This window comes from Syngnathus acus, chromosome 5 (assembly GCF_901709675.1).
Source record: "Syngnathus acus chromosome 5, fSynAcu1.2, whole genome shotgun sequence".
Taxonomy (NCBI): Eukaryota; Metazoa; Chordata; class Actinopteri; order Syngnathiformes; family Syngnathidae; genus Syngnathus; species Syngnathus acus.
This window is the reverse complement of record NC_051091.1, coordinates 13,006,408-13,131,055: the sequence shown is the minus strand read 5'-3', so window position 1 is coordinate 13,131,055 and position 124,648 is coordinate 13,006,408. Positions and strand designations below refer to the sequence as shown.

General features: G+C 46.9%; 1 protein-coding gene and 2 long non-coding RNA genes across 11 annotated transcripts; 1 reads left to right on the top strand and 2 right to left on the bottom strand.

Moving 5' to 3' along the window:
* Positions 1-8,828: 8,828 nt before the first annotated feature.
* LOC119123492 lies at positions 8,829-9,722 on the bottom strand. Its single transcript, XR_005098083.1, has 3 exons — positions 9,295-9,722; positions 9,177-9,205; positions 8,829-8,879 (listed from the first exon to the last, which is right to left on the bottom strand). It is a non-coding gene; the product is annotated as an uncharacterized LOC119123492 (long non-coding RNA).
* Positions 9,723-16,941: 7,219 nt separating this feature from the next.
* ptprt (protein tyrosine phosphatase receptor type T) lies at positions 16,942-113,775 on the top strand. 9 transcript variants are annotated; one of them, XM_037252476.1, is made up of 37 exons: positions 16,942-17,356; positions 26,673-26,771; positions 42,055-42,215; positions 42,277-42,387; positions 42,972-43,053; positions 43,471-43,586; positions 46,196-46,370; positions 56,995-57,288; positions 60,739-60,854; positions 60,928-61,108; positions 62,057-62,166; positions 66,342-66,543; positions 67,655-67,757; positions 68,249-68,516; positions 69,496-69,532; positions 70,669-70,677; positions 76,769-76,904; positions 82,978-83,010; positions 86,034-86,188; positions 87,958-88,038; positions 88,592-88,627; positions 96,931-97,038; positions 97,492-97,601; positions 97,833-97,920; positions 99,853-99,938; positions 100,310-100,346; positions 100,664-100,761; positions 101,215-101,331; positions 105,397-105,551; positions 109,056-109,191; positions 110,174-110,323; positions 110,618-110,791; positions 110,866-110,997; positions 111,144-111,269; positions 111,332-111,495; positions 112,551-112,686; positions 112,763-113,775. In XM_037252476.1, the coding sequence occupies exons 1-37, from the start codon at positions 17,269-17,271 to the stop codon at positions 112,814-112,816; spliced, it is 4,464 nt and encodes a 1,487-aa protein (XP_037108371.1). In that variant the 5' UTR covers positions 16,942-17,268; the 3' UTR covers positions 112,817-113,775. The 9 variants fall into 9 exon arrangements, with proteins under 9 accessions (XP_037108371.1, XP_037108368.1, XP_037108369.1 ...); XM_037252473.1 differs by lacking the exon at positions 82,978-83,010 and adding an exon at positions 84,581-84,610 and having other exon boundaries at positions 70,669-70,725; XM_037252474.1 differs by having other exon boundaries at positions 70,669-70,725; positions 99,862-99,938.
* LOC119123481 lies at positions 79,308-80,518 on the bottom strand. The gene is made up of 2 exons (XR_005098070.1): positions 80,223-80,518; positions 79,308-80,099 (listed from the first exon to the last, which is right to left on the bottom strand). It is a non-coding gene; the product is annotated as an uncharacterized LOC119123481 (long non-coding RNA).
* Positions 113,776-124,648: the final 10,873 nt, after the last annotated feature.

Genomic DNA, 124,648 nt, shown 5'->3' with positions numbered 1-124,648 from the left:
TATCGATTATTGGCGACCATGTAATCAATAAGCTGCTGTGCTACTACTTTTTCAAGAAGTTTTGCTATGAATGGGAGGTTTGAAACTGGCCTATAATTACTGAGACAGTCCGGGTCAAGATTTGGTCGCTTAAGTAACGGTTTAATGATAGCGGTTTTAAAGGCTGTTGGCACTATCCCAGAGGAGACAGACAGCTTGATTATATTTAAGACAGACGGTCCTAAAATTTGAAATAATTCTTTAAGTAGTTTGGCTGGAAGAGGGTTGAGCAAACATGTTGTTTGTTTAGCCGCACTAACCATTTGTGTAAGCCTTTCAAGGGACACGCTATTAAAAGTTGAGAGGGTTGTTGCATGATCATCAGCGTTGGTAAACGGCGGGCTCGACCGAGCGATTGGAATGGTATTCTTGATCTCGTCCCTAATGGACTCAATCTTTTGAGCAAAAAATTTCATGAACTCGTCAGCTGAGTGGAAGGAATTATCGGGGGTCGGCTGGCGTAGAGTCAGCTTTGCCACTGTATCAAATAGGTGTTTCGGATTGTTTTTATTGAGATTAATAACTTGCGAAAAATACCGAGTTTTTGCTAAGATAAGCGCATCTTTATATTTCAGGAGGCTATCCTGCCATGCCTGATGGAAAACCTCAAGTTTGGTTAGACGCCATCTGCGCTCATGCTTTCTACATAATTGCTTAAGCGTACGCGTTTCATCTGTGAACCACGGAGTAGGCAATCTACGGCGAGTTTTCAGACATAACGGCGCCACAGAGTCAATGGCATTTAACAATGTCGCATTGAATTCATTTGTAAGATTATCAACAGAGCCGGTGTACGCGGGAAATATAGCGGTTGCCGGCGACAGTAACTCAGATAGCGCAGTTGCAGTCATGGAGTTAAAATTACGGCTCCTATAATTCCGATTGCTCTCTTGTCTATGACAAGAAACTAGAATTTCAAATTTTATTAAGTAATGATCAGACAAAACCGTAGTGTATGGCAGTACTGCTATATTAGAGGTTGCAAGTCCTCGGGATAATACCAGATCTATGGTATTTCCATTCTTATGCGTTGCTGCCTGTACGGCTTGCGTAAAACCAAACATATCAGTTAAAGTCTGAAACGCCGAAGTAAGTGGCTCTGACGGTAAATTCATGTGGATGTTGAAATCGCCCATGATAATTATATTATCCGCATTGGTTACTAGATCAGCCACGAATTCCGAAAATTCATCCAGGAAGCCAGAGTAAGCCCCGGGTGGACGGTAAATAACAGCAAGATAAAATGACGGTAAAGCGGTGGATCGGACAGTGAGAACTTCAAATGTTTTAAATACGTTGGTCGAACGAGGCCTAAGTCTAAGCTCAGAATTCGAGATGAGGGCGACACCCCCACCCTTTTTTCGAGGACGCGCCACATGCGAGCTCACAAAATTTGGAGGCGAGGCCTCGTTAAGCGGCAGCAGTTCATTAGGTTTTAACCAGGTCTCGCAGAGACCAAAAACGTTTAGATTATGTTCCGTGATGAGGTCATTAACGAGAACTGCTTTTGTATGAAGCGATCTAATATTCATAAAACCGAGTTTAAGCGTAATCGGTCGATCAGGGTGCGTATCTATCGAAGGATATTTAAACGAGATGCGAGTAAGATTGTGTTCTCTAGGCCTGACATCACCTCTCGAATGTTTGTTAGCGCGGCGGGACGATACGACCGTGGGAATCTGATAGTAAATATTTGTTACACATGTAAAATTATCTGAAACAGGCACCGTTTCATCAGCAAAACCGGTCGGGGTGGAGTGATTGGATTTGTCTACTACCCCAGTAGAAAGTGTGTTTATGTGTACTGTGGCACCATTCAAACTGTCACGCTCTAGTCTACACAAGGAGCTATGTGCATGCTGGAAGTCTAGCCTAGCGCTAGTTAACTTTAGCTTAACAGACTCCAAACCCATCCTGACAGGTGGTCTAATCACCTGTGCCCCGGCCTGCTCTAAAGTGACCTGTCATGTGTGGCTCAAACAGTAATCTATATTCCTAGAAAGAGTGAAGGCGCCTTCACGGTTAGGGTGAAGGCCGTCCTTCCTCAGCAGGTCGGGGCGGCCCCAGAAGGAGGGCCAGTTATCTATAAAATACAGTCCCTGCTTATTACAGAACCCAGCCATCCATCGATTAAGGGAGACTAATCTACTAAACCTCTCATCAGTGCCTCTCCCAGGCAGGGGGCCAGAGACAAATACTCGATGCCGACTCATCTTTCTGGCGAGATCACAAGTCCTCGCTATGTTTCTCTTTGTGATCTCCGATTGCCTCATCCTAACATCATTGGAGCCGACGTGTATCACTATGTCCGAGTAGCTAGTGTTAAACAGAACCCTGAGACTATCAAAGAGCAGGTGCATTTATACGGAGACTTGATTACACACAGGTGCATTCTATTTATCATCATCAGTCATTTAGGACAACATTGGATCATTCAAAGATCCTCACTGAACTTCTGGAGTGAGTTTGCTGCACTGAAAGTAAAGGGGCCGAATAATATTGCACGCCCCACTTTTCAGTTTTTTATTTGTTAAAAAAGTTTAAATTATCCAATAAATTTCGTTCCACTTCACGATTGTGTCCCACTTGTTGTTGATTCTTGACAAAAAATTAAAATTTTATATCTTTATGTTTGAAGCCTGAAATGTGGCGAAATGTTGAAAGGTTCAAGGGGGCCGAATACTTTCGCAAGGCACTGTAGAGGGATGACCCGGCAACTGCGGCAGGCTGCCCGGGTTGAGCAGAACAGACCATTTTTAGGCCACTCCTCATAGCTATGGATTCAAACACCTCATCGGTATTATTATTACTCGATCTTAGTTCTGCCTTCGACACTGTAGACTTATTTTTTTTAGAGCGCCTTAAAACCTGCGTTGGTATTTAATTATTATATTTATTATTATACACTGCTCGAAAAAATTAAAGGAACATTTTGAAAACACATCAGATTTCACTGGTGAAAAAAAAAAGTTGGATATCTATACTGATATGGACAGTTTAATGTCTCAGGAACAAAAGGATGCCACATCTTTTGATGGAAATAAAAGTTTTCAGCCTACAGAGGGCTCAGTATATAGACACCCCAAAAATCAAAGTGAAAAAATTATTTAGCAGGCTCATCCATTTTGCCTAAATTCAATTTCAACTCAAAATTCTTTTCAATATCTTGTGTGGCCCCCACAAGCTTGTTTGCATGCTTGACAACGTCACGGCATGCTCCTAATGAGACGACGAATGGTGTCTTGTGGGATGTCCTCCCAGATCTGTCTAAGGGCATCAGCAAGCTCCTGTAAAGTCTGAGGAGCAACCTGGCGGCGTCTGATGGACCGAAACATTATGTCCCAGAGGTGTTCTATCGGGTTTAGATCAGGTGATTGTGAGGGCCATTCAATTGTGTCAATTCCTTCATCCTCCAGATACTGTCTGCATACTCTTGCCACATGAGGCCGGGCATTGTTGTGGATCAGGAGGAACCCAGGACCTACTGCACCAGCGTAGGGTCTGACCATGGGTGCAAGGATTTTATCCCGATACCTAATGGCAGTTAGACTGCCGTTCTCTAGCCTGTAGAGGTCTGTTCGTCCCTCCATGGAAATGCCTCCCCAGACCATCACTGACCCACCACCGAACCGGTCATGCTGAATGATGTTGCAGGCAGCATAGCGCTCTCCTTGACTTCTCCAGACCCTTTCACGTCTATCACAGGGGCTCAGGTTAAACCTGCTCTCATCTGTGAAAAGCACAGGGCGCCAGTGGCGGACTTGCCGATTCTGCTGTTCTATGGCAAATGCCAATCGAGCTCCACGGTGCTGAGCAATGAGCACAGGGCACACTACAGGACGTCGTGCTCTGAGTCCACCCTTGTGAAGTCTGTTTCTGACTGTTTGGGCAGAGATATTCACACCAGTAGCCTGCTGGAGGTCATTCTGTAGGGCTCGGGCAGTGCTCAACCTGTTCCTCCTTGCACAAAGTAGTAGATATCGGTCCTGCTGATGGAATGAGGACCATCTACCACCCTGTCCAGCTCTCCGGGAGTAACTGCCTGTCTCCTGGAATCTCCTCCATGCTCTGGAGATTGTACTGGGAGACACATCAAATCTTCTTGCAACAGCACGAATGGATGTGCCATCCTGGAGGAGTTGGACAATCTGCGCAACTTCAGGAGGGTTAGGAAATCGCCTCATGCTCCCAGTCGTGATAATGACTCTAGCTAAAGCCAACACTTGTGGAAAAACAGTTAAAAAAGATCAAGAGGGAGGAACTTGAAATGGCCTCCACCTGCAAAACCAGTCCTGTTTTGGGGACCATCTCGTTGTTGCCCCTCTAGTGCACCTGTCAGTGCCGGCTCTACGCAGGGGCAAGAGGGGGCAACGCCCCCTCAAACAGATGTCCTGCCCCCTCGAATCAAACTTTTAGAAGTGAAAAATCCGCTGATAGAAACACACGTTAATCAGCCCCCTCTCTTCTCTCATGTCGGTGCAGTGTGTGTCCTCCCTCACACAGCCTGCTGTCAGGACTCCGCGCCCCTCCGTAAACATCCAATCACTGTGAGTATGCAAATGAGGCAAGACGCAGCCAGAGAGTCAAGTTACAGTCAGCGCGGTAGGAGTTGGAAGAAGCAGTAAAAACTCCACCAAACTCATCGTAATGACCCGTGATATAACTAATGATTAACAACAACTCAAATAATAGTTAATATAACATTCATATTATATGTTCCCCCCCCTGAGAGATTGCCACCTTATTGTGGTCAGGGGGTTTGCGTGCCTCAGTGACCCTAAGAGCTATACCAGCTGAAGCTTTAATCTTCAGGTGGGACACCCAAGCTGGACAGGCCTTAGTGTAGAGGCCTGACAGAGTGCAATCCACTTCTCCAGGTTGAGATCTGGACACACAGCTAACAACTGCCGTGAAGAAAACACTAACAGTGTTAAAAATGTGTAAAAAAAAAAAGGAACATGCCCCCTTCACATTTCTGACTGCCCCCTCTTATGTGCATTCCTAGAACCGGCCCTGGCACCTGTTGTTAATTCCATCAACACCAATGCAGCTGAAACTGATTAACCCCTTCTGCCACGTACCTGACCAAAACCTTATCAGAAAAGTCAAATTGAATTCATGCCATACCCTGATAAAAAAACTGGTCCTTTAATTTTTTTGAGCAGTGTATTTATACAGGGTCAGCACTTCGCTGGTTTAATTCTTATTTATCTGACAGGACAGGATTGGTCTATGGCAGTGGTTCCCAAACTTTTGCAGGCTGGCGCCCCCTTTGGCTCCCCAGTGAATTCCTAGCGCCCCCCCCCCCCAAGGCATTTATATAAATAAATAATACATTTATATAAATAAATAAATAATACATTTATAATATCATTACCATTACGTTGAATTAGTGGGAGCACTGAGTTTGTTTCTCAGAAACGAGCCGGTCCCATCTAGACGTAATCGGAGACAATGACACCCGAAGTGATTTAAGGTTTGTCTTTTATTGCAGGATGCTTGGTCTCCATGTGTTGAAGCAGTTTTGAATGCTTCACTGCCTGGTTAGTTAGCCTGTCGCCACATATTAGCTTTGCGGGCTCGACTGGGGAAACATGTCACGTGACCGGGACGAGTGTCTTGACCTGAATTACCGTTTTTTTCCGTGTATAATGCGCCCCCATGTATAATACGCACCCTAACAATGGCATGTTGATGCTGGAAAAAAGCCTGTACCCATGTATAATACGCACCCAATTTCTTTTTTTTTTTTTTTTTTTTTCTTTTTTTTTTTTTAAGTCCCAATGATCGTCACACACGCAGGGAGGCAATGGGTCCCATTTTTATAGTCTTTGGTATGGTCTTAACTAGGCTGGATGTATTTTTTTTTGTTGCCGTTGATTTCTCCGACTGCCCGTAAAGGCACCACCGCGATCAGATGAAAAGAGAGGAAAGTGACGTGCGGACATGTGAAAAAGGCGGCTCTGTATGGGAGAGACGTTGAAGAGGAATAAAAACACCCTTGGAAACCAAAACTTGCCCCTCGTCGTGACTCGGAGCCGCAACAAATGTTTCGGATTTGTGTAGGGTATATTGTGACAGCAAACGAGCAGGTGATCGAGCAAGCGTCTGATACGAGAGCATTGCGTTCGTATGGAGCGTGTTTGAAGTGAACAGCAGAGACGAAAGGAACAAGGCAAAGTGTTGTGAAATAAAATATTACCTGTAATACGCATTTTGTTATTTGCTGATTGTATTAAACTATCACATTCATTGTCAGTCAAGAAGAGAAGAGGACTATTATCCCTTCTTTGACGAAATGACCAGAGCACAGTACAAACACACTATTGTTCTTTCGGTATTTATTCAACCCACATTCTTTCACAACATGACAAGAAGAGAACAATACATAAATCAATACTCGTACCAGTACCATGATTTTCTTAAAAAAAAAAAAAAAAAAAAAAAATTAAAAAAAAAGAAAAATTAAAAAAAAATTGTACCCATGTATAATGCGCACCCCAGATTTTAGGACAATAAATTAGTTAAATTTTGCGAATTATACACGGAAAAAAACGGTAATTGATCGTCGATAAAAAAAAAGAATTCTGTGCGGCTTGGCGGCCCGGTACCAAGTGACCCACGGACACGGTGGTTGGGGACCACTGCCCTAACCAGCTCAACACAACACAACACGGCGCGTTCTGGCGAGTCCCCAATTTCATGTTGACTTGAACTCAAGATGATGTTGACCGCCAGAATGCGGTTTTTATTATAAGATAAAATTCTGAACATTACAAGCTTGAAATTACAAACCTGAGCTTTTGCTTTTGTAGTCTATGCTGTCGGATCTGACTGGGCCAGAGCGGCGTGTTGTGTACAAATCGACTGCTGCCCCCCTACCGCCCCTTTCTTCCTCACCGCCCCCCCAGATCTTTCCACCGCCCCCAGGGGGGCGGTACCGCCCACTTTGGGAACCACTGGTCTATGGCAACATGACCTCTGAGCTCAATAACGTTACGTGTGGTGTCCCGCAGGGATCGGTACTCGGACCAATACGATTTACCCTGCGAGCATTTTGACGTCTAATAGACGTCTATTAGACGTCTATGCCGTAGACGTCTATAGCATGGACGTCTGGTAGACGTCTATACTATAGCCGTCTACGGGATAGACGTCTATTAGACCAGGGGTCCCCAACCCCCTGCTCAAAATGATTTACTTAATCCTAATTTCGGTTTTCTCTGGAGCAGTCGTTACATTGATTTTGCAGTTTTTACCTTATAAAGGCCGGTCCGCAAAAATATTTCTGACGCGTAGCCTGTCCATGGTGCAAAAAAGGTTGGTGACCACTGTATTAGACGTCTAGTAGACGTCTATATGTGAAAGTTTTGTAGACGTTCGAATGCTGGTTAATAGCTATTAGCGAGATTAGCGCTAATATTTGAACATCTAGACGTCTATTCAACATTGAGGTTCTCTTCAATACATTTAACCTGTGATCCTTACCTTTGTGTAGTGCCAGGATGTTGTGAAAATGTATTTGATTAGTGATGGTCCAGGGTGTGAAAATTTACATTTTTTAATACAGAAATAGGTTTCAGTAACAGTCATACTTATGTTACCTGCAGATATAAATACACCTTTTGATGTTAAAATGAACCAAGACGATAATTGAACCTAAATTTAAAAAAAAATTCAAAACATTATCCAACCATCACAAATATAAATGTGCAATGATTTTAAATCATATGTTTAAAAATGTAAAAATATACATACAATATTAAAAAATGGGGGCTATTTTAATAGAACAAAACTACTAAGTTACAATATAAATATATACATATTTTATGTAGGACATCAAATAAACAAAACAACCAGCTCGGCGAAAGACAAGGGGGAAACAATATAAACATCACTATCTTGTGGGGTTTTGATAGCCCCCTTTGCTACTCAGCGCTGGAGCCCGTTTTAATTTTAAAGCCCTTGCGGTCCTTGTTTCATCCTGTGTGGCCTCTGTGCGGGTCGCGAACAGCTTCTACAAAGATGAACTTGATGGACATCAGGCACCACCCATTGTCGATCTTGGGATTACTCTGTAAAACAAATATGAGTATGGAAAAGAAAAACTACCTGTAGAATAGTTTTTCCTTAATGTATGTCATGTCAGTCGCACATTTCGAACAAAGCAATCTCACAGGAAATGAGGCAGACAAGTTTTTTTTATTTACCAGCGCTATCAGAGCAGTCTTCTTGTACGCCAGGGGTCTCAAACTCCAGTCCTCGGGGGCCGCATTCTTACATGTTTTCCAAGTTTCCCTCGTTAAACACACCTGATTCAATTATCAGGCTCCTGCAAAACGTGAGGATGAACTGATCATTTGAATCAGGTGTGTTTAACGAGGGAAACATGTAGGAATGCGGCCCGCGAGGACTGGAGTTTGAGACCCCTGTTGTACGCCCTCTTTGCACGAGTTTCACCACCACGCATACTGTCATTTGTGTAAAATCTACAACAGAAAAAAAATGTCAACATTGGGCGCAGCCACTACATTGTAAGCCTTCACTGTTGTCTTTTTTTAATCTACAGTACATATGTCAAACTAATCATACCTGTCCATGGTCTTGGAATCATGCAGGTCTTCAAATCAGCAGCCTCCTAACACAAGACTGCTTTGCAATCTGTATACAAGGAATTATGAACAGTGTCTCAGAAGAGTGGAATTACCGTTTTTTCCCATGTATAATGTGCAAAATTTAACTAATTTATTGTCCTAAAATCTGGGGTGCGCATTATACATGGGTACAGAAGTCCGGTCAGTTTTTAATGCAGATGCTCCTCTTTTCTCCAGGCTTGGAGTCTGAAAAAGAGGGAAAGGGAAAAAGAAGATGTCTGATTTGACAATTCACCCATTAACCGCTGTTAATCACATGACACGACACAATTTTAACTTTTGAAATGATTTGCCTCAGAGTTTCAAGCCCTGTTGAGCGCAAAACAAAGTTAGGTGCACATTTTAATGACATCAGAAGATAAACACCTACTTTTTCACGTGCCACTCCTTGAGCTAAATCTGGAGTCACAAATCCATGGGTAAAAAAGGGAAACTACATCTTTGCCATGCCATCATCCCAAAGCTCATCCGGAGTATATACACCTTTTCACATGCCACTCCTTGAGCTAAATCTGGAGTCACAAATCACAACATGGGTAAAAAGGGAAATTCTATCTTTGTCATGCCATCAGAAAACCTCAAATTTGTGATCTATACTTACTGTTTGATCTTGTTTTTGTTTTATAATAGCCATGGCGATGTTTGAAAGCAAGCTGCCGACATCTGCAAAAGCAATGCCATTATTTACATTAGTTTTGAATTCACATATGAATTGTAAATGCATACGGCATAACCGCTTGTCAAAAATAACATTTCCTTTTTAAATGTAGGCAGTTATATGCCTTATATGTACAGTTATAAACTTTCAAAAATATTTTATTCACTTGAGATTTTATTTACTTAAGGAAACCACTACATACACTATGCATCGACATGAAACAGACTTTTTGGAATTTGAAGCAAATTCACTTAAGCTACCATCAACGTTTAGCGACCATTAACGTTTGTGTCAGCTCTTCTCTTCACAAAGCAACTTGTCACGTAGCGAAAACGAAGGGCTAGCAGGCAAGCTACAACTTAAGTCCAAGCTTGAAATCGATTGATAATGAAATGGAAAACCTTGCAGGACAAAACAACAGCTCTTACTGAAAAACCTTGAAGACTCACCTGATAGCAGCCTTGCTTTGTGTCATTTTTTGATTTTGTCATTAGAAGCAACAGGCTCAAACTCAAAGGCCACTTTACTTGCTTCTTACTTACTTTACTACTTCTTCTTCTTCTTCTTGTCTTTTTTACGGTGGCGCACAATCTATGCACGTGTCTGCCCCTAGCGTTTCGAACGAACCAATACAACATTGTTCATAGAAATTACAGCTGGTTTAGGGTTCAATATTTCATATTTGATGGATTTAATTTTGGCATCTATTGAATCACCTAATATAGACTTCTATATCAGGTTACAGAAATAACCACACTTCACAGGGATAATTGGTTATTTAAAACAAAGCAATAAAACTTGTGTACATTATTTATACAACTTATAGCTGGTTTAGGGTTTAATATTTCATATTTGATGGTGGGGACAAGCGGTATAGAAAATGGATGGATGGATTTAATTTTGGCCTCAGGTTACAGAAATAACCACACTTCACATGGATCAATGGTTGTTTAAAACAAAGCAATACAACTTCTGTAGATTATTTATACAATTTACAGCTGGTTTAGGGTTTAATATTTCGTATTTGATGGATTTAATTTTTATTCGTCTATGTGTGCGATGCGATTGGCTGGCAACCAGTTCAGGGTGTCCCCCGCCTACTGCCCAATGACTGCTGGGATAGGCTCCAGCGCGCCCGCGACCCCCGTGGAGACAAGCAATATATAAAATGGATGGATGGATGGATTTAATTTTGTCATCTATTTTAGGTTATTCCATAGCCCTAATATCAGGTTTGTCGGATTTGGTCCACAATTTGGGAAGCGCGCTATCCGCGCCTCACGGCAAAAGCCATAGCCAATCACCTGTTATCCGATTTACTCACCGCATGCTGGTTTTGTTTCTTCAGTTTTAGGAAAAGGCTAAGACACCGAAACAAAATTTAGACTTACGCAGGTTAGTTGAGTTCAATCACAATTCTTGTTAAGAAAGCTCTGTTTTCAGGAAAGTACAATACAGCGCTGGGCCTTTCGTGCGACCATGCTCAAGAGCAGAAAGTCTCCATTCAGAAAAGGCCACGTTCAAAGTTCTTTGCTCAGCTTATATTCAGTTGCACATGCCGGTGTGGGCCGGGTTTGATGGGTGATGAGTCTTTGGGGTGGGGCAAGTTCGCAGGAGAGTTTGATTCCATGGGAGTGGGTGCTGGTTCGGTGAGAGCTGGTTCTGTGGCGTTGGGTGCTGATTATGGGCGATTCGATGTGTGTGGGGGCTGTTGTTTTCCTTTTCGTCTTTCGGCCTTGGCGATCATCTTTGGCCGGGTTCTTGGCTGTCTCCCTCTGGCACCTGCTGGTTTTATCTCCAAGTGACCTTCCTGTAAACATTCTCCTCCATTCTTGCACATACACTGCCGCACCTCGTCCATTCATCATCCTTCCACTTTTGTCATTTTGTATGGACTTATGTGAAGTTTTGTGTGTGACATCATCAATTTGTTAATCGCTACATCGTGGATTTTTTTTCCAAATTAAAAAAAAATTTAAAAGTCAAAATAAAACTCCTAAATTGAGGAATTATGGCACAAAACTTGCCCACACGCCAGCAGAAGGCAAGGAGTGCCCACACAATTGCAGTGCGTACACTTGTACCTTTTTATAAAAAATGGTTATAATAATAATAAGAGTTCTAAAAACATATTTAGTGTTTTACCTTGTTATAGAAAATTTTTCATAATAATAAAAGAGTTCTAAAAACATATTTATAGTATGTACACTTGTACCTTGTTATAAAAAATTATAATTCTAAAAGTCATTCTAAAAACATATTTACAGTATGTGTTAAGAATTCTCCATGTTATTTATGTTATTCAGCCGTGCTTTGATTTGAGGTAGGGTGATTTATTTTGAAGGCTGTTTTCAGGCAATACCATTTCCTGTTTTACGTTCGTGTACATATGTCGGTTACAGGGGTACAGGAGTCATTGACGATGTAAGCGGGTCTCCTAACAAGAGAAACGAATGATCACGTGTCTAACCTTTAGGACAATGTAGCATTGCTCCAAATGTTCGTTTAAATTCCTTTAGAGTAGGGGTGTCCAAACTTTTTGCAAGGAGGGCCATATTTAGTAACGTGAAGGGGCCCGGGGGCCAATATTTCCCGGGGGGGGGTTGCTATTGGGACGTCCAACGCTGCGCGTTCCCTTCTCTTCCGGGGGTGGGGGGGGGGGGGGGGGGGCTAGTGGGACGTCCAACGCTGCGCGTTACCTTCTCTTCCGGGGGGGTGCTAGTGGGACGTCCAACGTTGCGCGTTCCCTTCTCTTCCGGGGGGGGGGGCTAATTGGACGTCGAGCGCAGCGCGTTCGCTTCTCTCCCGGGGGGGGGGGGAGGCGGCTAGTGTGACGTCAAATCAAACGCTGCGCGTTCGCTTCTCTTCCGGGGGGGGGGGCTAATCGGACGTCAAGCGCTTTGTGTGGCGGGCTCCATCTAGTGTGGAAACTGAGAAGTGCTCAAGGTGTTGTGCGGGCCACATTCAATTATGTTTTCAGAATTTGCTGCGGGCCAATAAAAACTGGACCGCGGGCCGCAGTTGGCCCGCGGGCCGTAGTTTGGACACCCCTACTTTAGAGGTCCGTATACTATTAATGTATTATTTACATGTTTGAAACAATTATTTAATGTTCCAATGATAAAATATGCTCTTAAATGGTTTCATATACATTTATTGACACACAAAAAATGTACAGATAAAAAAAAATAGAAAAAAAAAAGTACAGATGAGAGGGTGACCCGTACTTCGCGGATTTCACTTATCGCGGGTGGTTTTTGGAACCAATTATCCGCGATAAAAAAGGGATTACTGTAGACCTAATTTAAACGTCTATTTTAGGTCTACACATAGACCTAATTTAGACGTCTATTTTAGGTCTATAAAATAACCTAAAATAGATGTCTATATCAGGTTACAGAAATAACCACTTCACATGTACGAATCAATATTGTTGTTAAAAACAAAGCCAAACTTCTGTACATTATTTGTAAAATTTGCAGCTGGTTGAGACTTTAAAATTTCAAAATGTGATCATATTTGATGTTTTTTATTTAGACGTCTATTTTAAGTCTATACATAGACCAATTTTAGACATCCAAATGAGGTCTATACGTAGACCAGACATCTAATAGACATCTATGGCTGACAGGGTACAAATTTGTCAGATCATTTTGCCAGACCCTGTATATGCCGTTATCGATGACAAATCCGCGGGACTGTTGTAATCTTGAGGCATGCCTTGCAGAGATTAAACAATGGATGTCTCAATTTCCTACGTCTTAACCCAGGTAAAACTGAGATGTTGATCATTTGTCCTGCTTGTTATCACCACTTATTTAAGGAAACCACTATAAATATTGTCAGGAAATAATTGGAGCAAGGCGACCAAATGCAGCTTGGACCAGGGTTTATTGAAGGGAAGTGGGCGAACACAGACACAGGCGGGATAGAGACTCACGGCCAGCAGACAGGCAAACGGAAGTCCACTCGGACACGGAACAGAACCTGACCGTGAGCCTCCAGATAAGACCGGGGGGGAACTGGACGACAGGAACACAAGGCGTGGACAGGAACCGAAAACAACAGTAGACACCGACAAGGAGGAACACACGGGCAGGGTTTAAATACATGAGACGAGAGGAAGCAGGTGACAGACAATTACGGTAACGAGAGGGGTGTGGCTGGGTTAAGTTGCCGGCCGAGTGTGCTCTGCCGCGGCACATGACAAATATGGATAAATGTACTATCACTCATAGTGATACTGTAACTAATCTCGGGGTTATATTTGACCAAATGCTCTCCTTTCAAAAACGCATTAAGAACATAACTAGAATTGGGTTTTTTCACCTCCGTAATATTGCTAAGATTCGTCCGATTCTTTTGACTTTGATGCGGAAACTATTATACATGTGTTTATTATGTCGTGCCTTGACTACTGTAACGCATTATTCTCTGTTCCTCCTAAATCCAGCATTAAAAGTCTACACTTAGTACAAAATGTTGCGGCGAGACTGCTCACACGGACGAGAAAATTTGATCACATTATAAATGTCAGGTCTAAGTACCATCAGACATTAAACCACACGCTGGAAGGAAGAGGAGAAGACAACTAGAACAGGTTTACTCGCGAGGAGAACGATAGAGAAAGGAAACTCAGTTACAATCTCCATCAATTCTGAGTCCTTACTTCACGTGCATGTTTTGGTTGCCCTGGTTACAGAGGCGTTGCTACACTAAAGGGAGGGGAGATTGTGTCTGTAGCAACGCTGATTAGCTAAGGAATGTAGTGTGGTGTGAATTAGCACTTCATTGTCGGTCCGTGACCCCCGCAGAATTTGTCCTCTTTCCTCAACCAGCTGTTCTTCTCCCATGGTTGGCTGACTCGTCCTCGAGTGTGATCAGATAACTTGAATTGCCGCTTTCCTGTGGAACAATGCAACTAAACCTTTGCTAACTTTATCTACTTGGTAAATTAACACACAATAATAATGAGTAACTTGTCCTAAACACTCAACAAACATTGAGTAAATATGGGATAACTTGTATGCAACTACTTCAAACTGTATATAACACTTAACAAAGAAAAACAGTTCTGATCAACAACAATCTATGAACCAAACACACAGTTAACTAAAAGGAATGAAGTTTCTTTGAACCAAATAAGAACATTTCGCCTATGCAAATAAGCTCTGCTCATTGTTAGTGAAGGCCTCTTACAGGAACAAAAACACACACACAACATAAGAACAGGAAGGATACATATGGCTGACAGGGATCAAAAGACATCCCTGTCACTAAAGAGGAAGAACCTAGATAAAAGGAAAGTCATAAACTCGTAAAGACAAGGCCTCCAGGTCTGGCAGGCCAAGGCTTCACTTAAATTATTCCAACAATTAGTTTTATTACAATTACAATATTAGTCAACTTACATTGGCTCCTGGTCCATATAAGATGTGACTTGAAGGTTCTTCTATTAACCTATAAATCACTGGATGACTTAGCACCTTCGTATCTCATCGACCTAGTTGTTCCTTGCGTTCCGTCCCATAACCTCCGCTCGCAAAACACTAGTCTTTTAGTGACCCCGAGGGCCAAAAGGAAGTCTGCAGGGTCTAGAGCAGGGGTCTCAAACTCCAGTCCTCGGGGGCCGCATTCCTACATGTTTTCCAAGTTTCCCTCGTTAAACACACCTGATTCAAATGATCAGTTCATTCTCACGTTCTGCAGGAGCCGGATAATTGAATCAGATGTGTTTAACGAGGGAAACTTGGAAAACATGTAGGAATGCGGCCCCGGAGGACTGGAGTTTGAGACCCCTGGTCTAGAGCATTTTCTATTCGGGCTCCAGAGCTTTAGAATGCCCTACCAATAGATATCAGAACTGCTACCTCAGTAGAAACATTTAAGACATGATTAAACACACATTTTTATGCCATGGCCTTTAATTAATGAACCTGTGGTGGCTGATTTGGCTGGAGTTTGTATTTTCGCTTCCCCCCGGCTGCGGAGGGGGTTAGGTGACACCCAAACTGATAACGGCTGTCTGGATTTCTCGTGGACCAATCGGGATGAGGGAACTGCAGCGGATTACCACCCTCAAAGACACTGCCAGGACAATTGAGGGCACCTCCTGCAGCTCTTCACTTTGAATTGGACATCCACTTTTTCTTTGGATTGTTTTATATTATGTGTTCTATGTGCCCTCTCTGCATCCATTGCAGCCTGGTCATCCTGGAAGGGGGATCCTCCCATCTGTGGTCTCTTCTCAAGGTTTCTCATTTTCCCCCCAACAGGGGTTTTCTGAGTTTTTCCTTGCCCTCCTGGGAGTTTAAGATCAGGGGATGTTTGAGAGTAATTGTCAATTTTTGTACATGTGGAGCCCTTTGAGACTTGCTTGTGATTTAGGGCTATATAAATAAACTTGACTTGACTTGACAGTCCTAACGGCCCCATGAGGGAAATCATAGCAACGTTTTGGCCCGCGATGAAAACGACTTTGACGCACGCAGACTTGTAAGGTGTCGCCATCATGACGGGACGTTTGTCCTCACTAATGGAGCTGACTTTGAGACGTGTGTGTGTGCCATGTTGATCATTGCACATGTGTGTTTGCCTGCCGAGTTTCAAGCCTTTCACAAGTATCTGAAAGGATCTCAGAGGACTTCAGGATTTGTCCTTGACCCCCTCCACCCCCAATATCAGCATTGAAAAACATTGAAAACAGAGCTGACGCGCACACTCACACTCACACAAAAGCTGCCAAGGCATCCATTTGTCCTCATGCGCGACATTATTGTGTGACCTCTTGGATGTTTTCGCCCGTTGCTGCTCGGTAGCGTTTGTTGTTTTTGTGATTACTCGACAGCGAGGCGAGCTCCGGCGTCTTTGGCGGCTGCTCCATCCCGATGTCGACCTTGAGTGGACGGTACGGCGCAGAGAGACGTGCGAGCGGGCAGACCAAGGACACGTGCGTTGTCGCCGCCGGGACAAAACTGGTTGCTAGGGAGACTCCAAAAGCATCACCGTGGCGTCATTGACACGCCGTCTTTGTTTTCGTCCTGCGGTCACTTTCAGCTTGGGGGGCCAGGGGGGCTTTTTGTTTCCGGGCGTTGAGTTCTTGTTTGACTTGAGGGCCTGTTAACATTTCAAATGAGGCTGTGCATGCATATGTTTGAATTGGGCTTCCAAACGACGCAAGAAGCATTTCCACTCTGGGTTCGCAGTCCAACCAAGACGACCACGCGCTTTGCAAATGAAACTTTGGGGACAAGACACTTAGCGGCTGCTCAATTAGGCTTTAAGGCTGAAAAGGGATTCCAAGCAAGGCTCAGGCTTGAAAATTACTCAGCTGACTCCTTCTTTTTTTTTCTTTCCTTCCTATTTTCTTTCCTATTTTCCTTCCTTCCTTCCTTCCTTCCTTCCTTCCTTCCTTCCTTCCTTCCTTCCTTCCTTCCTTCCTTCCTTCCTTCCTTCCTTCCTTCCTTCCTTCCTTCCTCGCTTCCCTCCTCATTCCAAGGTGTTTTGAAATTACGCTCTTATTTTGAAACCGTGCGCGGTGGAATCTATCAGCTGATCTTTCCTCCGCGCGCGACCAGCGGACGCGAGCGCGCTGGGCACCAGAGGTACGCGAGCAGCCGCCGCCTCCTCCAGCAGTCAGACCAACCAAACCCACTCAGGCAGTCAGTCAGTCACTCAGGCAGGCAGCCAGTCAATTGGCGCGCAAACACATCGTTCTCTGCGCCACTTTCACCTTTGATGCAAATGTGACACTCAAATCCATCCCTTGGATTTCCAGCGGATTTTGTTTTTTTCTGTTTATTCTTTTTGTTTTTTTGGGCGGTGGTGGGGAGTACAAAAGCGAGGAGTCGTGAGCATGTGAAGCAAGTTACACGAATGAAAGGATCCAAAACGAAGACTGAATAAGAAAAAGAAGAGATGGACGCGGGCAGTCACGTGCTGATTTGGCGCCTACTTTTCGTCTGCTTGATGCCTTTGGAACTTACTGGCGCGCAGTTTTTCCCAGGTGAAGTCATGACTACATCATCATAATTATCATTAGGATTTTGATATTTGGAAATGCCGCTACGAATTGTCACCCAGTCAAATATCTTAGCTTTTCTGACAATTGTTCTCAATCTCTCTCTCTCTCTCTCTCTCTCTCTCTCGCTCTCGCTCTCGCTCTCGCTCTCTCGATCTCTGTCCATCTGTCCGTACTTTTACCAATTTCTATCTGTCCGTCTGCAAACTTTGTGGTTGTTTTTCCTGACACCTTCTGCTTGATATTCGGCCCACGTTTTCACGAGGTGCATGCAGATCCGCCCCCCCTCCGTGTTTCCTCCGAGGAATATTGTGACACTTGTTTCCATTTATCACATTTGCTAGGCGTTCATTTCATTTGGTACAAAATGAGAGCAATATCAGTCTACTTGAATTGGTGCGGATAGTTTGTTTGTTTGTTTGTGCATGCGCGCGTGTGCGTGTGTTTGCGTGTGTTTACGCGCGTGCAGGCAAGACTGCCTGTTTTCGCAGCTTTGGACGAGTTGTTGCATCTGCAACAAACTTATTTTGTGTCGTCAGGGGGCAGTAGTAACCCATCAAATTTCCCACCCCAGCACGTCGTCTTGTTTTTCGACGTTTCTCGTCTTGGAAATGTTCCAAAGTGATTGTTGTGTGACAACCGACTGCTTTTTATTCACAATATTCAATTGCGTTTCTTGAGTAAAGCACAAAACACTTGAAACTTTGTTTGGTCAAAGCAGCAGTGCTCACTGACGCAAATTAGATATTTGAGACAAATCGACTTTTCGTATTCACAGACATCTGAGTTCAGCTCATGGCAGAAAATGGAAGATAAAATAAACAGCTTCGTTTTGAGTTTTATTTTTTGGGGTGGTGGAAACATTTAATGTTGCGTTGACGTTTTTCCCTTACAAAGTGTCAGTTTGTTGTTTGCGTGTGTGTGCGTTTGCGTGCACGGGGTACGGAGACCCGCTTTGAAAGCATATTGCTTCTTAAGATGAATTAAAATCTGTCATCCATGTCTATCTATATGTGGGTGGGGGGTGGGGGGGTACACTTGTAAAGCAGATGAGTCTGCCTTTCCTTTTGTCTGGCTTTGTGGGTAGCATGTGGAGTCCTCCCCAGAAAGTGTATCGCGGCGTTTTGCATGATCCTGCGACGACATGTCCGGTCAGAGTTGACCTCGAGGAGGCACCTCGGGGGAGCTCCCATCTTTCGGGGCGAAATTGCACTGAGGAAGATTTGTTTGACACCGTATGTTGTCTTCGTGACGGCCAGCAAAGAAGGTGGAGAAGGCAAGGAAGGAAGGAAGGAAGGAAGGAAGGGAAAGGAAGCCTCACATTCCCCAAATTATTTGAAAACTTGCACCATTTTTCTGCAGCAGCCAGAGCAATATAGGTAGTACTTTGGCACCACCTTGGCACCAAGGAGCATTGTCATAGTGATTTCAGGAGCTTTATTTAGACATAAAAAGTGCTTTGCTGCCATCTTGGTGCCAAGGAACTCTGAAGTGACTTTTCGGTTGAGACGAGAGTTGTACTTGCCACTCGTGTCACAGTGCTAACAAAGAACTATGTTGTAGAGCGTTTGGAGCAGGGCACAGCAGTTGCGAATTGAGTCGGGCGAAATTGTCAAATCAAGCATGAGGTAAACAGCTGATAATGGACAATTTCAAACCAATCTTGATGGTTTTCATTGTGAAATTTACGTTTCAAAGTTGAAACGTTATCTTCCCGGCATATCGCCTTTTGTTAGCACCGCTAACCAAAGTCAAACTCAACAATTGGAATCACTTTCCTTCATTTCGGCACTTACAAGTCACTGAAATGAAGTCACGAAGTCCCTACTACCGCATTTTTCGGACTATAAGTCGCGTTTTTTTCTCATAGTTTGGGTGGGGGGGCGACTTATACTGAGGAGCGACTTATATGTGATTTTTCTTCACAAATTTTCAAAATAAAAAAAAAAAAAAGTGAAACCGCGATAAACGAACAGCGATGTAGCAAGGGATGACTGTAGTTTGAACTGCAAGTGACGTCAGCGGCGCGGCGGTTGTTTACATAAAGGACAAAGGATTCGATCACGGGATGACGAAGATGACAAAGGGCCCCACGTACTACCGGCATCATTAGCGGCTTTGTTTGTAAGTGACACGGAGGACGAAGAGTTTGAAGGATTTAATGATTTGGAGTGACACAGAAGGTTTGAAAAACTATTATGGCTTTTACGCACGCCCGGTCCTACTCTACGGAGCTCTCTTTCACCTCCGTGGATGGAAGTTGGGGACCGGCGCTCGGCCGGGTGGCTGTCCGGGAACGGTGGATGGGGCTCGGACATGGCTTTTACGCATGCCCGGTCCTATTCTATGGAGCTCTCTTCCACCTCCGTGGCTGGAAGTGCCACCTCTGGGGATGGAAGTCCACGCCGCCACACGCCTGGAAGTCGACGCCGGTGCTTGGGGCCGTGTGGCGGTGAACTATTTATGTTATAGTTATTTGATATATTTTATTTCGTGTAGCAACTTGTATATGTTTTTATCGTTACAGTTCAGTAGTTGTTGGCTCGTTGAACTCTTGTTTTGTTAAATAAAGAGCCGTTTATCAAACCCACGTCTTTCCTGGTACTTTGTTAACGCTACAATATAGTTACATACTAATCCGTGGAATAATGACGAGGCTGACGTCAGCGGCAAAGGACGAGGAATTTGATCGATGGATTTAATGATTTGGAGTGACACAGATGGTTTGATAATACTGTTGCTTATATGATAGTTATTTGATACGTATATACTTTATATATCGTTATATGGGTCTGTGGAATATTTAGAATATTTAGACGTCAGCGGCGCGGCGCATACACGTCATCGTTTCCATAAAGAACGATCGATGAATTTAATGAATTGGAGTGACACATAGTTTGATAAACGTGTTATTTATGTAATAGTTATTTGAATAACTCTGAATGTTTCGTCAGGCCCGTTCTCAGCTCTTCGTTTGTGTTTATGTCACGTTAGCATACCTATCGTTTAGCCTGTTGTTGCTCGTTCATGTCTGTTCTTAGTGTTGGATTTTGTCGAATAAATTTCCCCCAAAATGCGATTTATACTCCGGAGCGACTTATATATGTTTTTTTTCACTTAATTGTGCATTTTATGGCTAATGTGACATATATTCCGGAGCAACTTTTAGTCAGAAAAATACGGTAAATGCTTTTTGCCTCATGTTGACAACCCCGCCATTTTTTGCGTCTTTATTTTAGGGCCATCCTCGCCAGCGTTGAAGTACGTATGTTCATTTGTTTTGAAGGCGTGGAACGGCTGCAAATTGTGGGGCACACTCGGCTCTCCCCCCGGCATCGGCGGCGACGAGAGAAGTCTGACAAGCGTGTCCTGGGAGCCCCAAGTGTGCTTGCTCGCTCGAAAAGTGATCAGTCGAGTCCCAATTATTAAGGGAATGGTGTCGAGTGGACCCGGTGGGCGACTGGGCTGCTTCAAAACCCCCGCAAAAATGACATTGCATTAGCGTGGAGTTTAGATCGATTTCATGTACCAACTTTGACACATTTCGACCTTTCAAGTTGGATGGGAAAAATCTCCAATTATCATGAGCATTTTACAATGAATTGAGATTATTTCAATCCCTTAATTATTTTGTCCCGTTCAATGTTTGAACGGGAACATTTTGAAAAATGCCTTTGCAGCAGTGAGCATACATTCAAATCAAGTCTTGACATTAGCGTTAGCATTAACATCGATTGATCTCGACAAATTGAACAGTAGCCTCAAACGTTTGCTTATTATCGAGACTTGAGTTGGCTGGCACCATCAAGCGTGCGTATCTCAAGTTTGCGCCTACGAGTCAGGGCAAACATTTGGACCAATGATGACCCGTATCTCCCAAAACTTATAAGTCACAAAGCCAATCAAAATTGAATTAGTTTAGTATCAGCATGAACGTACGTAAAGTGCATTGTGGTCGTCAAAGCGAAACCCATTGCCAAAGAAAGGAAAAATGCAAGGAAGGGAGAAAGGAAAGAAAGAAGGTAGGAAAATAGGAAGGCAGGAAGGAAGGGAGAAAGAACAATGACAGTGGCGGCTGTTTGGCAGCGTTTGCGCCAACGTTAGCCTTGGATGCTAATGAAGTGGCCCGCTGTGCTGCCAATCGCACACTCCAGTGTGTGCGTGCGTGCGTGTGCATGTGACCGTGGAGGCACTCGTGGGAAGGTAACAAGGCTTATTGTCTCACCCTCTTGAGGTACTATTAACCTTTGCTTAACACACACACACACACACACGCACACACGCACACACACACACACACACACACACACACACACACACACACACACACACACACACACACACACACACACACACACACACACACACACACAAACGAGTGAGTTAATTGGATGAGGCAAATATTGTGGAGTAAGTTAATGCCACCGTTGCACACGGCTCCCCGTGGAGGCTTCGTGTATGTGTGTGCGTGTGTGCATGCTTGTCTCACCGATAGGCACAACATTTGCAAAACCTATTCATCACAACCCGAAGTGCGCACAGATCTCGAGGAGCCATGCACAAAAACTGAACAGGAAGTTGGCCATTTTGGTTAACAGATGCCCTTTTAACACAGATGAGGTCCTGAGAAAGTTCAAACAAATGTTGCTCCCAAATGACCACAAATTTGGATAAAAAATGTAAAAACAAATGTGGATCACGTGGACAAACTGAACACATTTGTTTCGAGATATGATGTCGGCAACGATCGATTGTATGCTAATGGTGTTAGCATGCGCTAATGTGGAAGTTTTCACAGAGACACTTGACTCGTTTTGATGGAAAATGAAGCGAAAACAGACCCAATGCAATACAGGCGCGCCCGTCAGTATGTTAGTATGCTCTAACCAGGATTGGATTTCCTCGGACACTCCAAAGTCGTTTACATACCAAACGAAGCGTAAACAGACAGAGCGCGGGCGGGCACCCTCGTTAGCACGTTAGCACGCTTGGCTGCTAAGTAACTAATGAGGGTGAAAACAGCTGCACGAATACGCCAGCTCGTTTTTCCACGGACGCCGGCCGACGCGCACGAGCGGAATGTTTAGTCCCGAGTCATTTAACTCCTCCTCTTCACCCAGATGGGGAGCCATCTGGGTGAAGAGGAGGAGTTATAAAAATCTCTCAGCAAGGATCATGGTTTCAAACCTGAGTTAGAGTTACAAAAAAACCCATAATGTTTAAAATTGAGTTTTCAGTGATTGATTGAGTTTGCAGACTCGGTTTCATGGTGCCATCCTGTAAAAAGTGGCCCCATATGATAGGTTTGAGTCCCCAACAAAGGCATGGCAAGCGGATTTGAAATCTTTGAAAATTGGATTCTTGTTTTAGGTCAAGGTTTGCAGTCGCAGTTGAGGTTCAAGGTTGACAATGTCAGACTAGGCTTTCAAGGTTGGGTTAGGGTTTTAAACAAAGGTCCGGCTTTCAAGACAGGGAATTAAGGTGGTAAAAGCTCGATCAGTGTTTGGGTCTGGCTTTTGTGACGGGCTCAGGCCTTCAACTAAGCCCCTGGGGTGTCCTTTAAAGCTTGGATCAAGGTTTCAAATCATCCGAATCCCAAATTAAAACGAGGCCTTGCCTATCAAACACCTTTAGACTTTAAAGTCGGCTTTGCTTTTTCAACCTGGACTAGGCCCGTCGTCCAAAACAGCCACAGCAAGATCCAAAGGAAGGAAGCTTTTCCTTTCATGTTGACTGAAGCGCCCTTTACGTTGTCTAGCTTGCGCGCTAAGACAAACAGAAGCAAGTCAACGTAACCTCAGGCTTTTACGAGTCAAGGTTTCGAGGCCAGCTGTCCGAGTCTGTCGAGGAGATGACGGGCAGGCCCGCGTGTTACGCCGGACGGCACCTCGCCGGAGACCGCCTGTCAATCAATGAGCCTCCCTGCCGCCCCCCGGCTCTTGCTCGGTCCGCCGCGCAGCTGCTGAGAAAAAGAAGGCAAGGCAAAAGACATCCTTGTGTCAAGTGTGGAAGGAAAGGAAGATGCCTGATAGCAAACTTGCCGGCACATCGAGCCGCCTATGCATGTGCGCTGCGCTGGATCGGAAGGGTATGGGGAAAAAGTTTTTTTCTCAGGTCAAGATTGTTTGGCACCCCCCAATGTCCCATATTGATAGCGTGGACAAGATCAGTCAAGATGCAATTTCCACTTTCTTTGACGGGAACTTTGACCCTACCAACAATGGCTGCCACGTAGGCTTCCTCCCGTCTCTCTCTCTCTCTCTCTCTCTCTCTCTCTCTCTCTCTCTCTCTCTCTCTCTCTCTCTCTCTCTCTTTCTCTCGATTAGGCGGAGGGCTACGGGAGATGACATGGGAGTGTTCTTACTCGGCCGTAGCGTCGAGTGTCCGCACCGTGTAGCGGCCCAACCTTGTGCTACCAAAAGAAAAAGTGCAGCCACTGGACATTTTGCGTGATCCAAGCAGACGTGGGAGGGCGGCTGTTTGGCTCCGAGGTCACCAAAGGGTTAGCCCGCAGCAAGCGGGCCAACATACGCACACAGAGAAGTAAACGTGTTCAGCGATGAAAGGTGCACTCACCCGTCTGAAAGTATCACCATAAAAAAAAACACTCCAAAAGACGCCGGTGGTCAGGACTGTCCTTGCCGTCTCTCGCACGCACGCACGCACGCACGCACGCACGCACGCACGCACGCACGCACGCACACAGGCCTTCTCGGGGCGAGTGTGATGAGGTGTGTGTTTAATCTAAAAGATGAGGAAAACGTTGGCATGTAGGCCATGTGACTTTTTTGAGGGGGGGGACAATGTTTTCGGGGCACGTTAGTTCATGTTGGGTGTATTTTGGCAGCATTTCTCACCTTCATTTGGAATACAATTCCCACAAGTTTGGCTTGCCCTTTGGTCCATTTAGGCACTTGCTAATACTCTGTCGCCAGGGGCGGCTTTCAAGGTGTGTTTGAAATCTTCTGAATTGTTGGATGTCAGACTCCGTTTGGAAGTCACTCAGGCAAACAAGCTGGCTGACTGGCTGACTGGCTGACTGGCACGCGAGCATGCGCATTCCATAGTGCTCAGGATGAACGCTGCCACCCCGAGGCGGCTGCGCAGCTATTGGCGGCCTTCTCATAAACTCGCACTAACGCGTGGCGACACGAGCAGCGAGTCGCAAAAGCAAAGCCGATGATTTGGCATTGAGCGGCCGGGACGAGACGTGAAGGGACGCCCGCGGGCAGCCGGGCCCTCTAAAGACTCTCGTTAGCGCTCACTTAGACAGCGTCATGGTGACCCCGTGCGCCTTCATCAAGTAGGCGGCATCTGCTCACTGACGGACAATGTCTTGACTGCGCCGTGGCAAGGGCCCTCCCCGCCGGAGCGGCCCCGCGTTATTTAAAAGCGCGAGTGTGCTCCAGCTCAGCTGCTCCGTATGGAATATTGATGGTGCTATTGTTTGCTGCGCCCAACTTTGATTTGTTTGCTTGCTCAGGGGATGAGGGCGGCGGCGACGACGCATTGCCCAATTCGTTGCGACCACTTTGAGGCAGCATCAAGCCGCATCTTGTTTTGAGCAGAGCGGCTGGGGAAACCCTATTCCCAATTTGGAAGGCAGACCCATTCCGAATTAGGATCGGAAGCTCGAATGTGAACCCGCTTTGGAAGCCTAAAGGCAAGCCCTTCCTTGCCCTTGTTTGAAACTCTAGTCCACAGGTGTCAAACTCAAGGCCCGGGGGCCAGATACGGCCCGCCACATCATTTTATGTGGCCCGCGAAGACAAATCATGCATTAAATTCGTGTGTCATTACTTGAATTGCAAATTGTCTTCACTTTTAATAATATCTTTTTTTTTAAATATTTGACCAGTTTTTACTCGTCTGATTTGAAAATGAGTTATTTGTCAGTTTGTTTTGTAGCTTTTACTGTATATAATATAAGGTGCTCATACATTTATTTGGGTTGACATAATGGCCCTCCGAAAGAAGCTATGACTACAATGCGGCCCGCGAAAAAAATGAGTTTGACACCCCTACTCTAGAGTCCTATCTTGAAAGATGAATCCAAAACCAGTGCAACTCACCAAACCCTGATTGTAGCTCAAAGCATTGTTTGAAATTCTAAATTGCTGCATATTTGAAACCATACCTTGGGTTCGGCATTTCAAAACACAACTTGAACCCAAGTGCAAAAGCCTGGCCCTCATTTGAAATCCTGCTGCCGCCAGCTTCAGAGCCTTTTTCCAAAGCCTACCCCTAACCCGTCTGAAAACCTCTACCGTTATACCCCCAAGCTTGGACCCATAACTCCACTCCCTGACCGATGTTTGAAACCGTCCGTCATCTGGGTTTCTGTCCTCAGCCTCGCTTGCAAAGCTAATTCATTTGAAAGCCCTCGTTTGGCTCGCAAAGCCACTTCCCTCGTTTCATTAGGAAACTTGAATCATTGCTTGAAACCCTAACCGTAGCTTGATAAATGAAGTGGGGGTTGGAATTTACAAAATACTGTCAAATTTTTAAAAGGAGAGCTCTGAACGCCACTAGGCAAGCGTCATTGGAAAACAGCCTTAACGTGCGAGGGCCACTCAAACAAACCCTCGCTGAGCGTCCGTGCGACAAGCGCCACCGGTGACAAAGCGTAAAGAAGCTGGCCGCCGCTAATTGATTCCACAAATAAATCCGTGCAAATTAAACGCTGTGTGTCAGAGCATACGGCTAATTAGCGCAGCGCGCGTGGGAGCGGGAGGCAGCCAAGAATGGAGCCGTGGCTTTCGCTTGCGGCGAACGCTAATGTGGCGGAAAGTGCGACACAAAAGTAGCGGAATGAAGCCCCGTCGTCGTGTTGGCACTTTGCCGGCGCAAATGGGCGCTGCAGGCACAAGCGCAAGCCAACCTGGAGTTGTGGCTTGAAAGCCGAAAGCTCGCCTGACCCTATCCTGAAAACCGTTTAGGATGCAAAATGGAAGCAAGGCTCGAAAGCCCCTTGAGTTGCTGGCCGACCTTCTTTTGAACTCGAACCGAACGCAAGTTTGAAAGACCAACCTAGCTGTGTTTGCGGAGCGACTTAAAACACGGACTGGATTTGAAAATCGAGAGCTGGTTCCAAGCCTGAATTGGAAAGCGTGAATTTACCCCATCGCTCCAGTTTGAAATGTTAATTTGAAGGCCGCAAAGCAAAAACAGCACTCGCCGCTGCTGTTGCGTGCACTGTCTTCATTTTCTTTTGAAAAGCCCCGCTTGCAATCGCTTCGTCATCCGAGCGTGTGCGCGCCTTTTGTCGTTGTGACCCGTATGTTGCTTCTGTGCCCGGCAGGCGGCTGCACCTTCTCGGACTCGTACAGCGGCTGCGGCTACAGCGTGTCGCTGGGGACCAGCGGCTTCACGTGGGAGCAGGACCACAGCGCCCGCGCAGGTACGACCGGCTGCTTTACCACAAAAGCTCCTTTGCCGAGGCCTCTCTCACACAACTGTTTGGTGTCATCATCCAAGAGAGGCGACATTGCAGACATCACCTGTCTGCAGGGCCGGACTGGGAGGTTTTTTCAGGCCAGGAGTCAGTTATGTAACCAGGCCACCCTGGCCTTGCCCACACATGCATGTTCACACCCACACTTAATTACATGGGCACAAGCAAAACGCATTTGTGCGCACACACATGCACACACTTTTTTTTTTTTTTTTTGACTGGTTCAAAACAAATATGCACTCCAATATAAGCATGATAGTCACAACAATACTCACCCTGGATATTTTTAGTCCTGGACATTTCCAAGACTCAGCTGTGTCAGCTTCTCTGAGCTAGGACTGGGCCTACTGTCTGAAGCACCAAAACTGGCAATAGTTCCACCTTTGCATAGGAAGTCCATCCATCCATCCATCCATTTTCTCTACCGCTTGTCCCCACAGGGGTCGCGGGCGTGCTGGAACCTATCCCAGCTGTCATCGGGCAGTAGGCGGGGGACATCCTGAACTGGTTGCCAGCCAATCGCAGGGCACACAGAGACGAACAACCATTCGCACTTGCACTCACACCTAGGGAAAATTTGGAGTGCTCAATCGGGCTACCAAGCATGTTTTTGGGATATGAGAGGAAACTGGAGTGCCTGGAGAAAACCCACGCAGGCCCGGGGAGAACATGCAAACTCCACGCAGGGAGGGCCGGAGGTGGAATCGAACCCGCACCCTCCTAACTGTGAGGCGGTCGTGCTAACCAGTGCTCTACCGAGCCGCGGAACATAGACATATATTTTAATATTAATTTAGCCAGGGCCAGTTACAAAGTTTAGAGCAGTAGTTCTTAACCTGGGTGAATTGGTGTCAGGGGTTCGGCAGAGCCTCCACTGCGGATGTCCGAACACACCTGATTTATCGTGTAAATTCGTGATAACGCATATCTAAACTGGTCTGGCAAAGGCACACTTATTTGCAGGTATGTAATTTGTTGTGAGTTCTTGTATTGTGTTGGTTTTGTTCTTTGAACAAGGTGATGATCATGCACGGCTCATTTTGTGCACCAGTAAAAAGCATCTGTGTCTTGAATTTGATTTTTTTCTTTTTTTTTGCTAAAGAGGGGTTCGGTGAATGCACATAAGAAACTGGTGGGGCTTGGTGCAGCAAGGTTAAGAACCACTGGTTTAGAGGAATGTGCATGTAAGAAAGAATAACAAATGACTGTTCAACTTACAAAACCAACTAGAACTAAATCTAACAATAAATCAACAGAAGGACAGCCTTATTACTTGGCAGCGGCACATATGCACACAACACATGCAAACTGGCATGCATACACGCGCGGGCATACACAGTTTTTAATGGCACCGTGTCTGTGTGTGTGGGGGGGGTTAAATAAATCTGTAACTTTTCTGCATTTGCCCGCGTCCTCCTCCAGCGCCTTTCTTTTTTTGCCCCTCTCCCTCTCTGCACCGCCTTTCCTCTTCTTTTTACCACGTTCGAAGTCATTATAGTCACTTGCACCACTCACTACCTACACACACCACAGCAGCCGGCACCTGACATACGTACATAACACAGCCCTTCCTCCACACGCGCTCAGTGTGGTTGATACGAACTGTGGGGGCGGGTGTTAATTGATATAAACCAATCGTCTTTCCCTCCTCACATGCTCCTGGCCTGAGTGGCCTAAGTGGCCTGGCCTGTCTTTCTGATCGGCGCGCCGCTGCACCGGCAGAGTTAAAAAAAATGAAAACAAAAACAGAGAGACCCAGGCCAGCAGGCGCTTCGGGAATACTCCCGGTTCTCCCTATGGTCAGTCCGGGCGTGCCTGTCTGTGTACTGTTAAACCTTATCATCCCTAAATTGTTACCACGCAATGTATCCATTCCGGGTTGTTGCTTCTCGTTCACTCCGTTCCTTTCGAGATCCTTCTTCTGCTCCTTCCATCACTGTATGTTGAATTCTTACATGCCCTGTTGAGGCTTCAAAAACAAGTACATTTGAAAAGACATTGAATCTCACAATTTACAAATTGATTCTACTTACTCATTTACACTCACTCTCCCCCCTTTGACACATTCACACAATGTGTTAAATTGTGTCATCAGGGATTAAAGGGACCAACAAAGTGTGCCGGCACAGTATCATACTGATCGTAGCTGGACTAGCTGATCCAGTCGTGTCCGGTCATAGGACTGAAACGAGCCTTCTCTATTGAACCATTTTGTCGTCAATGGTGCCTCTGATAAGTTATCAAATCATAGGTATTCCAATCTCTACTATACTTTCAGGTGAGAGGAGTGTTATCCTCTATCGTGATCACATCACCTCAACTTCTTGGCCAATCATATTGCGCACGCACGCACACATCTACACACTCACACGGGCGCCCAATCATTCACCTTTACAGCTCAGCTCTCATCCTACAACAAGCAAATTTAGTATGTAAGTGAGCAAGCAAACATTGAATCCTAAAAATAATTCTACCCGTTTGAACAGTCTCGCCAGTTAAATCTTTCGTAAATACATCAATCCAAGTTTCCATAAAATTATCAATAAATATTTCTACTCAAGAGGCTAAGTATGGGTCTGTGTTATGCATGCAGCATCAGATGGCTTCAAAATAATTTTATCCTAATCAAGTATTCTCATTGACATATCCGCACATATCGACCGTAAGTGTTTAAAGGGTTAAACTCCCCTTCGACCCCGCTGCTGTAACGCAGCCCTCATAGGGAGACGAGAGTTTCCAGGTCGGGGCGGGGAAAGATTCGTCCGACTCTAACCGCCTCTAAGATATCAATTCGGACAGAGTTCATTTAGTCTTTTTAGGACGCCAATCCCTTTAAAATCACTCTGAACCCGGTGCAGAGTAACCACATGAGGCCCGGAATCAAGATGACCGCGCCCTTTTTACCACCGGCTCCATCCCCATTTATGATTTGAAGCATTTGTTATCGTTCGGATAAATGTATCTGTCTTTGGTATGACCGAAGGGATTCGTTGATTTACTAGAGCGCACTTGCCCTAACTGAGCTCAAGATAACTACTTCGAACCAGATCTGACAATTCCTGATGTTAAGGATTAAAGCTGTCTTCACTTTAATAAGAATTGAACGGATTTAAAGAATGACCATGATAGGGAAATAAAGAAATGTTAAAGTTCTAATTGCTGCATATAAAACCATGCTCAACATAGTTAATACGAAATAATCGATAACCGAATTAAGGATTAAGAAGAAATTTAATGAATAAGCAAGAAAAAGAATTACAAGTTGAAAAAAACAACACTCACCTGTCTCAGAACAAAAGAGGAGACAAAAGGTCTAAAATCCTATTTGGTTGAACAAGTCGAGTGATCGGCTCTCCTTTGTTCCAAAATCCGAATTCTGTTTAAAAAAGAGGAAAGGTCTGGCCATGAGGAGCTTAGCCAACGCCGTAACACTGGCGTCTTCCCCTTTCTGCCCGAAGCGGCTGTCTCATCTGCCTTCCTCGAAGCTTAAAATTTGACAAAGTCCAATTCAAAGACTCTGGAAATTCATCTTAGTAGATTTTGGTTCAATCTCAAAAAGAATGAAAAATCCATCTTTGTCTAAACGGCATTCTTTACACTGGGCAGCGTCACGGCCATCGCCCTGACTAGGAAGAACCGCCCCGCTCTGTGTCAGGACAAAATATTTATAGGCTTCTGGCATTACCTCATCGGAATTACCTCACCGGCACGTAAGGTGGCCTTTCTGGAAGTTTCTGGAAGCTTCGAGAATGTTCCTTAGTTGATCCCTGTCCAGGCCAGCCTGCAACCACTGCGCATGACTGTACTCCGCCACCGAATGCAGCTGTTTCCTGTTTTGCTCATTCTTTCACTATTAGCCCTTGATGTCTCCTCTCAACTTAATACATTCAGGTATGGATGGAACACCAATATTAAATACAGGTTGGACAAAACATTGCAACATTAATAACATATATTTTGTCTAGTAAAGATCAATCTTAACACATAATCATACTTAACCATAATAATGGGTTCTTCTAACTTAAACATATTCAAGAGATTCAAGATTCAAGAGTTTTTTATTCGCCATGTTTGAGCGTGCCAAACAAGGAATTTGACTTCGGTAAAACACACCCTCTGTTCAACATTTAGGTGACTAACAACACTCAGGACATGTGAAAAATGGCAAAAACAGTGTAGACAAATTCAAAAAAGGTGTGAAGAACAGGATGTTATTGGACAGTAATGACTCTGAGACTCTAAGAGTGGTGTGAGTTCATCAGAGCAACAGCCTGGGGGAAGAAGCTGTCTCTGTGTCTGCTGGTTTTGGCGTACCGAGCTCTATAACGCCGTCCGGAGGGGAGTAGTTCAAACAGACTGCAACCTGGGTGAGAAGGGTCTGTAGAGATGTTCGTTGCACGTTTCCTGGTCCTGGACAGGTAAGTCTTGGCTAGATGGGAGGTTGATTCCAATGATCTTTTCTGCAGTCCTGATTGTCCGTTGCAGTCTGTGCTTGTCTTGTTTGGAGGCTGATCCAAACCAGACAGTGATGGAGGTGCAGAGGACAGACTGGATGATGGCAGTGTAGAAGGTCTTCAGAAGCTCTCGCGGCAGGTTGAACTTCTTGAGCTGTCTCAGGAAGTACAGCCTCTGCTGGGCCTTCTTCCGGACAGAGTCTATGTGGCCGGTCCATTTCAGGTCCCGAGAGATTGTGGTTCCCAGGAACTTGAAGGTGTCTGTGGAGAGAATAGTATTACTGCGGATAGTGAGGGGTAAAAGTGGTGAAGGGTCTCGCCTGAAGTCCACTGTCATCTCCACGGTCTTGAGCGGGTTCAGCTCCAGGTGGTTTTGGCTGCACCAGTGGACCAGCCGCTCCACCTCTTGTCTGTACGCAGTCTCATCACCGTCCTGGATCAGTCCGATGAGAGTGGTGTCGTCTGCATACTTCAGGAGCTTCACAGGAGAGTCACCTGAGGAGAAATCATTGGTGTAGAGCAGCGGTGGCCAACCCGCGGCTCGCGAGCCGCATGCGGCTCTTTGGCTAGTTTCATGCGGCTCTTTTACGTTCATATCAACATTTGTGTTTATTTTTCGTGCGTATTTGCTTCGCTTGAGTTCAATATGGTATTTTGGTCAAACGCGCATGCGCGTGAGGTGAAATCCCGCAAAGGAGGAGGGACAAACAGAGCGATTGGTTTTGCCCGCTTTTTTTATGAACGGCGACTGTGACTACGGGGGCCCATTAGGTCCAGAAAAGCTGACAAGACGCTTGCCAAAATGGCAAGGAAAAAATGCACAGCTAAACGAATATATGACGATGAACACAGGACGTTTTTAACAGAGTTAAAGTTGTTTTTTGTTGAACGCTATGGCAAGCCATTCTGCCTGATATGTCGGACGTCATTGGCGCATTTAAAAGCTTCAAATGGTCAGCGCCACTTCAGCTCACTTCATGCCAATATCGATAAGGACTTTGCAAAAGGGACTGAATTTCGCAAGCACAAGTTTGGAGACTTTGAAAAGTCAGGCAGAAAAATAGGTACAGTTTTTCAAAAAAATTACGAAGCACTCAGAGACTGTCACACTTGCATTGTTTCAACTGGCTTGGAACATTGCACGGGCTAAAAAGCCATACAATGAAGTGGAGTTCGTTAAAATATGCCTCAGTGACGTTATTGAAATCTTGTCTCCTGAAAACGACGAACTCAAACGAATGGTCTGTCCCGCCACACATAGTAAGTGAAAAAACTTATTATGTTTTTGTTTGTGGAATTTGTTGAACTGAGAGTTTGTCTGTGTGAGACAATGCACACAATGTTCATTGTTGAAAATGTGGTCTTTGGTCTGTGGTTTTAGTACTGTAGGAGTCAATTTGTCATTATCATGTTGGTGCGTGACATAATAATGTCACACAATAAATTTGGCTGAGCAGAGGGGTGTGTGTGTGTGCGTGTGCGTGCGCGCGTGTGTGTGTGCGTGCGTGTGCGCGTGCGTGTTTGTGTGCGTGTGTGTGTGTGGGGGGGGGTGTTCATGTGTGCTCATGTGTATGATGTGGCTCTTTGCGATGACACAGTAAAAAATGTGGCTCTTAGTCTCTGACTGGTTGGCCACCCCTGGTGTAGAGAGAGAAGAGCAGTGGGGAGAGGACGCACCCCTGAGGGGCTCCAGTATTGGTGGTCCGGGTGTCAGATGTGATGCCCCCCAGCCTCACACGCTGTCTCCTGTTGGTCAGGAAGCTGGTGATCCACTGACAGGTGGAGGCAGGCACCGCAAGCTGGATGAGCTTCTGTTGGAGGATGTCAGGAGCGATGGTGTTGAACGCCGAGCTGAAGTCCACGAACAGGATCCTGGCGTACGTTCCTGGGGTGTCCAGGTGGTGCAGGATGTAGTGCAGTCCCATGTTGACCGCATCATCCACTGACCTGTTTGCCCGGTAGGCAAACTGGAGGGGGTCAAGCAGGGGGCCCGTGACATCCTTCAGGTGGTTCAGCACTAACCTCTCGAAAGATTTCATGACCACAGATGTCAGTGCGACAGGTCTGTAGTCATTCAAACCTGTGATGGCGGGCTTCTTGGCCACTGGAACGATGGTGGAGCTCTTGAAGCACGAGGGCACCTCACACAGCTCCAGAGAACGGTTGAAGATCCGTGCAAAGGTGGGCGCCAGCTGCTCAGCGCAGACTTTCAAGCAGGAAGGTGACACGCCGTCTGGGCCCGGTGCCTTCCTGGTCTTTTGTCTCCGGAACATCTGGCGCACTTCCTCCTCGCGGATCTGGAGTGCGGGCGCGGCCTCTGCAAGAGAGAGAGTGGGTGACAACGATGATAGAGGTGTGGACAGAGTAGTTGTGGGGAGAGGTGAGTATGTAGATTGTGCTGCAGGAAGTCCCGTTGTGTGGGAGGACCGATCAAACCTGCAGTAGAACCTGTTTAGCTGGTTAGCAAGCCTTGGGCTCTCCACAGGACGGGGGGTTCGTTTCTTGTACCCCGTGATGCTCTGCAGACCTTTCCACACTGTTGAGGGATCAGGATTGGCAGAGAGGTGTCTCTTCAGGTTCTCCCCGTAACACCTCCTGGCTTTCCTGACCTCTCGGTTCAGTGTGTTTCTGGTCTGCTTGAACAGGTCGCGGTCGCCGCTCCTGTAGGCCTCCTCCTTGACTTTGCGCAGCCTCCTGAGGTTCGGTGTAAACCAAGGTTTGTCGTTGTTGTACGTGCAGAAGGTCTTAGTCTGCACACACAGATCCTCACAAAAACTGATGTATGATGTGACAGTGTCAGTGAGTTCATGCAAGTCTGAAGTTGCAGCCTCGAAAACTCCCCAATCGGTGCAGTCAAAGCAGGCTTGGGGGTCTTCCTTGACTCCACTGTCCACTTCCTCACAGTCCTCACCACAGGCTTAGAAGTTTTTAGTTTCTGCCTGTAGGCCGGGATCAGATGAACTAGACAGTGGTCCGAGAGTCCTAAAGCTGCACGAGCCGCAGAGTGGTATGCATCCTTGATCACGGTGTAGCAGTGGTCCAGAGTCTGTACCCCTCTGGTGGGACACGTTACGTGCTGTCTGTATCTGGGGAGTTCGTGTGCGAGGTTCGCCCTGTTAAGATCACCCAGAACAATGATTAGTGAATTTGGTAGAAGTTTCTCCATGTCTGTTACCTGGTCAGCCAGCATCTGCGTGGCTTCACTCGCACGTGCGTGTGGTGGAATGTAAACAGCCGCCATGACGATTGAGCAGAACTCCCGTGGTGAATAGAACGGCCGGCAGTTTATGAAAAGTGTTTCTAGGAGAGGGCTGCAAAACTCTTTCAACACCGTGACATCAGTACACCAACGTTCATTAATGTAGAAACAGAGACCACCTCCCTTCGATTTTCCGGAGAGCTCCGCGCTGCGATCTGCACGAGTTAGCCTATACCCCACTAGCTCCACGGCGTGGTGGGGGGTTCGTTCGCTGAGCCACGTTTCCACAAAGCACAGCGCGGCGGATCTGCTGAAGTCCGTGTTCCTTGAAGTGAGGAGCAGCAGTTTGTCCATCTTGTTCGCCAGGGAGCGGACATTCGCCAGATGAATTGACGGTAGGGCAGAACGGAACCCTCTCTGCCTCAGCTTTACGAGTGCTCCGGCTCGTCTTCCGTGCCGCCGTCGCGCTAGCTTGTATAGCACCGCCGCTCCGGCTAGAATCTCCGACAAACAGTCTGAATCAGAGAGAACAGGAGAGGAAATACCAGAAGAAGACTGTCCGATGTTTAACAGCGCTTCTCTGGTAAAAGTGATCCGGGATGGACAGCAGAGGACACAGAAAACACACAAAATAAGACAAAGAAACAGAGAGCGACTCACCGTGGCTGCCATCCGCGGCGCCATCATATGACGTCATATATATTGATATTGCTCAAGCTGTTACATCTTAAAATTATGGCATAGCAAACTCATATTCCAAAATTGTGCATTGCTACATGTTTGAACAGGTCGTGTCCTCCCAATTGCTAACAATTTAATTTATTAGATTTGTTAGTTTCCATCAGGTCACCCTTATGTCAAGCTTTAACACCATCTCCTGGCCAATGTGCCTGGGCCAAATTCAATACCCAATTTTACACCATCTTGTACCACCATGCCATTGACATCATCAAAAAGCTAGGAAAGAATAATCAGACTAATTCCTCTGGCTCTTTACTTTGTCTGATGTTTTACTTCGTCATTTTGTTAACTGTCGCCTTTTATGCATAATTAATTTAAAGGTCAAATTTAAAGGTTACGGCCCTTTTAACCCTCCTTTTAATGGACACAACTCTCTGACAACATAATTTCCACTGAGGTGTAATTAACTAATAACTATTGTATTGATTAGGTACATTGAGCAACCTAGCCCCCTTTTGACTGAATTCAATTGGGTCCAAATGTCCTATTCCCAATTTAAAAAATTTACATGACTAAATTTCAACTCCTTAAGTTTGACGAGCCAAAATATCTGATGCCACTGCTTGTTTCCTACCATTTTAGTATATCTGTATTATCCAAATCTATTCTACACATTATTCCCATATTATCAAAACTCCTCAGTTCTGCAAACTCAGTGCCAAGCAAGCTTTCATCCACTTTGACCCAAGCCCCACCAAGTTTGGTAACGCCTCAGCAAGGAGTCCAGTTCGGTTGTTGGACACTTCATGTTTCACGTGTCTTTCGCAGCACCTTGTTGGATTTGGTCCACAATTTGGGAAGCGCGCTATCCGCGCCTCACGGCAAAAGCCATAGCCAATCACCTGTTATCCAATTTACTCACTGCGTGCTCGATTTTATTTCTTCAGTTTTAGGAAAAGGCTAAGACACCGAAACAAAATTTAGACTTACACAGGTTGGTTGAGTTCAATCACAATTCTTGTTAAGAAAGCTCTGTTTTCAGGAAAGTACAATACAGCGCTGGGCCTTTGGTGCGACCATGCTCAAGAGCAGACAGTCTCCATTCAGAAAAGGCAACGTTCAAGGTTCTTTGGTCAGCTTATATTCAGTTGCACATGCCAGTGTGGGCCGAGTTTGATGGGTGATGAGTCAGGGGGTGTGGCAAGTTCGCAGGAGAGCTTGATTCCATGGGAGTGGGTGCTGGTTCGGTGAGAGCTGGTTCTGTGGGGGTGGGTGCTGATTACGGGCGATTCGGTGTGTGTGGGGGCTGTTGTTTTCCATCCCGTCTTTCGGCCTTGGCGATCACCTTTGGCCGGGTTCTTGGTTGTTTTCCTCCTGCCGCTCTTCTTCTTGCACCTCTACCGGTTTTATCTCCAAGTGTCCTTCCTGTAAACCATTCTTGCACATACATCCACTTCGCCCACTGTCGCACACCGCCCATTCATCATTCTTTCAATTTTTTCATTTTGTACGGAATTATGTGAACTTTTGGCTGTGACATCATCAATTTGTTAATGTTCCCTGACTATGCAAAGTTCTTACTCACCACTTACCATGCATTTTTTGTTTGTTCTTTTGACACTATCTTTTGACACATATCTTTTCATTGTTAAGCAAAACATTTCCCTCTGTCCAGAACGTTCAGTAGTAATCCAAAACTGGCGTCTAGCATTAATTTGTTATTTCAAAGTGCACAGAAATACATATCAGATCATAAAGTTATAAAAACCTTTGTCATTACCACCTATCAAAAATGTCTAGTTATGTCTTCTTTATTGATTTGGTGTGTAGGTATAATTATACGATTAAAATGTTTCTTTTATTGATTTAATATGTGAATATACTTGTCTGCTTATGTACTTTATTCAATGAGGTTTGAGCATATCTGTTTTTGTAGCTAGGCAGGACTTTTTGTATTTTCGACCCCATTTGTTCAACCTCATTGTCGTTCTGCTTTAGTCGTTGTCTCAGAGCCAACCTGTCCAACACTCTTGATTGAGTCAATTTTCCAAAATGTCCATTTTCATCTTGTGAGTTCCTCCACCTCTCAATAGCTGTCCTCATCTCTGAGGATGATGTTTTTCCTCCGGAAAATAGTGCTTGCCTCCCCCCAAGCACAAAAACAGTCCTTCTTTGTTCTTGCAATGCTCAAAGCCAAGGACCGTTATCTTGTTGGTCAAGGCTGCAGGTGGAGTTTTGGGATCGAGTTCCAGGGCTCTGAGAGAGACAGACTGGGACACCAAACTCATAAGAGTGTCTACAAATTTCGTTGCCATTCATTCCCAAGTAACTTTTGTTCATCAAATTCACCTAGTGACATTGATCTCTTTTGCATACTGCAAGTCCTGCAAACTCATTCTGTTTTCAAGCTACATTTTAGCTGACGGTTTTCTATTCAATTAACTCATCTTGCGTCTATGTTCCAAATGTAGTCTTAATTTGTTGTTTTCAATTCTTGACTGCCTAATATTGCCAGATATCATATGCAATATGATAGATCAATTGGATTTGTGCTGCAATTCACGAGTAGACCCCCCCTTGCTCCAGCTCAGCTCATTGTCTAGCTCCAGAATATTCCTTGAACTCCCAGCCAGAGTCGGAGCTCTTATCTGATTCCTCCCTTCCTCTCATAAATTATTGTTGCAAAAGCCTATCTAACCTTTTTTAGGAAATTATTACTATACCGCATTATAAAAAAATATATATACAGTATATATCATGTGGGCGTTCGTTAGGCCCACAGTTACACATAGTATTGCAATGATTAGTCCAAGCATGCTTCTTTCACACCTGTTGGCAAGCAGTTAAACGTTCATTTCTCTGGGTGGCTGTTTCAATAGTCAATGTCGTGTATGAATTCTTTGCCCGTCATCATTCATTCTTCCATCATCCTGTCTTAGTCTCACTCGCCACCACCCCCACACAGCCCCCAGAGCGGGCACACTCCGCCCCGCACGCAGCCACAGCCCCGCCCCGCCCGAACGACATGCAACATCGATACGTCACAGGTTGGCCACCCCTGTATCAATCATGCCGCCGGCCTCCACCCGCGCGCACACAGCATACGACCACACGCAGAGACCAGGTCCCGCTCCGCGGCCACACGCTCCGGGAGGAGCGCATGCACACTCATCAGTCTCCCCCTCTCAAACCGTAGACCAACTTCCCTCCACTGGAGCCATGCTATTCCACCTAGTGCCAATCACTCATTCAAATAAACACACACATGGGGATCCCCAACTTCTTCACATGCGCGCACAAACACAGAAGGACGACAACATACTGACATTAAAATTTCACAGACATCACGTACAAACACATAATAACAGCAGTCAATTCTTCCAATCTGATAACAAATCTAGCTTCAGTTTTTTGTAACAATGCCACACATCAGTTTTGTGATCATCAGTAGGGAAGTATCCAGATCTTTGAAAGTTCTTTATCCAATCAGTCATTTCTTTTCGTTTTTCATCGCGCTCTTTTGGCAGAAAATGTTCCACTTGAATTGCAACAGCAGCACTCGGTTGAGCTTGCACACTCCTATCTGCCAATGGGAGTGCTTTCAAATCAAACCAATCTTTTCCCGCGATCAAATTCACCTTTCATTTTCATAATTAATCCGAATTAGCACTATTAATAATATATAACAGTAATAACAACAACAGTAACAATTATATACAGACAACTTCAACAATATTACAACCAGACAGTCAAGGGCCAACGCCCTATATCTGCTTTATCGCAACAGAGCCAACAGGGCCCTATCACCAGCCCTCCACAATAAAGACAATAAACGAGCACAACAGCACAAAAACACTCACAAATGAAGCATAAAAGAAAACCCCGGATTCCACCTCGGAAGTTTTAACGCAATAAAAAAAAAAGGAAAACCCCGGATTCCACCTCAGAAGTTTTAACACAATAAAAAAAGAAAACCCCGGATTCCACCTCGGAAGTTTTAACACAAAGGAAAAGAAAACCCCGGATTCCACCTCGGAAGTTTTAACACAATAAAAAAGAAAACCCCGGATTCCACCTCGGAAGTTTTAACACAATAGAAAACAAAATCCCGGATTCCACTTCAGAAGTTTTAACACAATAAAAAAGAAAACCATAAAGAAACAACCACCTCCACATAAATCATTAAAGTATCAAATTTTGGGTCAGGAAAGACAAATCCTCTACGGCAGGGGTCACCAACTCCGGTCCTCAAGGGCGCCAATCCAGCCTGTTTTAGATGTATCCCCCCTGCAACACACCTGATTCAAATAATCAGGATCGCTATCAGCCTTAATAGAGCTTGCTGATGAGCTGATCATTTGAATCAGGTGTGTTGTTGCAGGGCTGCACCTAAAACAGGCTGGATTGGCGCCCTTGAGGACCGGAGTTGGTGACCCCTGCTCTACGGTGTGGAGGCCACATATTATGAAGGAAAAAGCCTTCTTACCTTCTAAAGTTGGGGCCCCAGGCCTCCAGACTGCAAAAGAAGCTCTCCCCCTCGGAAGTCTTAAAACCGACATAAAAAAACTGGACATCACGTCGGGGTCACCTATCATCTGCTGAAGTGCATTGTGTACTGACTGCCGTAAAACAACCCAAGATCTTGCAAATAAAGAACCAACTATTACTCCACATCTTTGTTTTCCTTGCTCAACGACGGACATCTTGAACAAAACGCAACAGTACATTGGCTCACTGTATTTATCTCAGACGGGTCCAAAAAAGCAAAGCAAGAAGCAGTAGCCGAGCATCTGTCAGGGCGAGCCTCGTTAAGAAGCAGCCGGTGTAGAAAAGCCGGCCGGGGCTGGAGTAATGGCTCCCCACGGGCCCCAGATAACTCTGCCGCTTTATTTACCCGTCTCCATTTCTTGCTTCTTTTCTTGGCCCTCCTCCTCCATTTGCAGATGGGGACGCAGCGCGGGTCCTCATTACGCCATCCCGAGCCCGCGTCCAGCCTTTGATGGCGGCCGGATCATCCCAAAAGTCATTTTTCTGCCTTTGCCAACATTCGAGGCAACCTAGCCAACGTACGGCTTTTGACAAACATCAAAGACATAACGGGCATTCATCCAAGTCCAGCTTGTGTTGACTACAACTATGCCTTTTTTAAACTTTTAAAACAAATCAGCAACACATTGACCCAAGAAACATTTTTTCCAGAGTTGTCAACAAGACTAACGTCAATCAAGCCATCAAGTCACGGTTATGTTTTGAAACATCAAAGACAATTTTGAGTCGGCAATGAACTCGACACTCATTAGCAAATGAAAAACCTTCCAGACCTCGATTGTCAATTGACATACTCAATTTTTGACAACAAAGACAGTTACGTTTGTCAAGAAACCCAAAAGACATTTTGTTTTCGAAACATCCAAACCGATTCTCAGTTGCCAGCTTGATTTTCAGATATGAACGTGACCATTTGACGAGGGTCAAAGACCAATTGGAAATGTCAAGGACACCAACATGCAATTTTGGAGGAACATCAAAGACAATCATTGAACACAAACACACATTTTTTAACTGTCCGAGACAAGACTCGTTTTGTGGACATCAGCGATGGGCACCATAGTTAGCAGCTAGCGCTGGCATCCTTTCATTCAAGCTGATGCAAATGATCTCATCTTGTCGGATGTTGGATGTCTTTCCTTTGATTTTGCTTTTCTGTTCTTTTTTTTTGCTTTCTTTCCTGACGCATTTTTTCTTCTTCAGGGTTTTGACGGTCGCAGCTCTTTTGGTTTTTCTTAAATGTTGGATTTTGTTGCGTCAGGCGGCTGAAGATTTTTTTTTTTTCTCCCCCCTTTGTCTTTTCTCTCTCGTCTGCTGACAGCAGGCATTGAGACGCATAAATTATCCATGTGCCGCGCTGGCGTCACAAGTGGCAGCACAAAGTCAAAATCTTGCCACCGTCAAGTCCTGCGGGTGCTAAAGAGACACCTTTTACAACTCTCGAGCAGAACAAGAATGTGAAGAAGATGAAAAAGAAGAATAAGGTGGCGCTCACTTGCCGCTCAAGTTAGGAAAAAACACTGGTGCTAAACTTCGCAGAGTTTGACCTGCTTCCTTCAAAGAATCACATCCAGAAAAAAGTCTCTGTCTTTGCGGTCTTTGGGTTGGGGGAAGCAGCAGGTGGCTGCTTGCTCTGATTTGTCATCAGCAAGCATCTGGGAGAGTGGGAGTACCACAAACCGACTGCCTCAAAACAAAATGGTCGACTTTCTGTTCATTTGGAGGTATGGGTCTATAGCAGCACCAAACTGTTCTTGCACAATTTGCCCCTCAACACTCTCTGACGTCTTTCATTCTTTGAGGATCAAATTGTACGTTGACAGTTTGGTGGCGCTTCAGGTCCTTGAGACTTTTTGGCCATTTTTTGCTGAGAAGTTTTCAAATTCCTTCATGGTATGGTTTTACCGGCATTTCTTTGAATTGTTAATGGCTCTTTCATTCCAAAGGCTTGACTCAGATTTTTTCTCAACACGTGCACGCGCAGCCACCCCCCCGGTGATTGAGGATGTGGCGCGACTGGAGTAGCGTGTAAATCTGGCGCTGGCTCGTGGCGGCGTTCCACAGAGCAGACAAGGCTCGTAAAACACCTTGAAACGTACTCGACAGCAAGCGGAAGCTTTCTTTATGTGGCAGCTGCCTGCCCTGGGGGGGCGCAAGACCATGACCCTGACAATCTTGACTGCATCCTGATTCCAGACAAAGAAAATGTTCTTCCTGGATTGCAAATTTGCTCTGTCACACTTTCTCCTACTGTCATCAAGTTGAACGCTACAGCATTTCTGCTTGATGTTGTACTTTTAAACAGATTTGAAGCATGTTTTTGTCTGCCTCGGTGCCTTTGTGTCAGGTGGCGCAATGGCGGTGAACGCGTCGGGCGGGGCGTCGGGTCAGCGTGCTCGTCTCCACATGCCCATGCTGGAGGAAAACGACACCCACTGCATCGATTTCCTCTACTCCATATCGGGCCGTGACGGCGCCAGCCCCGGCGCCCTCAACGTCTACATCCAGGTCGCCTCAGGTGAAGGGAAGGCCTCGTGGAGTTGTCAAGTCGCTCAAACGCTTTGTTCAGGTCTACGGGGGCGCTCAGAGCAACCCTGTGTGGAACGTCAGCGACACTGTCACCGATGGATGGCTCAAGGCCGAGCTCGCCATCTCCACCTTCTGGCCCAACTCCTACCAGGTGACACAGGCGCACGCGGCCTTCACAAAAAGGTTGCCATGCTTTGACGCGTTGACAAACGAAGCCCTGTGACAAAGAGCGCTTGAAAGAAAGCCACGCCGCGCAGTGCCGTGCTTCGGCTGACACTGAAGGATGCCGAGCATTCGGCCGGTCCCGGTCCGATGCAGCGACGGCTGAATCTAGTCCAAGCTTTGGCTCTTTGTCTCGAGTCATGTACACATTGTCCTGGAATCAAAGCCAAACTGAAAAGCAAAGACCGCGACACAGTCTAGCTTATAAATGCGCCCGTATTGCGCGAGAACCATCTGCCGTCGGCCTCGCGAAGGCTCGCCGGCCGTCTGCCATGTCACCGTCCGTCAAGCCGCCGTCCGCCAAGCCGCCGTCTGCCAAGCCGCCGTCTGCCAGGCCGCTCACTTTGAGTTGGACGGCGCACGCCTCTCAAAGTCCAATGACAAGCAAGAGAAATGGCCATCTCAGATTTACTCGCACGCATGTACGCACATTTGCTGTCACGGAAATCACCAGGAAGCGTGCATGCGCACGTGCGCCTTCCTCTCATCTGCGTTCATCCTCTTCCTCTCCAGGTGATATTTGAGGCCGTTTCCGTCCGGGGCCACCCGGGAGTCATCGCCGTCGACGACGTCCGAGTTCTGGCTCATCCCTGCCGTAAGTGAGCGTGCGCGTCCCAATTGCCGAACCTGTAAGGCCAGGAAGCAAAATGGTGTCTGCGTGGCTCACTCTGGACAAGACGGACCACAACGTAGCATAACAATGGTGCATGGCGAGGGCGCCTCTTGTATTGACACCATGTTTGAGCTCCGCCGGGAACTCTCATCTTACTTCTCGGCTTTAGCATACCGACGTCCTCCTTCAGCATATTGAACGCTTGATATGCACTCCGTGTGCTCTATCGCAGTTAAAGACCGTTCACCTCCAATGTCCTTTCCTATGTGCTCCATCTACAATTTAACGTCGTGTCATATCGCCATAGTCGCACGACGATCGTCTTTTCGCACACGTCTCGTGTAACTTCCGGTGTCGCTGGCTGACGCTGGCCAATTTTGTTTGTGCGCTTTTGTTCAGGGCAAGCGCCTCACTTCCTGCGCCTTCAGAATGTGGAAGTCAACGTGGGTCAAAACGCTTCCTTCCAGTGTACGGCGGGGGGCAAGTGGTCTCAGCGCGACAAACTCTGGCTGCAGGTGGGTATCTCTATGTCTACGCTCTCGTACTTTGTCGTCGTCCACAAACGTGGTGCTGATTTAGTCGGGAGGCGAAGAAAAGAAGGAAAGCGTGGCACACGAAGGCAGCCAAAGAGCGAGGCGAGCTGTGGGCTAAAAAAAAAACGATCGAATGTCAAGAACCAAAGTTGCAAGTAAACAGAGCGCTCGTCTGCAACACTCCACAGTCAGTACCGTATTTTCCGCCCTAAAAGGCGCACCGGATTATAAGGCGCACCTTCAATGAACGGCCCATTTTAAAACTTTGTCCATATATAAGGCGCACCGGATTATAAGGCGCATAAAATAGAAGCTATACTGCAACAAACTGAGGTTGACTAGGGTTGCGGTATGCATCCACTAGCCAATAACCAACGAGCCCTCTGTAAACAATCGCGTTTCTCAAACGATCTCCTATAAAATGATCGGAACTGACTAAAGTTCGATCTAACGCATTGGTACTACTTACCTATGTTTCCCTTCCATATCGATCCGTAGATTTACTCGAAACATTAACAGAGCAGCCTATTTTGACATGAAATAGCCTGGTACGTATAGCAGCTATCGTTATAGCATTAGCCATCCGCAAAGTCCCACGAGCCTCAGCTCGCAATCTCCCATGAGCCTCAGCAAAGTGTAAACAATCGCGTTTGTCAAACGATCTCCTATAAAATGATCGGAACTGACTAAAGTTCGATCTAACGCATTGGTACTACTTACCTATGTTTCCCTTCCATATCGATCCGTAGATTTACTCGAAACATTAACAGAGCAGCCTATTTTGACATGAAATAGCCTGGTACGTATAGCAGCTATCGTTATAGCATTAGCCATCCGCAAAGTCCCACGAGCCTCAGCTCGCAATCTCCCATGAGCCTCAGCAAAGTGTAAACAATCGCGTTTCTCAAACGATCTCCTATAAAATGATCGGAACTGACTAAAGTTCGATCTAACGCATTGGTACTACTTACCTATGTTTCCCTTCCATATCGATCCGTAGATTTACTCGAAACATTAACAGAGCAGCCTATTTTGACATGAAATAGCCTGGTACATATAGCAGCTATCGTTATAGCATTAGCCATCCGCAAAGTCCCATGAGCCTCAGCTCGCAATCTCCCATGAGCCTCAGCAAAGTGTAAACAATCGCGTTTCTCAAACGATCTCCTATAAAATGATCGGAACTGATTAAAGTTCGATCTAACGCATTGGTACTACTTACCTATGTTTCCCTTCCATATCGATCCGTAGATTTACTCGAAACATTAACAGAGCAGCCTATTTTGACAGGAAATAGCCTGGTACGTATAGCAGCTATCGTTATAGCATTAGCCATCCGCAAAGCCCCATGAGCCTCAGCTCGCAATCTCCCATGAGCCTCAGCAAAGTGTAAACAATCGCGTTTCTTAAACGATCTCCTATAAAATGATCGGAACTGACTAAAGTTCGATCTAACACATTGGTACTGCTTACCTATGTTTCCCTTCCATATCAATCCGTAAATTTACTCGAAACATTAACGGAGCAGCCTATTTTGAAATGAAATAGCCTCGCGGGTACAACAGCTATTCGGTGACGCCCCCTGACTACAGTTGCCGTAATGTTGGGAAGCGATGCGACCTTGTAATTTACTAGTCGTACTAAAACGTACTGAAACATTTTGGCAGAGCACTGTGTACAACCAGTATGGATCAACAAATTCATCAATTGATCCATATATAAGGCGCACTGGACTATAAGGCGCACTGTCGGCTTTTGAGAAAATTTTAGGTTTTTAGGTGCGCCTTTTAGGGCGGAAAATACGGTACATTGGAAAGAGCAAAGAGCGCTCAAGCGAATCTAAGCACTATTCATCCATGCTAATTGCAGAGAAGATTTTGCGCGGTGCGCTCGGAGGTCTCGGCCGGAACAGCGGAGCCGATGAAACACTTTGTGCCGACGTCTCCAACCGTGTGCGTGCAAAGTGCGCCGCTGATGACATCCGCCATGGAGGCGGGCTGGGGTGGGGGTCTGCAAACGGACAAGATCTGATAGCGCTTTAAGAATAATAATACTAGATTTGATTTATAACGCACTTTGAAAGGTTTGAAGGTCAAGCTCACAAGTGGCCCATCAGTGGTCCACACAAAAGTTGAAAAAAAAAAGCTCAGAGTAGTAGGCTGCAGGCGCAGCACGGCCAGCGTGTCTGCCACAAAAGTCCGAGAAAGATGCATGGACGAAGGCAGCGCATCACTTAAGAGCGCATCACTCTTAAGCCTGAAAAAGAAGTGCAGCAAAGTGACGACGAAAAAATGGCAAAGCACAATGAATAAAATACAAATACAGTGGAGCCTCGGTTTTCGAACGTCCCGGTTCTCGAACAAATCGGTATTCGAACAAAGAATTAGATATTTTTTTGCTCCGGATGTCGGACAAAATTCAGTTGTCGAACCTCGCGAGATGAGCCGAGAGGACCCGCATGCCAACTGCCTCCGTTCGTTATTACATTCTCGTTACTCTGAGGAGTGCATCAACTCTAATCATGCCTCCAAAGGAAGCAAGTGGGAGCAGTAAAGCCATCCTAAAACACAAAGACGCTGGCTCTCTTGCAGCAGTGGAACGGCAAGGACACGGCCCCCATGGTGACACGGGTGGTCAACCACCGCCGCTTCTCCTCTAGCGTCGGCGTGGGCGACACCTCGCCGCTCGGCAAAGCCCACTACCGCTGTGTGATCCGCACTGACGGCGGCTCCGGAGTCTCCAACTACGCCAACCTCATCGTCAAAGGTAATGGCGCTTGGTTCTCCCTTGTCCAACATTTCAAACGTGCATCCCAACGTAGCCGCTCGCAAAACACCCCAAAGATCAAGAAGGACCTTCAGTCTCCTCCGCGTTCTCCGCCAAAATTGTGTTGTTGGATTTTGTCCACAATTTAGGGAGCGCGCTATCTATGCCTCACGGCAAAAGCCATTGCCAATCACCTGTTATCCAATTTACTCACTGCGTGCTCGTTTGATTTCTTCAGATTTAGGAAAATGCTAAGACACTTAAGCAGAAATTAGACTTACACAGGTTGGTTGAGTTCAATCACAATTCTTGTTAAGAAAGCTCTGTTTTCAGGAAAGTACAATACAGCGCTGGGCCTTTCGTGCGACCATGCTCAAGAGCAGAAAGTCTCCATTCAGAAAAGGCAACGTTCAAGGTTCTTTGGTCAGCTTATATTCAGTTGCACATGCCAGTGTGGGCCGAGTTTGATGGGTGATGAGTCAGGGGGTGTGGCAAGTTCGCAGGAGATTCTGATTACATGGGAGTGGGTGCTGGTTCGGTGAGAGCTGGTTCCGTGGTGGTGGGTGCTGATTATGGGCGATTCGGTGTGTGTGGGGGCTGTTGTCTTCCATCCCGTCTTTCGGCCTTGGCGATCACCTTTGGCCGGGTTCTTAGTTGTTTTTCCTCCTGCCGCTCTTCCTCTGGCACCTCTACCGGTTTTATCTCCAATTGTCCTTCCTGTAAACCATTCTTGCACATACATCCACTTCGCCCACTGTCGCACACCGCCCATTCATCATTCTTTCAATTTTGTCATTTTGTACGGAATTATGTGAGCTTTTGGCTGTGACATCATCAATTTATTAATGTCCCCTGACTATGCAAAGTTTGTACTCACCACTTACCATGTTTTTGTTTGTTTGTTCTTTTGATACTCCATGTACTTGCTTACGTCATCATATTCTTTGTTTAATCATGCTTCCAACCATATCTTTTCTTTGTTAGGCAAAATATTTCCCTCTGTCCAGAACGTTCAGTAGTAATCGAAAACTGGTGTCTACCATTAGTCAAAACATCAGATATAATCAAGTACTGAACATTTTTAGACGACTTTGGCAGTGTCCGTGATTTAGAAAATCATCAGGCATGCATTAAACAGTTCCTTAAGGGTCATTTAAGCCAGTGGTCTCCAACCTTTTTTGCACCACGGACCGGTTACGTGTCAGAAATATTTTCGTGGACCGGCCTTTATATAAATAAATATATTTATATATTTATTATTTAAATATTTATATATATAAATAGGATGAAATAAAATGATACGACTGGCATAAAAACAAATATAAACCACATAAAAATAAAACGTTGAATTAGTGGAAGCACCGAGCTCTTTTCTCAGAAATGAGCCGTTCCCATCTAGGCGTAATCGGAGACAATGACACCCGAAGTGGTTAAGGTTTGTCTTTAAATGCAGGATGCTTGGTCTCCATGTGCCGAAGCAGGTTTGAAGGCTTCATTGCCTCGTTAGCTAGCCTTTCGCCACATATGCGGAGTGCACTTGGCGCGTCAGAGTCACCTGTGGCGATAAATCCATATTTTAAGTAGGACTCCAGAAATGTTACTTTAAATGCAGCTTTCCTTTTCTTAGAAGTCGTAGCCTCTTCTTCTTCAGTGTCCTCATTGGACGTTTTTCCCTTTCCGAAGAAGCTTTCCAAACTTCTCTGTTTCTTGCTCATTTTTGCTTGCCTCGCGGGCTTGACTGTGGTGACATGTCACGTGACCGAGACGAGCGCCCTGTGTCAAGAGTCCTTATTTTTCAGATGCACCGACAGATGTAATTGGGAGAGATTCGCCAAATTTATTATATTTTTCAAAATAAATTCTTACTCATTTTTGCTAGCTTTGCGGGCTCGACTGGGGAAACATGTCACGTGACCGGGACGAGCGTCTTAACCTGAATGAATTGATCGTCAATGAAAAAAAATAAAATAATATATATATATATATATTTTTTTTCCTGTGCGGCTTGGCGGCCCGGTACCAAGTGACCCACGGACCGGTACCGGTCCGCGGCCCGGTGGTTGGGGACCACTGATTTAAGCTATTCACGCAATATATCAAAAACATTTGTTATTTCAATGTGCTCAGAAATCCATATCAGATCATAAAGTTATAAAAACCTTTGTCATTACCCCTATCAAAAATGTCTAGTTATGTCTTCTTTATTGATTTGTGTAGGTATAATTATATGCTTAAAATGTTTCTTTTATTGATTTAATATGTGAATATACTTGTCTGCTTATGTACTTTATTCGATGAGGTTTGAGCATATCTGTTTTTGTAGCTAGGCAGGACTTTTTTTATTTCGACCCCATTCCTTCAGTGTCGCATTGAATTTTGGTCAAGATGGTCACAATGGCCATTTGGCAGAAGGCCTCTGTTTTTCCCTTGGTGACCGCAGTCTCATCTAAAATTAGGCTCCAGCCGGTGGTGTGTGTCAAAATGGAAGGCGGCCATCCTACTCCGCAGCGTCCACGATGCAAGTAGTTGCCATACTCCTCTCGATTTTGCACGATACTGTCCTACTAAAGGCATCGCCAATTGGTGAAGATGCGCAAAATGTCGCTTTCCAGAAAAACGTCAGACCACGTTGTTATTATTTATTTATTTATTTAATTATCTATTTGTTGTTATTTGTTCATCTTCCGAACGGCGAGGGCGAGGGCGGCCCGGAATGGCTGCGGCAAGCCAAAATGGCCAACTTACTGTTCAATTTCGACCCTGTTCCTCGGTTTTGTTTTGGCTTAACGTGCTGTCAGGAGCAACATTGTTTTTAAAAACGCTGACGTCCCGCCACCTGGCTTTGGGACCTGAGCCCTTGCGACTTTTTCACATCAATCGTTGTGCTCGGCATGTCCACAAAAGGCAACGGAACTCTGGTTCCTAAGCAGGAGGTGCAATGCAGTTGTTTTCTGCCGTCCTACCTGAGCAAGCAAGTCGCCCGCAAACAGTTTGCCTCTAATCCAGCCCCCAAAAGAAGTTTGACTTGGCAGCATTAAATTGGCCCGATGGTGCGTCCAAAAGTCTCTGTGGCCGTCCGAGGGTCTGTTGGACCATTTCCAGGTGATCGAATTTGAGGTACAGTAATCCCTCGTTTATCGCGGTTAATTGGTTCAACGCCCACCCGCGATAGGTGAAAATCCGCGACGTAGAGAACATACAGTGGGGAGAACAAGTATTTGATACACTGTTGATTTTTCAGGTTTTCCCACTTGCAAACCATGTAGAAGTCTGCAATTTCTATCATAGGTACCGTATTTTTCGCTCCATAAGGCGCACTGGATTATAAAGCGCACCCTCATTGAATTTTTTATTTTAGAAATTATTTCATATATAGGGCGCACCGGATTAAAAGGCGCATAAAATAGCTGCATACTATACTGCATCAAACTGAGGTTGACTAGGGTTGCGGTATGCATCCACTAGCCAATAACCAGTGAGCCCTCAGTAAACAATCGCGTTTCTCAAACTATCTCCTATAAAAGTGATCGGAACCGACTAAAGTTCGATCTAACACATTGGTACTGCTTACTTATGTTTCCCTTCCATATCGATCCGTAAATTTACTTGAAACATTAATGGAGCAGCCTATTTTGAAATGAAATAGCCTCGTGCGTATAGCAGCTATCATTATAGCATTAGCCACCTGCAAACTCCCATGAGCCTCAGCTCGCAGACTCCCATGAGCCTCAGCAAAGTGTCATGGCGGCCCCCTGTAAACAATCACGTTTCTCAAACTCTCTCCCATAAAAGTGATCGGAACCGACTAAAGACTGATTTAACACATTGGTGCTGCTTATTTATGATTCCGTTGGATATTGATCCGTAAACGTACTCGAAAACTTTAACGGAACAGCCTATTTTGAAATGAAATAGTCTCGCGGGTACACCAGCTATTCAGTGACGCCCCCTGACCACGGTTGCCGTAATGATGGGAAGCGATGCAACCTTGTAATTTACTAGTTGTACTAAAACTGTCAGGCTTCGGAGTGTGGAAATGGAGCAGGGCGACCAAGTGCAGCTTGGACCAGGGTTTATTGAAACAAACTCAAAAAGACTCGGCAAACTGACATAACTCACTAACAAAACCTAACAACAAGACTGACCGAAAAAGACGTGAAACAAAAAGACATCATGACATTAACACAACAATAACTAGACTGACTGACCAGGACGTGAGACAAGAAAACAACAGGACCTGACGACAACAACACAATGATCCGACGGTGAGCGAGGGGCAGACAGGACTTAAATACAAAACACGAAACACGAGGCAGGTGACCGCGGTTACATTGATTGAGGTGACACAGGAAGGGAGGGGCGACGCGAACTGAAACTATGGCAACCTAGACACTTAGCCAAACTGGGGACGAGACATGACAAAAACGTATTGAAACATTTTGGCAGAGCACTGTGTACAACCAGTATGGATCAACAAATTCATCAATTGATTCATATATAAGGCGCTCTGCCAGTATAAGGTGCACTGTGGTTTTTTGAGTAAATTGTAAGTTTTTAAGTGCGCCTAATACCGTAATTTTCGGACTATAAGTCGCGGTTTTTTTCATAGTTTGGGTGGGGGGGCGACTTATACTCAGGAGCGACTTATATGTGTTTTTTTTTTTTCAAAAAATTTCAAAAAAAAAATTTCAAAAAAAAAAAAATGAAACCGCGATAAACGAACCGCAATGTAGCAAGGGATTACTGTAATTTGAATTTCAAGTGACGACAGCAGCGCGAAACCATCTGCGTCACTCCAATTCATTAAATCCATCAATCGTCCTTTGTCAACAATGCGTGCGCGCCGCTGACGGCTTTTGCACTTAAAAATATTCCACAGGCCCATATAACGATATATAAATTATATATCAAATAACTATTATATAAGCAATAATGTTATCAAACCATCTGTGCACTCTAAATCATTAAATCCATCGATCAAATTCCTCGTCCTTTGTCAACATCGCCGCGCGTGCGCCCTGACGCCAGCCTCGTCGTTATTCCACAGATTTACTATATAACTATATTGTAGCGTTAACAAAGTTCAAGGAAAGACGTGGGTTTGGTAAACGGCTCTTTATTTAACAAAACAAACTTACAGGCGTGTGGCGGCGTGGACGTCCAGCCACGAAAGGGGACGAGAGCTCCATACGATAGGACCAGGCGTGCGTAGAAGCCATGACCGAGCTCCATGCACCGTCCTCGGACAGCCACCCGGCTGAGCGCCGGCCCTCGACTTCCATCCACGGAGCTGAAAGGCAGCTCGGTAGAGTAGGACCGGGCGTGCGTAAAAGCATTGTCCGAGCACCATCCACCGTCCCTGGACAGCCACCCGGCCGAGCGCCGGCGCCCGACTTCAATCCACGAAAGTGAAAGAAAGCTGGACGAGTGACGCGCGACGTCGCGCTGCTGACGTCAGCAGCGCGACGCGACGTCGCGGTCGCGCGTCAGCAGCGCGACGGTTGTTTACATAAAGGACAAAGATCGACTCGTCCAGCTTTCTTTCACTTTCGTGGATTGAAGTCGGGCGCCGGCGCTCGGCCGGGTGGCTGTCCAGGGACGGTGGATGGTGCTCGGACAATGCTTTTACGCACGCCCGGTCCTACTCTACCGAGCTGCCTTTCAGCTCCGTGGATGGAAGTCGAGGGCCGGCGCTCAGCCGGGTGGCTGTCCGAGGACGGTGCATGGAGCTCGGTCATGGCTTCTACGCACGCCCGGTCCTATCGTATGGAGCTCTCGTCCCCTTTCGTGGCTGGACGTCCACGCCGCCACACGCCTGTAAGTTTGTTTTGTTAAATAAAGAGCCGTTTACCAAACCCACGTCTTTCCTTGAACTTTGTTAACGCTACAATATATATTATCTATATATAGTAGATCTGTGGAATAACGACGAGGCTGACGTCAGGGCGCACGCGCGGCGATGTTGACAAAGGACGAGGAATTTGATCGATGGATTTAATGATTTAGAGTGCACAGATGGTTTGATAACATTATTGCTTATATAATAGTTATTTGATATATAATTTATATATCGTTATATGGGCCTGTGGAATATTTTTAAGTGCAAGAGCCGTCAGCGGCGCGCACGCATTGTTGACAAAGGACGATTGATGGATTTAATGAATTGGAGTGACGCAGATGGTTTTATTAACGTGTTATTTATGTAATAGTTTTTTGAATAACTCTGAATTTTACGTCAGGGCCGTTCTCAGCTCTTAGTTTGTGTTTATGTCACGTTAGCATAGCTATCGTTTAGCCTGTTGTTGCTCGTTCATGACTGTTCTTGGTGTTGGATTTTGTCGAATAAATTGCCCCCCAAAATGCGACTTATACTCCGGAGCGACTTATATATGTTTTTTTTCACTTTTTTGGGCATTTTATGGCTGGTGCGACTTATACTCCGGTGCGACTTATAGTCCGAAAATTACGGTAGTCCGGAAAATACGGTACTCTTCAACTGTGCGTAATGGAATCTAAAACAAAAATTCAGAAAATCACATTGCATGATTTTTAAATAATTAATTTCCATTTTATTGCATGAAATAAGTATTTGATACTTCAGAAAAGCACGGAGGTTGTTGGCCAAGATCTCACGATACATGGCCCCATCCATCCTTCCCTGAATACGGTGCAGTCGCCCTGTTCCCTTTGCAGAAAAGCATCCCCAAAGAATGATGTTTCCACCGCCATGCTTCACAGTTGGGATGGTGATCTTGGGGTTGTACTCATCATTCTTCTTCCTCCAAACACGACGAGTGGATTTTAAACCAAAAAGTTCAATTTTTGTCTCATCAGACCACATGACCTTCTCCCATTCCGCCTCTGGATCATGAATTTAATTGCAAACAAAGGTTTCTGCACCAAATATTAAGTTCCGTTTTTCTGATGTATCAAATACTTATTTCATGCAATAAAATGGAAATTAATTATTTAAAAATCATGCAATGTGATTTTCTGAATTTTTTTTTAGATTCCATCACTCACAGTTGAAGAGTACCTATGATAGAAATGACAGACTTCTACATGCTTTGCAAGTGGGAAAACCTGAAAATCAGCAGTGTATCAAATACTTGTTCTCCCCACTGTACATTATTACAATATCCACACAAGGATTTTATGAACTTTTATTTCATTTTGAAACACTTTTTTGTACTTTTAAAAGTTTTTTGTATTTTTAAACACTTTTATAAACATTTTAAAGTCAAATTGACTTTTAGAAATATTCTTATTCATTTAAATAAATAAGAAAATAAAGAAAATAGAACAGTAAATATATTGTTACAATATATCCACACAAGAGTTTTATTAACCTTTATTGTAGTTTTAAACATTTTATTGTTTATTAAGCACTTTTTTTTGCATTTTTAAACACTTTTGCAAACATTTTAAAGTTAAGAAACATTCTTGTTTACTAACTTTTTAGAAACACTTGTGAACATTATACAGACAAGCTGGCTTTCAGAGACATTCTTATTTATTTACTAACTAACTACTTAAACACTTTTGTAAACATTTTCACTAAAGTCTTGAAGTAAAAAAAACTTCCGTGATGAAGCGCAAGTCTGATATGTTGACAGACAGTGCGGTAGGCTGAGGTAAATTGTAGTTAGAACTGCTAAGCCAATCAGCTGCAAGGACACAGCTCAACATGTTCCCATTGGCCATTAGTATCCTATGGGTCAGACAAAGCCGCGTGCTCCAAGTGACGCCTGAGGTCGCTGATGGTGGAGATGTTCACTTGCATGTCTTGTTGCCTGTCTTGTGTGCTTCATTCCTGCATATGACGATGTGAATGTGCGTATGTGTGAGTGAGACAGAATTTTTTTTTTTTTTTAAATTACGCGATGCACCGAATCTATCCGCAATATTTGTTTCGAAAAAATCTGCGATAGAGCGAGGCCGCAATAGGTGAAGCGCGAAGTAGCGAGGGATTACTGTACATCCGTGAGACAGATGGACAAGGCGCCGGGCACAGACCGTCTTCTAGTCATCATCATTTGCTTTCAATGACGTCTTCAACTTTTTTGGGCCCACAAAAGATGTTGATGACATATGGAGGCAAACTGGATTGTGTGTGTGTGTGTGTGTGTGCGTGCGTGTGCGTGCGTGCGTGCGTGCGTGTGCGTGCGTGTGCGCGCACACGTGTACCCGCGAGCGTGTCACGTGCTGATGATTTTAGAGACTCAAACTGTCATTGGCATTTGTGAGCATGGCACACACGTGCACCATGCGTGTGCAAAGCTCAGGTGTTGCTAGCCATGCGTCGTTATGCTGGGGGAGATGGTTCATGATTACATCAGTGAACAATATCGCTCGTGCGCGCGCACACACATACACACACACGCACACACACACACACACACACATTCACACACACACATACACACACACACACTCACACACATTTGTGTGTGCGTGTTGCTAAATCTGGGTCATCCCTCTGGCAACATTTGTGTATTGTTTTTCATATTGTGATGTTCAACTTCATTTGTTGGAGGTGTGTGCCCCGTTTGAAATCAGGGTTCTTGTGTGTTTGGAGCATGATCACTTTTATCCAAAGAGTGAAAAGGGCAGTGTTGTGGCCAAAGTCTGCCTGCCGGCGAAGCGCTGCATCCTCAAATGACCTTGAAATGTGGACTTGAAAGGAGAGCATGTGACGTGCTTCTTGATTTTTTTTTTTTGAATTCATGATTTTCTCATGAAGGAAAAAGCGTTAAAAAGCGTTGTTGGGAAAGTGCAACGATCCACTCGAATGCAACTGAGGCGCCTCTGTCGCACAAACTCTGCCATGTCGTTTGTCTTTGAGACTCTGGCGCAGCGGCGCTCGTGACCAACGAGGCCGGCCGCCAAAGAGCAATTTGGGCTTTCGTGCACAACTTAGCCATTGAAGCTCCAATGTGTGGATGCGCGTTGGTGTTGCTTTGCCCACATGCATCATCCGCAAAATAAATAGCAACACTAATCAATAGACACGTGGACAGATTCGGGCTCGGCGGGCCGCCTGCAGTCCTCCTTCCGCTTTGAGCAGCCACAAGCGGAGAACGGAAACGGGCGGTCAAGGTGGTGGCTGTCCATGTCTTGGAAAATGCCAAACAGGTGAAAGGCACAAGTTAAAATGCTTACAATGGCTCAGGAGCTGCGTAAGCATGAGGGGGGCAAACGTGTCTTGGTTTGCGAGCCGGATCGTGAGCGTCCCGCGATGAGAAGGCACTTCTCGGAGCGGCCGTCCGCACCGAGACAAATCCCACGTTGCCATGGTTGGTAGGAGCTGAGAAATGCGGCCACCCACCGCCGTCTTTGGCCAGCTGGGCAAAAGTGAGGAAAAAGAGGCAAGAGAGTGTTTCTTGAAGTGCTTTTGCTTGCTTGCCGTCAATCCGTCCACATCCATTTGCCCAAGCGTCTCCTCCTTTCCAGCTCAGGAAGCGCTAAAGTCTGCGGCATGCTTGATATTCCGCGCATGGCCTTCCTTCCTTTTCTTTCATGTGCGCATCTCGCCCGTGTGCAAGATGGAGGACACGTTAGGGAATTTCTGAGGAGCAATATAAGTAATGCATGAGCAGGTGCGAAGCGCCGAGCCAGCACGACTGAGCAAGAGGAGCAGAGGGTGAAAAGTTGCGACCTGTCGAGCCAGCTGCCAACTAACTCATCCATTGGCCCAGGCGGCCCGAGGTTGGGCTTTCGAGGCCGACTTGGGCTTTGGGCTCGGGATTCAAAGTGGCATTGACCTTTCTTGACTTTTCTTGTTTCTCAAACACGCCTGCAGAGGAGCTCATCTGAGTGAGACAGCACAGCGGCTTTGACATGCAAGCGCATGCTCTTCTCTTTTTTTCCCATGGCGAGGCTTGTGACTCAAGGCGCTCCCCTCTCAACTCATCCCCCCCAGTCAAAGCAAGGCTAATGCCGCTTGGACGCAGAAAAAAAATGCCCCCTCACGCGACGAGCGCTCGGTCCAAGTGGCTCTGTCTGGGTCGAACTCGGCTGCGGCTTTTGCCCGCCCGGGGCAGACGAGCTTGCGCAAAAGAAATGAAATGAGCAGCATCTGTGGAGCAAGCATTTTTTCTTTGAGCTTTTTGTCACTCGCCTGGACACTATTTACTAACACGTGCGAGTGGGCGAGTGATTGACAGCTGGCTGGCCGGGCCGGCGGACTCCGTCTATAAATTGTGTTCATAAATATTCCCAAGCGGCCTTGAGGGGAGCCGAGTCTTGGGGCCGGTGCACCCTTCCCTGCACGTTAATAAAGCCCGTCAGAGTATAAATCCCAATCCAAATCTAAATATGACAATAAATATTGAAACGCACGCATGTGTGCATGCGCGTGCTTGAAATTGAAGTCGTAAACCAGCTAAAAGCTTTTTGACATGATGTGACGTGATGGGCTGCTTTTGGACCAAATGCCTTTGGGAACGACTCGTGGGGGCGCTTGAGGATCGCCGGCCAGGCCACCCGTCCCATCTTTTCTGGCACACCTCGTTTTGTCGCTGAGCCGAGCTCGCTTCCGAGGGCGATGAGCTGCAGAAGGGCGGAGCCTTCTCTTTGTGGGCCGAGTGACTCTAACAAGTGCTTTGGGTTTACCATTTGCCAGCGCCGCCCACGCCCATCGCCCCGCCCGAGCTCCTGACCGTGGGCGCCACCTACCTGTGGATTAAACCCAACGCCAACAGCATCATCGGGGACGGGCCCATCATCCTGAAGGAGGTGGAGTACCGCACCACCTTGGGAAACTGGGTCGAGAGGCACGTGGTGGACGCGCCCACCTACAAGCTGTGGCACCTGGACCCCGACGTGGAGTACGAGATCAAGGTCTTGCTGTCCCGGCCTGGCGAGGGCGGGACGGGACCCCCAGGCCCGCCGCTGGTCACCCGGACCAAATGCGCAGGTACGTCACGGCCTTTTGCCAACCCTTTCATGACGCGCGCTCCGACCCGACCGGCCTTGGGAAAAAAGACAAATGCAAAACAGAAATCAATTTGATGGGAGGCCTTCAACGCTGTCTGGCAATATTGCTGCTTTTGGCTGCTCCGGAAGCAAAACCTGGTCATCAGTATCTCAAAAACAGTTCAAGATCAGAAATACAACCTGTTCCTCGTCGGATAATGATGCGCTCAATTTTGGACTTTCTCGCAAGAAAGCTACAAATTGATTCTAGGAAGACTCAAAAATCGACAGGGAAAAAGAATCTTCTCCAAAGCGTGTGAGTGAGCCTTCTGCGGGTAAAAAAGGCGGGCTTTGAGACACCGGGCCACGGGGAGACGATTGATGCCGAGGCCGCCGAGCACCCAAAGGCGTCGCCGTCTAATTGGCTGACAAAGGAAGAGCGGCAGGCCCGCTGACCCCTAGTCGACCCACAGGCAGGCAAAACCTTGCAACGGGCCTCGTTAGGCTAATGGACGCGTCCCACCACCGCAAGGGGAAAGGGAACCGAGACTTTTCTTGTTTTTCCTCCAACAAAGAAGCCGTAAAAAGCCGACGCATTGAGGAAAGGCTGAGCACCGATGCGTCTAGTCCAAATGTCGTTTTACGAACGCGCCCTCATCAATCCTTGCCCCTCTCGCCGCTTGCCGTCTTCTCGGCAGGCTGCAAAAATAAAAATGTGAACGTCTGTTGACGCAAAGCCATTCTGGCTCATGTCGTATATGAAAAAAAAGAAAAAAATGAGAAGAGACGCAAGTTGTACGAGCATCCTCTCGTCGTGGCCCCGCCAGAAGCGGCACATATTGTGTCTTATTGTGTCTCTCTCCCCTGTATGTGCGCGCACCCACTTTCTCTCCCGCCTGCAGCGCTCAGTGTTCGTTAGACGCTGGACAAAGAAGGCGTCACTCGGGCCTCTTAATGAGCTCGCTGCACGAACACACGCACGCACACACGCACGCACGCACGCACGCTTGCTGGAGGCTGCATGGGTCGACGTGATTCCTCCTGCTTGCATTGATTGATGTTTTGCTGGCGCTCTCCCTGAGAAAAGGGCACATGGCAAGCAAGCGGGCAAGCAAGCGGGCAAGCAAGCGGGCGGCTCTTTTTGGCGCCTCGTTGCTCAACCCGCTCATTGCCTGCCGAAGCTAACTTTAGCCAAACGAGCTGGTTGCCCGGGAAACAAAGGTGCCCCAACAGACCAATTATGAAAGTGCGCCAATTAAAGCCCAACCTGTGCACTCTCGAATGTATTTCACGTTGTCAGCCCACCGGCAAGCACCATCCGAGATGATTTTGTTCTCAACTGAATTGCGTGCGCACACACATACACACACACGCACGCACACACACACACACACACACACACACACACACACACACACACACACACACACACACACACACACACACACACACACACGCGCGCGCACACACACAAAAACATACACTTTGGCTGTGTGGTTTTGTTTTTGTTTGCGCAGAGACACAAAGCGAGAAAGGCCTCGTCTGTTGCTGGCAGGCCGTGCCTCCTTCGTTGAAGGCAAAGCCCGTCTTGCTCTTACGCACACGTTAGATACAGCAAAGGCGGGGCGGCAATAGAACTACGCGGTCCGACGAGTGTCTGTCACGCCCCTTCCCCAAAGGTGATCTGGCTGTGCGCGTCGATGGCGACCAGTCAGATTATCCGCGCAGATCAACTCCTGTCCAACCGATTTTTTTCTTTCAGGGGCTAATCTGGCTATTTAGTTTCTAATCTGGCTAATCTGGCTCGTTATTCTTGTGTCCATAGTGTTTTTTTGTGTAACCTGCGTGGTGCGTTGCGCTCCTCTTTGTTGCCAAGTCTCGGCCTTCTTCAAATGTCTGAGATGGTCACGGTTGCTAGAGGGCCTCGGCTACTTGCAAGAGTTTCTGCAATTTTGGCCGTTGGTGCTGCCGTAAAAGTAGATTAGGGGGATGCGGCGGCTAGATTATGAGCTGGGATGCCTCCTTTAAATCTGGCGAAGGGCCTCGCAGGGCGCCCTCAAACATGGCAAATTCGCACATGTCACTCCACTCCCCCCTCTCTGAATCCCTTCGCCGCATCCTCCAAAATATTCCAATCAGATGGCTTTGATCCACGCCTAATCCCGTCTCTCCCTGGACTAATCTAGCCTGGACGCTTCAATCCACCTTCAAACAAAGGCTGCAATGTTGCCCAAGTCTGGGTGACGGAGCATCTTCTTGTTTGTGGTTTGGGTTGGGGGGGTTGGGCATTTTGGGGATTTGAACCGAAACCCAATCGGACAAAATATAATAAGATCAGTTTGTTTCAAATTGTAATGAATATGAGTGTGTCCCGTCTTCTTAAAAAAATGAATGCTTCCAGCTGTCTGTCTGTCTGTCTGTCTGTCTGTCTGTCTGTCTGTCTGTCTGTCTGTCTGTCTGTCTGTCTGTCTGTCTGTCTCTCTGTCTATCTGTCTGTCTGTCTCTCTGTCTGTCTGTCTGTCTCTCTGTCTCTGTCTCTCTGTCTCTGTCTGTCTTTCTCTCTGTCTGGCTGTCTGGCTATCTGGCTGTCTGGCTGTCTGGCTGGCTGTCTGGCTGTCTGGCTGTCTGGCTGTCTGGCTGTCTGGCTGTCTGCCTGTCCATTGCAGACTTGAAATGTGATTTGATTCGAGCGGCCTAATTTCACTTCTCGCTGGTTGAACGTCAGCCTGTTTTGGGCACGTAACACCATTGTGAACGATGGAAATGCGCCTGTGCCTTTTCCCAGTGTGCAATGGAATGACAACTTGATTGCTGATTAGCTGTCAAGACACTTATGCACGACAAATGCGCGTTGACTCATTTGCCCATACGTACATTCATGAATGCAACATGGCGGCAAACTGGTTGAAGCTAACGTGTGTGTGTGTGCGTGTGTGTCTGTGTGCGTGCGTGTGCGTGTGCGTTTGTGTGTGTGTGTGTGTGTGTGTGTGTGTGTGTGCAAGGGACCCCTAAGCCGTTTGCATTGTTATCAAGCGGTTGATACTAATTAGCCTCAACCCATCTTGAAAAAGCAGCATGGTGTATGTGTGTGTGTGTGTGTGCGTGTGTTGTGTATGTGTGTGTGTGTGTGCTGGGGGGGAACATATGGTGGTTATCCATGCACGCATGTGCGTGCGTGTAGTTTTTGTAGTCAGAATGTTTTTTTTTTTTCGCAGAGCAAACTGCCACTTATGTTCAGAGTAATGGACTGGATCTTTGGGCGTGGCGAAGCAGCATATGGTTAATTGCCCTTGATGGCTCTCCGTGGCTACATTTTGCTTAGTTTTCGCAGGCCTGCGCTCCGTGTCCCCGTTTTGGCAAAGGATTGTTTGCGATCTCAATGCAGATTACGCGTCGGCCACCTCCACCGTTCCTTGCTGCGATTTTGTAACGTAGCGGCCGCGTCTTTCAGATCCCGTCCACGGTCCACAGAAGGTCAACGTGGTGGACGTGCACGCGCGATCCCTGACCATCCAGTGGGAAACGTTTGGTTACGCCGTCACACGATGCCACAGCTACAACCTCACGGTAGCGCCTCGTCGGCATCGTACCGTCACCGTTGGCTCTCCGTTGACGCGCGCACGGCCGTCGCCCCCCACAGGTGCACTATCGCTACACCTTCAACCAGCAGGAGTTTGCGTCCCAGGAGCTGATCCAGACTTCTTCTCGCTACACCCTGCGGGACCTGCGGCCGTCCGTCACCGTCAGACTGCGGCTGGTCCTGGCTAACGCCGAGGGCAGCAAGGAGAGCGAGGAGATCATCAAGCGCACCGAGGAAGACGGTGAGAGGCCGGCAAATGCCGTGGCGCCATCTTCATTTCTCTTCCACATTTTTGGCAACATTCGCACTTTTGACCACATATATTTTTGCTTCCTGGCGGTGACCGAATACTTTTGGCCACCTTCAGACAAGCATCTTGATTGATCGCAGCCTCGTGTCATCGCTGATACAAGGCAGTTTTAGATTCGTGATCATCTACAAAATATACATATAGATAATATATACCGTCTTTTTCCGTGCATAATGCGCAAAATTTAATTAATTTATTGTCCTAAAATCTGGGATGCGCATTATGCATGGGTACAACAATTTTTGAAGAAAATCTCCCTCGAAATAAAACTTGAAATCACACCTTTCTTCTTGTTGTCAATCGCGCATCACATTCAGCCATCCTGCCCAACACAGTCAGTAAAATTCACAATTGACGATTGACATCGTTTGATGCAATGGTGCAATCCTTGATGGTGTGTTATTGTCAAATACTGTTTGTTTTTTAATCTCCATCGCAGACCGGATATCATATGGAGGCAGTATCACTGCGCATGCGCACTATGAAAAACAGCTCGGCCTTTCGACGACATTGTGAGGCAACTCCGAAAGTAGGCTGAGGCCAGCATCAAACGCAAAATGTTGGATGAAAAGCAGAGGAGGATCCTGGCTGGCGAGCGAGCGAACGAGCGGCGCTTTGATTTGCATGGACTTACCGTTTTTTCCACGTGCAAGCACGAGCAAATCCATTTCAATCGGCCCCAAAGTAAGACTTAATTCAAACAAAAACAAGAAAAGAAAAGCAAAAAAGCACCAGGGCCGGGATTGGCGGGCCGGAAGGCAGGGGTTGCCACGTAGCGTCGTAGCGAGCAAAGGGTGCAACGTAGCGTGAGCCGCCATTGGCCGTGCCGGCGTGCCGTTGCGACTCCTGTGTCATGATTGCGTGCGTGCGTGTGCTCAGTGCCAGGCTCAGTGCCCAAGGAGTCTCTCCAGGACACGCCCTACGAGGACAAGATCTTCCTCCAGTGGAAAGCGCCTAACGAGACCAATGGAGTCATCACCCAGTACGAGGCGAGTCCCAAGTCTAAAGGCACACTTTCTGCGCAAGCTGCTCAGACACGGTAGGGCCAAAAATGTGCATTCAAAGCCCGGGCTTTGGCTTTTTCTCTCAGAATCGCCAGCGATCCGTGGCTTCTCATTGTATTGCTAGCAAGGTGCCACGCGATCAAGGTGCCATCGTTGTTCGGAACGGCGAGCTGCGTGCCACTTTGCCGCGTGCTGGGCCCTGTGCGCTGCATTTCTGGCCCATCCCGACTTGTCCGTTTTTCCTTTCAGGTGCCTCCTGCGAGCAACTTGTCCATTTTTCTTTTCTAGCACCTCCAGCAAGTGAGAGCGTGCACGCGACCCCCTTCACTTTGCTTTCATGCGGGGCCGCGTGCTCTCTCATCTACTTAACATATCACAGGCCTGGCACAATGCTCCCCATTAGAGATAATGACACTAATTATCCCTATTGTGGGATTAAAGGCATCATCTGCTACCTCTAAAGGCCTCTCTTGTCTCTAGCGTCCTCTCTTTTTAACCACCGTACCCCTCGTCCCCGTACAATAGGCTGTGTGTAGGGGGGGGGGCACGGTGGAGAGAAGAAACGCTTGCAGTGATACGTGAATGCAAATCCATCGCCTCTCTTCAATGTGTTGAGATAATTGCAGCTAATTACGGTATTAAAGAGAGTGTGTCGGGCGGACGCTGGCCAGAGCAGGGCTTCTTTCATGTGTACTTCACCACTAAAGTGCGATGCACAAAAATGCAATAGTTGTGACATCCCGAACCAAAACACTGGTTGACCCCCTCCGAGCAGCCGCTGACCTCCTTTAGTCTGTCGCGCCACCTTATTTGGCCCATGTGTGTGTGTGTGTGTGTGTGTGTGTGTGTGTGTGTGTGTGTGTGTGCGCGTGTGTGTGTGTGCGTGTGCGTATACCGTATTCTCCGGAGTATAAATCGCACCGGAGTATAAGTCGCACCAGCCATAAAATGCACAATAAAGGGGAAAAATATACATGTTGCACCTGAGTATAAGTCGCATTTTGGGGGGAAATTTATTTGACAAAATCCAACACCAAGAACAGACATTAATAGGCAACAGGCTGAACGGTACGGTATGCTAACATTACATAAACACATGAAAGAGGAACTGAGAACGTGCCTGACATAACATATTAAGAGTTATTCAAATAACTATAACATAATATAATTTTATCGAACCATCTGTGTCACTCCAAATCATTAAATCCATCAAAATCTTCATCCTCTGTGTCACTTATAAACAACTCTGCTGACTCCGGAAGTAAATGCGGCGCTGACGTCAGACTCGTCGTCAGTTTCTGTTCCAATTATTCCACAGGCCGATATAACTGTATATAAGTCTCAGAGACATCACTGGGCAATTATATCCTGTTCTTGCCACTTAAATGTTGTTAGTCACCTGATTGTTGTTAGCCACCTAAATGTTGTACAGAGGCAACCGGAGTCAAATTCCTTGTTTGGCATGCACAAACATGGCCAATAAAGCTGATTCTGATTCCGATAAACTATATATCAAATAACTATAACATAAATAACAAGTTTATCAAACCATCCATGTCACTCCAAATTATTAAATTCATCAAAATATTCATCCACTGTGTCACTTATAAACAACTCAGCTGACTCCGGAAGTACAGAGATGCGGCGCTGACGTCAGTCAGGTTCATCGTGAGTTGCAGTTCCAATTATTCCACAGGCCTAGAGTGCCCTTATGCGGTATAGTGTGAAGTGATATACCAGTAAGTAAGTAATATATTAATGATCAAGTTATAATGTGTTAATAATTTCACATATACCGTATACCGAATATAAGACGACCCTGATTATAAGACGACCCCCTCTTTTTCAAGACTCAAGTTTGAAAAAAGACTTTTTGAACACCAAATTAAATTTTTATACAGAAAATAATTACAGTGCATCTGAAACAAATGATTATAACAATATATTCGAGAGAAAAAGCATGTTATTTTGCGAATCATGTTTTCCCATTACAAATAATGGAAAAAAAATTAATCCGTTCCAAGCAATATAAAAACGCCTTTATTAAGCATTTTTTCATTTGCGCATTTTTGTCCGATCGCACAACTGCAGCGCATCGCCAAACGCGCAACCGTAGCGCGTCGCCAATCGTGCAACTGCACCCCGCTGGTCGCATTATTGTGACAGAGCCGTTGCTGAAATTTAGAAAATAATTTTAAAGTCCTGATGTACTTTCCAAAATTTAAGTGGGCATCAGTGCGCAGGGAGCTTAATTTTGTCCGATCGCGCAACTGCAGCACACCGCCGAACGCGCAACCGTAGCGCGTCGTCGACCGTGCAACTGCACCGCGCTGGTCGCATTATTGTGACAGAGTGGTCGCTAAAATTTAGAAAATATTTTTAAAGTCCTAATGGACTTTCCAAAATGTAAGTGGATATCAGTGCGCAGGGAGCTTAATTTGGTCCGATCGCGCAACCGCAACGCGCCGGGCGCTCACTGTCGCATTGCTTTAGCAGCGTCTTTGTGTTTTAGGATGGCATTACTGCTCCCACTTGCTTCCTTTGGAGGCATGATTAGAGTTGATGCAATCCTCAGAGTAACGAGAATGTAATAACGAACGGAGTCAGTTGGCATGCGGGTCCTCTCGGCTCATCTCGCGAGGTTCGACAACCGAATTTCGTCCGACATCCGAAGCAAAAAAATCTCGAATTGTTCGAGAACCGGGACTTTCGAAAACCGAGGCTACACTGTATATATGTATATATGTACACACACATATTGCTCAGTATTGCGCCTGAGTGGGCTCAGAGAGAAGAGCAATGTGCTCCGGACTGCTTCATGAAGGAGATCTTCAATGGCCCTCTGATGCCTTCAGTCCCTTGGAGACCATGTCCAAGTGTCCTTGAGCAAGACACTTTTATGGCCCCGATGAAATTTTTCACACCGGCGTGGGAACGTCCGCGTCCGTGCACGTTTGTGAGACAGAGCGAGAGAGCGTCAACGAGGCCGAACCGAGCCGAGCTGTGTGCTTTTCAAGTGCCATTAAGGGAGTGTCGCTGGCGCACGGATGCATCCACCTCCATTTGGCTACACGCAATCATCCATCCAATTATACGAGCGCGACGACTCAAGCCCAGACGTTCTCAAATCATTGCGGCCAATCGCACAAAGTTGCGGCCAAATAGCACGTCGACCAAAGGCTGGACGCATGTGTCTCGTACCTCATCATTTCTGTGTTGGATTCTTGTTGATCGTTTACACGGCAGAAAAAGTGCCAGTTCCAGAGAGGGCGGCACGAAGGCGGTCACCTAGTGGAGAGGCGGAAAGTCGTCTGCAGCAAAACGAGTGCCACAAATGCGGCTTTGCCTTCTCGTTGCTCATCAATAGCCGGCCGGTCTGATTTAGTCAAGCCAACATCCGTTGCCTTATATTATAAAGATGTTTTTATTGGCTTTTGATGATGAGTGCCTCTGCTAACAGCGCGTCTATATAAATGGGAAAAAAAAAAGATCAATTGCACTCTAGGAAGAACAAAGTGCACAGTGTGAGTTGCTGTGTTTTTCTAATCAAAACAAACGCAAGCTATCATAAAAGATGAAAAAAAAGTCAGGTTGCCGCCGCGGTCTCTGTATACACATCCCTCGGCACAGCACAGCCTCGTAAACATTGTTTATTGCGTGCACGCACAGCCGACTGAGCGATAGCTTCTTCTTTTCTTCAGAGCGCGCTATGCCGCCTTTGTGGTCGTTGTTAGGCTCAATCACAGCAGCCCATAGATCATAGGAAACTTTGGCAGCTTATTAAAAAGACCTCGAGCACCTTTTAATAAACATCAATACCTCATTCGTTCCACTTGATGAACTCACCGAAGGCAGGACAGGAAGCGTTAGCGCGTGGCCGACACCCCACTCGCCTCCTGAGCGTAACGTCAAGCGAGCTTCCCGCAAAACCTTGGCGAGGCAATGCACCCAGGGACATTTCAACCCAGGCACATGATTCCCCGGTCAGCATTTTGAGAAGGGAGAGGCCTTAAAGCCAACGGGGAACAAAGCGCAGGCGCTTGGAAGAGGTCCAGTTGCCCCCGTGCGCTGGGCTGCTGCTTCACGCAGAGAAAGTTGGAGCGTGACGTCGTGCAAGGCTGCCATTTGCACAACGCCTGACTTGGGCTTGCTCCTTGCAGATCAGCTACAAAGGCCTGAGCTCTCTGGACCCCACCGCTGACCTGAGTGCCCAGTGGGGGAAGGTGATCAAGGCTAGCAATGAGACGCGTCACCTGTTTGTGGCCCTCCACCCGGGAACCACTTACTTCTTCAGCCTCAAAGCGTCCACTGGCAAGGGGGCCAGCCCACCTGTCACTACCCACGTGACCACCAAGATAGCAGGTAAGAGATTTGGTCCACGGGGGGCCGACCGGCAAAAAAGAGTGAGTGCGACAGGCCGCCGCTGCTGCCACTATTTTGGATGCATTTCCAGGGAGTGAAAGTTGAAATTTCAGTGGAACCTTGAAAGGGTGTCAACAAGGCAAGAAACAAGGCAAGAATCTTGCAAGGCTTGGCTCCAAATGTGTCTTTGAGGTGCAAAATGTCTAATTGTCTTTCAAACTTGAAGCAGACAATTGGACCACGAATGGGAGTTTTTTGTTCTCGCGTGTGGGTGGAGCTTGTCGGCCAAATCGCCCTCAAATTTGAAACTGTGATGACTCAACTGATGGTGCGACTTTTGACCACGAGGACTAAGTTCCTGGCTCTCGTGATGTTATGGAGCTCGGTGCTTTTGATCCCCTTGTTTTTCTGCCGTGTTTCTCTCGATTAAATTTTTACCTTGACTTTTAGCAGGCAATTGTCAGTTGTCTCGCAAATGTCACCGCCATTAAACCGACGCGGTAAACGGAGAAGCCGAGAGGAGCCGAGACGAGCCGAGACGAGCCGAGACGAGCCAAGCCCTGCTGGCGTGGCCGATGTGATAGCTGATGTGATGGCCAATGTGATGGCCGAGATGGCTGACGCAATGGCGGACACGATGGCCGAGGTCCACGTGGCTTTTTTTGCTTTTTGACTTGTTGCAACTTTCCACCTTTTCACAAATTGAAAAAGGTGGTGTCTGCCGTCATGGCAAGACCTTCGCTCGGCATGTACAATGTTTTCCCTCCGCCTGAACTCGGCGACCGCACGCTCGCACTTCCTGGCTCGTCTTGTTGCCAAGAGAGTGTAGGTAACAAAAGACGAAGAAGAAAGGACAACGGGCTTTTTTCCCCTCCTAGGACGCCGACGGCTCTCTTGAAATGTCACGGCGTCAGCCATCTTGTCAACTCTCTCCGGAGCGTGAAGCTAATGAGGTTTCAATTCAAAGTCTTGGGCTGGGGTGTTAAAGACTTAAATGCCACAGCAAATGTTGGCATGTTTGGGGCACCCCGGCAAGAACAGAAGGTGTCAGCCGTCGCTTTTTCACCCGAGGTGTGACACCCCCGTCTGTCTCTGTCATCTTCTCCCGCAGCCCCCGCGATGTCCGAGTACGACTCTGAGGCGCCTCTCAACGAGACCGAGTCCACCATCACCGTCCTCCTGAAGCCCGCCAAGTCGCGAGGCGCGCCCATCAGGTAATTTAGGGCAGGGCTGCTGGGCTCTGACTTATTTTGCCTCAGGGAGGGGTGGCTGGGGCTGGAGCGGCGGCTGGGGTGGGAGGGGCGTCTGGTGTGGGAAGGGCGGGCAGGGGCTGTCGTTAAACAACAGTTGCAAATGTTTGCGTTCCGGGATGCATTTAAAGAGGATGTTCTCCGTTACCATGAGATGAAAATTACGTGATGCCATTCAATTGGTATCAAACATGTGATACCATTCACTCCTCTTATGATTGGATTCCATTTGCTAATAAGCCCACAGGGCCGCGGTATCTCTCCGCACGCTCAGTGGTTGCACTTCAAGGCTCTGAATCATTTGGTTTTCTTTGCGCATGTGGCCCACGAACCGCCAGTTAATGATGACTGCCGTGCGACAATGAGGCTGAACGGGACTCGGAGCAAAAAAGGCAAGAAAATAGGATCCGAGCCATTATTTGACGAGAAACTCTTCTTCTGTGTGATGTCGTTAGTTGCTACCAGGTGGTGGTCAAGGAGCTGCGCATGTCCAAGTCGCATCGAGCCGCCCCCGAGTGCTTTGAGGTGCCCTTCGGCTTCCGCAATGCCTCCACTTCCAATTCGCTGTATTACATGGCGGCCGAGCTAGTGCCTTCCGGTCTCACGGCGGCCCAGTCGTTCACGGTGGGCGACAACAAGAACTATGGCGGCTTCTCCAACCCGCCGTTGGCTCCCTCCAGAAGCTACAGTATCTACTTCCAGGCCCTCAGCAGAGCCAATGGGGTAAGTCTCTCAAAAGATGCCAGTCCGTTTTCATCATTTGGCTTCTTGAGACTTGTTTGGTGGCTCTAAGTTGATTGGAGAACAAATGAGCATCCAATAGATGCTTCAGCCCTTTTTAGACTATTCTTTTATTGGCTGGCTCAGGATAGCAAATTTCAGGATGCTCAGATAAGCTGACTTTGGGGGATGCAAATTTCCCATTTCATCCGATTGGGCACCATGGAGAACATGAGGAATAAAATGTCTGCGATTGGCTGGCAACCGGTGAGGGCGCGCCCCGGTGAGGAAAAGGCCTTCACCAAATGGATGGACGGACAGACGTCTGCTTCAAAGAAAAATGACTGACTTTGCTTTTCTTCTGGTCTTCATGTTGAGAAAGCCTCTTTTGGCTGTCAGGCCTCTGGCTTCTCCTTTGCGCTTGTTGAGCTCAATATTGTCAAGTGGCGCGAGTCGCAGAGCCCTGCACAGGATAGATATGTAGGCGTGACCTTTCACACGACGCCGTGAGCATGCTATGCTAAAGGTAACTCCTCACTCTACCGCCTTGCAAGAACCACACTATAGAAACAGTATGCCCATTTTTATGCTTGCAAGCGGGGAGAGCCAGCATCCCTTTTGTGCAACACAAAAGTGCTTGAAAGCAACTCCAATCTCTGCTCCCGCAGCAATCGTATTTATTCTCAACAAGGAAGGTGGGGTCTGCAGAAAATGTCTTTATCTTGTGAAAGCTTCAGCTGGGGTCGTCTCTGCAAACTGGTTCCAGCAAGTTGCAGAGGTGGTCTTATCTCTTGATCTTCACAACGGTCAGCCAGCAGATGTTTACACTCCCGGGTGGAGCGCGACTCAATGTTACACCAAGCATAGGCAGAATGAACAGTTCTAAGTCAGCACTTCAAAATAATCACAAGATCAAAATAAGTGTTAACCCCATAAGCAACAACATGACGTCAACACTGTGTCCGCTCTCTTCTGCTTGCAGGAAACCAAAATTGGCTGCGTCCGTCTGGCCAACAAAGGTACGAGCGTCTTTCCACGTGTGGCTGTGGTTGTCGTCTTTGTTTCCAAAACGGCTGCGCTGCTCGTGCTGACGATGCTAGCCTAGCCTTTACAGTCACGTCCAAACGTAATTGGACGTGTAGCGTCATCAAACCGGGGCCTATTGATGCTTACATTTTAGGGGTAGTTTGGCCTTTTAACTGGGATTCGGGTTTTGAAATCTTTCAAAATTGGGGTTCCCGGATGGTGTCAGGTATGCTTTCAATTTGGAGTTTGCCGTTTTGGTCTCAAGTCAGCATTTGGAGCACGGCTCTGGGTTTGCCAAGCTCAGATTTCAAATTGGATTTTAATTCAGGACGAGGCTTCTAAGTGACCAGAACCGGGTTTCAAATTTCCTTTAATGCTCTGGGTTTGGGATTCAAAGCAAGCAAAGTAAGTTTTAAAGCAGTATTCTAAGCTTCAGACAATTCCATAATCTTCCCACCGAGCACCTTGTCGCCGGGGTCCCAATACTTTTGGCCAAGTTGCGTTGCTCAGGTGCGCCATCTAGCGCACTCGATCCAGCGCTCCTTTTGCTGCATCATCTCATGCCGCACCTGCTCAAACCTGTCAATCAAACATGGTCTTGTTTCCTGTGTGTGTGTGTGTGTGTGTGTGTGTGTGTGTGTGTGCGTGCGTGCGTGCGTGCGTGCGTGCGTGCGTGCGTGCGTGCGTGCGTGCGTGCGTGCGTGCGCGCTTGTGTGTTCCACACTAGTGCTGGCATGTGTTCTGCCGAACTTTGTGGCTGGCTGCCCAACGTCTCGCATTTTGCAAAATAACCAACGAAGACGCAAACACGCTGGCTTAGGGCGCGGTGTCTCGTTTGCGGGTCAACCAAAGGCAGCTCCCCTGGGATGTCTTCCGACGGTCATGTTGCCCAGTTGAATGATCGTTTTTCCAGCTTTTTGCATTTTGCAACTAGCCACAAAGTTTTGCCCACCGTGGTTTTCCTCCTCTGTGCTTTTTCCTTCGCCTTTTGGCTGTATGTCCTGTCGCTTTGTCAATCTCAACGCTGTCAAATCCTTTGCTCTTAGCCGCTGTTTCTTCTTTCCTTGTTTGTCTATGTCCCCCTCTCACGCTGGCCGGCGGCGGGACGTGCGGCCCCGGTGCTCCTTAGTGGTGATAGGTAGGGGACAAATAACCACGCCGTACATTCTAGTCATCCCCAGCGAAGGTGATTATTGCTTTACAGGCAGACTATCTGCTTCCCGTCTCATCACACAATCGCCGTCGTCCACACGACCCCCCCCCCCTTGTCCCCCAGAAAAGAAAAAAAATCTCCCTCATGTTTGTCACCCACCACAAATCGGCCCCCGTTCCGTCATCACACTGACTGCGTCATTGATCCTGAACTGATTTGGTCCACGTGCGCCACGGCCATCCTGCTGCATTCTGTCTGTCCCTCCCTCCCTCCCTCCCTCCCTCCCTCTATCCGTCCGTGTGTCGGGAAAGCGTGGGAGCGTTGGTTCCATCGCCATCACATGCGTACCACGGCGGTACACTCGCTGTGCTTGGTCCTCAATGAGGAGAATTGAATTTCAATTGAGATGAGTTCACTCACTTTTCTTTTTCATTGGTGACCATGTTGCTCTTGTAGTACCATCCAGAGCCACTCGTCAAATGTCTCCACGTTTTTGTCAGACACTTTGTCCTTTTGCAAGGACGAGCGACTCACGTACGAGCGGGCTCCTTCTTCGGGTGAGGGCCGATCTCTCCCGTATCCTTGGCAACTGTCTGAATGTACGCGCTTTGTCCGCATGAGCTGGCCAGCTTTGAATATAAGTCGGATGAGAAGAAACATGGGCCAAAGAATGGTAGCGGTGACCTTCGGCACTGATGGTTGTTGCCCCGTGTCCCAGTGGCGGTGCCTTCTAGTGCTCAAGTGGCACAATTTGACGTCTAACGCTCACACGCTTTTCTATCCTGGACCTTTTCAAGCCATCTTCTCGTCTTGCATGCGCACATGTTGGCACTCCCGACGCCATTTTGTTATTCATTCAGATTCCAGGATACTATTTGACTCCGATTGCCGTACGATATACTTTGATAGCATCAAACGCAAAACCATTGCTGCACAAAAACTCACGAGTCAAGCGATCTTTTTCCGCTTGCCCTACGAATGAATACAGTTGACTTTGCAAGATGAGATTGGCTCCACTGACAGGGATGCAATCTGATTTCTCTCACAATTGTGATCCGATCTGCGCCAGTTCCAATAGAATTTGGTTCATTGCCTCCATATTTGCCGATTCCAATTTGATGCCATCTGGACGATTTGTTCTTATCCCATTGGGATATGATAGACTCCAATGACATGGTCACACAACTTGCTTGAATAAAATTTTTCGTTCCGATTCCAGTGGGATGTGATTCACTCCAATTACAAATTTATACTGTTCACTCACATGATTTCAAAGGGATCTCAGTTTGTTTTTTGATTCCGTTGGATTCACTCCAATTGCGATGCAACAAGATATGATTGATTGCCATTTCAGTGTGAGGTGATTCCTTCAACGGCAGTGCGATTGCCATACAATTGAAATGGATTCACTGGCATCGCAATGTGAGAGTGAGTAGTGGTGACCGCTTGAAATGAACCGCTTACGTTGCAATTTAACTTTGGTCTGTTGTTAGTCAAGAAATCATATGGGTTCCCGCTGCCGTTAATGACGCTAGCACTCCTCACTTGTAATTGGAAATGACTAGTTGTGGATTCTTTGTGGGAAAAAAAGTGTGTGTGCACGCAAAGTGTCACTTTCAATGGACATTTTCATTAGAGGTGAGGTCGCACGTGATTGTTACCGTCGGAGGCGCTGATGCAATAAGGCGCCGCCGGTTAAGTGAGCTGGCGTGACGCAAATGCGAGACGAGTCAAAAGGCCGAGACAGCGCCTAAAGCGCGCAAGCGCAGCGCGAGACCGGAGGCAGGACAAAGTGCAAATGGGCATTTGTGCCACAAAACGCCATCAAATTCCCTGAGCATTGGCTATCACAGGATGGCTGCGGCACGACAGCATGATGGCGAGCGGTGCACCATGCTGATCGTCGCTCACATTACGACCGTGAACTGCAATCGAGCTGCAACGACATACAGGCAATCGCACATCTGGTGGGAAATGGATGCATGGCAGTTGCAGCACATTTCCTCCCATTCCTTGCCATTATGGGGTGAAGTGATTCCTACCAGTGACAAAATGATTCATTCCTTTTTTCAACCCAATTAAGATTCAGGATCCTTCAAGATCCTTTTTTCATCCCAATTAAGAGGCAAGGCAGTTTCTCCAAAATCCACTCCACTTACTGTTCATGTTGATACAATGCCCATTCGAAGCGATTCGCTCTATTTGGAATGCGATGTGATTCCCGTATCATTCTGATAGTTTACGATGCACCACAATTCACTCAAAAAAGGATCCGACCCTGTTAGGGTTTGCAGAACACTACCCTAACAGACCCAATCTGCTCTTATTAGAATGCCATGTGATTCATGACCATTGCGGTACGATTAACGCCAGCTACGATGCGATCTGATTCACTCCGATTACACAAATGTGAATAATTCCGCAATGTGATACCGTGCAATTCACTGGAACGTGATACGAGGTCATATGGCTCACTCAAATTCGGATGATTCACTTCACTTCGAATACTGCGTGAGCCACTTACTGTAAACTCATTCAAGCGATATTCTTTTTGAAAGTTAGATTGTAATTGATCCACATTCATGCGATATTCTTTTTGATAGATTATATGATTTGATCTCCCTCAATCCCAATGCAATACGATTCTCGCCAATTACAACATGATACGTTGCGAGTCACTCCAATTCATTGAGTAATTACCGTTTTTTTCCATGTATAATGCGCCCCCATGTATAATACGCACCCTAAAAATGGCATGCTGATGCTGGAAAAAAGCCTGTACCCATGTATAATACGCACCCAAATTTTGACTTTTTTTTTTTTTTAAAGTCCCAATGATCGTCACACACGCGTCTGGGTGTGGTGAAATTTGTCCTCTGCATTTGACCCATCCCCGTGTGATTTTGATCCATTCCCTGGGGGAGAGGGGAGCAGTGAGCAGCAGCGGCGCCGCGCTCGGGAATCATTTGGTGATCTAACCCCCCAATTCCAACCCTTCATGCTGAGTGCCAAGCAGGGAGGCAATGGGTCCCATTTTTATAGTCTTTGGTATGACCCGGCCGGGTTACTTAAGTCCGTAAACGTAAAATTATTTCAGAAAAAAGATCATCTTTGGGAACAACCGGATGTTATTCTGCCGGTCAGTATCACTGCGCATGCAGTAGCAAACTCGATAGCGAAGAAATATCTCAACGGGATCACCAATATTTGAGTGATGTTCCAGTTATTTATCACAATTATTTATTATTATAATAATAATATATATAATATATAGAATAATTATTTATTTATTATTCACAATTGTCATGGTGATCTTTCTGGTGATTTCTTAACTAGGCTGGATGTATTTTTTTTGTTGCCGTTGATTTCTCCGACTGCCCAGAAAGGCACCACCGCGATCAGTTAGGTTAAAATGAAAAGAGAGGAAAGTGACGTTGTAAAGAACCATCCGTGACAAGATTTTCTTCAAAAATTGTTGTACCATGATTTTCTTCAAAAAATAAAAATAAAAAAATAAAATAAAAAGAATATTGTACCTATGTATAATGCGCACCCCAGATTTTAGGACAATAAATTAGTTAAAGTTTGCGCATTATACATGGAAAAAAACGGTAATTGATATGTTTTTCACTCTGATTATCATATAATTTTTTGTCATTTATATTTTCATGTAATGCAAATTGATTCGTGCCAATCTCGAGGAACAACAGTTCATCAATTAATTGACTAGAAATCGATTATCAAATTCAGTGACAACACTTAGACATTTAGAGCTCTCATTGAATTGTTCAAATGCTCAGAACTTCAACTTAGAAACTGCCAATGTTCTTTTCAATGCAACAGATGAGCCATTGCCATATTCACAGTCATCGATATGATTTACAATGATGATTCATGATGACCGACCATGAGGTTTTTCTTTGGAAACAGATTGGTTGGTTGTTTTCCTAACTTCACTAAAGCTACGAGTCTTGTGATCACGCTTACCCAGCTGACTCAGAAAGACAGACGAGAGACTCAACAACAAAATACAGTATGTAGTGCTTCCATGCACACAACGCACGTCGGAATCTTTCAAGTACACGCGCGCAGGCAGCATCGTTCACATCAGTAATCCTGTTAAACACACTCAGTCATGCTAACACTAATCCATACAGGAGGCAAGCATCCCCCCCACCCCCCCACGGCCATGTAACCATGTAACACACACGCACACTCAGGCTTGAGTTGCGCTAAAATTTATGCATTTTATGTGTTGAGTAAATACTCAATAATGTATGAGGGGGGGGGCTACATTTCCACATGCATTCTTCTGCTGAGATATTCCAAACATGTTTGGCATAGTCAACAAACACACACGCGCACACTGGCGTAAAATCAAGGTGTACCTAATATCTCATTCGGGGCCAGTGCGAGAAGAATCAATCTTGTGTGTTTGGATGAGATTAACTTTTTAATATCTGCGCTCTCCGGCGTAATTCCCCTCGGATCGCTTCATCATGCAATCTGAGCGAGCGAGATGAACAAAGAGAGAGAGGGGGGGAATAAAAATACATGTCCACAGATGGATACAAATACGTGTATGCAGGAACAACACCTCCACACCGGACGATGATGATGAATACAATACTTGGTCCAGTTGTCGTGGTTACAGATGCAAAAAGACCTTCAAGAGATGAAGACGTGCATGAATCACACTTATGCGTGCACCGTATCACATACGCAGATCGTCCTAAGATTATAAAAGAGCACTTGAAAGTTATTTGAACAACATGACAACATAGGACATATAGCATTGCAAATGAGAAGTATCAAATACTAATACGCTAACACTTGCTGCGCTAATACGATATTGCAAGATCCTGAGTACAAATGTCACAATGGTAGCTCAATTGTCCCGTAATGGGCTGAAATTTCAAGTGAGAACGAATCAAACTCGAACATGTTAACAATGGCGATACAAATGAATAGTAAGATCACAAGACGAGTCCAAAGATGACATCTCGAAGCATTTGACACGCTGCCCTTTGGTCAAACGCAAAAAGCCAATCAAGGCATTTCTGTCCAAAGTCACAGCGGGCCACAGTGGAGGAATGAGAAAAGCCACTTGGAGCTCAGACCGAGTTTTGGACTCTAAAAATAAAAGCGGTTAGTCCTCGTGCTGACGCAGGTTCAAGCGTAAAAATTGTCCGGCCGCTCCCTCCTGATGTCGCCAGGCCGTGTCTCTGTCCGGAAAATGGATCTGACGCTAAGCGAGAGCAGCCAACAAACGCCAAAGACGGTCAAGTGGTGACAAACGGGGGTCAGCGAGCGCCTGCAGGGGTGCGTGATGAGGATGCACCACATCACCAAACCGCACGGGCCCTGTTTTAGGAGGCACTGCAATGTGCGCAATTTGCGCACTTGAGGCTGAGCAGGCCGCATGCAGCCCCGACTGGCTTTTTTATTGCGCTGACGCCAATGTCGTCAAAAGCTGAAGGCATGTTATTGATTTTGAGCGCGGTGGAAAAAGGCTAAAAGGTTTTTGCCGCTCTCCATTTATGCTCACATCAATTCTCCATCAAGTTCATCCGACTCGGGTCACTTGCAGAGTGTGTGTGTTGGTGGGTGGGGGGCGGCGGCCCTGCACAGGGAGCCGGTGCCGACCCAACATGAAGCCAAGTCAACGGATGCAGCGCTCGAGACACTCCATCCGTACATTTAGAGACGAGGTGTCCGTCAAGTGGCCAAAACACGACATATGTCAAAGTGGCCCGGGTTTCCATCTCAAATGGCCGCTCATTTCAGGCGCAGCTTCTCCAGATGTTTCTGCCAAATCCAATCAGCTTCAGGGGTCCAACTGATGCCAAAGACAAACGGGAGACTTTCTCCTTTTTACCCTGGCAAAGTCCAACTGGCTTTGGGGGCAGGATCTCCAAACACAATGTCAACTTTTTGTCACGTGTCAGTGTTGCATGCTGCGCAGCTCCCTGCATGGCTTTGTGATGGGCGACATCCGCGCACGCGCGCCTTTTGCTCTTTTGCCAGTGAGCCTGCTTCGTGACGACATGGCCGTGATTGTGTTCTTCCCGCATAGGCGCCTCCACGCAGGACTCGGACACCACGGAGCCGGAAGAACCGGCGGACGGCACGGTGAAGCTGGCGGGTGTGGTCACGGGCATCCTCATGTTGCTCATCCTGTTCCTCGGCCTCGTCCTCACCTTCAAACGCAGGTCGGTGCTTGCGTTTTTGCTGACAATCACATGGGCCGCTCTGGCCTATTCAAGAGAATTCCTGCCGTGGGAAAAAACAGGAATGCTGCCATCCAAGCTTGAGATTTTGCACATAGATTTTGTGTTTTGTTTTGTCCGCACATCAGCTTGATTGAGTTGCTTTCAAAAATGGTCCCGAAAGTGTGAAATGGGAGCGCCTCCAACTCAATTCAATCAGTCCACAAAATTGGATGTTAAACCTTCAGGTTTCTGCACAAGGGAACAATTAACAAAATCGACATCCAAAAGGAAGAAAAATTAAACTAAAGGAACATCAAATGAAAAATTATGAGTCAATCAAAATGGCTGGTGCACTATTTCGGTTGTGTTTTTTTTTTTGCCGCCATCACTGACCTCTCTCTACTATCTTTATTCCTTCCTCTTCTTTTCGCTGCCACAAATGCAATCAACATATTTTGCTGAAATAATTTTTGTTTCATACTTATCGGCCGCGTCATATTACATTTGAAGACCTACAATCCGAGCGAGCTTCCTGCCCAACTCCAGTATAAGTCTAATATCTTATGCCCGTTGACAAATGGACAAGAATTACGTTGCGTTTTAGGATGTCAAATTTTGTGAATGTGTAAAAAAATATGATTGGCTTAATTACGCTGACTTGGAAAAAATACTGACAATTTTAAAAGGGCTATCAAAAAGTATTAAGTTGGAGCCGAGTGAGGTTCAATGTACGGATGGACGGACGGATGGATGCACTTGTGTATCCTTTGTCTTTCGCCAGTGGGGAGAAGGCAATGTGTGTGTGTGTGTGTGTGTGTGTGTAGGGGTGGGGGGGGTCGTAAACATGTTCATTAGGATACAATGTTACGCAGAGTTGCACCTATTACAATTTTATAGACAAATGATACGATTTGTAGTTGGGGTGTGTGAAATATGTTCTTCTTCCTTCCTGAAGGGCAAAGCAGAAAATAATTAATTGAGAAGCACTGCGCTAGGCACAAGTTAAAAATCCAAGACGCAACCCAGACTGTGTTGGCTCGATTTTTTTATTGTGATTAAAAAGGAATGAAATGAGAATGAATAAAAAAAATAGCCATCAAAACACGTCTCCTGGCGTTATCACGGCTAAACTACGGTGGGCCTCTCTCTCTCTCTCACTCTATCGCTCGCTCACTATTTTTTCCCAAGCATTCTGACTATTATTACCAGCAAACAAGCAGCAGTTTGTGCTGGCTGATTGCTTTGCTGTGTTTTTTTTCCCCATTGCAGACCTCGACGCTGCGGCGCTCAAAGCCTCCTCCGCTATTTGGCCAACGTGAGATTTTTTTTTTGTCGGCATGAAAAAGCGCAAGACGGAGCCCAAGTGGCCCCTCGCCGCGCAACGTTCCGGACGGGTGATTGTCGAGCATCCGACCACTATGCTAATGCAATCAGTGGCGGCGGCGTAGCGCCACTTTGCCACGTGTCAGTTTGCTGTCAACTCTCTTAATGAGCACAAGTTTGGGGAAAGCAGAGTAGGTAGCACATTTCCAGATGAAAAGCATGTGCCGACCACAAACAATGTAAACAATGTGGCCACTTGAAAATGTGGTGAATGGTCTTTGTTGCTTCGCTGGTCTTCAAAAAACACTCGGTGGACGATGGCTGGCCCAGAGAAGGAACACTCCAGTGACACACGGCTGATTGGGAAAAGATTTTATTCAACCGATGTCAGAGTGATGTCTCTCCAAAAATTCGAGTGGCCCCAAAGGCAAAGATGTTCGCAGCCCCCAAAAGCAAAGATGTTCGCCCCCCCTTCCTGACAGACAAGCCTATCTTATACCTGCCCAAACCGTTGATGTCATGGCTTGGAGTAACAGCTGCCGTTCACGTTTCAGTCTACTCGTTGCTGTCAATGTCCTAAAAAGGGCATGGACAAGGGTCTTCCTGGTCACGGACAAATGGCCCTTCCATATTCTAAGTACCTACACATTACTGAAACTAGAGCTTCTCTGTACCGCAAAAATAGCTTATAGTAGTCTCACTGCTGCTAGTTTATCACCTAATTGTGTATTGTGTATTGTGTATATACTCTCCATATTTTTTAATTATGTATATCTTTTACTTTTTTAAATCTTTCACCCCCTTCCCCGCATGCGTGTGTGTGTGTGTGTGTGTGTGTGTGTGTGTGTGTGTGTGTGTGTGTGTTAAGTTAAGTGTACTGCTGCTAACACAGGAGTTTCCCCATTGAGGGAATAATAAAGGATTATCTAATCTAATCTAATCTAAAGGCAACATACAAAGACGCATAGAATCCAAATTTCACTACATTCCCCCCTCCAGGACTTTATAAATGTCCCGAAAACGGTCTAACAAGAGATGGCATCGGTAAACATCCAAAAATCTTCCCCCAACCAAATTTTCTGGTCACGTCTACAATTTGGCCTATACCTGCACAGCCTATATCACGCTCGAGGCATGCTACTTAAGGTTATTTTAACTAGGAAAGCTCAAACTACTTTGATATCCAATTGCTCCCTGACAGCAATCTGAGGCCTCTCAGGAACCACAAGTAAAGAAAATTGAAGTCCACATTAACCAAATGACGATAACCACCCCCCTTAGGTAATACCTCAATACCGTCGATAATTTGTGAAGTAATGAATTTGGCGTGGTCCGTTAGAAACCTCAAAAAGTTGCCGGCCCTCCCTCGAGAAAAAACCCTGCCAGTCTAATGACATGGAAAAAGAAGGAGGCCCTTTCTAACATCCTCAGTGATTCCCTCCACCTGGCGTCAGCCAGGTACAAGGAGTCCTGGCACATATCACAATCCACAAAACAGTATGAGCTCACAAAACAGTAAGGAAAAGAAATGACATGTCCATCGACCGCTAAACAGTCAAACTGCATTGTCATAATGTTAATATGTGACCTGATAGACGAATGAGATAAAGTAATGCGGCATGTAGTCATCTGATAAAGTAATGAAGGATATAATATTGACGCAATATCACAGCATACCGCAACGTTGAAGCGCCCTCAGTGTTGCCCCCTTGCATATGTAAGTGCCTGTCGATGCAAAGTCCAGTCCACTGAATGCTCAGTAGTGAATTGCGCCGGGATCACTGCCCAGGGCCTGCCGTCCATCCAAAATCTTTATGTCCACTTCACCGTTCTCAGAGTCCCTTTCCAGGCCCCGGTCAGCGTCCAGGGGTTCTGCAATAATTGAGAGCCACTGCCAGTATTTAACGATGACAACAGCACAAAACCTTGAGTTGCAATGAAAAAAGCAGCAATGCCCAACGTAGGCCGGAAGTCCTCCCGGCCCCCTTCGGTCACCCCTAGTAAACTACATCTCCATAACCAGTCGTCAGCAAACAAAATCTTCTCTTTTGGGGTTGATTGGGGCACGGGGACGATTGGTGGTGGTCGTCTCATCGAAGTGCTCAGTAGAACCTCCGAGCGTTCTCGGCATCTACTCCTATGATCCAGAGGCCCACGTGATCCCTGAAACAAACAAACAAACAAACAAACAAACAAACAAACAAACAAACAAACAAACACTCCCCCCAGGAGTTATGAATTATCCCCCTTATTTCTCATCGTGCTATCAGTCTCGCAAGATCCCTCCTGTAGCAGAGTAACTTCTACCTGTTCAAGTTAGCCTTTCCTGCTGCAGCTGTCACTGTCTGAAGTCCTGTGAGTCAGTCTTTGCCATCGCTCTTTCCCAGTCCAAATATTAATTTTTCACTCCAAATTTCCTCTTTGATTCAAATTTTTCTCAGTATTCTCAAATGGGTATCAGTCCCGTCAATTTTGTTCACCCAATCTGTTTATGTACATTATCTTTGTCTCCCCTTCAAATCACCTCACTGTTCAAATCAGTCACCCTTTTGAATGGACCTGTAATTTTCCCAAAATGATTTAACTATTCAACTCTTTTCAATATTTGTTATGCAAATTAACCCTCTTAAAATGTGTTCTTAAATACTTTCCCTTTAATAGCAGCTTTAATGCATTCATATGTTAAGAAATTTTCCCTATTCCTTGTTTCTGGTCCAGTTTCCTATTTTATTTAATTACCTTCCATCCATTTGTTGTCTATTGTGCTGCAGTCTAATCCCTATTAGCTGTATGATTTGTCATCATTCGTGCTTTTCCGTTGAAACACTTTAACCGTTACTGTCGCTAGATTGTTACCACGCTTTGCATCCATTCCAGATTGTTGTCTCCCATTAACTCCTTTCCTTTCGAGATGCTTCTTCTGCTCCTTCCATCACTGCCTGTTGAATTCTGGCACGTCCTGTTAAAGCCTATTAAATAATTGAATCCGAAAAAACATTGAATGTCACAAATAGCTTTTATATCTACTTACTCATTCAAATGTAACCCGACCCCCCTTTGACACATTCACCCAATGTGTCATTAGGCATTCAAAAAGGAACCGGCAAAATGTCCTACCACATCATCATATGCCTTGCAGCGAACCTTTTGTCGAACCTTTCACTCATCCAGGACCGTCATCCCCAAGTTCCTGAAAATTGACTGGCCACCCCACACTCGGCAACCCAAACAAAAATCCTCGCACTCCTGCCAGTGAGCATACAGCCCTGCTGACAGCGGACACTTGTACTCACAAAAACTACACAGGCATCGAGTATCAAAATAAAAAATAGACACACAATGAATCATGGCGCCCGGGGATTCTGCCCTGAAAATCATCAATCATCATAAAAATCAAAAGGGTTAGGGTTAACATTTTCACGTGAATTCAACATAAACTTCTCTGTACCGCAAAAATAGCTTATAGTAGTCTCACTGCTGCTAGTTTATCACCTAAAGGCAACATACAAAGATGCATAGAATCCAAATTTCACTACAAAAGCAAAACGGCAGACTATCATTCTTGTCGGTCGATTCATGATAGATACGCCTCCCAGTTTGTCTTTTTTTGACATCCCGTTGGGTGCAACTGAGCCAATGCAGCCTGCAATGTCTGCTTCCAAACTCAATGACGTACTTTTCCAATGTGTTGACCTTTTTCATTTTGTCAAGCCAATTTCATGTTGCTGGCTTTGGCATTGTGTTTATTTGGGTGGGGGGGGTCCACTCGGTTGGATGAACGAGAGCAATCGGGCATGACCTGTCTGCTTCGAGGCCAATTGACTGCATTTCTTTTCTTTGGGTGGCTTTACTCCTGATAGACACGTTCACCAAATTTCATGGCGCAAACCTGAATTTTCCAAAGCAATTCCACGGGGGCTAGAATCCCTCAACCCTCATTTGAGCCTCTCATTGGCTACATCCATAATTCATTCATTGCAAATGTGTGTGTCTCGCAAGGCTCTAGGAGCCCATGAGTTAAAAAAAAAAAAAAAAAGCAAAAGAGCTGGCGCTCTGAGTGCGGCCAAGTGTGCGATGAATCTTTCAGGATGACTTTGATTCCCCTGGAGAAGGCGGCGGACGTCGCTAATAAAGACGCCTTAATGGGAATGTGATGTTCTGGCAAGCAGGTGGGCCCTCAGGGGGTCTGGGAAGCAGCGCCCGATGGCCCCAAGACCCCCGTCTCTAAATAATAGAGGCAAACGGTACGACATGATTGATAGCACGCATGCTCTCTGATGGAAAAGGCTTGTTATTTAAACCTTTCCCACCCCGAGGAGCTTTTCTTTTAGTAGACAGCCCTGAAAAGCGCCCGAAAGCACCGATGGGAGAAACATGCACGCTATGGTGCGTTTTTTAAGTCAACAAGCAGAGACGTTGCATCTGAAGATGCTCTAACAACTGGCATCCTAAGCAGGGTCAATGCTAACGTCGGGCCCACATCAGGCAAAGCGCTCTTAGCCAACGAGCAGGTGTTAGCATGGATGAACGATCATTGCCTTTTTATGTACAGATGTGAGCAAAAAGTCGGCTGCAACAGTTGGCAGTATTTGTCTTTTTCTTTGCCTTTTGGGGGAAGAAGAAAAAACCTCTCTGATTGTACTCTCTCACTGTCGCCCTTTTATGCCTCCCACCATCCTGCTTCCTGGTTTTGGCTCTGCCCCTTCCCGTCCCACCAACACCTGCCTTCTTGCCCTTCCTGCTCCGATAGAGAGATTCACACGTGGAGAACTCTGAGCGTGGGGTATCGTATGTTTGCTTCTCAGCATGGCCTTTCCTTGTCCTCCTCCTCCTCTGCCTCCTCTTCCTCCTCCTCCTCATCCACCTCCTCCACCACCTCCTCTTTTATTTGCTTCTCTTTGTCTTTTCCTTTTTTGCTCCCTCTTTCATCTTCTCAGAAAACACACGGCAGCTAGCGCCACTTAACACCTTCACCATTCGGGAACGTTTCTCACATCTGTGCTTTTGTCTTGGCCATCCACTCAGACGGAGCGTCTCACGAAGCGACGGGCTCTAAATTTGCTGGACGCGTGTGGGCGCACAGAGGCCCATAGGTCATCAGATGTTTTTGGTGAAGCGCAGAAGTCCAATTTAGCCGGCGCAAAGTCAAACAGCGATTGATGAGTGAAGACTCGGAGCGAGGCATTGGATCAGTGGCCTTGGCGGCCTCGGCCTCGATACCGACTTCTGCTGTGACGCCAAAACCTTTTTTTTTTAAACTGCTTTTATTTGGATCCAGCATGTGGCCACACCCTCTCGCTTTTTCACCACATAAGGCGAGTGACAAGTGCTTTCTGAATGGGTTTTTCAAGAGCAACTTGACGTCCTCACTGCCAAAAGACGTTTCAACTCAGCGATCACTCCATGCAAGTCGTAGCTCAAATTGAAAGGTGCTTTTGCTTTGTTCCTTGCAAAATTGTAGGTTGACGTCATCACCGCAAATTTTCTCTTTTTTTTGCTCACCCAGTACACGAATTTAAAGAAAAATATATATTTTGCTGTTAATAGAGTGGTTGAGTGAGTGACACGGTAGTGGTGGTTATGGTGTGTGTGTGTGTGGGTGCATGCGGAATGCGCTCTTGGGAATGTGGGTATCGATCCTGGAACTCGACATGTCATGGCACCACGTGTTCGATTTGCCTTTCATCTTCTCTTTCTTTGTTCTCTCTCCCCTTGTCGTCTGCCTTTGCTCTTGGCGGGTGATGGAAAACAACATCAACATCTTTCTTCTTTTTCACACCCGGGTAAAAAAAATCTTTAGTAGACAAAAAGCACTGGAACGACACACAAAAACAAAGCACAGGACATAAAGTCAGTTGCATTTCTCAACACATTTCCAATCAAAATACGTTTTTCGTTACGTTGAGAAAAATCACACCCGTGAGGCCACACGTTTACAAATAAAAATGATTGTGATCATGAGAATACAAGTCCCATTTTAGCAAATCAGCTCGATTAATTCAATTTAATACTTAAGAACAAACAAATGGAATGATTGTGTGTTACCGCGCATTTCATAAAAGAACAAAAGGATATTTGCCAGAACTAAATGTTTTAAGTCGCCCCCTCCTCCACATAAAATCATGACAGCATTTAGTCAATAACTAAATAGGAACTAATGAGCAAATGGAAAAAAAGCACAACTAAAAGTCCAAGCAATATTGATAATGTTGATAGTCATGATGATGATGCACAAGGTGCGCTTCCCGCCATGCACTAATCAATTGACTGGTTGTGTTTGTCCTTCTTCTGGGTTGTGCCTTGTCTTCCTTCTTCTTTTCTCATCACGGGCCTTCCCCTCCACCACGCTTCAGAAGACATGCTTATTCCTACTCTTATTACCTGTAAGTAAATGCACCATGACCTGACACGCTTAACCTTTCTCTGGTTCCCGCCTTACACTTTGCCAGACACCAAAAGACACGTATACGTGTCCCAATACATTTGCCCTTCCTCTTCCAACACACCTAAAACACGGACAGACTGTGTGTGTGTGTGTGTGTGTGTGTGTGTGTGTGTGTGTGTGTGTGTGTGTGTGTGTGTGTGCGTGTGTGTGTGTGTGTGTGTGTGTGTGTGTGTGTGTGTGTGTGTGTGTGTGTGTGCGCGTGTTGAACATCCCGTCTGTATTTGGACTCCACGGAGAAAATTATCAACACCACTCCGTCAGTGAATGGAAAGTCCCAGAGTGGTCGCAAAAAGGGCACGACTGGCAAATTGGACGGAAATGAAGCAACCCAACTCAGACGCTTCTACAGAATTTGTTCCAAAGACAAGCTTTCCTGGAACTGGGCCGCCCAGACCAAAATGACGCTAGCCACACGTCAAGAAAAGCTTTTACTGACTTTGGCCTTGGCACTTTTGAACTCCAAAGTTGGCCGTCATGAGCCGTCACAAGCCGTCACTTTCACATGCGCTGAAACAAAACAAGGGAGCGGCGCCACGCTCCGTGGGATGACGTCATCATGCGGTCCAACGCGCGTGCTCTTGACAGCAGCCGCGTCTCATTGAGATTATCGTCAACGAGCGAAAAATGTCAAAGATGAAGAAGGATGTTATCTGGCGCCTGCTCAGATATTTTCACCTATTTTCTTTCTTTCTTTCTTTATTTATTTATGATTGTGACTGACAAGACAGTCAAGGGATGACTGTGAGGCTCGGCCTTATTCTCGGAGCCTTGTGACGGTTTAAAAATTCAGCCGCTTTGAAATATGGCAGACACGTGTTTGTCATTGAGCTTTCAGAACATCGCTTAGTCTCCTCATCAATCCTTGTGACAAAAAAGAAAGCAAAGACATTGGCACCATTTGAACCCGGAGCTCGTTAGCTACGCCAAGCCTTCGGGAGCGCCAATTAAGAGGCTGTCTTTTTGCTTCCCCCAAAACGGCCTCGTTTCATCTCATCCGGCTTGCCGGACAACATGGCGCCTGACGGGGACGAAGAAAGAAAAAAAAAAGGCTGGCAACTCACACTCCGGGGGCACAAAGTCATCCGTGATTCCCACAGTGGTAGAAAAGTAGAAAAGGAGGAAGCGGCGCTCATTGCCACTTCCCAATTTGGCCGTGCGTGCATGCGTGCGTGCGTGCTTGCAGGCGTGCGTACGTGTGGTCGAGCTATTCCTTTCTTCTTTCTCCATTATCATGACCTCCTCCTTGTTGCCATCATCCCTGCTTTCCCCGCTTAGCAAGGCCAAAGCCAAGTCTAGCCACGATTGGGACGTTGCGCTGTGTTGTGACCCTCTTTCCTGCCTTGTGTGCTTTCTACCAACAGGAAGTTGGCCAAGAAGCACAAGGAGACGGCAAGCAGTTCCACTCAGCAGAGGGAGATGGGCCCGGTCCACACGGCCGACAACTGCGCCGGCAAAGTCAGCACTCTGCACAAGGACGACCCCTTCGCCACCTCCAGCCAGGACCTCAACGGGTTCGGTGAGCTTACGGTCCAATTGTCGCTCTCTGCTCGAGTCCTCGGTACCGGCCGGCACCATCTCGATGACAAGGCGCTTTTCGAGTCGCATCTGTTTGAGTATTACCACGCGTGCCCTCAAAGTGGAGTCCCCCGGGCTTGTGTCCTGGCTCCCCTTTTTCATGCCCGGTGCCGCGCCAATACATTGGCCGGGTTGTGTCTTGGAAGTGGCCTTGGAGTTGTGTCGAAATGCGTCATCTTTCCATTTCACAAATGTGTCCTGATACTTTTGTCCTAACGACACATTTTCTTCACTTTTCACTACAATACTTTTTATGTAGCGTTACCATGACCAAAAGTCAAAATCATCCATCGGTGCTTTTTCGACTTCTCTCTGCTGTGATGATCACGCACGCACTGTGTGTATGTTGAGTGTGTGTGTGTGCGTGTGCGTGTGTGTCATAATTAGGAGGGCATTTTTCTCTTGAAAATGTCACACTGGCCTTTCGGGAGTGCTTAGCCATTGAAAGCCAAGGTTAGTAGAGAAGAGCAAAAGAAAGAAAGAAGTCAAGCAAGAAGGAGAAAGAGTACTTTGTCTCACTTCTTGGTGTACACCCGTCATCGGCGGGTCGTTGCATGCGCCCGTGTGTCCCTTTGCTTGACCTTTAAAGTTGGGTTTCGAATGAGGCCGCGTGCAAAGATCCCTTGCACAGGGTTCCATTTTGGGGCCTCTGCGCTTTTGCCGTGCGCTTTATTTTGATGTCGGACGGTCCTCCCTCAAGCGACGGTCCAAAATGCGGTGGCAGCCCGGAGGAAGGAGCACATAACTGACATTTGGACATTTGATTTGAAGTGGTGTTCAAAGGTGCAGCCCTGCCTGCGCAAAGTTGGGAGAAGAAAAGCCTTTTTGCTGTTGTCGCGTTGGTGTCACGTTCAGGATGGGGCAGGGCGACCAAATGCAGCTTGGACCAGGGTTTATTGAGGGAAAAGGGAGTTGGAAGGGAGGATGAAGGGGAACAGACAAACCGGAACGGGCAAACTAACATGGAATTCCTGACACAGGCACTAAAACTAAACTACTAACTGAAACCGAGAGACAATAACAGAAGACAGAAGGACGAGAGACAAGAACAGAAAGACGAGAGACTAGAAACTAGAACGACGAGACAAGAGACTAGACGAGAACAATCCGACAGGGGAGTGAGAGGTAGCCAGAACTTAAATACGCGACAGTAACGCGAGGCATGTGAGGGTGATCACACTGATCGGGGTCGAGTACACAGAGACACAAATGGAAACTATGATGACATATACACATAATAGAATGACCGGGTATGAGCCATGACAGTTGGCTGGTTGAAGTCTGCGTGTTTGCTTTTGAATTGTAATATTTGTCGGCGGCTGCCATTTTTGTCAACGTCTGCTTGCTGCTTGCTTTGCATATGGGGGTGGGGGGAGTTGATGCCTCTTTCTATTTTTTCCCCTTTCAAGGTGTTCTCTGATGCTTTTTGCCTATGAGCTTACTGAGCCCTGTTTGCTTTTGAATTGTAATATTTGTCAGCGGCTGCCATTAGTGTTAACGCCTGCTTCCTGCTTGCTTTGCGTATGGGCAATTGATGCCTCTTTCTATTTTTTTTCCCCTTTCAAGGTGTTCTCCGATGCTTTTCGCCTATGAGCTTACTGAGGCCTTATCTCTTTTTCCCCCTTTTTCTGCTTCCTCAACATGCTTCCTACTGCTGCCGTTTTCCATCTTGCCTGCTCTTCACATGCCCTTCCTCATCCTCCCCTTCAGCCTCCCCCTCTTCCTGCTCCTTCTCCATGCAGACAAGCAAGACGCTGCAGAGCAAATCCCTGCTCAATTCCTACTACTCAGGTACGCATACACGCACGCATTTCCCAAAAGTGTTTTTCCTCCACGTTGAGACATTGGAGGTGGAGATTTGCATGATGGCTCACCTACCAGGCCTTTGAACATTTTTGGGGGAAAACATCAAAGAAAAGATCATTTGTTTCAAGGATAAGATCTGAAGATGGAAAAAAAATCTCAGACGTAAAAAAGAATTTCAAGCTCCAGCACAAATGGATGGACGGCTCAATATTTACTGTTACTCATTTCATGCATTTATCAGGGTTGAAAAACTTTAAGAAGACTCCACTACAAACTAGAGATGGAGGTTTTCTCCTTGGGTGCGGAGACAAGCGCTCCAAAACTTGCATTCCACCGCCGTTGCCTTTTTGCTGTGATGTTTGTTAACTGCAGTGCAAATTTAGCAGAGCGGGCTTGAAACTCGTGCTGCTGGAAATTACTCATTCAACTGTTCTTACGCGACAATCGAGGAAAAATCAAATGTGGTCGATGGCGTCGTATCTCCTTGCTTGTCGCGGTCATTGATTATTGCGGTGCTGATTATTGTGGTGTTTTCCAGTGTCCAAAGAGCCTGCACCTGCTTCTGCATCTCTGGGTGAGTCACCTCAGCATTAGCATTCACAGCGTTCTTTGTGTGTGAACGCAAAACCATTCCACATCACAGTAGCATACTCACACCCGTGTTCTTTATCCTCTGTGAGGAGCTGACGTGCACTCGTCTGCCTTCTATTACCCTCAGGCGGGCCAGTGCACGATGGCTCTTCGGCTCATGCTTGGTCTGACAGACAAAGAAACTTTCATTCATTTCAATTCCATTTAACTATGTCTGTATGAGCAACTACATAGGGTTAGTCACTTCAATGTAATTCATGTGTCTGAGTGTTGAAAACAGTTTTCTTCCAATATATTTTTGCAAGTTTGAGTGGTTTGCAAAAAATGGGCCAGCCGCAAGGAGGAAGTTCTTTGACGACAAAGAGAAAGACGCGCGCACGTTGACGTATCAGAGGCGGCACGAAGGAGCTCGGCTGAATCCGACATGCCGAGCGTGCTGGGATTTAGCTGTACGCGTGTGGGCGGGGGAGGGGGTTTAAGCGTAACTGCGTGTGTTGGTGTCTGTTTTGCGTGTGCTGGGGGCAAGTGTGTGTTGTGCGTATGTTTTATGTGTGTTTGCCGTAGCCTATATATGGTTTGTGTGTGTGTGTGTGTGTGTGTGTGTGTGTGTGTGTGTGTGTGTGTGTGTGTGTGTGTGTGTGTGTGTGTGTGTGTGCGTGTGTGTGCGTGTGTGTGTGTGTGTGTGTGTGTACGTGTGTGTGCGTGCGTGCGTGCGTACGTGTGTGCGTGTGTGTTGCGTGTGTGCGTCGAGTTGCAGCTGCCCCGTCTTTGTGCTTGGCTCAGGTGTTGTTCTGGGCCCGATTGGCCACACAACAATGGCGCGAATCCTCGGCGGGAAAGCTCGAGGACGCGCCAACGTTTTCCGCAGTGATAAACAGGATGTGCGCCAGGGTTTTGCACAGGAGGGTGTTAATGCTGATTCCATGCAAATCCCGCGGATCAAGATGAAGGACGGCGCGTTGTTGCGTCTGTTATATGTGCAAACACGTCTCGCGCCCATAATCAATTTTCTTCGATGCGTCTTCCTCGTTCTGCGCCCTCGTCAGCTTATTGTGTTGCCGTAAGGACGACCCGTCTTAGCTTTCACACGAACAGAAGACAATTCCAGAAAAGAAGAGCTCGTCGGAACGAGTCCGGGCCCTCTTGCTTGCTCTCCTTTCTACAAAGATTATTTTCTTGAGTGTTGGATTTTCTGACGGCTTTTGACCTTTAGTGCCTACGTTTGGAAAACGGATCGTTTGGCACACAAAGGAAAGCTAGCTCCAAAATGTGATGTGATACACACAAAAGACGTTGTACAACGATAACAAAGCGAGTGCAAAGAATCAATCAGCTTGCCAGTTTGTTGCAGCTCATGCTCGGTGCTCTCATGCAGTCATGCAGACACAAACAAAGAAGAGTTTCACAAATGCCAAAAGCTAGCTACTACAACTGCAGTAAAATGTCTTGTTTTTGAAGAAGATAAGGAATCCATGTCTGTTGACACGTGTTTGTGTTCAAATATGCGTTGCTTGAAAGGTTGCAACACTGCCGCTGTCAATGCTACTCATTGGCCCGCCTCTGGCCTTTTGCAATGTACTTTACTATAAACTCGTGTGGTGGTTAGAAATATGTTATTGACTTCATAACTGTTCAACTGTAAAGAAAAATGCAAACATCAGTACAGTTCTAAAGTAGCGCCTCAAATTGACCAAGTATGTGAACAAAGTATTTGTACTGGTTTCCTTCCCACCACGAAAGCCCAGCGTCCACCCCCCACCCGGACTTCAATTTACTCCGGGGACATCCTTGCCTTCAGAAGATACTCTATTTCATAATAACCCTAACCCCCCCCCGCCCCCGCCCAATTGAGCAATTACTATGCTATCATGCTATCTCATTCAGCTTAGCATTAGCTGAATGCAGGGTGATTATAGCTAATGGCAGTCATTTTGTGTGGCTGTAATGTGTCAGTGGTGGGTAATTGAAGGTGAGAGTGGGGTTGAGAGCGACTCGTTTTTAACCTTTATGTGCGGTCGCTCGGCGGAGACGCATCTTGACTCTGTGCTTACACAGCTCATATTTGAGATTATATATGATGCATTACCTTTACACTGCTCTTTGCCGTCGTCTGCGCCTTTTCTTTCTCTCGCTTCCCTTCATCCTTAGCAAACGCGGAGAGAACAGCTTTTACATTTCTATTCGTTGGAGGATTCACTCGTTTAGAACTCTTTAAAATTGTACACCGTTAAGATCAACAGTAAAAGTTGTCTGTCAAATAATGCCCTATCTCAGTGACGTGCGGTGAGGTTCATGGTTAGTGAGGCACTGACTCCTTAAGAGTCAGATTTACAAGTATATGGACCCAAAAGGATAGCTTATTCAATTGGCTCCTGTTGGTCAGGAAGCTGGTGATCCACTGACAGGTGGGGGCAGGCACCGCAAGCTGGATGAGCTTCTGTTGGAGGATGTCAGGAGCGATGGTGTTGAACGCCGAGCTGAAGTCCACGAACATGATCCTGGCGTACGTTCCTGGGGTGTCCAGGTGGTGCAGGATGTAGTGCAGTCCCATGTTGACCGCATCATCCACTGACCTGTTTGCCCGGTAGGCAAACTGGAGGGGGTCAAGCAGGGGGCCCGTGACCTCCTTCAGGTGGTTCAGCACTAACCTCTCGAAAGATTTCATGACCACAGATGTCAGTGCGACGGGTCTATAGTCATTCAAACCTGTGATGGCGGGCTTCTTGGCCACTGGAACGATGGTGGAGCTCTTGAAGCACGAGGGCACCTCACACAGCTCCAGAGAACGGTTGAAGATCCGTGCAAAGGTGGGCGCCAGCTGTTCAGCGCAGACTTTCAAGCAGGAAGGTGACACGCCGTCTGGGCCCGGTGCCTTCCTGGTCTTTTGTCTCCGGAACATCTGGCGCACTTCCTCCTCGCGGACCTGGAGTGCGGGCGCGGCCTCTGCAAGAGAGAGAGTGGGTGACAACGATGATAGAGGTGTGGACAGAGCAGTTGTGGGGAGAGGTGAGTATGTAGATTGTGCTGCAGGAAGTCCCGTTGTGTGGGAGGACCGATCAAACCTGCAGTAGAACTTATTCAGCTGGTTAGCAAGCCTTGGGCTCTCCACAGGACGGGGGGTTCGTTTCTTGTAGCCCGTGATGCTCTGCAGACCTTTCCACACTGTTGAGGGATCAGGATTGGCAGAGAGGTGTCTCGTCAGGTTCTCCCCGTAACACCTCTTGGCTTTCCTGACCTCTCGGTTCAGTGTGTTTCTGGTCTGCCTGAACAGGTCGCGGTCGCCGCTCCTGTAGGCCTCCTCCTTGACTTTGCGCAGCCTCCTGAGGTTCGGTGTAAACCAAGGTTTGTCGTTGTTGTACGTGCAGAAGGTCTTAGTCTGCACACACAGATCCTCACAAAAACTGATGTATGATGTGACAGTGTCAGTGAGTTCATGCAAGTCTGAAGTTGCAGCTTCGAAAGCTCCCCAATCGGTGCAGTCAAAGCAGGCTTGGAGGTCCTGCCTTGACTCCACTGTCCACTTCCTCACAGTCCTCACCACAGGCTTAGAAGTTTTTAGTTTCTGCCTGTAGGCCGGGATCAGATGAACTAGACAGTGGTCCGAGAGTCCTAAAGCTGCACGAGCCGCAGAGTGGTATGCATCCTTGATCACGGTGTAGCAGTGGTCCAGAGTCTGTGCCCCTCTGGTGGGACACGTTACGTGCTGTCTGTATCTGGGGAGTTCGTGTGCGAGGTTCGCCCTGTTAAGATCACCCAGAACAATGATTAGTGAGTTTGGTAGAAGTTTCTCCATGTCTGTTACCTGGTCAGCCAGCATCTGCGTGGCTTCACTCGCACGTGCGTGTGGTGGGATGTAAACAGCCGCCATGACGATCGAGGAGAACTCCCGTGGTGAATAGAACGGCCGGCAGTTTATGAAAAGTGTTTCTAGGAGAGGGCTGCAAAACTCTTTCAACACCGTGACATCAGTACACCAACGTTCATTAATGTAGAAACAGAGACCACCTCCCTTTGATTTTCCGGAGAGCTCCGCGCTGCGATCTGCTCGCGTTAGCCTGAAGCCCGCACGCTCAACGGCGTGGTGGGGCGTTCGTTCGCTGAGCCACGTTTCCACAAAGCACAGCGCGGCGGATCTGCTGAAGTCCGTGTTCCTTGAAGTGAGGAGCAGCAGTTCGTCCATCTTGTTCGCCAGGGAGCGGACATTCGCCAGATGAATTGACGGTAGGGCAGAACGGAACCCTCTCTGCCTCAGCCTTACGAGTGCTCCCGCTCGTTTTCCGCGCCGCCGTCGTCGTGCTAGCTTGTACAGCACCGCCGCTCCGGCTAGAATCTCCGACAAACAGTCTGAATCGAAGAGAACAGGAGAGAAAATACCAGAAGAAGACTGTCCGATGTTTAACAGCGCTTCTCTAGTAAAAGTGATCCGGGATGGACAGCAGAGGACACAGAAAACACACAAAATAAGACACATAAACAGAGAGCGACTCACCGTGGCTGCCATCCGCGGCGCCATCATGACCAGAAGAGTGTATCCACCCTTTTCCTCCTTCAGATGACCTTCCTCTGCCCGTCGGGTTTCTGAAAGAGCAGCTATGTCAATCCGGCATCTTCTCAGTTCCCAGTTCTCCTCTCCGGCCTATCTCTGGTTAAACTGTCCATTAGTGTGCGCACATTCCAGGCTCCAAAATTCATATTTCTGTGTTTTTGACCGCATATTGGTGATCCTTCTGAATGCGGCAATCCAGTCGGGAGGTTTGAGGCAGGCTATATTTAGGGCACCTTTTCTAGCCCCTTCCCTGTCAGGGGTGAGCAGAGTGGGTCCTAAAAAGGGCTGCTCAGTCGTGGATGCAGCTACCGAAGAGCTCTTTCTGCCTCGGTCCAAGAGCCCAACGATCATCTAACATCCACTGCCTGATGTGCCAGCTTGTGACTAGGGGCTTCCAGACTTCACAATCCTGCCCCCGTTGCCACTTACTGGTTGCCACAGGACTTTAATCTGGGATGTAAGGTGGATTCCCTGAAAAAGATGCATGTCCGTGACTTTGTTTAAAGTGGGGAGACTGGTGCACAGACAGTCACCACACTGTCCTTGACAGATCGGGGTCAGAATCCAGTGGCATGGAGACCAAGACGACTGGTGACCCTTTTCTGCTGCAGCCTTCATCCGCCTTCCCAGCCGTTGTGACACCTCCCCTTAGGTCAGCCATCATCCTCTGCCTGGTCCACCGTTGAGGTCTTCACTATTTACCCATAGCTGGAGCTGTTCACCCACGGCCGGGACAGTGGTTGATGGGCAGTAGGGCCTGTCCACACACCGGTGGGCCTACATGCCGCATCTCTGGGGCCCACTGCTGCTCCGAGATCCTGCACAACTTAGCCTGAGACCGCAGGGTGCCAGTTGCCGTGTGTGGCCACGAGGAGGCGTGTGCAAGTCTTGGCAATGGAGAGGCTGTGTACCGGCTGAGGAGGCTTATGCACTCGGCTCCTCTTTTCACCCCCGGAAACAGAGGGCGAGCCGGTGGCGGTAGCTGAAAGGAGAAAAGTGGCAAGCAGAGGCAGCATGCAGCATGCACAAACTACAGGCACTACTACTCCAACACTACTGCACTGACGCATCACATGCCCTGTGTGCTGATGGAAAACACACACACACACACACACACACACACACACACACACACACACACACACACACACACAGTTTGTGGTCTTACCTTTATTTGTAGATGAAGTCCATTCGCCTATCCTTCACCACAAAAAGCTCTGTTACTTTGTTGTAAAAGTCCTTATTTTTCTTTAGTTTAGGCACATTTTCTTTAATTTTGGCCCCATGAAGTTCTGATGCCATCACAGCAGCTTCGTCATGTTTGATCTACTAGCTTTACACTACAGCTGTATTTCTCAAACACTCCCAAGACACAGGGGCAACAGCAGGGGCCCATCTATCATCCCTCCCAAAAACGCCTGCTTCACTTTTAGCTACTACATAGCGCAAAATAACAAGAGCTCTGTGCTTTGTATGTGACATCCGTTGTCTCGTGTACCTCTACAGCTGGGGTAGGCAATTCCGGTCCTCGAGGGCCGGTGTCCTGCATGTTTTCTATGTAACCCTGTTGCAACACACCTGATTCAAATGGTCAGATAATTGGCAAGGTGTGCAGAAGCTGGATAACAATCCTGATCATTTGAATCAGGTGTGTTGCAACAGGGTGACATAGAAAACATGCAGGACACCGGCCCTCGAGGACCGGAATTGCCTACCCCTGCTCTACAGCAACAAATGGAGCAGCATTAATCACCCGTTGACTCACGTAAGGCCCCCCTCAGTGCGGCAAAGTACTATCTGCCTCAACCTGTGACCTTTTACTGCGGTTGTATGTCCCATCAGCAAAACAAAGCGTTTCACCATTGTATTTGAACATGAAATATGCAATTTCAGCGATTTGACAATAAAAATTTTCAAAATTAGTTATACATAGAGATCAGTAGAGAAATAATATTCATTTTATATTATTTTATTTTTACTTGTCTTGTCTGCCTCCTCTGACCGCACGTCCGTCCCTGCCCTATCTAGATGGACAGCAAAAGGTTTCTGAAAAATAGCACACCTTTAAGGTCAACAGCAAGCCACTTCTGTCAAATACTGCGCTGTTAAGACAAAAAACAAAATGTGTCTGCAAAATGGTGCACCATTAAGATGAACAGTAAGAAGCAGCGAGGCAATATTGCAGCGTTAAAACAAATAGTGGGGAGCGCCTGGAAAACAGTGCAACATCTGTCAGAAAGTGTGTTATTTATCCAAACAGTGGAGCCAAATAGTGCCTTGCTAAACAGCGAGGATGCGCTGGAAGATAGTGCACCAATTAGACAAACAGCGAGCAGCTCCTATCAAATAGTGCGCCGTTGATCAAAACATTGGACAGCTACCACAAAATAGTGTCCTATTAAGAATCTCTGGCCAAGCATTTATTGGAAAAGCCAAATAGTGCAAAGGTAAACGCGGAGAAGTGGCGAACAAAAGTGCACCCGTATGTGACGCGGCGAGAAGCTTCAGCCAAATAAAGCAGCACTGACTTACAGTGTCACATGGCTGGGATGAAGAGTGAGGCGTTTAGCTAAATAGCGCACCATCCTCGGGCATGGAACAGAATCGTCCTGGCGTGCATAAGCCAGCCAGGCAGCGGCTGAGCGACGTCTTCATCATCGTCAGTGTTGTGGAGCTGCTGCTAGGACTCCATTTCATGGCTGGCTTGATACACATGTGACCTTGGCTACAGGGGTGCCAAAAAGGCCCGCATGCGTGCGCTCTCGCACCAAGTCAGGCACTATGTCAGCACCCCCCCACCCAAAAAAAAAAAAAACAGCATTGACGACTAATGACGCCGCATCGGTTCATAGCCAGGAGCAAAGTGTTCTACCGGTTGCCATGTAGAGCCTCAATCAAGCGCTTCTCCTCTTTGGCCGGACGGAGCAGCCCAGCAGGCTCCTTCTTTGTGTATGTGATGGCGACAGTAGCAAATAGCGTGCCATTCGGTCCTTGAACAGCCAGCTGCTTCAGCCTAATAGTGCACCATTACACTTGACAGTGAAAAGTTGCAGTGAAATAGTGCACCATGCCGTTAAGCAGTGAAAGTTGTGCAGCATTCAGTTAAAGCACAGGTGTCAAACTCAAGGCCCGGGGGCCAGATACGGCCCGCCACATCATTTTATGTGGCCCGCGAAGATAAATTGTGCATCAAATTTGTGTGTCATTACTAGAATTGCAAATTGTCTTCACTTTTAATATCTTTATTTTTTAAATATTTGACCAGTTTTTACTTCTCTGATTTGAAAACGAGTTATTTGTCAGTTTGTTTTGTAGCGTTTACTGTATACAATATGAGGTGCTCATACATTTATTTGGGTTGACAGTCATAATGGCCCTCCGAAAGAAGCTGTGACTACAATGCGGCCTGTGAAAAAAACGAGTTTGACACCCCTGAGTTAAAGCGTATCAGGAGTCGATTTGGGCGACATTTGCACTTTTGTGGTAAAAGACAACCCCCGTAATTCAGCTGTCAGTTTGTCTCGACAGCACCCTGGAAAGAGCCAGAAGTGACCCAAAATGGAAGACTTTTCAGGCAGTCTGGGCGATAGACACGCCAACCAAAATGTCAAACTGCCTTCAGGGACTGAATTTGGGGGGATGCGCTCTGCTCGACCGCCGTCTACGTGTAGCCAAGGCCCATTGTTGTCGTCGTTACGGTAACCCCCATGCCATCTTGTCTTTGCCGACCCGCTCGATAGACGGCGGCCAGCCGTCACTCGCCCAGCCGTCGCTCGCCCAGCCCTCGCCGACGCTGCAGAGCTTCCCGTACCGCAACCGCGAGTCGGTGGACCTCGCCTACCAAACCGGTACGTCGCCCAGGACAATGTGGCAAGCGTCTTTTGGGTATGTGGGAGAAAACCGCCAGTGGCCAGGTACTCCGGGTGAGGACGGACTTTTTCATCAACTGAAAAATTGGAAAAATCCAGTTTGTTTTATTGCTGCAAATCTACCACTTGATAGACAAGAATCATTCCTGATTGGCCAATGAAACCCTTCATTTCAGTCCAGTAAATAACGGGGTCATTTTGCTTTCATTTGTACACTGAATTATCTGTAAAGCAAGGTTCCATTCCATTGAAGGTGCTAGCGATTTGGAATCAATACAAAAAAGAAAACACCCTCAGGACGTTTCAGTACATTTGCATTGACATCACTATCATGAATTTAAATAAAATAACAAGGGTGCCAAAAGAGCAACACTGACAGTTGGCTCCAGTGGGACTTGTGATCAGTGTCTTCATGCCAACACGTTTGTGCAGGTCAGTTCCAGGCGGGCCAGTTCCAGCCGGCCATCCGCGTGGCCGACCTCCTCCAACACATCACGCAGATGAAATGTGGCCAAGGCTATGGCTTCAAGGAGGAATACGAGGTCAAGCACACGCACACGCTTCATGATCACTGTCAGTAGGATCGCAAATGCTCAATTATGGCAAACTGAATGGCGTTTCTCCAAGTATGTTTTTTGAAAGAAAGAAAATGCCAATCAAAGAGTGTGAAGCAAAAAAGATGAGTCAATTTTTCCCCCAAAACGTGTCATGTTTTGACGTCATGTTTTGTGGCTTATTTTTTTTGGCCTTTTCTGACTGGCGCATGTTTTCAGGCTCTGGCGGAAGGACAGACGGCACCCTGGGAGACGGCCAAAAAAGACGACAATCGCAACAAGAATCGCTATGGCAACATCATCGCTTGTGAGTACTGCCACTTTTTGTTTTTCCACTTCTGATTCCTGTTGTTACCTTCAACTCGCTCTGTTGCCTTTGTGTCGTGAAGCTGTCGAGGAGGCTCGCTTGGTTGTGCTATTTAAAGGCGACCAACTTCAGCCCTCAAAGACCATCTGGTTTGGCATTTGAATCGTTGCGCCACTTTGACCAATTCATCGGAAGACGAGAGAGCTTTTGCTGTCGGCTGTTGCGTGAATGAAAAAAGCTGCCGCGGCGCAAATCCCTCAGGTGTTTTATGAGCACATCATTACGAGGCGCCCTTAAGTGCCATTGACGCCGACTTGACTGACAAAAAACAACCGTTTGTAAAAGAAGCAAAACAGTAACTCACCAGGCCCCAAATGCATTTGTCTCGCTTTTCCCGAAAAGTGCTTGGGTGCTTGGTACGTTGACACTGTCTGATGAGCGTTCAAGAGTCTGTCACAAATGACTCAAGTAGCCACCCCCCAAAAAAATAATCAGCCCCTCGGATGGCGTGTGACATTTGCTGTCATGAACAGACGTGTCTCAAGCAGACATGGTCCAAAAGACAAAATTGTTCATTCCACCGTCATTTTGTGACTTTTTATGATTTTGTCCCGTAAAACCCGTCAGCTCCATACGTGGGCCATTTTGGCTCAACGCGGCGGACCTTTTGGCACATTGAAATTTGGTAGACGTGTGGACGGAGCCTCTGCAACATGTCTTGGCGAGCTGTGCCTGACAAACATCAGCCGCGTGCCGTTGTACTCGCAAGTGGCCAGACCAACACGAGGCGGAAGGAGTCTTCTTCATGATGCCGTAGCGTTGTCGAGGCTGGACGCATGTGTGAGTCAACATTCCCAAGTGCTCTGGCACATCGGCTGGAGGGAGCTGTGGACTTAATAGGCTATTACACACTCTAATACCCTCCACCACAAACACACACACACACACACACACACACACCCACACACACACACACACACACACACACACACACACACACACACACAAACACACACAGCCTGTCATAGGCGATGTGGTCCATACGCCACACAAACAGGTTTGCACGCACACGCACTCAGCACAGCAGTCAGTCTATTAAAGTTGCTAACGCCTCCAGCTTGGCGGCAAGTTTAGCGATTAGCGAGCTCCATGACGGATGCGAGCGGAGCGGATGAGGTGTGTGCACGTGTTAGTGTGAATGTTGAAGATTTGGGCAGAGGAGGCAATAAATCAAGAGTCTTGTTCAGCACTCGCAAGCCATCAACGTCTGCACTTGACACGTTAGCTTGGCAAAGAGCTGCCGCTAGCCGGACCGCGGCACTCACTCACGCGACCTCTTGGTCTTTGAACATTATTTATTGTTGATTTTGCATTTCCAGTTAGCCCCTCAGCCAGCATAATTGCAGTGCACGACACATCCGTGTCTCTTATTTTCACAACACAAAAAAAAACAATCTTCTGTCCGGCGGCTGCCCCATGGACCGGGGTCAGCTCCAGTCCAAGTTTCCCTCCGCTATAATCGTCCAGTAACTACCAGTTACCAGATTTTCTTTTTTATCCTGAATGTTTAAAAAAAAAAAAACGATGTGCGGAGGAGGTTGACCACATCCAGAGGAGAGCGAGTCTCGGCAGAAGAATCGCACTTGTTAATGACCAACTTACTAACAGTTGCCCTCCAACTTGACAGCTCACTCACAAATAGTAGGCATTCTCTACTTGGGCATCGGTGCTCCCGCTTCGCTGGAACGCGATACAATCGTCAGCGGCATTGGACGACATTGGATGACATTGGACGCCATTGTGCGTTTTGCTAGTTTTGCTCACATGCGGCCAAGCTGCGTTTGCGAAAGGGAGCGGTGCAGATGCAGCGCGCTGTGGGTGGGCGTGACTTGAGGCCTGTTGTGTTTGTTTGCTTGTCCGTGGTGCCATCTGACCCCTCAGACGATCACACACGAGTGCGACTGCAGCCGCTGGACGGGGAGCCCCTCTCCGACTACATCAACGCCAACTTCATTGACGTGAGTTCAAGTTCATCAACTTGCTTTGACTTGGCGGCATGAAATTTGCCCCCTAAAACAATGTTGAATTGGCCTTTTATGCACGAATACAACCTTGACTCTTGAAGATGGGATGACAATAATTTGGAGAGGAAATGGAGACGCAGAAAGCATATGAGCTTTTCCAAATGACAAGCATTCGTTTCATTCTGGATCTTGTTGAACTCGCTCTGCACAGCATACGTACTTCGACTAATAAGTTGAAATGATGGAAAAACTGGAACTCCAGAATATGGAACGTTTTTTCATGTTGTATGATTATTATCTTTGTATTTGTGATGATGAATATGATTTTGAATTATTTTCAAGCGTTTGTGTTATGTGTCCCTCAGGGCTACCACCGGCCCAGACATTACATCGCCACACAAGGTAACGCAGCGCAAATGACGCCGCCGTGCGTGTGCGCATACATGCTCACTCATCAGGGACCTTTTGGCAGGATGCGATTACCTCAACCTCCTAAATTTAAGTAGTCCGATCACAGAAGAAAAAAAAATGCCCTGGACAAATTTAAGAGCCCATTACCTGAAAGCCTCCAACCTGCTCTCAGCTACTGCATCTTTTAGCGTGCACGGCGTGTGTGTGTGTGTGCGTGTGTGTGTGTGCGTGCGTGCGTGCGTGCGTGCGTGTGTGTCTGTGAGACATGTTTCATGTGTGCATATGTACTTGGTTTGTGTGTGCGCTAGGGCCCATGCAGGAGACGGTGAGGGATTTCTGGAGGATGGTGTGGCAGGAGAACTCGGCCTCCATCGTCATGGTGACCAACCTGGTGGAGGTGGGCAGGGTGAGTTGCAAAGGTGTGCTGACAGTAATGCTAATGCCAGCATAACCGACGTCGCCCCTGCAGTCATAAAATGAAAGAACAGCACAAAGTTGTATTTGAATGTTGATTTTATTTGCTTATGTTTTTTTAAGCATCCTACCAGCTGGCTTGGTGCCCTAATTTGAAACCCAACTCTGTAAATTTGAAGCCAAAGCCTGCCGTGCAACATGACCTTGAGACCGTAAACCTCTGTCGAAACCCTCATTTAAAAGCCTTTGCATGAAAGCCTCATTTCAAGCCCAAACTTTGCACAGAGGGCTGGAAGTCCGGAAGAGCCTCATTTGAATCCAAGTCTAGTCTTAAAACTCAGATTAAAATTCTAAACTTCAGTTCTGGCTCTTTTCGGGAGCCCCACCTCTTGTGTGACAGGCTCATTGGAATCCGGGCTGACCTCCGGTGTGTGTGTGTCTTTAGGTCAAGTGCGTCCGCTACTGGCCCGACGAGACGGAAGTTTACGGCGACGTCAAAGTCACGCTGGTGGAGACGGACCCGCTCGCCGAGTACGTCGTCCGCACCTTCACCGTGCAGAAGGTGAGCGGGGCCGAGACCGGAATCCGATTGCGATGCGCTCGCCGAAGCCATCGGTGTCCTTTCTTTGCTTCCGCTGGACAATTTCAACTTCAAGAAGGTTCCCAAATGTGATAGAATTAATGAACATTGTTTGATGTGCATTTTGCCGCCAACAAGGTTTCAACGGTTTTTGGCTAGTTTGGTATCGCTGGACCCGGCGTTTGCGCTTTTTAACCCCGGCTCACGTGTGACCGTACCGGCCGCGGCCACGGCCGCCCTTGTTGTGCTTTTCATAGTCGATCAACAACCGGCATTTTTGACATTTCATTTCAAAGGAACAGGTGTCCTTTTCTGGAGTTTCTTGGGTACTCTGGGGAAAAAAAAACTGGAATTCTTGCCCATTCTTCCTTGCAAAACAGCTCGAGCTCAGTGAGGTTGGATGGAGAGCGTTTGTGAACAGCAGTCTTCAGCTCTTTCCACAGATTCTCGATTGGATTCAGGTCTGGACTTTGACTTGGCCATTCTAACACCTGGATACGTCTATTTGTGAACCATTCCATTGTAGATTTGGCTTTATGTTTTGGATCATTGTCCTGTTGGAAGATAAATCTCCGTCCCAGTCTCAGGTCTTTTGCAGACTCCAACAGGTTTTCTTCCAGAATGGTCCTGTATTTGGCTCCATCCATCTTCCCATCAATTTTAGCCATCTTCCCTGTCCCTGCTGAAGAAAAGCAGACCCAAACCATGATGCTGCCACCACCATGTTTGACAGTGGGGATGGTGTGTTCAGGGTTATGAGCTGTGTTGCTTTTACGCCAAACATATCATTTTGCATTGTGGCCAAAAAGTTCGATTTTGGTTTCATCTGACCAGAGCACCTTCTTCCACATGTTTGGTGTGTCTCCCAGGTGGCTTGTGGCAAACCTTAAATGAGATCTTTTATGGATATCTTTGAGAAATGGCTTTCTTCTTGCCACTCTTCCATAAAGGCCAGATTTGTGCAGTGCACGACTGATTGTTGTTCTATGGACAGACTCTCCCACCTCAGCTGTAGTTATCTGCAGTTCATCCAGAGTGATCATGGGCCTCTTGGCTGCATCTCTGATCAGTCTTCTCCTTGTTTGAGATGAAAGTTTGGAGGGACGGCCGGGTCTTGGTAGATTTGCAATTCCAACCCTTAATGCTGAGTGCCAAGCAGGGAGGCAATGGGTCCCATTTTTATAGTCTTTGGTATGACCCGGCCGGGTTACTTAAGTCCGTAAACATAAAATTATTTCAGAAAAAAGATCATCTTTGGGAACAACCGGATTTATTCTGCCGGTCAGTATCACTGCGCATGCAGTAGCAAACTAGATAGCGAAGAAATATGTGAGACTCTCAACGGGATCACCAATATTTGAGTGATGTTCCAGTTATTTATCACAATTATTTATTATTATAATAATAATATATATAATATATATAATAATTATTTATTTATTATTCACAATTGTCATGGTGATCTTTCTGGTGATTTCTTAACTAGGCTGGATGTATTTTTTTTGTTGCCGTTGATTTCTCCGACTGCCCAGAAAGGCACCACCGCGTTAGGTTAAAATGAAAAGAGAGGAAAGTGACATTGTAAAGAACCATCCGTGACAAGATTTTCTTCAAAAAGTGTTGTACCATGATTTTCTTCACAAAAACAAAAAAAAGAAAAACAAAAACAAAAACAAAAAAATTTAAAAGAATTGTACCCATGTATAATGCGCACCCCAGATTTTAGGACAATAAATTAGTTAAATTTTGCGCATTATACATGGAAAAAACGGTATCCAATAAATTTTGTTCCACTTCACGATTGTGTCCCACTTGTTGATTCTTGACAAAAAATGTAACTTTTATATCTTTATGTTTGAAGCCTGAAATGTCGCGAAATGTTGAAAGGTTCAAGGGGGCCGAATACTTTCGCAAGGACTGTATATGAAATGGGGGATAAAGTTTACTATAAACGGGTGGATTCGACAGAGTGGAAAGGTCCAGGTGTGGTCATCGGCCAAGATGGTGTGGTGATATTTGTTCGGCACGGGGGCACTTATGTATCAATCCAGACTCGAAGGGTTGATGGCTGTGTGTTGAGGGAAAGAGATGAGCCGTTAATGAGAACTGAAAATGCCTCCTTACCAGAAACAGGACTTTTTGAAAATAACACTGTAGATGAAAGTGAAAAAGAGGCACCCTCAAACGATGAAGATACTGAGGATAACAATGAGCCCCCACACACATCAGCACGTTCAAATACTATTATTGAAGGACTAAAGCTGAAAACTGGACAGGTGGTATGAATGATGGTACCTCGGCACACCACACCATAGACACACAGATAACCTAGAAAGCTACGCTGTGCTAGCAAGCGAAATAATGTAGCACGTGTGTGTGTGAGTGTGTGCGTGTGTGTTAAAGTTAAAGTTAAAGTCCCAATGATCGTCACACACACACCTGGGTGTGGTGAAATTTGTCCTCTGCATTTAACCCATCCCCGTGTGATTTTAATCCATCCCCTGGGGGAGAGGGGAGCAGTGAGCAGCAGCGGTGCCGCGCTCGGGAATCAGTTGGTGATCTAACCCCCCAATTCCAACCCTTAATGCTGAGTGCCAAGCAGGGAGGCAATGGGTCCCATTTTTATAGTCTTTGGTATGACCCGGCCGGGGTTTGAACCCACAACCTTCCAGTCTCAGGGCGGACACTCTACCACTAGGTCACTGAGCTGGTGTGTGCGTGTGTGTGCGTGCATTTGTGTGTGTGTGTGTGCGTGCATTTGTGTGTGTGTGTGCGTGTGTGTGTATGTGTGTGTATGCATGTGTCTGCGTGTGTGTGTCTGCGTGTGTCTGTGTGTGCATGCGCATATACGTATGTACACACTATAAAAACAGGAACATTTGTGCAAATGATGAGGATGGATGGACGGATGGATAGATATGTAGATATTTGGTCAGTTTGTTACCTAATTTCGGAAAAGGTTATATAAACCATACAGAATTTTACCTACGTTTTTTTCGGTCACTGAGTCCAGTCCATGTTCTCTATTTTAGTTTGCGTGATGGTGTTTCTTATTTCTCTGAGGTGCGTCTTTCCTTTCTATTGCTTGGGCGACATCATTGCCCTTGTCATCCTCTTCGTGGCCTGCCCTTCCCATAGATTTGTGAGGAGTGTTGGAGAGGAAGAGCGAGTTGCCATTATTTCTTTTCTTCCCCCCCGGTGGATCCATACCACTGCGCACCTCCCTCCTCAATAATTCACCAGGATCGATTCTACCCGCAGAGCCGCAGACTGTGCGGCTCCTCAAATGAGAGGCTTTGGTCCTTCTCACTTCAGAGTCTGTCAGGTCATTCGAGCTGCCGTCCGTTGTCAGACCCCCCACCCCACCCCAAGCTCAGGTGGAGCATACAGGGACGACCAGGCGCACCCCCGCAGAGGACAAACGCAAGGTTACAAGCAGTACGATGAAAATCTTGAAGCACGTTCATACACCAAAGAATGCCACTTGGCCAATGTGGCTCCAAGACTCAAAGGCGGCAGATGTGTTTGAAAAAAGAAAAACGTTGTGGAGCAACACGTTAATATTTGCTACAACAGCGGTCATTTCATAAGCGCTGTAACGAAGCGCGTCGCAGATGCGCAGCCACAAGAGAAGCTAACCCCACAGCAGACAAGGAGTTGCCCTTGTCTCTAATTTGTCTTACTTCACTGGTTCTTCTATATCAAACAATTTGTTTTAGGTTCATTTACCTGACATGTTTCGGCGGATCCTTCCGCCTTCATCAGAGTGTCACTGATGTGATTGTGACGCGTCTTTATCAGCTGATGGATGAAGGCGTGGCTCACCTGTCAGATTTGACAGATGAGCCACGCCCTCTGCTGTCCGTTCACCTCTCCAAAATGCTGTTCCAGGTTGTAGAGAGCATGTAGGCTCCCTCGTCCCTGTTGATGGTCCTCGGGCCCCGCTTGCGGATCTCAATGGCCTCCCTGATCCAACGCTGATGTTTTTTGTCTTCAGTGCGGATGACTCTGGCCTTTTCCCTAATTTGTCAGTTTTTTTTCTTGCAGAAGGGTCACCACGAGCTCCGAGAGCTGCGGCAGTTCCACTTCACCAGCTGGCCAGACCACGGCGTCCCTTGCTATGCCACTGGGATGTTGGGCTTCATACGGCAGGTCAAGTTCCTCAACCCGCCAGACGCCGGGCCCATCGTGGCTCACTGCAGGTACGTCAACGCGCGGCACAGCCATAGCCACAGCACAGGGGAAATTGTGCAGAGCCAACACATAATTCAGCACAAAAACAAATGCTGGGCGGACACCAAAGCATTTTCACAGTCTCAGACTAAAACCTGAGTCTTAAGAAAGGAGTTTTGCCGGGGTCCCTGCACACGTGCCTTTTGTGTGAGGCGGTCATCTCTGACGTATCTCTGACGCCATCAATCATCAGGACGATGGTATGATGAAATAGTTCAATAAAAGCAAATCATTCCTGGCTTGGGATTCTGCCTTTTGTAGCCGAAAAAACAAAGAATGTCGTTGCAGTCTTGTCACGAGTGAGCGTGCAAAGCGCAAGCACGCTTTCTGTAAAAGCGCAGTCTGAGACCAAAACTTGTCTTGAAAAACAGGCGCGAGAGGATCGCACATCTTGTCAAAATGTATGCCGAGCGTCACACTGGCCAAACGTGGAAGAGGGTTAGGTTGCATTCCTCACCGGCTTCCTTCAAACAACGTCACCTGTGGTAAATTGGGGATCATTGCGAGCGTTGAGAAAAGTCATTTGGGGCGCCGCTGTGTGCAATCGCTCTCCACACTTTTTCATCCCTTGACGACGTACCAATTGCTCACTTTTTCCATCTTTTTGTTTTTACCATGCGCACGCACACACTCACTCGCACACAAAGTGTTGCTGAGTCGACATTAATCACTCGGGTGACAGGTAATCTGGGGAGGCTCTCCCTCCCTCCCTCCACCCACCTTTCTCTCCTCTGTCTCGTGGGGGCCGTCTCATCCATCTATCCACCATCCATCCACCATCCATCCATCCATCCACCATCCATCCATCCATCCATCCATCCATCCATCCATCCATCCATCCATCCATCCATCCATCCATCCATTTCTCTCGCATGTGCCAACTAAACATGAGGGGTGCGACGCTAGGCAGCAAAACATTGAAACATTGGGCATGGGATAAGCCGCCCCAATGGATTTTGCTGCTTTATTTGACACGGCTGCTGCATTTGGGGGCCACCATGTACGTGCGAGCTGGAACTGAAAAGCACTCCTCCCTGGCGTCCGATGGCTCTTGTGCCCAAGTTGGCACTGACTGGAGGCGGCCACACTTGTCAGAGCCATTCACATCAGTTAGGCTTAAGTGTACTTAGGCAGAAGTGAGGAACATGTCTTTAGTTACCGTTTCAAACTAGTCAGCTCTTCAACCGAGGCTTAGGGATTCCAAGTTAAACTCGGCATTTGGATTTTGTAGCAGGCTTTAAAACGAGGCAGAAGGTTAAAATTAGCGTTTCCATTTAGGCATGAGCATTTAACGTGTGGCTAAACTATCCACTGCATGCGCGCGTGCCTCAACAGCCATCTGCGGCCACTTCCCACAAGGAGAATCCGAGTTTGTTGCACTTTTTGCGGTACCTTCCTCGACGATAACGCAAAGACTACCGTTTTTTTCCATTTATAATGCGCAAAATGTAACTACCGTTTTTTTCCGTGTATAATACGCAAAATTTAAAATCTGGGGTGCGCATTATACATGGGTAAAAAAAAAAATTTAATTTTTTTTTTTTTACATTTTTTATTTATTTATTTTTTTAAGAAAATCATGGTACAACAAAACCAACAACAGGACTGACCGACAAAGACGTGGAACAAAAAGACAGGGTGACATTACCAAAGACAGGAACAGACACCAAACAGACATCATGACAGTAACACATGCAATGATCCGACGGTGAGCGAGGGGCAGACAGGACTTAAATACAAAACACGTTACAAGAACAATAGTGTGTTTGTACTGTGCTCTGGTCATTTCGTCAAAGAAGGGATAATAGTCCTCTTCTCTTCTTGACTGACAATGAATGTGATAGTTTAATACAATCAGCAAATAACAAAATGCGTATTACAGGTAATATTTTATTTCGCAACACTTTGCCTTGTTCCTTTCGTCTCTGCTGTTCACTTCAAACACGCTCCATACGAACGCAATGCTCTCGTATCAGACGCTTGCTCGATCACCTGCTCGTTTGCTGTCACAATGTACCCTACACAAATCCGAAACATTTGTTGCGGCTCCGAGTCACGACGAGGGGCAAGTTTTGGTTTCCAAGGGTGTTTTTATTCCTCTTCAACGTCTCTCCCATACAGAGCCGCCTTTTTCACATGTCCGCACGTCACTTTCCTCTCTTTTCATTTTAACCTAACTGATCGCGGTGGTGCCTTTACGGGCAGTCGGAGAAATCAACGCCAACAAAAAAAAATACATCCAGCCTAGTTAAGACCATACCAAAGACTATAAAAATGGGACCCATTGCCTCCCTGCGTGTGTGACGATCATTGGGACTTAAAAAAAAAAAAAAAAAAAATTTTTTTTTAAATAAAATAAAATAAAAAGAAAATTGGGTGCGTATTATACATGGGTACAGGCTTTTTTCCAGCATCAACATGCCATTTTTAGGGTGCGTATTATACATGGGGGCGCATTATACACGGAAAGAAACGGTAATTTATTGTCCTAAAATCTGGGGTGCGCATTATACATGGTTACAATCTTCTTTTTTTTTTTTTTTTTTTATCCGGATATCATACGGAGGCCGCCATTACAGATGCGCTTTCTTCTCTGCTGTTCACTTCAAACACGCTCCATACGAACACAATGCTCTCGTATCATACGCTTGCTCGATCACCTGCTCGTTTGCTGTCACAATGTACCCTACACAAATCCGAAACATTTCTTCGCTATTGAGTTTGCTAGCGCATGCGCAGTGATACTGACCGGCAGAATAACATCCGGTTGTTCCCAAAGATGATCTTTTTTCTGAAATAATTTTACATTTACGGACTTAAGTAGGAGTCAAAATTTGGGTGCGTATTATACATGGGTACAGGCTTTTTTCCAGCATCAACATGCCATTTTTAGGGTGCGTATTATACATGGGGGCGCATTATACATGGAAAAAAACGGTAAATTGAATGGATGAGTAGCCTTTGATTCAAGTGGATAGATGAGTAGCCTTCCGATTCATTTCACTTGTTGATTTGAAAACTCACCAAAACATGTTTTCAACAACAGCTCCATGGGTTGTTTGAGGCAAAACAACTCAGTCAACTTGAGCCAAGCTCCTGGGTCACTCCAAACTGGCTTGCTTTCAAGCCAGCATTTTGGAGGCCATAACATTCAAGTCCCTTTTTCATTGCTAACCTGAATCATTTGTCTTTTCCTTTTCACCACGCTCGATCATATTCTTCATGCATTAATCCAGTGGACCTTATTCCCAACAAAGTAACACAAAGATCCCCAAAACACCAGCTGAAAATACAGCCTTCACGTTGTACAAGGTGGTTGAAGTCAATTTTTTAGCAGCAAGACAAAGCAGTAAGTCGAGCGCTCCAAACGTGTTGGGACACAAAGTCAAGAAACAAGAAAGTCACTCACAGAACGGACTAAAGTCAGCACAGTGCAGCAACTGATAGTGATTTGTGTCTGTTGCTGCCGGCAGCGCGGGCGCGGGCCGGACCGGCTGCTTCGTGGCCGTGGACATCATGCTGGACATGGCCGAGAATGAGGGCGTGGTGGACGTCTTCAACTGCATCCGCGAGCTCAGGTCACAAAGGGTCAACATGGTGCAGACGGAGGTGAGGACCGCAAACGGGCGCTCACAACAGACTTCTTTGATCTTCTCCAAACCTTTTGCGGGCGACAGATGCCACATGTTGGCACGTGAGTTCAATACTGTTCCAAACCTTTGACGTCACCTTCAGAACATAAGACAGCGAAGCGCACCAGCCGGCCAGCTGCGTACTGTCGAGTGACAAATAGTGCGGGCAGGCGGGCGGCCATGTTAAGCGAGTGGTGTCAGTGTGGAGGCTGGTGGATGCTTCTTTTTGGTGTAACAGTGGCTGCTGTATAGGCACGCGTGCGTGTGGCAATGGGCACAGGCGAAACGCTTTTGATACATCTCCCCACCGCCAGGGCCGCGATCAACATTCAGCGCAGCATAGTTACGACGCGTGCGGCCAAGTGGGCGGAGAGGGCGTCGACATTAGCATGCGGCGTGCCGGCCCCGGCACAAAGAGCGCGTTTGATCCCGGGCACGCCTCCATTTTCAGCTGCCGGCCAACGATGACTCGCAAAATAATCCCCGGTGACACTTTGGATCGGAAGGGGCCAAATGAACCAAAATTGGCCCCCGCCTCAGAGTAGACGTGGCTTCGTGAGGTTTTCGGCGATGACGTGTGTCGGCCAAATTTCACATGACCAAGTCTGACCCTTTTCAGTGGGCTGCATTTTGAATTTGAGAGCCGCTAAGACCTGAGCGCCACAATTCTCCTATTCTTGTGTGTGTGTGTGTGTGTGTGTGTGTGTGTGTGTGTGTGTGTGTTCTTTGAACTTTTGAGTCATGTTCAGCCCAAGCTGGGTTTTTTTTCCAAATTCACTTGGGCGCATCCGATCCAAAGCCAATCACACACTTGTCGTTTGCCTCGAGACCCTCATTTGCTGCAAATCTCATGTTGGCAAGTCAGTCGCCACCTCTGAATTTGACGTCAGAGCCAATTCTGTCAAGATTAACGTGGGCCTGACGAGTGCACATGACGCCTGCATGGGCCTTGTGTCCAGGAGCAGTACGTGTTTGTCCACGATGCCATCCTGGAGGCATGCCTGTGTGGCAACACCGCCATCCCCGTGTGCGACTTCCGAGCCGTTTACTACAACATCAGCAGGCCTGACCCTCAGACCAACTCCAGTCAGATGAAAGACGAGTTCCAGGTCAGAACCTCCGAGGTCTCAGAAAGTGAACTTCAGCCATATAGAGAGAGCAAATACATATGCAAAAATGTTTGTAATCCTTTCACCCATACATTTCAACTCACCACGTGGTTTTGCGTAAAGCGGTTCTAAGTCCAGCTGTCAAGGAACGGGCGCTCATTGAATAGGTTCAGTCCGTTAGCTCAATGCCTAAGCGTGCGAGTGAGCCTGAAACTTCGGGTGAGGCGTGGAGCAGCGACACGCGCACACACACAAGACTGCGTGGCGCACTCCAGGCTTCTTCCCTTTGGGCAGACCCTCAACATAGTGACCCCGAGAGTGCGGCCGGAGGACTGCAGCGTAGGTCTGCTGCCCCGCAACCACGACAAGAACCGCAGCTTGGACGTCCTCTCGGCCGACCGCTGCCTGCCGTTTCTCATCTCGGTGGATGGCGAAAGCTCCAACTACATCAACGCGGCGCTCATGGACGTAAGTGGCACTCGCCGTGCCGAGCGTCGCGCCGACGCTCAGTCACTCGCTACGACCGCTTCACTCCCCCACAGAGCCACAAGCAGCCGGCGGCCTTCATCGTTACCCAGCATCCTTTGCCCAACACCATGGGTGACTTCTGGAGGCTGGTCTTTGACTACAACTGCTCCTCCGTCGTCATGCTCAACGAGTTGGACGCTGCCCAGGTAGCGTGACAATCGTCGCTTCCAAAGCCATCAGGCATGGACGCGATCCCTGCGTCTTGCTATGAATGCCGCGGCTCCTCTCGGACAATGGAAGGGGACGCAACAGGTGGCACTAATGAGTCCCCCCCCCCCCCCCCTTTGGGCAGTTGTGCATGCAGTACTGGCCCGAGAAGAGCTCTTGCTGTTACGGTCCCGTCCAGGTGGAGTTCATCTCGGCGGACATTGACGATGACATCATCAACCGCATCTTCCGTATCTGCAACATGGCCCGAGTACGAGTCTCTGTCGTTTCCGCCCCCGATAGTTCTCGCCAACTGACAGCTTTTCTCCTCAGCCTCAAGACGGCTACCGGCTGGTGCAGCACTTCCAGTTCATTGGCTGGCCGGCCTACAGGGACACGCCCCTTTCCAAGCGGTCCGTCCTGCAGCTGGTGCGGCGACTAGCCAAGTGGCAGGAGCAGTACGACGGCGGGGACGGCCGCACGGTGGTGCACTGCCTGTGAGTGGCCCAACAGACAGACGCGAGCGACTCCACCCGGCGTCGGGATCACAAGAAAACGGCAAACGTGGACTTTCGCTGTCCATTTTCTCTGAGCGGGGCGAGATGAGCTGCACAATGGCCCAATGCGCTTTGCCAGACTCACGCGGCAGCTAACGCGCGGGTCACGTGACCTCGGGTATCCCGCTCCTTTGCGGCCTCGTCACGTGCTTGCTTGCACAAATTACGCCTTTCAACATTTTCATATTCGTCGGCGTGTCATTTGTCGGCTATGTTCACCACCCAGACTGCCGTCTTTTGTTTTGTTCAAGACGGTAAAATGTCACGTGACGTGTCCCTCCGTCCTCGCTGCCACGGCCATTCAATTCAAAACACCACTTTTCCTCCCCCGAGGTCGCCTGCCGCTGAGATACTTTTCCATCCGACTTGAAAGCTTGAACGGAAAGCGCCAGATCTTTTACACGCCTTTGAGAGTGGAAAGAATAGCGGACGGCATATGAAATGCCCTCCGAAGCGACGGTGAGCGCAGGTCGCATATGGATGACCTGCAGAGTCTCCTTATTACCCTCCTTGAATACTGCTGGGGCCTGAATTTCCCCAAAGTTTCAATCAATTATAACCTCCACTCACCTGCCCTAACATCCTAACTAACATCTGAGCAGGCGAAAAACAACCATATTGTGCTTGTTCAGCTTTGGGGGGCAAGGGGGCATTTGAGCTTATTCCAGTCCTGTCAAATGCAGTGGAAAAACTCAAAGACGAGCGCACGTGCACCTTTCTCGACATGTATTTGTCAAATTTGCCCAGCAGTCTCGTCAGTGGACAAGAATTAAAAAGTTCAGCTTGTGTCTTTGATGATGCCGTCGCGTGCGTTGCCGCCCGTCTGTAAATGGCATTGCGCTCGTCTTTGATTGAGACAAACGCACGTCTTTGATTGAGACAAACACACATAGCCACTCAAGAGACTTTGATAGCACTTGGATGAACACGTCTTTGACGCGCAAAGGGTCTTTGAGGCCCCCTGGATAACTTGTTGCCTTCCCGCTCGAGCGCAGGACTGGCGGTGGCCGTTCGGGAACCTTCTGCGCCATGTGCAGCATCAACGAGATGATCCGGCAGCAGAACATCGTGGACGTTTTCCACACCGTCAAGACGCTGCGCAACAACAAGATCAACATGGTGGAGACCATGGTCAGCGAGCGGCCGATCCCTCTCCTGCTCACCTTTCTCCCCAGCCGATTCACACCCATTTTGTCTCTATGTGCAGGAGCAGTATAAGTTCTGCTACGAGGTGGCGTTGGAGGCGCTCGGCTCCTTCTGAACACCGTCAAGGCAATACGAGCAGTCGCGCCCATGTTTTCCATCCATTCAAGTGCGTCCGACCTCACAGTGAACAAGGTTGCACAACCGCTATCGCTGTCCATCTGGCGACATGAAATTCGCTGGACACGATTCTTCGGGCTTGTCTAAACAGGAAGTCTGCCATCGTCCTTGAGTTTTGGTTGGCAAAACCACGTGACGCCATGACAGCAAATTGACCGTTTTGGCCCCATCTTGGTCAAACTTTGTCCAGATATTCTCACTCTGCGTTTTGTTTGTAAATTTAAAAGTGTACGCCCAAAACACCTCAACATGAAATTTGCGTGTCGTGTCTATCGCACGTCGACCCAAAAAAAGTCTCAAGTAAAAACACATTTTGGTTTCAGGCTCACGTCCCAGGCATCTTTGCCACTTCAAACATGTGCCCCCGGACATGGCAATTGGTATGGTAAATTGTTTGGGTCGGGTTTTTTTGGTCCTTGTTTAACAAAGAATTTTGCTTACCAAAAATGAAGAGTACTCCCTTCTGGGCTGCCTCAATAAAGCGTGAAAGTGGCTCATGTGTTGCGCTAGCTAAACGTTTGTTTTGTTGAGGATGTCAAGCAAGCTCTCCGCCTAGTTTTTGTGTGCAGCATGTGGCCGTGCATTCAAAAGTATTATTTATTGTTTTTCGCTCTGTGCGGACAATCTGTGTCCTTTTGGGGGGTTTTCCGCTTTGCTTCTGTGTGCTTTTCTTCTCCGTCTAATATGACTTGTTTTTCCTTTCTTTTGTGGGCTCGGCTTTTAAGTGCTTCACTAAAGACACTTGATTTCATTTCAGATTTGGTTTCTTGGAGGCTTTGTCTTCCACCATGAGGGAAAAAAAATCAACGATTTGTCCAGTAAAGTGATTTTGGGTTTGCTCGATTGCTCGTTTGAAAATGTGCTAAAGGTATCAAATAATAAAGGCACAGCGCAGAATGGTTTAGATTTTTTTTGGCCTCCTTTAAGCCGTTCTCAAAGCAAAATACGGGTTCTCGCTTCCAAGACACAAGCTGCAACTAGATTGAAAGCGGGTTCAGCTTTCAATTTTCAAGCCAGCCAAGCTAAAAGGGTGAGCTTTGGGCTTTCGAGGGAATGTTTGCTGGTTTCAGGTTTCAGTGGTCATCTTTCAGAGCTGTCTGGCTTGCTTGAAACCTTCATCTCAGTGCTTGCGTGTGTCTGTTGCTATGCTGCAAACGGCGGCATGCGCGCTCGGTGTTGAGTTGGAAAGCGCACATGCAAGTGCGTTTTATCTCCCGAGTGCAGCTGCAGGGAGACCAGATTGGAGCTCAGGCGACAAACACTTCCTCCTCTCACACACACGCACACACACACACACACACACCGTAAATACACTTTGCTGCTCAGCTGCCAAAGTTGATTAAGCAGGAAATAAATCGTTGGACGGCGCTTTCTCTCGCCACTCACAAAAGCCCGCACGCACGAGCATCTGTCATGCTCGTTAGCAGCATTAGCCCAATTAGCATAAAGCTGTTGAGAGTCATTTGTTATCAATGTCAAGCTTGGCTGGACTTTTTCCTTTCCTCCCATTCCCTCCCGTCCCGTCCTCTCTTTGGCCTCCATTTCGTCTCGTTCTTTTCCTTGGTATGTGTCGCACGCATGGACGCGAATCACTCCACGCATGCGGGGTTTGTTGTTAAAATAATAAATTTACTGAAACACACACAACAGCAGCAGTTACAGTCACGACCCGGCGAAACTCCTGCTCACTGTCAACTACTTCCGGGTACTGAGAATACGTTATATACATCACACTGTCCATGTTATACACAAAATTATACATTGTACAACCGCAACCGTATGTATCATATTCTCAATCAATAATTAGCTCAGACTACCAGCAGTATTACAAGTTCTGATCATCAACTTTTCAACAGATTTACTCACCTGAAACACACACAACAGCGGCAGTTACAGTCACGACCCGGCGAAACTCCCGCTCACTGTCAACTACGTCCGGGTACTGAGGACCCCCGTAGTTGTCCCAGGTGCCTTATTGAAATCCCCAAATATTCGCCACTGATACCATACAGTACTATTTGCATATAACGGCATATAACGTGTTCAGAAACATCACAAAATAATTTAAAAAATAACAAGGCGGGGTGAGTATGAATGTCCATTCAAATGTCCCAAAAACCACCATGGGCCCCACACTCTCCCCTCCATAATAAAATAAGATAAGATAAGATAATCCTTTATTATTCCCTCAATGGGGAAACCCCTGTGTTAGCAGCAGTACACTTAACATATACACACACACACACGCATGCGAGGAAGGGGGTAAGAGATTTAAAAAAGTAAAAGATATATATAATTAAAAAATATGGACAGTATATACACAATACACAATATACGGTGGAGATAAAAAAATATTAGATAAAAAAATTGTGCAAAGGAAGAAAAACAGTGCAAAAAAAGCAGGTAAAAAGAGTGTGAGGTAGACAGATATCGCACATATGATTGCACATATGGTTATTGCGCGTTATTATTGCATGTTATTATTGTCCGTTAGCTACAGTGATCGGCCTGGTTATACAGTCTGATGGCAGCAGGGAGGAAGGACCTGCGATGCCTCTCGGTGGTGCATCGTGGGTGACGAAGCCGGTCACTGATGGAGCTCTCCAGGGCTCTGACAGTCTCATGAAGGGGGTGGAAGACATTGTCCATGATGGAGGACAGCTTAGCCACCATCCTCCTCTCCTCCACCACCTCCACCCGGTCCAGACTGCAGCCCAGGACAGAGCCGGCTTTCTTCACCACCTTGTCCAGCCTCTTCCTCTCCGCTGCAGTGATGCCGCTGCTCCAGCAGACCACCCCATAAAAAATGGCGGACGCCACCACAGAGTCGTAGAAGGTCCTCAGGAGGTCGTCCCTCACTCCGAAGGACCTCAGTCTGCGCAGCAGGTGGAGTCTGCTTTGGCCCTTCTTGTATAGGGCCTGAGTGTTAACAGTCCAGTCCAGTTTATTGTTCAGGTGAACACCCAGGTACTTGTAAGAGTCCACAATCTCTATGTCCATTCCCTGGATGTTCACCGGTGAGGGGGGGGACTTTGCGCCGGCGGAAGTCCGCCACCAGCTCCTTTGTTTTTCCAGAGTTAATCTGGAGGCGGTTCCGCCGGCACCAGTCCACGAATCTGTGATTCAGTTCTCGGTACTCCTTCTCGTCTCCGTTGTTAATGAGACCGACGATGGCGGAGTCGTCCGAGAACTTCTGGAGGTGGCAGGTTGATGTGTGGTGGGTGAAGTCAGCTGTGTAGATGGTGAAGAGGAGGGGGGCCAGGACGGTCCCCTGTGGAGCTCCGGTGCTGCAGACCACCGTGTCAGACACACGGCCTCCTGTCCTCACAAACTGTGGTCTGTTTGTGAGGAAGTCCAGGACCCATGATGTCAGCTGCTGGCAGGCTCCAGCATGGTGCAGTTTGTTCCCCAGCAGTTCTGGCTGGATGGTGTTGAAGGCACTGGAGAAATCATAAAACATGATCCTCACAGTGCTTTCAGCCCGCTCCAGGTGGGCCAGGGACCTCTGCATGAGGAAGATGACGGCGTCCTCAACCCCGATGCTCGGCCGGTAGGCGAACTGCAGGGGGTCGGCGGAGGAGCTCACCAGGGGGCGCAGGTAATGGAGGACCAGCCTCTCCAGGGTCTTCGCCAGGTGGGATGTCAGGGCCACTGGCCGGTAGTGGTTGAAGTCGCTGGGGCGAGATGACTTGGGCACCGGTACCATGCAGGACGTCTTCCACAGCTGCGGTACCCTGTGCAGCCTCAGGCTCATGTTGAATATGTGCTCCACGATCCTGCATAGTTGCCCGGAGCAGGATCTGAGCAGCCTGGAGTTGATGCCATCTGGACCCGTCGCCTTCTTCACCTTGAGCCTGGCCAGTCCTCTCTCCACCTGGGCTGTGGAGAGCACCATGCTGGGTGGGGGGGTGGGTTGGGTTGGTTGCAGGGGGGGGTTGGTGGGTTCGTTGGAGTTGAGAGTGGGCTGGGGGGTTTTGGAGGGGGAGTAGCAGGGGGCGGGGTTGAGGTGAGAGTCCTCGGAGCAGAAGAGGCTCCAGTCGGGGGAAGTTGCAGCAGTGCTGGGTGGGTGGGGGGAGGAGTGGATGGTTGTTCAAACCGGTTGAAGAACCGGTTCAAGTCATTCACCCACTCCTGATCCCTGTCCAGCGCAGGTCTGGAGTTGCTACGTCCTGAGATGGTGTTCAGGCTCCTCCAGACCCCGCTGACGTCGTCCCGCTGCAGTTGGTCTTCCATCCTCCTTCTGTAGTTGCTCTTCCCCTCCTGATCTTCTTCTTCAGGTCCCTCTGCACCGTCTTCAGCAGGTCCCTGTCTCCTGATTTAAAGACCCTCCTTTTGTCCCTGAGCAGGTCTTTAATCTCAGGGGTGATCCAAGGTAATAAATGTCGTTTCGACATTCGACTGTCCCAAACAAAATCGTCTTCAACTGCTGAGGAATGGAAGTCATCGGAGTCAGGTCTCAAGATATTCTGTAGATCACAGCCTGTAGCATGATATCTATCGCCAACTTCATGCATGTACACAGCAGATGTCTCTGGCCAAGTGATATCTGCATCATACTGTATCTTCGACTGAAAGGCTTGACCCTAGTTAAACCCCCCATACCTCATTAATTAACATTTCGCTACAATATGCTACACATAAATTTTTCTCAATGTGTCAATGTCTGGTGCAGTTCCTAAATGTCTGGAATAAAAATAAATCACTTCAACTCTTTTCATCTTAAGACCTCAACGTTTTACAACATACTAAATAACTTGAACATTAGCTTGAATCACGCTTACATCTACTTGTGATTGAGGGTTGACCTAACGTCACGTAGGTAAGCATTTTGGGTGGTTGTCTGTTGCGAAAAGGATATTGTCTCTTCGGTGGAGAGCTGGTCTCGCTTTCATCAGCCTCATCAGATGACCCTTCCCGGTCAGAGTCCACCTCTTCTCCAGGCGACGACTCTCTTTCAGGCTCGACAATTCCCCCATCGTCATGCTGTGATTGCTCAACTCTTTCCTCGACGCCCTCTTCCTCCATCCTTGGGTAGAATTCTTCTGCCTCCACTCTCAGCTGATATTTAGGCTGATCTGAGGGTGCTACTGGAAGTGCGGTGATGCCGCTCCAGCACCCAACGTCGTCGGAGCTGCTTTCCGAATCCATTTCCTCCTGTCTCTAACGTCTTTTCCATGCCTTCGGCTTCAAAGTTCTTGAGGTTTGTTTCTCCTTTCTTTTATTTTCCAAACTCTCCTCCTCAACAGGCAGAACGTTGTAGGGCAGAAGAAGGTTCCTGTGCAATATTCTATTCCTTCCAGTCCCATTCTCTGGTCGGACCACATAGACTGGACTGTCCTCATGCTTCCTCTCTACTACCACGTGCACTTGATCCTCCCAATACGACCTAAGTTTCCCAGGTCCTCCTTTATCCTTGAAGTTCTTCACCAACACTCGACATCCCGGCTATAGCTCCGCTCCATACATCTTTTGATCATACAGCCTTTTTGAGCGGTCTTGGCACTTCTGAACAGTCTTTGAAGCCTGTCTGTATGCCTCTTGCATCCGCGTCCTCCATTTACTGGCGTAATCACTGTGAGAATCAGCTTGATCGGCTGGTGTTAAGCCAAACATGACATCCACAGGAAGGTGGGGGCTCCTATCAAAAAGAAGATAATATGGTGCATATCCTGTTGCCTCACTCTGTGTGCAGTTGTATGCATGTACCACTTTGGCTAATGAACTCTTCCAATCTGACTTGGAGTGCTCTGGCAGATTTCGTAGCATCGATAAGAGTGTCTGATTAAATCTTTCTTCTTGGCTATTGCCGGCAGGGTGGTACGGAGTTGTGTGAACCTTTGACACCACTATATTCCTCCAGTTTGGAGAAGAGCTTATTTTCAAATTCCCTTCCCTAATTGTGATGAAGCTTTGAAGGGAATCCAAACTTGAGCACAAAATCTCCAAAGATCTTCTCCGCAGCGGTTTTTGCAGTTTTATTGGTGCACGCATAGGCCTGAGCAAATCGAGTGAAATGGTCAATTACAACAAGGATATACTCATATCCGCCCTTGCCGTTTTCCAAGTGCAGGAAATCTATTGAGAGCATCTCAAAGGGGTACGTTGTCACAATGTTCACGAGTGGTGCTCTCGCCTGCTTGCTTGGACGCTTCCGTTTGAGGCAACTACACACTTGTGTCACAAAGTGGGTCACATCTCTCTGCATGTGTGGCCAATAAAATCGGTCCCGTATGAGGCTCAATGTCCGCTCCAATTTAAGATGTCCCATCTTCTCATATAATTCCTGGTAGATCAGCGGATGGAATGCTGCAGGAAGTACTAACTGGAATCGAGTTGCAGACTTTCGGTACAAGATACCGTCCTGGTTGACACATAGCTTGTTTCTTTCTCTTATGAGGACAGATAGATCATTCTTAGTCCTTCTCCTCAGACTTGGCCACTGTCTAGTTAAGACGCATTCTCTCACTTTGCCAATGACTGGGTCCTTCTCTTGTGCATTCTTTATTTTCTCTGAGGAGATTTCCAACACTGCGTGTGCTATCGCTTCTTTTTCTACTTGATCACATGCTGCGGAAATGACAATCGGACACATCCATGGTTCGCATCCGCCAGATCCAAGTTGGAGTGATTGTGTGATGGCTGTTATGACCTTTGGTTCCATCTCCTGTGAGCAGGTCTGCATATACTTTTCCATATCTAGTGGCATCCTTGATAGGCCATCCGCATCTCGGTTCACTTTCCCTGGGCAATATTTAATTTTGAAGTTGAAGTCTGCAAGCTCTGCAATCCACCGGTGTGTTGTAGCATTGAGCTTGGCTGTTTTTTGGACATAGGTCAATGGGTTGTTATCAGTGTACACTGTGAAGGAAGGTGCATAATACAAATATTCCCTAAATCGTTCACAAATTGCCCACTTCATAGCCAAGAATTCTAGCTTTCCAGAATGCAGATGGTAATTTATTTCTGGAGCAGTTAGCGTTCTTGATCCATAACCGATGACAAGCTAGCCTTGTTGTCTTTGGTACAGTACTGCACCAAGCACTTCTTGAGACGCATCGCAGTGAAGCACAAATGGCTGTTCAAAATCAGGGTACCCCAGTAGTGGTGGGTTGATTAGGTACTCTATAATTTGGCCAAGCACTTCCTGGTGTTGTTCGGTCCACTGAATTTTTTGGCTTGAGGGAAGCTGATCTGACTTCTTGAGCTATGTCCTTCCTGTACTTACACTTGACTTCTCTATCCTGCCATTACTGTGTTTCTCTGTGCATAACAGCCTGTACAAGGGTTTTGCAATACGGGAGAAATTTGGGATATATGGTCGATAGTAGGAAAGGAATCCCAACATCTTCCTAAGTTCTCCCACTGTCCCAGGGTTGCAATGCTTCAAAGCTTGTACTGGTGCTATCTCAGCAGGATCCATGCAGTAGCCATCTTTGGTTACAATCTTCCCAAGAACTTTCACCCTATCTTTGAAGATTTCACATTTTTTTGTGTCAGTTTTACGCCATGCTTCTGATAGCGACATAGGACCTTCCTCATATCCTACAGGTGATCTTCAAATGATTTGCTATGGACGAAATTGTCATCAAGATATGGCTGCGACGTTTCATCTCTTAAGCCTGCTAGGCATTCCTCCATACTGCGTTGGAACTCGGCTGGGGCTGAAGACATACCAAAGGGGATTCTTATCCATTCATATAAACCCCATGGTGTTATAAAAGCAGTGAGTGGTCTACTGTTTTTTTCAAGGAATCCCTGATGGTAGGCTTTGCCTTGGTCCAACATGGAGAACCACGCACATCTTGACATCTTGTATCGGATGGCGTTCTGGAATAGACTTTTGGTTGAGCTCCCGATAATCCACACATAACTGCAAACTTTCATCCTTTTTCCGTACACAGACAAGGGGTGACGAGTATGGGGATCTGGATTTTTGAATCCATCCTCGATTCAGCAAGTCCTCCAAATACTCTTTCACCTCCTTGTGAAGTGGCTTGGGCACGGAGATGTAAGTACGTCGTACTGGAGTTGTGTCAGTCAACCTTATCTTTAATTGCAGCGATGGAATGCATCCCACATCCCTGTCATCTCTCGAAAATGCTGCACACTCTTTTCAAAGCATTTGTCTCACCTTTTCCTGCTGCTCAGGGGACAAATGATCAACTGGTACTGGTGGGTGCCATTGATCCTCTTTGTTCCTGCTCCACTGTTGGTCATTCATTTCTGGTTCAGGCTCTCTATGATTGCTGCTGTTGTTTCCCGGTGTAGCTGTAGGTTTCACCTTCGTTGTTCTCATTTGTTGAGCTGTTGCTGACTGGTTGGACCTCTACGGGGGAAATGGATTTTACTTGCTGAAGACTTCCCAACACTGTGCGAGGAGTGAGGGTGATGTCACTGGTACTCTCATTCATGACTGGGATGGACACTTTGGACCAGTGTCCCTTCGGCAAGCGAATCACACTTTCCGGAATCCTGATTCCATCCAACAACTCTGAGGTCAGCTCTGGTTCAAAGATCACTTCCTGAGAGGTAGGGCGGCCACTCGTTCTCACACTTGATTTCTCTTGTCTGACCAGCTGGAATCACTGTCTTTGTTCTCCCGACCCTCACCAATCCCTCCTTGTCATTCTGGTCAACGCTGCGCACTATATTAATTAGCACAGTTGCTTTCCTGCAATCAATTGCGAAGGCATCTCTTACTACAGCAAGGGTTGCATCTGTTATGCTTTTCCTACTATGGGTTTGCTATATGCATTTGTTATATGCTTTTCCTACTGCGCATGTGCGGACGCGTTGTATGTCGGGAGTCAAGGAAATGATTAAGTTGTTGTAATGGAGTCGCGTTGTTGAAGTGTACAAGTAAAGTCTAGTGAGACGCACAGTTGTTGTTATCGTCGTTATTCAGCTTTACATGGTAGCAGAGGATGGCCGCTGGTAATTACAAAGTTCTGCCAGCGTTTGATGAGAAGAAGTCTTACGAAAGCTGTAAAAATGAAGTCGAAATATGGAGACTTGTTACGGACTTGGATAAAAAGAAGCAGGCTTTGGCGGTTGCCTTGTCGCTAACGGGAAGAGCGAGAGACAGCGCGCTGGAAGTATCCACAGGGGATCTGAATACAGATGATGGAATGACTTTTGGGAAAACTGGACTCTGTGTTTTTGAAAGAAGAAAAAGACCGCCAATACGAGGCATATACGGAGTTTGACCGGATAACGAAAGACACGGGCATTTCAATGGCGGACTACATTGTCAAGTTTGAACGGAGGTACAACAGAATTGGCCAGTTCAAAATGGAGTTACCAGATGCGGTGTTAGCTTTCAAGCTGCTAGACACTGCGGGACTTTATATTAAAGACAAACAGTTGGCACTTAACGCTTGTCCAAGCCTCACGTTTGACAACATGAAGGCTGCCTTGAAGAGGATATTTAGCGACAAGACGCCACAAGGCGGAGTCGGTGCACTGCAGGTGAGCGGAGATGCAACTGACAATGCCTACTACACAAGGTTTTCCGGCAGGAGAGAAAGTAGGTCAAATCCGCGACAAGCAGCTGTTCAAGGTAACGATCCATTTGACAGATATGGTAGAAGAACGAGATGTGCAGTCTGCCAAAGTTTATAATACTGGGCAAAAGACTGCCCCCACAAAAATGAACATGTAAATTAACAGAAGAAGAACGACAAACGGAGGTTGATGAATGCAACATTACCTTATTGTCTAACACAGAGATTTTCATGGTGGAGTCTCTAGGATCTGCTGTAATTGATACACCTTGCACCAGAACAGTGTGTGGTGAAAAACGGCTTGATCATTATGTTAGTCAACCAACACAGGATGAGTTGTTGGAAACGAAAGATGTGAAAAGTGCAAGACCATTCGAGTTTGGTGATGGGAAAATTCTCCATTCTACAAAGAAAGGTAAAATCCCAGCTGTGATAGCACAAACTGAATGCCAAATTGAGACAGAAGTTGTCCCAGCTGATATCCCTTTGCTGTTTAGCAAGACTTCACTGAAAAGAGCTGGTGCTGTTTTGGACATTGAGAATGACAAGGCCATAATATTCAAGCAACCAGTGAAACTTGCATTAACATCATCAGGACATTATTGTGTGAACTTGAGGGACAAAAATACCCCAGATGGAAATGTTGGAACAGTTTGGACATGCCTCAGTTGACAGACTGAAAAAACTACTGACCTGCTCAGGTAATACTGATGAGGAGTGCATCACAATCCAGCATGAAATTGTAAAGAACTGTGAGACATGCATCAGGTATAGTAAACCAAAGCAAAAGCCAACAGTAGGTCTACCCATGGCCTCAGCCTACAATGAAACTGTAGCTATGGACTTACATGAGCTAGAGCCAGGGGTGTGGTATTTGCATGCCATTGACCACTTCACAAGATTCAGTGCAGGGAGCATTATTACCACAAAGAAATTGTGAAGCACTTTATTCACTGCTGGATAAGTGTTCATGGCCCGCCACACAGACTGTTCACTGACAGTGGGGGTGAATTTAATAATGAAGAAATGAGGGACTTGGCTGAAAACTTTAACATGGAAGTGAAAACAACTGCAGCGTATAGCCCATGGAGCAATGGCCTCTTAGAAAGGCATAATCAAACCCTCACTGAAATCCTGTTGAAAGTAAAGAGAGACAACGGATGTGATTGGAAGACAGCCCTTGACTGGGCCCTGATGGCAAAAAACTATGCATAATGTGCATGGCTACAGTCCTTACCAACTTGTGTTCGGGCAGAACCCAAATCTGCCGTCAGTTCTCACTGATAAGCCGCCAGCTCTGGAAGGGACTAGCATGTCTACTTGGATAGCTCAGCACATCTCAGCATTGCATGCCACAAGGAAAGCGTTCACAGAAGCAGAATGCTCTGAGCGGATCTGAAGAGCCCTTCGTAAACAACAACAACCCACTGATGACCTACAGTGCCTTGCGAAAGTATTCGGCCCCCTTGAACCTTTCAACATTTCTCCACATTTCAGGCTTCAAACATAGATATAAAATTTTAATTTTTTGTCAAGAATCAACAACAAGTGGGACACAATCGTGAAGTGGAACGAAATTTATTGGATAATTTAAACTTTTTTAACAAATAAAAAACTGAAAAGTGGGGCGTGCAATATTATTTGGCCCCTTTACTTTCAGTGCAGCAAACTCACTCCAGAAGTTCAGTGAGGATCTTTGAATGATCCAATGTTGTCGTAAATGACTGATGATGATAAATAGAATGCACCTGTGTGTAATCAAGTCTCCGTATAAATGCACCTGCTCTTTGATAGTCTCAGGGTTCTGTTTAAAGCGCAGAGAGAACCATGAAGACAAAGGAACACACCAGGCAGGTCCGAGATACTGTTGTGGAGAAGTTTAAAGCCGGATTTGGATACAAAAAGATTTCCCAAGCTTTAAACATCTCAAGGAGCACTGCGCAAGCAATTATATTGAAATGGAAGGAGTATCAGACCACTGCAAATCTACCAAGACCCGGCCGTCCCTCCAAACTTTCATCTCAAACAAGGAGAAGACTGGTCAGAGATGCAGCCAAGAGGCCCATGATCACTCTGGATGAACTGCAGATAACTACAGCTGAGGTGGGAGAGTCTGTCCATAGGACAACAATCAGTCGTGCACTGCACAAATCTGGCCTTTATGGAAGAGTGGCAAGAAGAAAGCCATTTCTCAAAGATATCCATAAAAGGTCTCGTTTAAAGTTTGCCACAAGCCACCTGGGAGACACACCAAGCATGTGGAAGAA

Excerpts from the sequence above, each read along its gene's own strand:
- ptprt (XM_037252472.1), top strand. The coding sequence starts at position 17,269 with ATGGACGCGGGCAGTCACGTGCTGATTTGGCGCCTACTTTTCGTCTGC. Across the intron at positions 62,167-66,341 it reads GAGTCATCACCCAGTACGAG|ATCAGCTACAAAGGCCTGAG; the intron begins GCGAGTCCCAAG and ends TGCTCCTTGCAG. Across the intron at positions 111,270-111,331 it reads GTATCTGCAACATGGCCCGA|CCTCAAGACGGCTACCGGCT; the intron begins GTACGAGTCTCT and ends TTTTCTCCTCAG.